Here is a 144,179-nt window from a genome sequence, read left to right as displayed (position 1 = left end):
GTGATTTATCGCACGGTTTAGATAAGGGTAAACAAATAGTCATCACAGTTATAACTGCAAACACCGCTTTTCCGCCGGGCTTATCGCAGGTCACAGCATACAAAGTTAGCCGACGGTGTGGAGGCAGGAGGGGGGAGTGGAGTGGGGAAGGGGGGATTGAAAAATAGCATTTTTCTCTGAGTCTGAGCATAAACATAGCAAAAGTCTTTCTGCCCACATACACATACACACACACACACACACACACATAACCCTGAGCCCTGACCTGTAGGAATGTGTGCTCTCTGTGGAGGACGATTAGCCGGCCAGCCTCTTAGCTCCTCCAACACAGAAACCTCATTGTGATAAAGCCCAGTCAATGTTTGCTGACACACGTTATCTCCCGTCCCCCTCTCTCCCCGGACCTCCGGTCGGATCGAGCTGCCACAGCTCTTTACAACGATTTAGGGAGCCATTTGTTTTTCAAGGAGCTGTTTACACAATGGCCACCTACCACACGGGGGACGGAGGCACGGGGACAGGAGAGGGAGTCGTTTGAAATATAAATCACAGCGGCGGCAGCTTTTATCGGCAGCAGCTCTGCCTTTTTTGTTTTCGACTTTCCGATCTTTTTGCATCCTTTATCGTAGAATTGGGTGATAACAACAAACAAGATGGGGTTTTGTCAGCGGCTGCCAATGTATGTAACTACGAGAAAAGAGGGAAAAGAAACACTTACTATCTTGTGCGCATGCATGCGTGTGCATGCAAAGGAGGGGAGGTGATAAAAGAGAATATTCCTCAAGGAGGATCGATAGTTGTTATTCAGACCTGCATGGGTCCCTCCATAGGAGGCACTGACACTGTCCTAAGAGTCTGCCGGCTGTATTGATTTTAATTTATTTTTAACTTAGTGATGGATATGGGACATGTCATGAGAGAGAGGCATTGGTCAAATAATTACCAACATCTATTCATTAATTGGGAGGCAAAAAAGATAGACCACTCAATATTCATTAAGGCCTGCAAAGACTTTGCAAATGTGCTGTCTGACACAAGGATGTCAGAGAAATATGTCGATCACCTAATCATGCCATGCAAATTTGCTCCTGTGAAGCAAAGTGGACACAGCGCACTGCTCTGCCTTCCCCTCTCAGTGAGGAAATACAGACAAACTTTAAAAAGAATACCTATTTCATTATGCTTTAGATCCTTTTCCATTCCCACTACGCGCTCTACCGTTTCTACTGAAGACATTTTAAAATGCCCTGAATATTGATAGAAAACATCCTTTGAATAGGACGTGCTATGAAATATCACTGAAATGATTCATCATCCCCCCCCCCAGGAAAAATCACTGTTAAACTGTATTTTTCCACACAGCAGCCATTTCAAAACCTCTCGTCTACCACACAAACAAATGTTTTCTTTCCTTCTGGAGGAACATGGTCAAATATTGACACACATCCCGCGTGTGTAGCGCAGCTCTTTGGTCAGCAGGCACCGACAGTGGCTGGAGGCAGACACGGGATGCTTAAATGCACACGAGAGGCGATGTTTTCTGAAAAGCTTACAAATTGCATCTTTAGTTAATCCTTGCACAATCCAGTTTATGAAATTCAATCCCAAATAATGAGCTTCAATTAAGCTCAAACGCTGTATGAGAGCAGTAAATCTAATTAACTGAGCATCTGAAAAGTGATCAGATGACAATGTCTTTGTATTACAACCTTGGAAGTTTCAGGCCTCCGCAGAATATGAATCAGACTATTCAGCAGATGGAAGGTGCGGCTGTTGTTGCTGTTACAGAATCAGCAGTCTTGTCATACATATGCTGCATAAATATATCATCAAAACCCTTGTAACCTGCAATAATTCGCTTGATTGGCTCAGTGAGTGCAAGTTCCTTTGGTGCGCATCAAGTCAAACTGACCAAAGTGGCCTATGGGTTCCTGCAGACAGGCACCCGTGGTTATTGAGTACAATCACAACACTAATTATCCTGCATGCAAGCTACTGCAGGGCTTTGCCCTTTGAGAGAGGCAATCAAACAGCTGACGAAAGGCTGAATAATCACACTGCACTGAATGTGCTGGGCATAGCACATGTGTGTGTTTGTGTGGGAGCGACTGCGCACTGTACAGCAAGTGTATCAGCTTCGTGAAGCTGACATTATTTGTCAGATGCCGTTTAAGTGGGAGTGCAGCAACGCTGGAACGTTACAGAGAGTAACTCTTCCTGTCATGAATACATTAAGTTGGGTGATAAACGCTGATCTCTGGGCTCTGATGTAATCAGGCAAGTTCAAGTTTCCTTTCAGCTCATGTTTGTTTGGGGATGTGGCTGAAAGAAAAGCAAAGCGGTTGTGCATCCGTGTGAAAAACTAAATCTATGACCTCCATGAGCTCTTATCTCGTGTGGTGTTGCATCATCAGCAACGCTGCAGCGTCCTCTTCCCACCCAAGCTGGGCCAAGGTCGTGGTTAAGTTATGATTACAGTATGATGCACTCAGCGAAGACACGCAATAAAGAGGTCTCTGCTGAACCATAAAACTGTCAAGATGCATCACAAAAGTGTCAGATGCGCCATGCGCAACATCACAAAAACAACAACAACAAAAAATAAGACTCGCTCTTTCTCCCACTCTCCTCTCCAAGCAATCATCACATCCTCGACTCGACACAGGCTGAAACGTTGCATTAAGTGAATACGTGTTGGAGGACAGAAACGCTGCATTGATTTTAAAATCCCCTGGTCCTGTCGTAGTGCCATGCACAGTAATGATCAATTATTTGGCCTCCGACTGGCGTTTCTTAGAGGCCTCTTTCCCCTAACAGCAATACAGTATGAAGCCGACGCTCACTATACTGAGCCACCAAAGAGAATCCATTGATTTAATCCTCAGCTGTTCAACTGCGGCTCTTCTTTATCTACGCATTAATGCTCCAATCATCTGCCAAACTGGGCGAAAGTCGGCTTCTTTCTGGAGACTGAGGATAACAACTTATTCTCACTGTAGCGCACATACTGCACAGTGTTATTAAGCTGTGAAAATAAGCCCACACGTTTGAAGGGCGAAGCTTTGTAAATGTATATCTGAATGCCTGTGAGGCCTTGTCACAAACAGCGAGAACAGGGCAGACAGAAAGTGAAAAGAAAATGTGATGTAATACGATCTCAGTGGGGGGGAGTTTTGCTGCTATTTATTAAATGTTACCGCAAGAGGTGCCTTTTTCCCCACTTTGAATTCTAACGTAACTCACAGCAAATGTGCCTTTGCAGATCACTGGCACCTGCCATGGTCTCATTTCAAGGTGATTAAGATACTTATCAAATTTATTTTGCTGGAAAAACATCGGCGATGGGTGAGTTTTTTTCTTCCAGAGGTCCCTACAGAGACCAAATTTTGACACATTTCCACACTCAGTTTGAAAGCACGACGATAAATCACGCCACACCACAGGGGCCATGAAGCAAACTGCACTTCAGTCCAATTTTTGAGCCTGGCTAGAACCCCCAACCCCCCCTCCGCCCGTCTTGCTCCTCAATCCACTAGCCCAATAGAGGGAGGCAGCCTAAATGCACCATCAGCATTGAGGTTTGGCTGAGCTGCTACAAGGGTATTATGTTCCAAATTCTCTCCAGCTGGAGTGAGGAGAGGCTCGCCCATCTCCTTTTTTAACCCATTCCCAAATCACAAAAAAAAATCACCCGGCCCTCTTTTTACGCCCTCCATCCATCGCGTTCTGGCCTTCCCTTTATCCAGCTCACCAATTCAATGTTTAAACAATCAGGCGCCCGAGAAGTAGCGTCTGAAATTTGGGGGGCATCAGGGAAGGCCTTCTCACAGTGTTCGGGGGAGTGATGGAAAGAGGGAAAAAAACACAGAAAGAGAGGGAAAGAGCGAGGGGGGTGGGAGGAGGAGAACTCAAGAGAGGGAGAGAGAGAGAGAGGAAAGAGGAGAGAGCTGCTGGGGCAGGTGAAAGCCGTCCGCATACAAGGTGGCGATTAGGGGAAAGTGGCCCTGTGTGAGGCAAGAGGAACATCTGTGCCTATTACCGCAGCACACAAAAGACTGGGAGGGGGGGTTGGGGGAGGGGGGGGTGCAGGGAAAAGACCACGGCCTCCAACATGAGCAGGGCCTCACCAAACACCACAGGCTGAATTGCATGGCCCAATTTGAGGCTTTCAGCACTGCTCGTCATTAGCATTTGAAAAAGCGAGGCAGGAGCCAGCTCAGTGAGTAACTCATGGGTCGGAGCAGGAGAGTGACTTAAGAGCTTGGAGGAGGTGGAGGCCCCAGCCAGCCCCATGCCTTAAGCACCTCTCAGGCAGAGGTCCGTTGAATGGGCCATGTTGTGGAGTCATATCTACATTATCGCTGCTTAAGATCATGGATGATTATGCAAAAGCCAGGGGAATAAAAGAATGGAGGAATTGAACTCACTGTTGATATAACTGGTAATCAGAAATGACAACTTCAGAGAAACGGGTGTATCCGGCGAGGCTTTTCAGGCTTACACGATGCTACCATATGCTTTTCCAAGCAGTTGTCACAACTGCATACTTTCAGCATCTAACCATGAACTCACTTGCTCTGCGGAGAGAAACGCAAAGCCCGTGATGCACTGCATCCACATGCATCATTGCATACCGCATCTCAGCACGGCGAATGGATGTTCAGTTTGACTGCAACATTTTGAATAACTGTATTTCAAAGTGTGTCAACCTGGTTCAAAAACACAGCTAATGGATGGCAAAAGCATGAAAAATAAAACACTCATTCTGGCGAGCGATGCATCAAACTTGTATACTGGATTGCACTCTTTTTCAGAATTGAGAACACTTGGGAGGGAGATGTATTACTTATTTAAAAGCCACAAGGCATATATCTGTTTGCTTAAATATTCCAATTTATTCCAAGACAGTAAGTGCCTTGCTGGAGTGAATTATGGATGGTAAATCAAGACGCTGAGTTATTAGTTATGACACCATACGCTTCTGTCTTTGTCAATATGTCTGTCTTTGAGTTTGCTGTTAATTTAAGTGGGGAGTGTTGAACTGGCAAGCTGATGAGCAATCCTGATTTGAGGAACACAACTTTACACCTAATCTACGGGCAACATGATGCACAGCGCAATATTACAAAACAGGAATCGCAAATGTGGCATCAGCATAGTGAAAACCCAGAGGAGCCGATGCCTGCTGTCAGCTTTTTAAATTGATTTAACAGACCGGTTTTCAGAGCAAAGCGGAGGAGAGGAATGTGTTATGATGCAGGATTTACAGTTAACTAAAACCACCGCTGTTTCGTTTGCCATCAGGAGGGTCATATCAGAGGCGGCGTGATGTGTAAGGCTGCAGCAGAGACATGCAGGTGGACTTCAGGCTTCCTCACACCTTCAAAGCTCTTTTTGAAAAATTACCTTCCTTTTTTGCCACAAGGCCGGCGCCCAAAAACTCTCTCTGTGGGACTCATCTGTAAGAACCAACATGGTTGCTCTTACAGCCCAGAGCTAGGCAGTCTGTTTCAAACAAGTGTGTGTGTGTGTGTGTGTGTGTGGGGGGGGGTGTTCAATATTTTGAACTATTAAATAAAATTGTGTTAAATTAAATTAGCCTAAAGGTTTTAATTTAAGCACCCAAAAATTAATTTGTGCTCTAGGTCATTGTGCACATACTGCTGGCTTTAATTGACTATTTATAACATGTAATTTCGAATCAAACCCGAGATCGTGCACTTGAAGTCCAGCAGTGTCACCTGATTAACGCAAATCTTGACAAAAACCTGTCCGTAACATTTATAGAGTTGTTCTGGACGATAACACAAACATTTGAGTTTGTCTCTTCACTTGCAGTTGCAGCGGTGATGCATGTGAATCACAACACGCTACCAGCACAAGGTAGCTGTAACACGTTAGGATTCAAAATACTGCATGATTACCTCCAGTTGTTCAATTTCAAACCCTTCAATTGCTCTGCTATCACAAGCGTCACTACATTATAGATGGCAGCACAATAGGTTACAGGCAGTGGGAAATGAAGGACCCTCTTTCTTTTACATAAGTACATTTTCTTGATCTTGATCTAGATGTGTAAGGACGTAACAATACATTATGCATGCTAGAGAAGTAATTTGGTCCAATCTGATGAAATTCTGCATTAGCGAACATTAAAGCAGGTAGGTTCAAAGGCAGGTCTTCACGCAACTATGACCACGCAGGCTGAAACGCAAAAGGTCAATAAGGAAGCTCCCTGTTACTTTAGACGGCACTACGCTGTGCGGTTTTAATTATTGGACTGTTTGTGTTACTAGGCCTTCTGGTGACAATGGCGAAACATAGGTTTTTGAACTGAATATGAAAATCCACCCATCTCATCATTTGAGTAACATGCTTTCAAAGGATTTCAGGATTTCAGGGCGCATAAATGTTTGATACGCTCCCGGAGCAATGCATGTGGGCTACACTGTGCTTGAGAGGCACGCAGTCTGAAGGTCATCAGATCTAATTGTCAGATGGGCTGAGTCTTGATTGCTGCAACAAATCCCCACAAGGTTCACAGGAAGCCCGGTATAAGGAAATTGCAGAGTGTGTTGTCAGCACATTTTCATCTTTACTGAAAATAAAGCAAAAAAGAGGGCATCCAGGTCAAGTAGTCTAAAGAAAAGCCAATAGAATGGCAACATGTATATTGACAGAACAGTCGGTTTCTCTCTTAAACAATTGTGAAGATGTGCATGCTGTAACCCACAGTGTATATGCACTTGAGTGTCCACACTTGTACAAGGATAATAGTTGTTTGCATCCTTGCAAATAGTGATCAATGCATACTAGCCGTCCTCTAACCTCTCCATCAGTGCAGCAAAGCAGGCACCGGCTCAATTCTCTACCAACATATGATGTAAATGCTCTGTGGTGCACATTTAATGTGATGTCATTGTACTATTGACATCCAGGGATGGACCAGCGGCCGAGGCTGATTTGTTTAATATCTAGCTGAGAGAATTCTATTGACTTTCCTTTTTTCCTCATCTGCTCGCAAGATGAAAACATATCTTCCTACCCAGAAGCTCTGACCTAATATGCCTTTCTAATGTTTTTCAGAAGGACATGCTATATTGCATATGTGTGTGTGTGTGTTTGTGTGTACTGTATGTGTATGTACGTGTATGTTTAGCTCCATTCAGGACTTATATCGATATAACCGAGGCTTAATCCTTTCACTCTGATGGCTTCAATGACAGCGGCACACCATCAGATAAGAGGTCATTGAACTGCAGCAGCCACCTCTTCATTCAGAATAAATGGGGTGCACCAAGAGTGCACCTTACTATGTGCCACATTGCTCTGGTCATAATGAAAATGTAATGCATTTTGGGTTCCAGCTGCCATCACTACCGCACTACACAGAACTGATTCGGTTGATATTACTCGTATAACTTGGCCAATTTGTTCCTTGAAGTGATGCACATACAAAAGAGAAATTTCAACATTTGGTATGTATGAACTTCCTCTCCAGGTTTCTTAAAAAAAAAGAAAAATCAATTCAACCTATTTGCGAGCTTCTTGGCTCAATCGTAGCTGCATGATGAGTGCACATTTCTATTGCATTGGTTTGTTTGTTTTTTATGAGTGCATCATGGCTGCTCTGATTTTTCAGCCTGAAATTGAAAACTACTGCATGGTGTACTTTTCTAAATTCCAAATGTCATCAACCTTGAGGCCAATATGTGGTATGCATCTATCAAAGTCCATGTCAGACTAATGCTCTTTCCTGTATCTTGGCACAGCATGACCATATGGAAGTGTAGATGTTTCCTTTTGCTTGGCTAACCAGTCAGGTTGAAAGGAGCGCGCAGTACGGGAAGGGAATTCTTTCTAAAAACCATCTAATATCCACATGGATGTTGCTTTTTTGCTCTGTCTGTCTCCAATCCTACTGAGGGACATGAAAACCAGAGACCACAGAAAACCTTGATTGAGGCACAGCTGAAACATGCTAATGCCCTGATTTTGTTTTCATTGGGAGGGCTCCCTGGCTGTGGCATATCATTTGATTTTTGCATGCATCGAGTCACTCTGTGTGAACTGTCACAACATGTGTTTCTGTCTGCTGACGCCTCAACAAGCACCTCTCTTTGAGCAATCATCTGGGGACAACGCTGGATGTCTATTTTGGCAGAAATCCCATCATGCATTCATGCCCATTTCCTTTGGTCCGAGTGGCGGCCCTGCACGTCATCATAAACTAAACTGAAAATAGAATATGCACACACGGGGGCCGAGGCCATGCACAAACAGGAAGATTTGAAGATCCCCACAGTTTTAAAGTGCAACAGGAACTGAGCAATTTGCAGTAAACTAATTATAATCCAATTTTCTAATCTCTCTGTCGTTCTGGTTGCTATTTTCCACCTCTCTCTCCTGTTCTCTGCAGTCTTGATAGTTTAAGACCTGGCCCATTAAAACAACCAGCGCTTTTAATGGCAGCATGTTAACGCAGCACAAAAAGAACGCTCTCCTTTACCTTCTCTTCATTTAAATTCAATTATCACCGAGAACAGTTAGACAGCAAGGGAATAATAATTGTAATGAGGGGTGTGCACAGGATGAAGGTGTGCAACGGACACATGGTGACATCTTTTGTTCGTTTTTTTTTTTCTTTTTCGGATTGGCAAGATAATGGCGCCGGCTGCTGCGAGGGGGGCCGGGAAAAGTGGAGCTCACCACGCAGGTTATCTTTCATACTGTACGGGATAATCACAGAGTGGTGAAAGCTGGGGAGCAGCAGAGACATATCTTCTTGGAGATCAAGGTCAAAACAACTCAAAGGAAGGTGGAAATTCAGTTTCAAAAACACTCACAGCTGCCTGAAATATATTGATCTAGCTCCTCTTCCCTCTACCTCCAAAGTCATTTCTCTGATAGACTCTGGTAGAAATACATTATTTTCTTGTCATAGGCACCACAATGGATCACTGTTAAGAATATACTGCACTTATAGAGAAAGGCATTGGATGGGGGGGCAACGTTAAGAGCATGGTGTGCTGTATTTGAAATAACAATCCACAGAGTGACCTCTGCTGCCTATCAGTCCCGTTACACTTTTCCATTCCACAAGCTGAAATTTCCATCAATCACAAACACATGACTGCAAATTAAGAGCATCAAGGACTGGACGTCTGAGAGCACCGATAAGCTAGGTGTACTCAGAAAACGACGATTTGTCAAGTGTGGAATTGCTATAATTAGGGTTTAGGGTATAGATAAATGTTACGTGTCCAGTCTAGGCTCCAGCACACCTTTAAAAATGCATAGCTGCAATATACACAGAATCGCTCTGCAGAAACTTTGCACAGGCGGATCAATAACAACGCCTAGCGCTGAGTCCTCTAAGGCACTGCAGTAAGCTCCGCCACTGATGTATCTGAGCCAAGTGGCCTTTGCAACAAAGGAACAGCAACTCCCTCTTATTCCTTTGATTTATGCCCTTGGAAGTTGCCACAAATTCCCACCAAAGAGTGTCTAACTGTCTGATTGAAGTGCTTGATGTTAAGCAAAATTGTTATCCTTAATTCACAAAGAGCCACAGATCAAAGTATATGAGACGGGCTTTAGTGAATAGATTATTTTGCATTTGATTTTAATTCCGTCAAACTGATGAAACTCATTTTCAGTGCTTAGTGGGGCGGTGACGGACGGTGGCCATGTTTGCGAGGCTCCGCATTGTGCCGCCAGATGCACTGTCAATAGCAAGCAATTTAACTCTGTTGTCTTCTTAAAATCATGTATTGTCATGTATTGTATTTCCGTCATCTCCGGCTGACTGACTGCTGGATGCTGCTCAGGCGTTGTCGCTCCCAAGTCCTCCACCTCTCCTCCTTTGTTCTGAGCACAAATCCTCCTTTTATTATCCAGGCAGCAGCGCAAGGTCCTGACCCCACTTCCCTATTGCAGTTTCCTCCACGTTTGATGCCCGCCTCCCCCTCTCTTGGATTATTGTAATACTCTATGCACTTGCTTTGATGTAATAACTATGTGCAACTTGTAGTCGGTGTGGAATTTGATGGAGCAATGACCTGACAGATAAGAAAGCGCAACAGACAGCTTTTGTCAAATGTATCCGTGTTTTGGATCTATCATACAAGCATCCATCCTTCATCGGGATTTGCGGAAATGTGAGGCTTTTTGTCTTCCTCTTTTTCATTCCTATCAAATTTAGGGATTACAAAAATATTCACTACTACCTGCAGCGCGTCACACAGTAATCACATTGAGTTGAGTGCCGCAAATATCACGAATGATCCACTGCTGCTATTAATAACCTTGAATATATTGAGTGAGAAGCACCTTAGAAATAAACAACCCAAACAAACATAGCAGCCTTGCAGATCTGTTTAAAGGTATGGATTTAACTATTCAGTCAATTTGTCAAAGTCAAATTCAGGAGTCGGTGGTGGCACTACTGTATATACAGTACCTCTTATTATCTTCTGCCAGTTTAATTTATTGACTGAGGACTTAATTGATTTGCTGACACTATTCTCAAAGTCACCTCATCTGAAATGTTCCAGAAGAACAACACCAGCGTGCCGCGGATGAGCAGCTTATCCAGCTAATTAACTGTTGTTAATCAGATGAAGATGAATCTAATCATCTATTTATGAAATAATCCTCTGACAAAAATGTAATGGCTGATATCAAGCAAAGCGCAACAAAACATGAATCCTGATGACTCGTGTAAGTCCGTCTATGGTAATGCTGGCGCGTGGCGGCTCCAACCAGCCCTCCCATTCACATCCCACTGGATCTGAGCATGGACGTGGATACAGTGAGCCCACATATCATTCTCCTCAAGGCTGGGGCTTTTTTCAATAGTGTGGAAAAAATAAATTGCTTATGGCCAAAACCCTGACTTCAGACAGCACAGCTGACAACAAAGTCAATAAATGGGTCACATCAGGCAATGCCGGGAGCAGACAAGGCCAGGCTATTCTGAGATCAGAATCCCTAACCGAACGCGAGGCATTCTAGGTGACTGAGTTCGTGTTGATGAAACTCACCCGTGCTGGGATCCGACAGGGCGGTTCTACGGAGATTTGGACACCTCAGTCATTAATAAGAAGAACGCAACTTCGTTGGCTTCACGGCGACCTGTAGGAGACGGTGACACAAGCATGCACTTTTTGAGTCTTTCTCCCTGGCTTCACAAACACACACGTATAGACGCCTCACCTACACACACACACACACACACACACACACACACACACACACACACACACACACACACACACCGACATGCAGCTTTCCTCGCTAGAATAATTGCGTGCCACCCCTGGCTGTCAAGCCATGTCAGTGTCTCGTTAGCGCTGGTATTGGCTGGGTTGTAGCTGGTAGCATCAGGAAAGGTCAGAGTGGCAGCGTCTGCACTGTCACACTGAGCGCAGGCTGGACAGACACAGCAGGCTCTGCCCCGACAGGCCTGATCCATTTGAAACAAACGCCTCGGAGAGGACCGGATCTGTTCGGTTCCACCTTGTCAAATGGAAACATAATACAACAGACAGGGCAAATGTATGGGCTCAAATAAGGTTTTGAGCTCGTGAAATGGTGATCAAAAATCATTTCAAAGCCTGTGGTTGAAAATCATGTTTTCTTAACGCTGCATGAGACATTCAAGCTTACAAATTTGAGAATGTTTAATTAAAATCTTAGCACAATTCATGTCTATAGTGAGGATACACTGAGTAAGAACAACTTTTGAGAACATCTGAGTTTCGATTCAAAGCCGAAACTATGTTAAACTACCAACAACTCCTCCAAATTAAACAAGAAAATCCATCATTCATCCATCCGTTCTAGAACGACATGTTCTCAGCTGTGATTAGTAACAGTTTAGGAAGACGCAGAGAAATGATGTGGTCCTGCTGATAAAGGAGTCAAATCAGAAAATGCTTATATACTGTATGTTGTTCAGTTTCAGGATGTCACAAAGCGATGGTTGGATTAGGTTTTGGCACAAAAATGACTCGGGCTGGGTAAAAGGAAAGCTCATGGTTTGACTTAAAATGAGCACTTCGTTCAGGTTATGACAGATACGTCTTCATGGTTACAATAATAAATAGTTAAGGTAAGGGAACGATCATGATCCTGCTTAAAAATATATATATATATTATTCACAATAAGTAGGAAACACGAAACAAATGTGATTTCTGCACACAAATTTGTCTCAATAATAACATCGCTTAACTTCCTCTTTTGCTCCAGTCATAATAACTACGGCCAGCAGAGGGACATAACAGCCCGTCCTCACGGGAAAAACAACCGTAAGCAGGTTTTTACACCCTATATTTACGGTTTTAGTTTGGTGGCGACCTCTAGTGGCCGCAATAGTCATGACAGGAGTAAAGGAGGAAGCTAGGTGATGTACTATAAAGAGCAAGAAAGTCTGCATGTGGTGGACGCTGTTCACGTCCCGAGTGAACCCAAAAGTCAAACACTGACTTATTTCAAGCTACATAACATACTTACGTTACATCATGTATGTAGGTGGTGTCTCTCGGTAGGTGTTCTCCGGTGGTGATATATGTCAACAGATGCTGTCTAGGGGCGCTGGCTGAAATGACTCCTGACTCCATGTGGACACTGTCATGCAAAAACATCTTCATTTAGTTAAAAGTACGAATTACAAACTGCTATTTGTAATAAAATGCGTGCGAAAAATGTGCGACCTCAGTCTCACAAATCAGAGCATTTTTGTGCCTCAGCATCTTTGTGTTCACGACTACTCATCTACTCTACGTATTTCTAAATTCTAAAGCTAATTTTTTCACACGCTTACAGGTATTATAAAGCGGTTTGAAATTATATTTTAGCATCACTTCACAAGCTCTGACGTGTATTTGAGCGAGCCCAAGTAATTTTTGTTGTCCTGTAGTGGCAGCCAGAATCAGGGGCGTAACATGTGACATGCATGTTAATCAAGCCACACTTTGAAAGAGTGCAGACAGTGTTGCCGTACTGTCAACAGCAGCTCATACTATGTCGTCTTCTTTTTTCCCCTCCTTCGCAGATCTGAGTTTGACTCGCATAAGCAGCCCCGCATGTGTTTTTGAAACAGCGATGATAACAGTATTCCGATCGGGGAGTGGATGAAGGCTGACAGGTGGAGAGACAAAAACAGGAAACCTTGCTGATGCCCTGTCTGCCAAAGCCCTCTGATACATGTCCAAACTCTGACGGGACTGAGACAAAAAAGCTAGACCCAATTTATTTCACTCTGCTGCCAGCCTTTCATTTTTGTGACTGGCGCCAGCGCGCTTATCAACTGCAGAACTATTAGCCGCATCAAATCAATGTGTTCATTGCTCGTTCTCTCTCGCCTCCATCGCTCTCCTCCCGTCCCTCCCTCCCTCTCTCTCCCTTCCTCTCACTCTCTCTCTTTCTGCCAGACAGGTCAGATATTAGAAACCTGTATTATCAGGTCTTCCCAGGATGCTGGTGGAAAAGTTGATTTGCAACGCCCGATTGAATCTACTTATCCTTCATCCCTTTCCAACCCCCAGCCAGCTGCCCCAGCAGACAGGAGCCCAATGGCCTATCTATACTGAGGTGCCAAGGAATAAAAATATCTATCTACAGCAAGAGGGGGAGGGAAAGGGCGAGAGAGGAGACAGAGAGAGGGGAAACGAAGAGAGGGACTGAGTGTCGGCCCACATGTCACAGCTTTGGACAGCTTGGTGGTGGCGGGAGGGGGGAGGTATGAATGTTCTCCGTGCCTCTTCCCATCCCAACCCCATCCCCTTTGCAAACCTTTATCTACTAGCATTATACATCCATTTATCAGTCAGCAAACAAAACACGTCACGCCCCCCCATCCTGAGTCCCACCAGCTCATGCCACACACAAATCCAAGAGCAAACCTTTCAGGCGAAGTTAAATTAGTCAAACCCGTGAAAGGAGGCGAGCGGAGCAAAGGTCACCGCGGGAATTCATTAAATGACTGTAACTTGCGCTAATTGAAGTCGGCTCGCGATAAAGGAGGACGGAGAAAAGAAATATTTATCTGTTGACTGGGCCGCCACGGCTGAGTGGCCGTCAGTAGCACAAAGGGAGCCATTACGGCTTTATCTTCGCAAATAGAGGGGAAAGTGAGTCTTGGCCGCAGACGGCGGGATGAAGAGGATGACGGAGGAGTCGGAGAGGAGAAGGGGAGGAAGCGGGTGAAGTGACTGATGAGGAGAGTGTGGAACTGTGGCTGGTGGAGAAAAAGGGGAAGAATACGCGGAGTGGCAGCAGAGGGGGAACAGCTCCAGAAATGCCACCTTCATCAGGAGGCGATGGCAGGGTGTGGGTGGGTGGGCGAGTGGAGGGGGTGCTCAATTTGTGAATGCAATTACTGTAGACCTCCCAAGTCTGACTACTGAATCGAATCAACACTGTGGTGGCGACTCGAGTGCCTAATTTCATTCTGTATGCCCTTCATTCACAAGACAAAACGGACAATTAGAGTAATGACTATGGCAGGTGTCCCCACGTTAAGAGGCGTCACCAAAAAACTTCCCCGTAAGTGCGACGGCGGCGACGAGTAAAGCGCTGAGCTGCAGAGAAGCGGCGGGCAAGCTGCGTCGAGCTCTGCCGCAGCGACGCGGCCGCAGATCTAAGAGGACAGCTGTCAGCGGTGACGCAGATGTCACCGGGCCAGGAATCTGCGGCTTGGACAGGGCTTAGTGAAGTTTAGTCCTTTGACTTTAATCTCAGACACAGTTGCTCCCTTTAACAAATTCTCCCTGTGGAGAACGCTCTGAGATATTGGCACAAGTGCACCTGCAATTAAAGCCCCCAAAACAAACTCCATTAGCAGCAGCGTGTCTTTCGGTTTTCCCGCAGACTCTTTCTGACGTCTGAGCCAAATGATGTTTGACTTTTGGGCTCTGGAAACTTTTAATGGAGTTCATTCTGCAATCAACCTGGCCGGGGGAGCCGAGTGAACTCTGACTTTGTCGTATTGATCTCCCCCAGTGTGTTTACTGGCTGAGGTCACCAGAATCCCTTCTCCAGCACTGCAAAGGGGTCAATAATGTCAATACAGTGAATTAGGCTATTCTGCTGTAAAACATCCCCGGATGGTCAATTTCCATTTTACTAAACTTTATATGTGTGACACACAATTACATCCACACGTCAACATGTCAAGTTGTCACATACTTTCACCGGACTGAGAGCGATTGGATCTGGACCAGGCGGCAGGATGTATAACTAAAGGGGCGGATCTATGAGTAAACAAATCACTGTTTGTCAAGTCCAATGATAAATCAGTCCTCGGGAGAAGATGGAGGATTAATGGCACGTAATCCTTTACTACCTTACCTCTAAAGCGATAAGGGTCAGTCAGACACTATATTTGGTGTTGCTAGGCAGAAACGCTTTCTGATATGTGGTCAAATGAAACTTGTCCCAGCAAAGCAGAAGTTAGAGGTTTATAATCAATATTTCTTTTCTTTTTCTGGTGTTAAATCATTTCAAACAATCTAATTTAACCAAAATTTTTTTAACCCCTGTGTTTCAACATTTGCTTCACTGCATTTCTTCACTGTTTTGGGCTTCAGAGATATTTTATGTTTGATATGTTATCAAGACTACACATGAAAAATACTATATGTATTGTTTCTGTTTGCCAAAATGAAAGAAAGTATGCTATGTTACATATTGATGTTATGTTTGGGGTCAATTAAGACCAGTGGTATGCAAGTTATTGAATAAGTTCACATCCACTGGTTAGGTTAGGGCAACATAAGAATTCAGATTGAGGTTAGTGAAAGATTGCGACTTGTTTTGACTTTTTCTGTAGACCAACAATCTTTCTCTAACATTAACCAGGTGCTGTCAGTTCCTAAACATAAGCATAACCATAAAAAAGCTAAATAACTCTGTAGTCACTATGAGTGGGTAGTGTCAAAAAACCTAGTATCAAATTTTTGCGACTTATCCACATTATGTTAATATAAAACGTAATTCAGTCTGCATTACATTTCCTTCAAAACATATCTGCTGTTGCTGCTTCGTTCTACATAAACAGATTTTCAAGGAGGCAGGGCTCCCAGTTTCTAATGCATCTTTTTGCTTAATATAATGATAATATAAAATAAGTCTCAAGGCCAAACTGACATTACCCTGATGGCATGAATGCTCCCTCCAGAGCCACAGAAGACATTAAACAACTGTTTTCACAGCAGTAACCCTCAGCTGACAAGTAAATTGAAGCCTAATCATACAAATTAAGTCAAACAGAAAGTATGTTTGGTCCTGTGTAGCTTACAGTGTGAAATATACTGTATTTTCCATGCTGTACAATACCTACCACATACACTATGAACAGTCAGCCATCAAAACTGCCTGTTGCAATCATCAGTTCTTTCTTTTCAAGCACTCCAACAGCCTCCATTTTGGCATCCAGAGAAAGGAGGATGATTGAACCACCAATCCTGTGCTCTGGGGTCATTTTCAAGACATAATTTGTGCTTAACAGCAATTTATAGAGTCAGGAATGAAGGGAAGCATCAATGGCAAATACACACTCCAGGGAACACATAATGTAGGCACCAGAGGAATAACAAAGAGGTATAGTGAGTGTAATAAATATGAAAGCGCATGAAAGAGAAATATTACTTGAAGTGCTGCAGCTGAATTTACATAAAACTTGCAGCATGTAATAATGGTAATACAGAGCCAGACATAACTTCTGCTCAGTTTTTGAAATATAAGACTACTTATCAGGAGGTAAGACTTTTTGTAGTTGAATGAATCATAGCACCTGTGATAGAGAGAGACGAGATGGATCTGTATTACATCTGTGCCATTTCTCTCTGCAAGATAGCTCTACAATTCAATGGAAAAAAAGAGGGGCACAATTTTGTGAAAGCACTGCCTGTTTAGTTCTGCTCAGGGTGGACACAAAAGGTCGAGCCAGCGGTGAATATTGAAAAACCTAACGGTAGGGCTTGTATAATCATCGGGAATGGTCGGGGGGCGGACAGAGGCATCAAGCTCCTGTAAAGCACTCCAGACAGACACACATCACACCAGGCCTTCTGAGATGGGAGTCCTGGGTAGGGCCTATTGCTTGATACCACAGGGGAAATAAACTGCCTAAAATAGGCACGAGGGCAGGAAATGGATTTTATTGGAGAACTAATCAAGGGGGCCGTTTTAGTGGGGCACAATTTAGGTTTTGATTGGATTCCTACTGACATCGGGGTTATCAATGTGTCTCATACTGGGAGGTGTAATTTGATCTTTGATGTCCACACGGTGGTCTTGATGTATGTCCTGCTGCATGGGCAATGACTGCTGTGCATGTGTTTGTCACAGCAGCATGTGTGTGTCAGTGTGAGTGGGTAAATGTCAGGCAGGGAGGTGCAGATTATAGCGGCTGTTGTGGCTTAAGTCACTGCCCTGTTTGACTGGAGTTCCCCTCGAGTCCATAAAGCAATAAATAGTAAGAATATTTGCATTAATTGCTATTAAAAATATTGGAGGAAAGCCCAGAGAGCATCAGGGTCCAAAAAAAAGAGAGCTACACAGGGTGAGAGTGTCTGACTATGAGAAAGCCCCAGGCGATGACATCTTCCTCTTTGTGTCAGCATTTATTTCCTTCAGTGACCTCAAAAAAAAAAAAAAAAAGCCTTTCTCTGGCTGAGCTGAGGAAAAACTCCACAATTATTTCCTCTATACTGCACTAACTACCCATAACTTTAGAAAATCAAAACCTGTGCACGTCTTCCAGAACCACTTTATTATGGAGTGAATGAGGTTTGGTTAAGTTTAGGCACAAAACGGCTTGTTAGGCACCCCTTCCGGTTCCTTCCTCCCGCCTGTGGGCCATATGAGGAGGCACAATAAATGCCAGCAGCAGACAAACATTTTCAAAAGGGGCAACTCACCGATTACGTCTCTCAGTGATCCACAGAGCAATAATTCGCAGTCAAAAACGGGCTGGTAACATCGGCAAAGTAAAAATATTCAGTCCAAACATGATATAATCCACAGAAAGATGTTTCTCCTTTCGAATTAGCAGGCGACGCGCTCAACTTCCGCTTGTTTTCTGTGTTTTCCGTTATAACTTCCGGAAATGTCTGCAGACCCCTGGGTAGAGCCTAGCAACCAGACTAGCCAATAACAGTTTACGTTGAACAGAAAGACCGCCTTCTTTTCGTCTGTGTGAGGATCCAGCCAATCACAGCCAGTGTTGCAGATGACTGATGTTTCGAATAGCCAACAAAATTCTGAATACACTGACTGACTTCAGTGGCTCGTTTACAGTTCAGGTGTGTCAAAATGTGTTCCCCTGTCTGTTTCCCCTCACCTGAGTCTGCACCCAACACTTTCCCTAACCAGTCTGTAGGTGGCACTGTAGGCAACACAATTCTAACAGGAGGGGAACATTATTCGACAGGGAACAGACCTCAGCACAGCACCGGCACCTTAAATCAATGATTTCAGTGATAGTACCGATTTTACACACAATTTGAAGTGATAAATATAATAAAACTAATCAACTGTGGTCCCATTGTGATTTTCAGCTAGTAAGTCCCAGATCAGGTCATCCACAAGCAGCAAACAGCTACTTGCAAAAAAAAACCCCTTCTACTTCAGTGTGCTTAAACTTTTATTGCTCAATGCCAGTGGCACTTACAGTGATTCTGACTGCTGGGGATAAAAGTTCAGTGTTACCTTTCCAAAGGGACCAAAACCATGCAGCTATCAGTTTACTTTTGGTATGTCTTGAATAGGGTTATTTTTAGGGTAATTTTTACTGGACTGGTAGCAAAAAGCTCATGGTTTGGGTAAAAATAAGGACTTTGTTATGGTTAGGGAAATATTATGGTTTCCATTAAAATGATCACTTCATTGGGGTTGGGGGAGTTTCATCATCATGGCTACAGCGATAAACATGTGGTGAAAATTATGGGCCAATCGTGGTTAATGCTTTGAGCAAAAATAAATTGACTGCTGGTTGAAAACTGCAAACAAACAGCAGTCACCTGTGTTACAAGCTCAATGTTTTGTTGACCCAACTATCCACCCGGACGTCCTCCCTGGACTGACCTTCCCACGTGTCATTGTGGGACACTTCCTCAATCCAGTTCAGATGATCTGATTAGTACAAATCAACTGTCTAGAAAAAGAATTCATGGTTCTAGAGAAGCCTGAAATGGACAAAAAGTATTGCATTTACAACACCTGGATTTCTAATGATATTTATAGATTGAAATTTCAGGCTTAGCAGATACCCACAGTTCCCCAATATTCAAGCTAAAACAACTTCAGACAGCATTCTCCACATAAACGTGCACAGCAGAGGAGTAATCAAGTGATATATATATTATCAGCTTTACATTCCCCCTCTATTTCCACTACTAGATTCCAGTGGGAAGATGATTTGGCCTCTGAAATAACAGATCACAATTCTTCAAAGAAGACATTCTTCCTCAATTTGTGCTGGACACTCCGACAACTCAAGGTCTCCCACCGAAGGTCTTCATCTATCCGAGGCAGAGCTGGCTAAGATTTATCCAGGGGCGGATCCCTGCAGCAGACGAAAGACAGTAACAGGATCCCTCATTCATATTTTCATATCTGATACAGTTTTAGAGGTTTTTGGAGTCAAATACAGTCCTTCACCTCCGATTGCAATTTTCGGGTTAGTACCAGGAAACCTAGGATCCCTTCAAGACATTTCTCAGATGCTTTTTCTTACTTACTTACCAGATGCCTTATACTTATGGAGTGGAAGCAGGAGGCCTCTCGCACACACGTCCAGTGGGCTGGAGAACTTATGAGGTTCTATAGCTACATTTTATATGACATGGCACCCCTATATATGAAGGCACTAAAACTTTATATACTCCTCCATAACTGATTCTGATTCAAACTAAGTCACACTGTAGATTGGTTAGACAACTGTGATACATTTTCTTTGTGATTGATGTACATGTATTTATGTTGACATTTTGTTTTTTTTTGCCATATATGTACATGTTAATGCATTCAGAGTGACGTGTTTACAGATCTGTAGAATCACTTTGCTTTCCATGATAATTACATCAGAGAGATCCGAAATGTTTGGAGCGCATCCATTTATCCACGCTGGCTTTCAAACAGAACAACTAAAAAACAGCAGGAAGCGAGTTGATCTTCCTTATCAATAATGAAGCACATTAATTGTTGCATACATAAACTATGGGTTGCATGTTTAATTGGGATGAAATGGTTTCTCTCCTGATTGTCCTATTTGCACTCCTACTCCATCACTGCAGCTCTGTTGACAGACTCAATGATGATTGTAAATAAAAAGCATGAACATGAGCCTTTTATGTTAAAAAAACAAAACAACACAAAATGTTTTCCTGATAAATTATACAACAGACATTGGAGTTATTTTCTTGAAGCCTTTTATTGATGCCATGACAGGAGTAAGTTCAACCGTTAAGCATAACAGGAAAATAGAGATAATAAAGAAACAATACAATTACTAATGATAATGGTGTTGTCATAGAGCATATGGTAGCTGTAGATGCAGATATTTTACCTCAGGAGGACCAGATAGAGCTTAAAGGAAAGTGAATTTTGGACTTTGGATTTGTTTGGGGACTACAAATGCTTCTCCAATAGGATGTCCACGTTGTTGCTGATGAGCCAGTTGCACATCGTGCTGCGCTTCTGAGAGTTTGATTTCTTTTTGTAGCCTCTGGTGGTCAAAAATCACCTGAAAAACAGCCGATAAAATAGCTCATGTTGCATCAGTATTGCTGTTCCAGCTTTATCCTGGATCAATATGTAACAAGCCGATGAGCCGATGTTACATCGAGCTGTGTTCACGTCCGTGTTTTGGGGTCTTGCTCCCCCTCTAGTGGTCAAAAATAACCAAATGCAGCTTTGAATTCTTAATTCTTTGTCATTAAGGTAGCTAGAGTGGTTCATGCTGCCTCAGTTGAGCTGTTCCACGGATTAAGATGACAGCCAAAAACTAGCCCAGCTTGGCAGTTACAAACAATAATTAAAGACAGAATAAGCAATGAACTGGCACTTAACAAACAATGTGAATGCACATCTGTGAACAGCGTGCACTGAATTCACTTTCATTTGAATGCTGGCTTCTGCCCTTCACTTGTCTGTTCTGCCCACACCATCAGGTGTCGGGAGAAGTGTTCATATTGAATTTGACATCTGGTGAGCTGACGAGCAATATCTAAACCCAATTTACTTTGTAATAATGTTGGCAGCCGTTAGCATTCGGCTAAGGTGCTACCCAAAGCGGTGCACTTGACTGGCCAGTTACTGGACTGCTGTGTTAAAGGGGGTGTGCTGGATCTGGTCTGATGCACACAGTATGTCTACAGTACTGATGGGCTACAATAACTGAGTTTGAAGGAGCTGAGATTATTTCTGTTGCTCAGTTTCCTTTAATTTCCCCTATAAGTTTTGACATTGAATAGTACTTATAATATCCTGTTATACTGAGATGAAGAGCAGCGGCATTTTTTAACGTGCAACACTCTAATCCCATTTAAGTTGCAGCCAACACAGACCAGTGCCAAAATATCATCAAAACCAGGCGGCTTTGATGCCTGGGCCAAGACTTTAAAGACAGAGGAATGTGGTAGTGGGGGCTAGTGGCAGTGCCAGGTGTATACAGTGTAATTAGGCCTGAATCGAATTATAAAGAAGCATATAAAATATAATGTCACTTATTAGCAACATATTTTAAGTGTGTTACTGTTGGTAAGATTGCAGATACTCCAGGAATTATACAGAAAAACCACATCAGCTAGCAATAAAGTACAAAGGGTCAAACAACTCCTCTGCACATAAAAAGCGTGGCACTTGAGGGATCCATATGAGCAAGAAACACGTGTTCCTGAGAAGGTGTCAACAATTCAGAGCAACCTCAACTGGATAATGACTTGGAGATTTCAAAAAGGAGGAGACTGGCGAGGCAGGCATCAAGCCTTCAAAAGCACACGCTGACCCGGACCGCTTTTCACGGCTCTGACAGCTCATTCAGCGTCTGCACAATTCCATGCGACTATTTTCATGTGCGGGCTGTTTGTGAGATTAAAAGCACTTCAACGCAACATGCGATGTTTGCATGTGAATGGGAGCCATACAGGGAATGTCACATCACTTATCTTTTGTATAAAACTGTGCTTCTCCTCTTGTCAGCTGCAAATAAGCCCATTGTATCCTGCTGATAAAAGGCAATCAAACAAAGTATATAATTGCGAAGTCAAGCATTAATAGCCTGTATAACTACCGCCTAATGCTGAAATAATTAAGAATGTCTCTTACTGGGGACTGGCAATGCAATTATCACCTTGATGACTGTGCCATACAAAGACATTCAGAGGAGGGAGACAGAAAACAAGAGAGAAGCAAATAACTAAAATGACTAGGATAATACAATTAGAACATGGCTGAGAGGGGAAGGAAACAAAGGGGAGACAGCCTCAAGGCTTTTTCCAACAGGGTTGCCATGTCTACACACTTCATTTGCATCCTTATAATGTCACACAATTACACTAGATAAGCATCCGGAGCTGCACAGAGAGCTTGTGCAGTCCTTACATAACTATTATAGTATCTTTACTTCCTACAGTACCTTCAGTATCCTCTTCCTGTCTCCAGCCACCTGGCCAATTCAAAGTTAACGTTCAAAGTGAGCGGGTGTCAGGCAATGCCTCACTTTAGACATTCACTTAAACCTGCATCATTCTGATTCAGTACATTTCAATGACAGCCAAAATGCCCGAAGCTGTGGAGTAATATCCACTGCAGATGGTGCCATTCTTAGCTACACCTGTATTAAAGATACCAGAGCTTGTAATGCAATATGTGATATATACAATAGTGGACAAAGTCATCATCTATAGGAAAAGGGGGCGAATGTTCTATTCCTCATTTTGCATTATTAAAGGTGGAGATCAAATGAAATATTCAACAGATGATATGCTGCTTTAATATTCATAGAAATGAACTTTATATTAGAGAACACATTTTTATGGGAAGTAGACTGGAGGCCACTGATTAAATTTCATTGTTTGATCACTATGCAGGGACATTATGGGGTATTACGAGGGCCAGCCAGTGGCCCCCTTTAGCAAACATTTAGGGGCAGTCTCTGAGGCCACGCCACTTTGGCATCACAAGTTTACGATCCTTAGATGTGTTTCAAAAGTGGAAAAGGCTGTTTTTTTAATGCAGCGCCTCAAACGCTTTCTTTTTTTTTTGTTTGTTTGCATGAATAAAAACAGGAGTTGTGAGGGAAATGTGTAAGTCATAGCATGTCTCAAAGAGCAGCGGCCATACATATTCATATATTTACTGGCAAAGATATCACCTAAGGCATCATCCTCCTGTAAATATGAATAAATCAGATAGGTCCCAGTAGTGCAGTTTCTGCACTTTTATATGCGAGAGTGGCTCTTGTGTTGTTTTGTCTTATTTTGTTTGGTTGTGTTTACATTAGAGTATTAAAGAGTTAATTAACTTTAAACTAAAAACAAACAGAAGCTCCGTTACACAACTATCAGGAGAGACCCTGAGAGACCCTGATTCATTTTAGACTTGGATGAGACGCTGGCTCGCTGCTCCACGAGTCAGGACCGTTTATCCGTCTCGCTGTCTCCTTCTTGGGCACGCACGCGGAAACGCACGGCCTCTGGTCAGAGAGCTCAGCGGCGTTCTCCGAGGTCGCAGAGGTCGCCAGAGTTCGTGTCTACCTTTCAGGGACGTGAAACTCTACTCAGGATTTTCTAACAGTTATCTAATTGGATTAGGCCTCAAAGGGAGGCCCCTTTTTCATCCCTGGCTTTTGTCCATTCGCCTTAGCGCCGAATGGAGCTTAGAGGGCTCCAGACACTGAGGACAGGCGATGGATTAGGTGAGGTATCCTGACCAATTAAGACGAGGCCAGGTGTCGTGCTGATTGCGGGAAAATTGAGACCTCGGGCCAACATGTCTGTAATTCCCCACTCTCTGCCCAGCAACCACTCATTTGCCTGTCCACCACACACAACGCTTCCCTCTTATACCGCCCCTCTTCCTTCCCTCCTCCGCAAAGGTAACCAGAGCCGCCCTCCCTCGACCCTCGTCTTCCGTGGAGAGCTAATCAGATCCACCTGGAGCTCCCCGGGGCTCTGTTAGCTGCTGGCTCAGCTAGCAACAGCTGATCCAAGAAGGAATCCCTGGGGCAGGCACCGCGGGCTCGGCGCCCCACGCACACTGACTCAGGATCAGCAGTGGAGATTTTCCAACTGATGCATCATTGAACCTCGAGCAGACTCACCACCTTGTGATAATAAGGAAGCGTGAAGTGTGCATGTGTGTGCACACGCACCTGGAATGAGTGGCACTTCTGCCGCGAACATGCACATCCAGCTTTGCCCCGTCTTCTTCTCCTTCTGTTGGGTTTTATGGCAGTCGGCATCCATAAGTGTTGCATTACCGCCATCTTGTCTCATCTATTCTAGCATTACCATGGCATGTGTGAAAAAGCGGAAGGCGGAATGTAGCAAATAGTAAAAATCACCAGCGTTGCCTGAAAGGTTGTCGCAGTCATTTACTGGGAGGCTTTGGGCTCACATTCACCAAGAGGCCAGAGATACGACTCTAAATAAATGCTAATGTTGTCCCCATACAAATAGCAACTGCTTGCTAACAAGTTTACCTTATTAACTCAAATGTCAGTGTTGAGCTGACAGCTTGCTCCCAGTGGCCCCGAGTGACCCTAGACATCACTTATTGCAGTTTTAAATCTTTCATACTGTACGTGTGCAAAGGTTTCATATAGAATAATAAATGCCAGGGATTCGGTGCCGCATGTGCCTGAATGCCCCGAGTATACCATTACCAAAAAACAGAACCCTATGGTCTCCATAGGACAAACAATAAAAATCCCTCCTTTCATTTTAAATATGCAGCACTGCACAAAGGAAGGTATAAATCAAAGAGAATGATTCATATAGTTTATATATGTGCTTTTGTTTTACACCACATGTGTCTCTCTGCACTCTCTACAAAGGCACAGGCTCACTAACATCATAGTCAAATGACTGTCACATGCAAACAACCTCTTATTCTATAATACATGTAACACTGATTCCCTTAACTATTTATCAAAAAAAGCAATAATAACAACAGCTCTTTTTTTCACATTATTTGGAGCATTAAATTATTCTAATATAGCCAAAGGCCAATGGAAATGGAAACGGGAACATGCAGATCCAGTCCATTATGCATTGTTAAACATTGATCTATGGTTTAATATTTGCTTCCCAACAGCAATGACAATGTGTTATTACCTTGACAGAGGGCCATAATGTGCGCTGACGTGCCGGTGATTATTTAAATAAGCTGCGACAATAAATACGGCTCCGCATGATCTGGAATATGAGCCTCCCAGAGAAAACGTGCGAGACAGAGGAGTAAATTCAAAGTTTGAGCTGAGGTTGTCTGATGCTGAGAGTGAAAACTACCAATAAGGTGTAGCCGAAAAAGCAGCTCATTGTTATACTGAGATCAGACTCCAGAACAAAGCTCAAGTATAATATAACAGGAAGTGATATGAATGATTTAAGACTTTAACGTGTTACAGCAAGCCAACATTTGATTATCCTTGTTGTCAACATGGAAATAACTAGCCCTATATGCCTAAGGCCTAAGGAGTCGGTGAAATCGGTAGGGCTGCTCACACATTGTTTAATCCCCACAGCTGCGCTGCAGTGCCTCCGTCTCTTTCTCTATGTGCAGAAGTTTCTTGTAAATAGCTACAGAAAAAAAGCTAAATCAACATCAGATTGTTGCTGGAAGTTTCAAAAGTGGCTGTTTCACTGCGGCACGTCTCGGAGCAGTTGGCATCCACGTCCACGAGGGACGCGCACGCAGCTCAGTTCAACTAAGGCTGCAGAAGCATTCCCTTTGACAGAGACACAATAAGTAGCAAATCATCAGCTAAAACAAACATAAAAGCCTCTTGCCAAACACCAACTGTTACGAAAGGCAGCGCGGAGAGCGAGCATACTGGCATCCGCAGCAATTAGAGGAGAAGGGTTAGCGAGGACTCCGCCTGTCCCAGACTCGCACGCCCGCTCCCACACCTGTTTCTGCTCCTGGTCCAAACCAAAGAGAGGGAGAGAGAGAAAGGGAGAGAGGGTGGTTACTTTGTCGCGGTGCCACATTACCCCAGCATCGTCTAATGAGATTAGATGGCTCGCTAATGAGCTCTACAGTGAGGAGAGTCGACTGTGAAGTGAAGGTCAGAAATTTCATCACCCAAATGTGCTGTTGGATTTCAGGAGTCATTAACTAATAACAAACAAATGATTTAAAGGAACCAGCTATGGTATTTCTGTTGGCCCCTTGAGACTTTCTCTCTCCATTTTAATGAGCATCTGAAGTATGAAAGTCAAAGCAAAACACCGAGCCGCTGCACTTCGTGGACGGAGTTGACTCCGGACGTGTCCAGTCTAATTTCACATGTCAAATGTAGGAAGCCGCACGCGTTTTGAAAAAATCAGCTGACGTCATGAGCGTGAAGGTGAAAAATAAACGCCACCGGGAAATTAGCAATGCATAAGTCGTTTATATATTTTCTGCAGATTCGGATCCAATCCCAAATGTAAGCATTCATTTTCCTACAACTTTATTTCTAGGTGTGATTTTTTTCTCGATAGCCCTGTGGTGAGGTAAGCATGGGGGCAGCAAAGGAGGCACCTTTAATAATGTGCTGACATAAAGTCATACATGTTTAACCAGGTAATAGAAGGCTGTAAAATAATGATCCATATTGGCTTCTAAGACAAGGTATTAATCTCCGGCATCCTTTTGTCCCTTTTCTCTGCCACTCCATTCAGCGAGGGTTAAAACAGATTGACCTCCCTTCAAACAAAATTAATTGTTTTGGGTATTCATTTTATATTTGCCACAGAGAAAAGCTGCAATGCTGGTGAAATGTTTACCCATATGTCAGCATTCCCCATTATTGGCACACAACTAAGTGTTTGCATTTTTTTTTTTTATTTTAGCCCTGAAGGATTTCTTATTAGGTGTAATACCCTGTTAACCAATGATAAAATGAATCTCATTTTAGCAATATCAGGGAGATGTAATCAACATGCAATTTGCTTAAGTGCACAAAACTATCATTTTTGTTAGCACTGCATATTTGCTGAAGAAATATTGCACGCCAGAGTGTATTAACGCAAGGAGGATGCCATGCATCTTTGCATCAGACCTGAGAGATCCTTGTCACCGCTATCTCCTGTAATCTGTTTAATACTGTTTATGTCTGTCCAAATTGAACATGTGGTATGGAATGACTAATGTCAGTCTCATAATTTAGTCATAACACTCTGTACCCTATAGGGGCCATCTATGGATGCTCAGTCCATGAGTGCACAGCATGAATAGTGATCCATTCACCCCTCACCTTTAAAAGCCCCGATGGCAAGCCCCATTCAGCTGCTACCGCTCTATCAAGCCCAAACCATCCCTCAGATAAAACAATAAAGACCCAATGTGGACACGTATGCGTGTGTGTGTGTGTGTTCGGAGGTAGCGCCTGTGCGAGGATGAGCTCACTGACCCACGTGCTGAAGGAGGAAGAAAAAGAGAGCGCTCGAGGTGATGACTTCTCCACTCACTTAGGGAACTTTGACTTATGAGGTGCACTGCATTTAGCCAAGCTAATGCAAGTGAGGGCTGTGCCATTAACCTCGGGAAGAGAGGCAGGCCTCGGCAGTATGATGCATTCAGATTGGCAGAGGACAATATTTCACCATGACAGGCATTACCAATGAATAATTAAGTGTTTAATATAATGATCTTGAGAGAGAGAGAGAGAGAGAGAGAGAGAGAGAGGGAGAGAGAGAGAGAGGGAGGGAGGGAGAGAGAAAAGAAAGAAAGGGAGAGACAGAGACAGAGAGAGGAGAAAATGGTAATTCCACAATTCATTGCCCTTAAAACCTATCTGGCATTATTACCCAGCAGCATTGCATGGGGGAGAGGGCTTTTGTTGAAACAAATAGGTTTTTGATGGCTCCGCCAGAGTAGTAACGGTTATTAGGTTTGAGAACTCTTTCATGATGGAAGTGGTATCCTGCAGAGCGGAGATCATGAAATTTTAAGTGGGGAATTTACAGCAGAAAGACTGCGGGACAGTGAGGCCGTCTGGGCCATGCCTGGGGACACATGTGTTTTGGTGGAGCATAATGCTGGCCTAATGTTACTGCAAATAAATAGTTAACAAGCTGGAGATAGTTGTGTTTGTTGGAGCTGCAACAAAAATATCCTCTTTCTTTCTTTAATATTATTATTTTTATTTTTTTACTTGAAGAATTTGGGTTCAGAGAGTGACAAGTCATCTGGGAGAGATGAAACACATCTACAATAGGGCCAAATCTTACTCTAACAAAACCATGTCAAGTAGCAGAGCCCGCGAGAGAAGTTGTTCAATCAAATGCCAATAAAAGAAAGGCAAAAAAGATGCTGAGATGAACTAAACTGCTCAGGCTCCTTCAGCGTGACTGGCATCATGTCAATACAGCGCAGATATTGTGCTCAGCGCACGTTGGCTTGAAAGAGAAAAGCTGTAACAGTTTTGTAGTTTTATATTTAAATCTTAGAGGAGTGACTGAGATCAGAGATGCACCATCTACCTTCAGTCATCCTTTTCATAAAGCATTACATAACTGCAGTGGAGCCTGACCAAATACAGGATTTTGTGATTCTCTAAGGTGAAATAAAAATCAGATGACAACATACAGACCAGCATTTGCTTCTTAACTTATCTTGAACACACACTAGCAGACATTTCTGATGACGATCCCTCAAATTTGGCTCTTAAAGAATTTCGATGAGCAGCACATCTTGGCAGGCTGAAGCGCGGCTGCATCTCAATATCCTTTTCCAGCACGTTGCTCATCCGGAGCGTGTGCCAAAAAAATCTTTTCAGGCTTCCTCGTGATTCTACATTTTTGGGCCCACAGAGCATGTGCGTTAGAGTACGTCTCCGGCTCAGAGGGCAAACGTCCTGCTGAATCTCCACCGCAAACAATACGGCTCCTTTACTTTCATCAGTCGTAATGGCTCAAAATGTAATAATACAAAGTCATTTCTGGGTGTTTGCGACACTTTGAGAACCACATTTATCCTTTTACAGTTGTTCTTGTTACAATAATTGTCTGAAGGAAAAAGTCTTTGAGCCATTTGGCGTCACATGACATGCTTTTCTGTCCGTGGCCACTGTGCCAAAGCTGTTCCAGGGGGGCTTGTTTTGCAGTTTAAAAACACATTTTTCAGCGCTCTCCCGTCGACTATCTTTTCAATTACCACAAACAAACTGGTTGAATCAGTCAGTGTCTACAGTCCTCTGCAGGACATTAGACAAGGGCAGGAGATACAGTAAATATGCCAGAAAGTAAATTTCCTTTAAAAAATTACCAACTGTTGGAAAGTCCTATCACTACAGAGCATGATTGCATGTTTTGGAGTATAAACAAAATAACAAGTAGTACAAGATAAAACACTGAATTAGAGGTGGAGCATTTTTTAAGACAGAGCCTATTTATAAAAAAATTACCTGTGACCTTAGGTTGTTGGTGTTGTTCACCCTAAAGTTAAACAGTCTGTCTGTAACTTTTCATACAATACAGACTTTTCCAATTGAAGCACCTGTTTAAATTCAGCATAAAGATTCTACATACAGCATCACCTTGGCATTAAAAATGAAAAAAAGAACCAACACCACCACCAACAGTGGTGCAAGGAGACAGAGATTACATTCAAATTGGTGGGCCACTCTCTAATGTGGCCTTGGTGTATTTGCGACCGATTGAGTTCAACATTCTGCCTCTACCTCTGATAAAAACAGAAAACACTAAGTGGCCAAACTTCTCAATCAATGTTGTCCTCTAAAAGTGAGCCAAGGACTACATTCACACATTTGCATGATTCGCAGTCCGCCCACGCCCTCCAAACACAGTCTTACATGTCTCCAAATGCCCAGCAGAGAGCTAATTTCACTCCTCACACTGGTGACCTTTGGCATCATATATATGTAGTGCTTGTTGCCTGTGTGACAGATTCCCATGCATATTCATACCTACATATGGCCCGCCAGAATGAAGCCTGTCTACTTTCTGCAGACTCTGTAGAGCGCATGAGGCGGTTCATTACTGAGTGTTCTTAATCGGGTCCAGCCGAACCCCGAGGATTTGCCTGTGTGTGTCTGTGAGGGGCCGATGGTGGTGGGATAATTTTTGGTTGTATATGCCTGTGTGTGTGTGTGTTTGCGTGGGAGGGGGATGTGTCCATGTGTGTTTTGTTGTGGGTTGCAGGGGAGAGTGGGATTGTGTCGAAGAAGAGGGGGATAAGTATGCGCGAGTTCGTGTGTCTGTGTGTGGTGGAAGTGATGGCGGCGGTGGCGAAGACTGCGTGTAAATGGTGGGGGTGGTACACGTCTGTGTTTGTGCATGCATGCGCTCGTGTCTTTGAGCCATGTGTGGGAGTGTGTTTGTGTGTTGTGGCACACGCTCACAGGCTTCTCTTGTTTGTGAGGTGAGAAGAGAGAAAAGTGGAGTCCCTCAGCATGCCTCCACCTCCTCTTGCTCCATCTGCCCATTTCGCTCAGTTCTCCATAAATTAAAAACACTCTACATCTGCTTTGGGGTACATTGTTAGTTGTGTGCATTCGGTGGTTCCTCTGTTTATGAAAAATTAAACACTTTTCTGCATTCGATTATTCCCCAACTCCCGAAAGCCCCTCTGCAGCAAACATGACAGAGGCCCATGCTTCACCCTAACACGCTGAGAGGAAGACCAGGGCCTCCATGTACGGGAGTGAGGAACATCTCAAGTAAAGTGGGAAAAAAAAAGAATAATTAACATCTGTTCATGGTAATAGGAAGCACATGTGTGAAGCCTGGAAATGCCATTCAGCACTGGCATGATGGTTTGCTTTCACAGCAATAATCTGCCACAGCAAAGAACAGTTTGATAAACACTGACAACAAAATCAAGTGTGCTACATGTGTTGGTGTATTTGTCTGGGCTGCGGTTCCACATACATACATGAAAGCAAGATGGCAAAAGAGCAAAAGAATGTTCATATTAATTCAATATAGAATCAGCAGAGGGGTCTGCAAAACAGCAACAATTGCGAAAATGAAAGAACTTCCGCCATTATTTCACTTGAAACGTCCATTATACAGTCCCCATGTGCTGCGAAATTCCCAAATGTGTGCTCGTTTCCTCCCCTAAATGGATCTACTGACGAAAGGACTGGCCTGATGAAATATGTTTTCCAGTAAGTCAGAGCATCTGTATGCAAGAAGATGTGTAGCTGCAGACGAAGAGACATTTTAAGGGACAGTGCAGCTAATTGGGACAAAAGGGACCACAGGATGGCCCCTTACAGCAGCCAGGCTCGAGTGGAATAATGAGTGTAATCAGAGGTTGTGGTCACAATGTTGCCCTATACAGAACACCCAGGCCAACGGGGAGGACCTGTGTTTGTCTTTGACATCAACATGCGGGGCTCCAGGGCAGTCATATTTGGCCATGGTTTGGTAACTGTGAGCCTTGCAGCAGAACAGGTGTAGCAGGCCGACGAGGCCATCAATCTCTCACTGGCCTGTCTCTGTAGGATTCAGGGTTAATTATCGTCAAATAAGCCATTAAGGAGAAAGATGGAAGCACAGAGGATGAGGGGATGCTAACCTTGGCAAGAGGGGGACAGCTGGGTGGGCGAGTTGGGTTAAGTTGGCTTTGATTGCGTTGCTAAGGTGCTGATTCTAACTTTGTCACGGTTGTGTAAAATGTAATTCCTGGAAATTTGTGAGGAAAAATAATTTTAAAAAAATACTGTACCACTTATACGAGACAGAAGAATAACATTCAAAACGAACATGTGTACAGTATTTTACATTATATTATTAGACAAGCTGGTAACTAAAAAAGTGAACCAATGGTGACCAAAACGGAGTCATTTATTTGTCATTAGTGTGTTTTGGAATTGAAAATAGAAGTGAAACTAATTATTTGCCATGAAGTTGTACAGGAAGTTGTACGTTACATTGTCGAATCTGTTTGATAAGAGTGCCGGACTGAAGGCATCTGTATGCCAATTAGGAGTCACAGTCATTGTGTCACCTGGCAATAAGATAAGATAAGATAAAACTTTATTGATCCCACGCTGGGGAAGTTCACCTGTTACTGCAGCAATAGGAGGTGAGCCTTGTGTGACAATCATCATTTGATTAACATAAAATTTCCATGGTGTGGTTTACACTTGATATACTTATAACATACTACTTAGCAGATCATTTAAAATTAGTGGGTGTTCTCTAGTGGCACATAGTGGGCACAGGAAGTGTCCAGAAGCGTCCAAAAGCATGAAAATTCAGAGTCCTGTCAACCGATTGGTGTCCAGTAACGAGGCCGTGGCTGCCGCAGACACCCCAAATGCATGAAAGTGCATTTGGGGCCCGTTCAACACCAATTGTGAAATGGGGTTTAAAATATTTCCAGTCTACACCATTATTAAACAGCATTTTGACCGAGTCTAAACAGGACAGATATTAGCATGCTATCATTTGTCAGTTACTTCAATTAGCTCCACAATGGTTGCACTGTGGAGTTATTGGTATTTAACAACTACTCTCTCTGTAAGAAGTAGTTTGTGTGGTGCAACTGGTTTTAATTTAGTGATCAGTTAATCACTAACTCACCACTTGGTTGACCTTAACAAGGCTAAGTCTGAACTTACAAAGAGCTGGGTCCCGGGTAGCCTGCAGTACAGATGCTTTGATCCCTTTTGTCCAAGACTATAATGATAAACTGTAAAATAATTTGACCACTGTGCTCGGGTTATCAAGAGGCTACACATGTTCAGGTAAAAAGTAATGACTGGAAGCATCAAAGGTTTGAGTCTACGTTAGAATTATATAGATTCATACCTATATAAAACACCCTCATAAAGTGTTCCTTTTTATTGCGGTGCACCTTTAGTCTTAAAGGTATCCATCTCATTGTAGATTGCTTCATAATGCATAAATGGAAAATGCCATTAAGGTTTCTTTTCATGCTCTTAACATATTAATTGGCATTGCAGCGAATGTCAGATCATACAGTAAATTGTATCCGGTGAAGTCAGTGACACCTGACCTATTGAAAATTTTACAGTGTGCTTATACCTTCATTTATCTACTCAATGTGCCCATGAATATTTAAGGTTGACAATTAAACCCCAGCTGACCTGCAGGATGGAGCTGGACCAGCGCTGTCAAAGTGAGGCAGCATAAATGCGCCCACGCAATCACACTCATCAAAAACCCGAAAACGCTACCCCCCTTCCTCGGTCTCCGCCTCAACCGTGTACACAAAATTGCACATAGGTGCACAAGCTCTGTCACAATGTCACACGGTCACAGTGACATGGCCTGTGCCTGACAGCCACATCACATATGTGTCATGTTTATGGGGGCATCAACAGACGTGGTTTGTGTTTTGTGTATGTAAATGTTTGGGCAGGGTCAGAGTTAATGCATGTCAGTATCCTGCTTCACCTTGGTTTGGTGATGCAGAGCAGAATGCGTTTGGGGGTAGCGACACTGAAAGTGAATACTGAACATGAACAGCATGTCGTATAAAAGCAGCACCATACTGTGTGTTACAGTAGTGGTTTGCAGTACACACACATTTGCAAGAAATGACATACATACATGTATGTTGCCGTAAAAAATAAGCATGTGGGTATAAATGCAGCAAGCAGCTATAATTTAAGATTTTTTCCACTAACTATGGATCACATGACAACTCATACACTCACATGTTAAAAAAGCCTCTTACAGTGACAAACCCACGCCTCATTACTTTACAGTTCCTCTCAAATCTACAGAGCACTTCAGCATGTTTCGGTGAATTGCCACTTTCATCGTTGTCAATTTTAGCCACAGCAGGCAGCTGTTCCTTCAGCAAAAAAACTCTAAAACCCTGAAACACATAGTTATTGATTATTTGGTGAACATTGTGGAGCTGTTAGAAGGTAAAGAGCCACATACGTCCCTCACGTGGTGGTGGTGGAGGCCAAAAACAGAGCTAAAAGTAGAGTGAATATTCAGCAGGTGTACAGAAACACGACTCCAAATATAATATCTAGCTAATATCGCTCCACATCTGCTTGATTTGTAAATAGGCATGTATAATCAGTTAATGCAGGTTTAAAAATGAAAAATCAAGTTGCAGAATCTTAGGTGACATGCTTATTATACTTGCAGATACTGACTCGCTCATAATTGAACCAAAAAAGTGTTTGCAAAACATCTAACTATTAAGCACAAGGGCAACGAAGTGAAAACTGAACCTGACACATCCCGACACTAATAATGTATGGAGCTCAACCAATGTCGTTCTGATGTCAAACTCTCAGGCTATATCTGATGTGATCTCACACTAACAGCATGCCATATTCCCTGACAGATATCCATATGTACAGCCTCAATGTAATAACCATCACATTATGCTAGACTGATCAGACTGATTTAGGATATCTCTCTGCAAAGTGCCCGTGCTGTCACCTTATTTTCATCTCCAGCCTTGTATTAATGCATTTGTCCACTGAATATGGGTTATACAGTAGTCTTGGTTTTCAAAGATGTAAATAATGTAGTAAATCCATTGAAATTAAGCAGTCTTATACAGATGTCAGCTTCCTTACTGCCATATCCAGCATGAGCCACAGTGTCTATAGGTCAGATTACTTTTTCAAATGGTATGAAATATAAATGAACTAAAGCTTTTTCTACTCCCCTAATCACTTTCTTATATTTTTATCACAGTGGCCGTGAGGATGGAGGGCGAATGACTTCCCATTCTAATCATTTCGTCATACCCTCAGGTTAGACCTTCCATTTGGCATACCAGAAGAAAATGGCATTGAAGGAGAGCCTTGATACCGTTAGTGTTAAATATATGTAAAAACTGTTCCATTTATTCATGCTTCAGTGCTGCATTATCTCCAATGTAAACCCATCAATCAAAAAGATCATTTAAGATAAGTCATATGAGAAACTTGATCAAACTTCTTCCAGTCTGCGAACAAGTCTTTTCCAAACTTTCATGGATGGACTGATTCAACCCAAACGTGAACTCTATCACCTTTAAACGTCCCGAGCATCCATGATGCAGCAAGTTAGCGCAAAAGCATTTTCTCTAAATTTGTTTTGCACTTCGACAATGGGTATGTGTGATTCTTTTCAAATGCAAGTTTCCATTTATGAAAAATGTCTGGTTAGGGATCTATCATTACGCCAATCACTCCCTCACTGTTGTACCATTTCCTCTCAAACATACATTTCATCTGAAGGCCTGCAGACTTTCCGTGGGCCAGTATTTCCAGATACACTATTATTTTGCACAAACGGTGAGCTCCACAGGCAGTCTGCATTTAGCTGTGGCTTGTGTTTGCCATGGGAATAGAAATAAGACACCTGTTGGTGCGGTGGGAGGGTTTTTTTTTTTTTTCCTACAATGGCTATCAAGCAGCCAGGCATATCAAAGCAGCAGAGTGAGTCTCCTCGTGGAGTAAGAGAAAGTTAGGTTGTAAAATAGGAAAGGTATTATGGTTGTCAGGCATTGGGGACTAATATAACGCTCCTCCTTGTTGCCTCGATCATCACTGACATCTGGGACAGCAATCATACCTTAAATGGAATCACCATGATGATGACAGCTTTGTGGATTTATCATTTTCTCTAAATACGTCTGCAGCATATTATTCAGTTTTTCAGTACAATTTTCTATCACATACAAATCACATGTGGAATAGTGAAAAAGGAAATAAAAAATCAAAACAGTCTTTCTGTTGACCTCAAAGCCTTGAACATACATGCAAATTATTGTATTTTACTTAAAATGTATTGTTCTTACTTACTTTTCACACATTTTTTGTGCAAATAAAACAAAAAAAGACCACAGAATTAGGGAACTGATGGGGTCTATACATCTATCTACCTATTTCCCTCTCTCTTTCTCTTTTCCCCGTTTTAAAGTCTATTAAAAGCAGTGGTGTGACAGTGAGGTGTGAGTTACAAGCAGTTTGGATCAGTCTGTTGTCTAAATGTGTCCCCAGAGGATTGCTTCAAATGTGTGATTCCAAGTCCTGGGGGAAATAACAGCAGTTGTGAAATGCCATATTGACAATGTTCTTTGCTCCTAAGATCGGGATGAACTGTAAAGCATGTGGAAAAAAATGATGTTGCGAGGTCACAGGCTTGAATCCGTGGAAACTGAAAATAAGGATCATGTGAAGACTATGTGAAGAAAAACAGTTTTATGGCTTCATCAGCATGAATAGCTCCGAACCGAGTTAAAATATATCAAATTTGCAAGTTCCAGTCCTGCCTCCCTGTGTTAATTATTAATTTTTACACCATGGTCTGAGTGAATACTCAATTCTGCAGGGTGTCCATTAATTCTTGATAATGGACACCTACTAAATAGTTGCAGTGAAACAATCTGCTCATCATTCTAAATTATTGCCCTGGGTACATAGTGTCAGCGTGTACCTAAAATGAGTAACCATAGCAACGGGGATGCAGTCAAAGCCTCAGTTTACAATTAACAAGCTTGTTAACAAGCTAAAATCCAATTACAACAATGAGTGACTTCAATGTTTGCTTTGGTCTATTTGGAGTTCTGACAACTTTAATGACTGGGATGCAGCTGAAGAAAGAGAAGCTGAAAAGAAAAGAGAGAAATGACACAAGGAGCGAAGACCGGGAGAATTAAATCAAACAGAAGATGACACCTGGACATTAGAAATAAATTCAATGAAAAAAATCTGAACATCTTATTTCCAACACAGAGTGTAGACCTTCAGGGTCTCATCCTCTGAACACCACAGGATAGTGATTGTAACACAAGCTGCAGGAAGTACACTGCCCCTCTGAACTTTGTATCACATCTCACGATCATCTCACGCACAAGTGGTCCATCGTTTGTTCTATACTAATTCAGGGACAATGACATGGCTGAAGGCTACTCTTGTTGTTTAACATACTGTCAAATTATATTTACTGTCAACCGTACATAACGCCACTGACGTTGAATCTTGCGAGCACAACGTTAGCTTTCTGGCCCACAGCTGAGCCAAAGGGTTCAATGAGCTGATGGGACTAGAAATTTCTCCCATTGCCGAGCTGTATCTAAGGTTCGTCCTATTTACTGGAGTAGTGAACGTTTCCGTTTCATACGCGTTAATTGTGTTTTGTTTTTCTTTGGGAAGTGACCATGGTATAAGCAGGATGATGCTCGACAAGGTGTCCATAACCAGGAATTAATTAATCAGGCCAGAACAGTCTGATGCTAAATATTTTTCATGATTCATCATGAACTCAGAGGTGGTTACATACTGTACTAAATGTATCCTATCAAATGTAATTTAGACAGACTAGCCACCAAGGGCTGCAGTGAGGTGCTGGAAGCAGACTTGAGTTGGGAAAAAGTGTTGCACACTGTATGCAGTTCTCCTCTATTTATAATGACTAAATAACACCGCCCGTCACATAAAACCACACTTGACTGTTAGCTTGTTAGTAGTTGAAAGGCCAATATTATTACAGTAGATGTTGCACTTTACATTTGCAAAGAATGCCTTTAAGATCTACTGTATTCATTTAAGCCTTATCCTCTTCCTCCTCTAACAACAGCGGTGACAGTCCTACAGCGGCATATCTCTCCAAAGCTCTGTATCGTGCATTTGCTAAATCATGCCCACTTTTTTTGTAATCCAATCAAATTTCAAAGATTTGATTAAACTCCCTCTAAATCAAACATAAGTAAAAAGAAGTGAACATATGTTTTTGTTCATTAAGAGCATTCTGTTACGCAGGTCGCAGCGAGTGGTGCACCTCACTGTAACAGTCGCCAGGTAAGCCCTCCATCTATTCTGCAGCATTCACACTGCCTATATCACATATATAATTCTATTAATTCTTGTTGAGCACCTTATGCAAATTCAAGCCACTCTTATCTCTGCGACTTCATTAATCTGCAGTCTCATCCATCCAAGCCTACTTCTTGATCACGCTGTGGCTCAACACTCTTCATTAACTGAACCTTCTTCCAGGAAATATTCCATCTTAACGTGAGCCGGGTCAAGCAGGACCACACAGCCGGGGATTGTGATTCTAATCATGTAGAAGAGGACAACATACACCCATGCTTGTTTAATTGGCTCATATACCCATGTTGAGCAGGTGCTGATAACATTCCACGTGCACCGTTTTTCATAAGTGCATGGCTCCTCCACCATCGCCCTCCCAGCGCTCCGGAGAAACGAAGAGAGCAAGTAAATGGATCGTCTACTTGAGATATCCTCTGAGTAATTTCACCCTGTACGTTTGAGACTTTTTAGGGGCTTCATTTGGAGAACCTTCCCCCCATTCCCGCTCCACACATCCACTATTATATAAAAAACATTATTAATATTCACCAGAAATTACTAAGGAGAGCGGGAGAGGGTTGCCATATCCAGATGGATGCCCCTTAAATCTGTCTTCAATTAGTCTCCACTAACTTACAGCTTCCAGTTGAATTCTGATTAGCTGATCTGGCTGGAGAGCACTTGGTCCCCCTCCTGAGTGCAACCTAGCTGCTTTTGAGTATTGTGAACCTTTGATCAGTGCCCCCTTATTACCTATAAAAGCCAATGCCATTACATTTGCATTTCCTCATCTCCTTGTCCACAGCACTTTTCCCTCTCATATATCAAAGATCACAGGCGCATATGAGAACAATAACAACAACAACAAAAAAAAAAAAAAAATCAGGGGATCTATATAAGTAAAGCAGATGATAATACCTTTTAGTTAACATATCTCACATCTCTCCAGTGTGACTGTGAACTTGTGGCCTGCTTTCTGTCTCTGTAGCTAGCTACTTCCCTCTTGTGGCCAACCAGGACATAGAGAAGCCTGAGACACTTACTGAGGTCAGCGTGTTCACTTTCCTCCTTCCTGCATTTTTAAAGCAAGGAGAGGGAGATTAGAAATGTGTATAACACAACAACACTCCACTGACATTCATCTTCAGTGCCGACTCCATCCTCCCTCCCCCACCGCTCCTCCTCCTGTCCTCCTCTCTGTAGAAAGTGGATCACCAGGGGAGCTAAACCCTACCCATTAACATATAGACTCTTTATTTAAATCCCATTCACTTTTCCATCCATTTAGAAGAGTAATGCCGGCAGGTTACAGCGATGGCGTTGCGTGAGGCCCTGACTGAGCTTCAATTTGATCATTTTATCTGATTGCGAGGTAAACAGTATCATGATTGATAAGATCTCATTACAATAGGAAAGTGAGAGTTTAATTTCCTGTACATGTTCCATCTTTATTAATGTCAGAGGCAGCAGGTCGTCAATTGCATTACAGGCCTTGGTGCTCTGGCGAGGCATCCTGCGTGACACAAACGAGGCCAGCGAGCCAGCTTAAAGGGATTACATTTGGCACAATCCTCCGGCCAGTTTTCGATTCGGTTTTGGCATCGAAACTGCATCTCACAGTGTAAAATACTTTACAACTTCGGGTGTAAAAATAGACCGCAAAACATTAAGCCGTTTCATTAATCTGCGTTGTTGTTGTCTCAGTGAGGCTCCTCCTGGTGTCTTGAAATGGCTGCCAGAGTGGCAAGAGACCAGCTGGTGTAGAAACAGCACACTTGTTGTCTGTCAAGACGGAAACTACAGAAGAAGACAGTGACTATCACACCCTGACACTACCCGTCCAGTGAAAGAAAGAATGGGTGGGGGGAAAAAAAACTTCAATAATAAAGCTGTCAACACTCCAATCTGAATACCCAGGAGCTACAACTGTTTCAACTCTCCTCCCCTGGTGATAGTCATCATCACGGACACTCTCCTAAGAGACAGCATCTCATCTATCAATCAGTCACACACACACACACACACAGCCCCCTCATCACATCATCTCTATTTGTCCCATTATATCCTAAACACGGTCTAAAATACCTCTGCTCCAGGAAGGGGACTGTGGAGGTTTGTGGGCTGTTCAGGTGTGTGTGTGTGTGTCTTTGCATGAGCGTGTGCTGTCAGTGGCTTCATTACTGGCGCCCTGCTATTTCCTATGCCTGCCGCTAAGACTCTGAGACAGCCTTGTTTGTTTGTTTCCCCGCTGTAATCCTCATTCGAGGTTTGACGTGCGGCGCGGAGCCTTAGCTGTGTTACCCACAGGCCTCTGGGAGCTGGAGCGCCGCGGCATGTACCAGGAAAAGAGAGAGAGGCAGGCACGGGAGACTTGCACCCCCTGCACCTGATCATTACCATGCTAAATTTATATTGATTGCTGTAGCTTAAGAGCTAAATGTGAGTTATTCCCCCGACGCAGTCTCTGTGTAGGAACTGTGGTGGTGGGCCGCTGGTAATCCAGAGAAACCACAACATGTGTGCACTGTGTTTGGCCATAGATATGACAGGACGCATTATACAGTGCCAGAGAGCATTTATGCAAACCTGACCACCCCTTCCAGCAGCCTTGCACAGCTCTTGGATATCACATCCAACCCTGCGTGCAGAGACTTACATGGGGAAAGGGCGGTCCTGAGGGAGCGGGCAGCGGGTGGGTTGCTGGTTCTTCCAAGACGTTCCCAGCTTTTCCTGCCCTTGCTGCTGGATAAAGTTGTGTGTGTTTGTGGTGTCTCTCCTCCTGCAGGCAGCTTTCATCACACATATGCATATGTGCTTGCCCTTGACATTATCATCAGCAGATTTGTGCAAGGGGCCCCGAGGTAAGGTTGAAATACTGCTGAGGCTTCTGAGAGAGTGGCCTGCTTTGGAGAGAGTGTCCAAGGGCTAAATACGCACCCAGAGACGGAGGCAGGGGAAGGGAAAAATCTCAGTAACTGAACCTAACAGAGCGCCCCTCAGGGGACAGCAGTAATTAAACAGTGATTAAATTAAGGGGCAATGCGGGCAAAACGCAGACTGATTGACACTCTGCTGGCTCCTCTCTCTCTCTAGCTCTCTCTCTCTCTCTCTGTGGGTTCAGCTCTGTCGTGGAGCATTGCTTTCCATTGACCTCCAATTACTCACCCGCTCTGAATTCTTCAAGGTCCAATTTTCGAAAACTATTTTCTTAACTGTGTTAGGAGCATGGATCGCTGCACATTTGTGTCTGAGAAGGCTGAGCTGCAGGACTGGAACATAAAACTCGAATAAAGGGGGGGAAAGAAAACCCAAACACTTAAATGCATGGTGTCTTTGTGCTTCCAATACTATCAATGTTTGCTTCAGATAAACTCACAAACTACAATCTCTCTCGCGTTGCGCCCTGAGTACTATCAGTCTTCGCTACAGATAGCCTCACAGAAGTACAATCACGAGAACCTGGCAGTGATTTAGAAACCGGACTCATGCCGAATCCAAAGCAAGTTTCTCCCTTTTTTTCGAGGCTGTAGCCGGGCAGCTTTAGAAGTGCCTTATCAAATACCCTCTTGGGGGGGAAATACTATAAATGACAAGCCCGGAGGCACAAGGTTTGAGGACTCAAGATGCAGACCACAGACAGCTCAGCAGAGTTTCAAAATAAAAGGTTTATTTAACTCAAAGCGCTCAGGATAAACAATGAATGGCAAACTGAAGGGGATACAAAGTACAACAGAAAACGCTAAGGATAACTGGAAAACTAGAAAATGAATAATCAAGCTCGAAGGCTGAGGCGATAACAAAGTAACAAACAAATATACCAAACTAGACTAGATGCAAAGTATCAAACAAAAGACCTTACAGGCAATACTGATAACTAGACTTACACAGACACGGATCAAGGACGCTAGAGAGCAAGGCGAGTACGAGACAAGGCACATGACAATCTGGCACAGGACAAAGGGAGACGCGGACTATATATACACGAGGTAACAATGAACAGGTGGAGACAATTAGGGCGGGGTAGACAATCAGACAGGCGGGAAACACACCGGGAAGTCAAGGGCCTGAAACGAGAGGAGAGTTAGGTTTCACAATAAAACAGGAAGTGTATGACAAGACATGACGCTAGTGAACAAAAACACTTAACAGATTTGACGAGACATGACAGTACCCCCCCCTCTAGGGCCGGCACCTGACGGCCCAGGAACATCAGGGTGTTGTCTGTTAAAGTCCTCTATGAGCGTTTTATCTATAATAAAGCTTGTGGGGACCCAGGATCTCTCCTCAGGACCATACCCCTCCCAGTCCACAAGGTACTGGAATCCTCGTCCCCGACGGCGCACAGCGAGCAGCTTTTTCACCGTGTAGACGGGACTTCCGTCTACCAGGCGAGGAGGTGGGGGTGGGTCGGTGGGTGGTACCAGGTTGCTTTCACGGACAGGTTTGAGTTTTGACACATGGAAAGTGGGGTGGACTTTCATGGACCTGGGGAGTTTCAATCGGACAGACACGGGATTAATGACTTTGGACACTGCAAAGGGACCCACAAACCTGGGCGCCAGCTTTCGGGAATGCACATGGAGGGGGAGATCCTTAGTGGATAGCCAAACCTTCTGGCCCTGAACATACTGTGGTGCCGTTTTACGGTGTCGATCAGCCGCTGCCTTTACCCGTGCCTGGTTACGGGACAGCATGCTCCGTGCTGCTGCCCAAATGCGTCGGCATCTTCTTACCAGTGCGTGGGCTGAAGGGACGGTCACCTCACGGTCGTTTATCTCAAACAGAGGGGGTTGATATCCATACACTACATGAAAAGGGGACATTCCTGTGGCTGCTGTGGGGAGAGTGTTATGCGCATATTCCACCCAAGTCAGGTGGTCGCTCCAGGAAGTTTGATTCTGGGAGACAAGGCATCGGAGGCAAGTTTCTAGGTCCTGATTCATTCTTTCGCTCTGGCCATTGGATTGTGGGTGGTACCCGGATGTCAGGCTGACGGTAGCACCCAGCATCTGACAGAACTCTTTCCAGAAATTGGAGATGAATTGTGGGCCTCGGTCTGAAACAATGTCTTTAGGTAGTCCGTGTATGCGAATTATTTCCCTGATCAAAACAGTAGCTGTGTCTTTGGCTGACGGTAGTTTGGGCAATGCGATAAAGTGGGCCATTTTAGAAAATCTATCCACCACCGTGAGTATGGTTGTGTTACCTCTAGACATGGGCAGTCCTGTGACAAAGTCCAGAGCGAGGTGTGTCCATGGTCTCTGGGGAATGGGCAGGGGTTGAAGGAGTCCGGTCGGGTTTTGTCGGAGAGTCTTGTTCCTGGAACAGATTTCACAAGCCTGCACATATTCCAGTATGTCTTTATTCATGGTGGGCCACCAGAACCTTTGCTTGACCACATACTCAGTCCTTTTTACCCCCGGATGGCATGTAAGCAAGGATGTGTGTGCCCAATGGATCACCTGTGACCTCAGACGAACCGGTACAAACAACCGGTCGCTGGGACAGCCTGCAGGGATTTCATCACCCTCAATAGCTTGTTGCACATCCTTTTCTATCTGCCAGGAGACCCCTCCGACCACACAGTTCAGTGGTAGGATGGTTTCGGGCTCCTTGGCGACCGGTTCCGGCTCGTACAGCCGTGACAAGGCGTCCGGTTTGGTGTTCTGAGACCCGGGCCTGTACGACAAGGTGAACCGGAACCGGCTGAAAAACAGTGCCCAACGGGCCTGTCTGGCGTTCAGTCTTTTAGCAGTCTTAATGTATTCCAAATTTTTGTGGTCAGTCCACACTAGGAATGGCTGTTCTGCTCCCTCCAGCCAGTGCCGCCACTCTTCAAGCGCGGTCTTAACTGCTAATAGCTCCCTGTTGCCCACATCATATTTCCTCTCTGCCTGGTTTAGCTTGCGTGACAAGTAAGCGCATGGGTGAATCTTATTATCTTTAGCAGATCGTTGAGATAAAACTGCTCCTACCCCTTCGTTGGATGCGTCTACCTCAACCACGAACTGCCGTTGCGGGTCAGGTACCGTGAGGACAGGAGCGGAGACGAAGGCTGTCTTCAGACGCTGGAAGGCGGCCTCAGCACCGGAAGACCACTGAAACACTGATTTGGCAGATGTGAGAGCATGGAGAGGAGCAGCAACAGAGCTAAAGTTTCTGATGAATTTTCTGTAGAAATTAGCAAAGCCCAAAAACTGTTGTAATTTTTTGCGGTTCGTCGGAACCGGCCAGTTAGCCACCGCGCTCACTTTTTCGGGATCCATCTCGATCTGGTTCTTGGTTATAACATAACCTAAGAATGAAACCTGGTTAGTGTGAAACTCACATTTTTCAGCTTTTACGTACAAATGGTGTGCAAGTAGGCGAGAGAGGATTTGGCGTACATGACGCTGATGAGATTCCAAGTCAGGCGAGAAAATCAGAATATCATCCAAATACACGAAAACAAAGTCATTCAGGTATTCTCTCAGAACATCATTCACGTACCCTTGAAACACAGCTGGGGCATTAGTCAGTCCAAACGGCATCACCAAATATTCATAGTGTCCGCTGGGGGTATTGAACCCGGTTTTCCATTCGTCCCCTTCCCTGATGCGGATCAGGTGATAGGCGTTGCGAAGGTCCAGCTTTGTGAACCACTGGGCCTGTTGTAGGAGCTCAAAAGCAGAGGACATTAATGGCAATGGGTAGCGGTTCTTGACAGTGATATCATTAAGCGGACTGTAGTCTATGCATGGCCTGAGGGACCCATCTTTTTTACCCACGAAAAAGAATCCTGCCCCCGCGGGGGAGGATGAGGGTCGGATTATCCCGGACCTAAGTGAGGCTTGGATGTAATCATCCATCGCTCTACGCTCAGGCACCGAGAGTGAATAGAGTCTCCCCTTGGGGATGGGAGCTCCGGAGAGCAGCTCGATGGCACAGTCTGAGGATCTGTGGGGAGGTAGCGATGTAGCTTTGTCCTTATTGAAGACCTCCTTGAGGTCCCAATAACACCGCGGCACCCGGGCCAAGTCCGGATACTGCTCACTCTCTTCCTTTGAGATGTCGATGGCTGCAGTGCTCTGGGTTTCTATGCTGTGGACAGATAAGCATGGAGAGTTTGTCATGTATTCCCTTCCCCACCCCAGGATTTTCCCAGTTTCCCAGTCTAAGTGGGGGTTATTTTTGCGGAGCCACGGAAAACCTAGAATGAGCGAGTGTTGAGCTGAATCGAATAAATGAAAACTGACAGTTTCTCGGTGTGCATTGTCTATGGTCAGCTCACATGGCTCGGTGCAGTGTGTGATCTGAAACAGGAAACGCCCGTTCAAGGCACTGGCGTTTATGGGCTGTGATAACTTCTTTACGGCTACCTGGAAATCCCGGGCTAATTGCCAGTCCAAGAAGTTTTCGTCAGCACCGGAGTCAATCAGTGCCTCTAAGTCACACAGTTGCTGATTCATTCTCAACGTTACCTTAGTCAAAGCGCGAGGAGGATTCAGTCCAGGCAGACGGCTCACCAGCGACCTCCCTTCAGTTGGTGAGCCTGCTCTTTTACCTGGCAGGTTGCCAAGAGGTGGCCTTGTTCACCGCAGTAGAAGCAGGCGTTTTCCCTACGGCGGCGGCTCCTCTCTTCCGCCGTCAACCTGGTATGCCCAATTTGCATGGGCTCCTCCGTTCCAGGAGGCGGCGGTGTGGGCGTGAACAGCGGAGGCGCGGACTGCAGCTCGAAGCGGCGGTCCTCCTTCCTCGGAGGTTGTCTCCAGCCGTCTCCTCGGCGCGCGTTGTCCCACCGGCGATTCCTCTCCCGATCGCGTAGTCGAGAGTCGATCCGGATGGCCGTCGATATGATGGCTTCCAGATCCGAGGGCAGGTCCAGCGGAGCCAGCTGGTCCTTCAGCGCGTCGGACAGGCCGTGGACGAAGGCATCGTTTAATGCCGGGCTGTTCCACCCACTGTCGGCGGCGAGCCTGCGAAAGTCTATGGCATAGTCAACCACTATGCGCTGACCCTGCCTCAGGCGCAGCAGCGCCCGGGAGGCGTCATGGGCTGGTGACTCATGATCAAAGATTTTGGACAGCATTTTGGAAAATGTCTTAACATCTTGACACATCATAGATTCTCTGGACCATTCGGCCGTGGCCCAGGCGGAAGCTCGCCCCGACAGGTGGGAGATCATGAATGCCACTTTGGATTGTTCATTTGGATACGCACCGGGATACTGCTTGAAATGCAAATCGCATTGCACCAGGAAGGATCTGCATCCACCGGAGTCTCCTGAGAATCTTTCCGGAGCAGCGAGGCGCGGAGCGGCCAAAGCTTGGTCGCGGACCGGCGGAATGGCGGTCGGCTCAGCGTGGGATTCTCCGACAGGTGAAGCAGCGTTGGCAAGGTGGATGTTCATCCGGTGGAATTGTTCTGTGAGTAGACTTATTTGTGCCATGGCTGATCTCTGTAACTCGCTCTGTCTGTCTGAGAGATCCTTTACTCCCTGCTGAATACTACGCAGCTGGTCCTCGTGCTGGTGGAGGAGGCTGCCCTGAGCTGTAAGAGCTGTTCTTAACTGGCTAGGGTCTGCTGAGTCCATGTTTGGCCAGATTGTACTGACAAGCCCGGAGGCACAAGGTTTGAGGACTCAAGATGCAGACCACAGACAGCTCAGCAGAGTTTCAAAATAAAAGGTTTATTTAACTCAAAGCGCTCAGGATAAACAATGAATGGCAAACTGAAGGGGATACAAAGTACAACAGAAAACGCTAAGGATAACTGGAAAACTAGAAAATGAATAATCAAGCTCGAAGGCTGAGGCGATAACAAAGTAACAAACAAATATACCAAACTAGACTAGATGCAAAGTATCAAACAAAAGACCTTACAGGCAATACTGATAACTAGACTTACACAGACACGGATCAAGGACGCTAGAGAGCAAGGCGAGTACGAGACAAGGCACATGACAATCTGGCACAGGACAAAGGGAGACGCGGACTATATATACACGAGGTAACAATGAACAGGTGGAGACAATTAGGGCGGGGTAGACAATCAGACAGGCGGGAAACACACCGGGAAGTCAAGGGCCTGAAACGAGAGGAGAGTTAGGTTTCACAATAAAACAGGAAGTGTATGACAAGACATGACGCTAGTGAACAAAAACACTTAACAGATTTGACGAGACATGACAATAAATTACCTTTGGCGACTCCTTAAACCCAAAGCAAATAGACAGACAGAAGAGCTGAGCAACAGCAATAAAACCAGCTTTAACAAAACAATCAGAAAAACCAAGACACTGAAATTGCCTTCCTCCAAATCTAAGATTCTCCACACGTTCCTGGCTTACCCTGCTTGCCACAGTGCCCCAGGTCCTCAGGCCCTTGTATAGATTTTTACAAACCAGGTCTTGTGCTTATGAAAAATAAGTACCGAGGGTCCTTAAACAATCTGTTAAGTCTTCTGATAGTGAAGAAGGTCCTCTTAGTGTGTAATACAAATTCAAATAGCTGTATGGAGATGGATTACGGGGCAGACAAAGAACAGGGGCCCACTTTAGAGGATGAGTTCAAGATGACAGGTATTGATTAAGTGCTCAATGAGAGCACGCCTATGAAAGGCCAGCCACCACACGGCTCATGAAAGAATCATATAGCTCATACACAAGGCGTTCAGCAAACACATAGGCGTGAGCACACTCAAGCTTCTTGGCTTTCTGTGGCTAAAAGTCATTAAAAAATTACATCAAACTTTTCTTACGCATTTTGAAAGCCTATTAGTACCTGTATATCTGCTTAACTATTGAAGGAAGCAGACATCGACAACAGATAAGTGTGCTTCTGTGGATGTGGCTTTACCCAGAAAGACTGAAATGAACCCATATGCCAGAATCCATTATTCTTTGGTTTGAAGAGCGCAGTTTGACACCGCACATTCCTTTACTCCTGACACTGGTATTGCAAGGAAAAGAGGAAAGATGTTCTCGAAGATAACATGTGAATTTAATTTCTTGGTGAAACAGCGGAACTGGAAGACTTAGCCCTCCCGAGCATAAATTGTGCAGCCGATGCGCGGTTGTCAGAGTTTGTGATGATGCCGTGCGAAGACAGCCGTAATCGCAACAGCACTGCCGGCCTGACCCACCTCATCATCCTTGACATTTAGCGCGCCGCTGTTTCTCTCTCTCTCTGCCTTCTTCACAGTAAACAAATGTTTTAACCCTGATTTGTATCGGTGGAACTGGAGGACATGTGGTGACACAAAGTGTGGAAAACTTCTGACAGAGGGTGGGAGAACGAGGAGGAGGAGGAAGGGAAGAGAAATACAACGGGGGGGAGAAAGGAGTGAGAAGTAGAAAAGAGATAAAGACAGGGGAAAGAAAAACAGAGAGAGAGGGAGAGAGGGAGGGAGAGAGGGAGGGAGAGAGCAAGGCCAGCAGGGAGAGTGATCTGGCTAGACTGCCACCTAACAGGGGGTATCTGAGTCTAATCTCTAAGGAAAGCTGTCAGGTCCCTGCAGACAGCACTCTGATGGAAACTAGGCAATAAATGCTTCTTTAAGCCATCATAAATATGCAGTCTCCTGCCTCACACAGTCACTGCACAGACCTGGGTCCGAGCTCATTATCCCGCGTCTGTACTGGCAGGTTTGCACGCCAAGTTACAGGCAGGATCACTAAAAGCCCCTTAATGTCAGCCGCAGGGGGATGTGTGGCTCGCTTCTGGGACTCAGAAGCAGGCTCATCAAATCAGTGGCCTGTTTTTTTTTTCTTTTCAAAAACATAAGCTGTGTTGAAAAAAAAGATATATATCTCTATATATGTGTGTGTGTGTGTTACACACTTGACTTATGAGGTTCAGTTTAACTTCAAATGCACTCAAAACAAACTATAACTGCTAAATGAGCACTTAAGACTTTCAGAGTGAAACCCCAAACATTAAGTATGTATGGTTTCTATTTTTCCAGTATGTACAGAGCTATGTGGTTTAAAGGTGGATCATATGAATAATCAAACAGTATGGAAGCATCTCCAGTTAAATCAAATATGTCAGAAAGGAGCACATTACGGACCCATCACCCAAACGTTTTCAATATACAATCTGAGAACCAGGAATAGCATTGACAAAAGACACATTTGACTTGATTACCTCTTGACATTTCCCTCCATGAATGAAGGCAGCAGCAGATAAGACAATCACTGCGTTGACATAGTGTAAATATATAAATATGCTCATTTATCCTGGTCTCCAGATAAAGACATAAGGGCACATAAACGCATGAATGGACAACGTCTCTCAGCAGCCAGCAGGTCCCTGCCTGCCTGCCTGTCTGCAGAGGCTGACAGTACAGCAGCGTGCCCTTCATTATCACCGGGTAATGCTCATCACAACGGCCGTGGCTTTTCTCCATAAAAACCCCAAGTCTCACTCACAATGAGAAATAGGGGAGATAAGGTGCAGGAGACCATTTCTCTTGACATTCACGACGGCAAACTCATCAGTCATGCTGTCAAAGGCACTGGTCTTGGCTAGTTTGGGATTTATGAGAAATAATGATGGGTCGAAAATAGCCGGCGAGGGCTTTGCTTTTACCTTTGGTTTGGGAGTGTTGTGTATTGAGGCACGCTCTGCATAAAACCCAATTTCTTTTGTCAGTGACCCTTGCACTGATTTCACATCCAATCTCACCATGTTTGGGAGGTTTGGCTGAGCCTGTGTGAGTTGCCGCTGACATTTCCGCCTCACGTGATGAAAGAGAGTGTCTGCAATAAGTGTATTTAAAGGGAGGTGCATCACTGTGAGCATTAAGAATGGGCGCCGCTCCCTTTGATTCACAGAGTATTATTTGGACGAAGGTCAAGGCCTCTGCGCTGTTAATCGCACTTTAATTCATCTTAAGAAAAAACAGCCCTGACTAAAGAGCATAAGCATGGACCTGTCCTCTCTTGGATCATATCGGAAAATGGGACAACAACAAACAGTAATAGCATGTGTCAAACACTCACATTTTCTCTTCAAACTAGTGACAGGCAGTGACAGATGCTCCCAGTGCAATTCTCTTTGTAAACATTCTGGGACACTCTCACGCTAGGAGCAGTTATTGTGATGCACCTGGAGGTCTATAAACTTAACGTAAATTATTCATTCCAAAGTCATTTGAAAGTGGATTTCAATACTGTTGCAAGGGCAACATGGTTGAATCATATAGCACAACTGCGCAATGATAGATTATAGTCAGCAGGACTTTTAATGGGATCCCTATGGGACCATACTGCGGGGATGTCCTCAAGCACCAAATTATTAGTCAATTTCAGATAATCAAGTTTATTAATTACTATTCTTAATATATCTTATGAGAGTGCCAGGAAATATAGCCTAACTACCTAAAAGCCGCAAATGAAATGCTCGACATTAAATATATTAATGAAAATCCAGGCTGGCCGAGTGTGCAGCTCGCCTTTTACATGAAAGTTCACGAACCAACATGAAGCCGCACCTGCTAAAATTGTGCAAAGTGCAACATTGGTTGTAACCAAAGTGTTGCGAAATTACTGGACGAGAGAGTTTGGGGGCAATTTTGATTCAAGTGTGTGAATGAGACCTCTTGAAGCTCAAGGGTACTTGGATCTGTGTGGAAATTAAGCCATGAGATTGTGGCTGAGGGGATGGCGGATTGACAGCGACATTAGCCCCTCAGCACCTGTGCTGTATCGCACTATGGCTCAGTAAAACAGACGGACAGGAATAGCAAATTAAATCTTCTTAATAGTAGCAAAGGATGTAGAGTCAGGTTGGTTTGAACTGCAGGACTGTACAAGAGCAGGACATGAAGGGTGGTGTTTTTAGTGGCATAAAATGAAGTGGCTACGAAGTGTTTTGGTTAATAAGCGCACTCCAACCAACTCCATACAGAAGGCACTGTCATATTTACACCAATTTGAAACGTGCTCCTTCACAATGCCTTCCGCCCTATTCATGAAACAAGCTCACAGGTCACGATCCGGTCTCTGCTTTTAATTTTGACAGATTCATTAAATTCATTATTTTACTGACACGAGCGGACAGAAAAGAGTTACTCAGCGACAACAGAGTGCGAAAACACTCGTAGCACTCCGAGCAGCCGGCTTCTGTTGCGGCTTTGTTGACGTTTTTCTCAACCGTTTTGTTTTGTTGTTTTTTTTTTTTTTCCTCTCCAGGTTCAGTGACACCACACTGCTGCGCCACCAAGACTAACCTTAATGTAGACAAAGCCAAGTCGGCAAATCTTTGCACAAGCAACATGCATGGACGCACACACTTTTAACAGTAGGAGGTACACAGAGGGAGCAAGGCGTTTTTCAATGCATTTAGATGAGACCTTTAACAAAGGTCCCTAATGCAGATATCAATGAACCAAGGGACTGGGCTATCGGAGCGAAATTGGCTGACGGAGGGATGTCACCTCTGTGCATGAAAAATGATGGATCCCATTTGTAAACTTCTCCTCTAGCCTCCTACTCCCCCCCACCCATCACCTTCTCCACCACTGGTTATTAAACAAGGAAGCAAACCTATGACTTTGCTGGCAAATAACAAGTGGTCTGGTAAAATTGGCACTTTGCTGTCCATTTCATCTGACTGTCAGAGAGCCCGCAGAGGACCTGTGAGATTTCAGTGATGACAGGATAGATTAACATCATGGACTTTGTTTTTCATCTTCCTTTCATTTTCCATACTGTTCTCCACGGACATCAAGAAAATGAAACCAATACGAGCCCACAAACACACAAGTGGAGCTTTCAAAATATTAGGTCTTGGTTGTTGGATTGGGCAATCTACTGTTTCTTTCCACTTACTCCATGGTGGCTTGATTTGAGGGGCAAAGGCATACACCTAAATACGAACAGACTGCTGCGTTGCAACATTCACTTTTCGTACCCTGAAATTAAATAGATTTGTATTTCATATATAAAACGTCTCGCGTTGTGAAAGTGTGAAGGCTAAGGTCTGAATGCAAACATCAAGTCAAATGACACAACACAGGCCATGCATAATACAACAATCTACAGAGCTTGCAGAAATCATGCTAAGCATATAAAGTGTGATAAGCAACGTAATATGCATACTGAGCATTTCTGAGGAAACAATGATATATTGTTAATCATCCCAGAATAAATGGCTGCATTTCTAAAAGCGGTAGGTTGAGTCAAATGTGTAGAGGTTAATATTGCAAACAGGCATCTCTGCTGGAAAATGAAAACTTCCCAGTGGATTGTGATGGCCGGCCTAAATGCTGACATTGTGGTTTCAGTGATGGAGTGACTTTGGGAAGGTTTGTGGTCCGCCAGCATTCAAAGCTGTGCCCTGAGGGTAAGGGGTAAATTTGCTAAGTTAATCACATAATGAGGCCAATTAAGCATGGGAGAACCCAGGTGAAATGGGAGCTGCCACAGAGCCTCCAACAAATGAGGCTCTGCTGACTCCCTCTCTGGATGGAGGCTGGACAACCCAGTTTGAGCTCCAATAATCCTCCACTAAGTATTCACTTCAACACTTATAGAGTGTATCTTATTAATGTATGTACAGTGAACTGGATTATGAGTCTGTATTGGGTGAATTAACTTAGCGGAAATGTGTACATTAACATCCGGGATGGCCAGCATTAGGTCTAACGATTATTTTCATTATCCTTTAATGTGTAGATTATTTTTGCAAGTAATTAAGCGTACATTCAGCCCATAAACATGCCATAAAAATAGTGGAAAATGCCCACTGCCACGTCTTCAGACTGTATGTTCTGTCCAAACAGCAGTCGAAAACAAATATATTGAATTTTCAATAATATGAAACTGAGAAAAGCAGTAAATCCTCACATTTATGAGGTGACAAAGGTGCAGCTTTGCTTGATAAATGACTTAAAGTTCCTGAAAATCCACTGATCAAGTACAAAGATGAGTTTTTGAGTTTAACGATTATAAAAAAACACCAAAAACCTTTACTTTGGTTGTTGCCTCTTTAATCTTGAATATTTCATGCTATCAAGAAAAGATTTGAAAGTTTTCAAGGCCCTTTAATCAATAACTAAAGTAGTTCGTTGTTGATCTTGAACAACACCGGACCCATTCAACCTGAACTTCTGCTGAAATGGCTAGCCTGCAACCGGTCCCCTTGATTATAACTGCGGGGATGCGTTGATGACGAGAGTATCTGGTTGTTCAAGTGCTCTTCGGGGGTCTACAGGAGGATAAATCACTCCAGCAGCAATTAGACTTCCCTGAGTGCTTCCTACATACCTGTAACTCCACCAGCACAGCAGGCCTGGGGTCAAGGATCGTGAGGGTTATAAGCTGAACAAGATGAATGACAGTGAAACAGTATATTCATGTGCCACCCTCTTACACATAAGAGTGCTAAGAGCTCAATAATCTTGGAGTGTCACCCCCATTCTAGAGCATTTCTAGTACACATGCAGTGCAGGGTTGGAGCATTATGACTCCTTGCTTTATGATACGGAAATTTCTGCTTTCCCTGTTCGCCGACTGAGAGCTAAGGCCCGTGGGTGTGTACGTTAATTTTAAAACGCAGAACAGAACCAGCCAAGGATAGAATATCTGGCTTGTAAGCTGTAGGGCTACCATCAACGAACAGCTGTATCACTGTCACGGACGCAACACAGAGCAATAAGGGGCTGCGGAGAGAGCAGCGCATTAAAACGCGAATACATGCAGAGATATATGGACGCTAATGAAAGAATATTTCATCACCATCGAGGGTTTATAAAAGGCCCACCACTCTGCCCACCGCGGTCCACTAATCTGGATGTAGAGGATTTGCGCAGAGTAAGATGGACAAGGGAAATTAAGGCAGGCACATTTTAGAAGATCATATTGCCATGATTTGTTAATAAAATGCAAAGCGACAGGCTAGATGTGAGACAGCGACTAAAGCGCGGCCGACTTAATCCGTCATTATCCCGCCTTTGAAGTGACCTCGCTGTGTATGTTCCCACTGTGACCCAGAAGCACACTCGCAGCGTCTTCATTAGGCAGGATGAAACAGAGCCACAGCACACTTTGATGTCCCCTCCTGTCCACGCAGACATACAGATACACATACAAACACGCACGCACATGCAGGACTCCTACATACTCACACATCGCAGACATCCTTATCGCTGACTACGCTGAGGCACGGAAAAACATTATGGTTTTTAATCAATTATGGCTCTCACCTTTGGGGCAGCACATTCATTACATATGATAGGAGCAGCTAAGAGACAATATTCCAATTGCGTGCTGAGATTGAAATGAAAGAAATTGTATGGTTAGAGGGGAGACAAAGACCGCAATTTACCACAGCGGAACATCTCTGGCTGCATTTACATACGTGCACACAGAAGACTTATACTGCACGTGATTTCGCTGATATAATTTATGTGCGCCCAGTGATTTATCATCCTTAGATCACCGAGTAGAAATCAAGCACAGATCTCCTAAAGAGTTCCACACATGCTGCCAGTAAATGATAGGTGTTGTAAAAGTTTATCATGACAATGAAACGGAACAAATCAATCAACTGCTGTCATGCAAAACGGTGCCCAATAATAGTTGTCTGGCAGGAGGTGAACATATGTAGAACACTGGTCTTTGTTAGAAAACAGAATCCAATACTCTCATACTGCGAACAAAAAAGCGAGTGTAAGTATACTGAAACTGGAAGTTTCAGACAGTTAATCCGACTGTTCAAATGTGTTGATAATTAACTATACAGGCACAGCTGTCCAGCAAGCTAAACAGCAGAGATACGCTGGTGTTTAAGTGCTTTACTGAATCCACAAATGGCAAAACAGCAGTCGGGAATTTAAACTATCAACAGGCAGCATTAGCATTGGATATTCAAAGGCAGCATGAAACTTGAATTAATCACTGTTTAGCAAAGAAAGGCAAGCGTTTGGAAGCTTATGGTGAGTACAATGCAGGTAAACACACGACGCAGGCGACTGGCAAGTAATGCACCAGGTTATTAGAGCGTTTATATCTTTTTATGGCTGCAACAAAAAGATATATTTACCACTGAGTGACGAGCACGGGAAAGTGAATACCTGGTAATTACGACCTCCACATGTTTTATTTCCTGACTTTAGGAGCTTATGGAGATGGTCCTGAATTAAACAGCTGGGAGAGACATAACTGATTTGGGGTTACTGAGATATAGTCTTGTGTCCTCAAACAATGAAAGCTACATGTCTTGGCCACAACTGACAGAAACTGAAATGGGACAAACCTTGTGGGTTTATTATAATTAATGTGGTCTTAAACTCTGGACTTCAGAGGATCAAGACCATTAGCTTGAACCCAGCAACTGTCAGAAACTGTTGTCTGGACTCAGCTGCTGATCTTTGAGGACGTCTTTTCCATCTATGTTCCTGAGCCCATGTAGTCACATCTTTCATACAATCATGTGTTCACAAAGTGGTGAACCTCTCTCCATCCTCGCTTGTAAACGACTGAGCCTTTGCAGGATGCCCCTTTCATACCCAATCATGATACTATCACCTGTTACCAATCAACCTGTTTACCTGTGGAATGTTCCAAACGGGTGTTTTTGGATCATTCCACAACTTTCCCAGTTCTTTTGTTGCTCCTGTCCCAAATTGTTTGAAACATGTTGCTGCATCAAACTCAGAATAAGCAGATATTTACAAAAATCAATGACGTTGTTGAGGTAACACATTAAATACACTGCCTTTGTACTGTTTTCTATATGTCAAAAATGATTAGCAAATTATTACATTCGGTTTTATTTATGTTTTACGCAGCATCTCAACTTTTTTGGTATCAGGGTAGTACTAAGTACAGCAGTACGCAAGTATGTAAGTAAGTATGGATGTTACTTTGGAAATATATTGAAGCTATCTCAATGTATCCATAAGTAAATGTCAACAACATAAATTACTCACTATGTAAATTCATGTATTTTGAAGCTTTCCTATAAAAAAAAAAATCTGTGATCCTTTAAGAAAGAAGCCATCTGTGTCTTTGGCACACAGTCTGCTGGAGTCGACTCCCTTACAAAAAAGGTGTGAGCACCCATGCGGTTAGCTGCACAACACACGTTTGCTGCACGGTGTGGAAGTACAGTCCTTTCCCCAGGCAATGGCCCGTCAGGCCAGACAAGGAGGCCGGGTGTTAAAGTGTGAGCCGGGTACACAGAGTAACAACAGGGCCATCTGCCCTGGGAATGCACACATCCATCTTACTATGGACAGCCAGTCTGGGAACAGATAAAGGAAAAACAAGGGGGGGGGGGGGGGGAGAGAGGGAGAGAGGAAGTAAGAAAAGGAAGCAGTAGGGAAGAAATGGAAAAACAAATTTGTACGTGTGTGTGTGTGTGTGCACGATGTTGGTGGTGGAGGGAAGCTGTGAGGGAGCGAAGGCAAGGTGAGAGAAGAGAGAGGGGAGCAGTTGGTATAACAGTAATCTAGACTGGTGGCACCATCTGCAAATTGTGAAGGCTGAACAAATTACACAAACACAATATGCATTTTTTTTTTTCTCTCATACAGCTGTGATCATTTAAAAGTCTGCAGAGGACAATAAACAAATAATAGTAGGTAGTCAATGAAAAACTGAAAAGGTACTAAATAAATGAGCCGCCTTTAATTTTAAAGCTTCATGTTGATGATTTTACCACAGATAGAAGCACAGTTGTGAGGACGCTGTTTTCAATTCAGCATTCACACATTTGTTCAGAATTCATTACGTATTTGAAAAACAGATTGCTTTTATTCTATCAAGCATGACATCAGGAAGGTCAGTTGAGAGGACAGCAGTAAGTCTCAGCTCCCACCGTCATCCCTGCCTCATAACCATCTGGATACGACTCCAAACACTGCAGTCAGCAATCTGGGTGCAGTGATATCATCTCGCATTCTCCATTTGTTTTTATTTTTAGACCATTTCCTCATCACTGTATAATCAGTATATATGGCCCCACTGATACAGCACTCTTTCCCCACTCTCTCTCACTCTGTGACTCCACATTACCTTATCACACTGAGAGCTTTTAGCTGTGCTTCCAGCCATTAGCTTCAGACAGTGGGTAGCCTATCAGGCTGGAACAGACAGAGAGAGAGAGAGAGAGAGAGAGAGAGAGAGGGAGAGAGAGAGAGATGGCCTCCTGGTGGCTGTGGATGATGTCAGTGGTGTAAAAGGTGTTTTTATAACACCACCTGTCCATCTTGTCAGCGAGGAGGCTCAATACAGGTCTCAAGGCATGTGGAGCCTCTGCAGAAAATGACCTTCGACAATTTTCATTCCACTTGGCAGCACACGTTCAAGGGGCTCTTTTGTCCTATTCAGACAGGACTGTCCTCTAGAACTTCTGCAACAGCCACAACGTGCCCTTGAGCAAGGCGCCGAACCCCGAGGGCACCGCACCTGCCCAACAGTTTGCAATGCTCATGATACATCTGAAGGTGTTTGCTGCAAAGAGGTGTTAGTAATTAATCTATTTGGGTAAAGGTTAAAAAGGAAATTTGCACAACATTTTGCACTACATGCCTCAACTTAACCCATCATTGAGAATCACTGCACTTCTATCACAGGGAGAGAACAGAATTAATATTATGCCCATTATGTCCAGACAACTTTGTGAATCAGACCCTGCAATGCTTCATCTTCAAGCCTCCTTTCAGAGCAGAACAGCTGATTTAACATCACGTGGAGAACAATTGGTCAGACTGCCCGCCATGTGAGACGACTGACGTGTTATTGACAGATGGCCGGGCTCCTGCCTTCCTCCACGGGAGACTTCAAAACCAAACAACCACTGGATACACCAAGGTGATCCTCACATCAATATCAATCAATTATTCACATATTTGCTCGCGGAAAGCAGCTTGACTGCATTTCGTAAGTGCTAGACCAATATGCATTTTGCAGGAGGGGAATGGAGGGAACCCAGCTATTACCCCGTGTTTGATCCTACAGTTGTGGTGAACTAACTTTGCGCACTGTGACAGCGTGACATAGAACTGCGATTAAGTGGGTCAGTGGTTCTTATTGTCTGCATTGCAGCCATTAGCTTTTATGGAAGAATACATCTTGTGCGCCAGTTCTATATTTGAAGCAACATGCAGAGAAGCCTGTTTTATTCATTTGCAAATTTCTTTCCGACACAAAACCGAGGTCAAGCCTTAAACTTTTCTGCATACTAAGTGCACTTGAACTGAATACATAACTATGGAAGAATATTTTTGTGTGGGCGCCTCAGTTATAGTACATGCTGGAGAGGAAGAGAAGCGATAGTACTGCAGTTATACAAGCAGCTGTGTCTAGTGGCTTTGGCAGTACTTGAGGGAGATCTGGTTTATTATTCCTTGTTTAGTTGGCCTCTCTGGACTTTTTCCTTGAAGTGCTTCATATGAAGTATAAAGTAAATCACCACTACGCTGTGTTTAATATGAGGTGCTTTGGTTTGCTTGAGTACATACCATCACAAGCTCCTCTTTCTCCGTTTCCCTCCGTCATGTCACACGGAAATATTAAAGCTGTGCCCCGAGGTCAACGGCAACAGCCCTCATTCTACTCATCACTGTGCCCTTGTGTTCTTCATAGCCACCACAATGAGAGGCAGTGATTCATTCTTTTGATCCACTCCAATATCATTAAGTTATTAGTTGATTTCAGTGGATTTAATCAGCATAGTAATTCCTCTCCATGGGAAGATAAGTCTCTCTCAAGAGCAGTTACGCCGTCCACTACGCCTGCTGATTAGACACAAGCCCCCAAAATAATTCATCAGAAAACTGCAAAAAATAATTTATCAAAAGTGCTTCTCACAAAGCCCGCTCAGGACCTTTGCTTCTTAATAATTAAACTCCGCAATTAGGCATCTTACCATGCACTCAGTGTGGGGCTCCATGTAATATTCATAACCATACATAATTATGCAATATATTCACTGAAATAAGAGGCCATATATTCACGGTGGGGCTGTCAAGAGGCAAGACATTTTTATTTGGTTTCTAACACTGTTTCATCTTATACATGAGCAGCTGGCTTCTGGAGACAGAAGAGAACGAGGACGTCTGGTCCTCAGCAGTCTGACACTGTATTCTATGGTTCTGGCTCTTAGAGGAAAGGGAGAAGGAGAAAGAGAGAGGGAGGGAGGGAAGTGGGAGAGAGAGATAAGCACTGAGTGGTGATGCTCTCACCATGGGAACTGCTAATATCAAAGCATATCTGCTGGACACAACAAAGGCGTACCTCCGTGGTGTCACAAGTTGACCACAGTCAACACAAGATGCAGAAAGAAAGAAGAGGCATTAAATTAAAATGGAGACGGGGTGCTGTCTTGGGATGTATTGTATGATAAATTATACATAATGCTCAATCCAGCATGGTACAGAGCTATAGAAAAAAAATAGTCCCGAAGCCCTTGATGGTGCCTGAAGCAAATAAGCAACAGCAGCGGTCTACAGTGGACACACTGTGGACAAGGTTGGCTTTCATCTTGAGACGCAGTTCAAAGCTACGGGCTACGCACAGAACAAACTGGCAATCAAAGCTAATGTGTAACTGGGCAGTGGCGCACTTCACAGAGCCTGTCGTCTCAAGTGCAGGGGAGATCACACGCAGGCGCCTCTCTCACATCACAACGGCTGATTTTCCACACGCGGTCTTTGGAACTTATTATTTTTCACCCTGTAAATGTAAAAAAAAAGAAAAAAAGAAAAAAGGGGCAACTTATTGGTGTTGGGAGCGGCTGCCTTTTGAAGGCCTTTCATGACATGTATATGATGAATGAGAAGAAAAGCATACATTCTCCTCCAACTTTACTGTAGTTAACAAAGGCTCTCATTCTCCCCTCAGCTGAAGCCATCCCCAAGGATATCATTTGCACTTTGCTTGAATAAAAAATCAAATACACATTCTGTATCATAAGATGTATTGTAGTGGACTAACAGCCATGGAACATGATTACATTACTGTCGTAAATATCATGATGCTCTTTGTGGAGGGATTTCATGAGCATTTATTATCCACAAGCGTCTGTAATGCTCACAAGTTGTTATAATTTGTTACAATAACATGGAACATGCTGTATCCCCAAATGGTTGACGAAGCATGCTGTGCGCTATAAGAAGCTGTACCACACTCTACATTATGTTTAATGTATTTCAGATTATAAGTTTAATCAACGAGACATTTAATGGTGTTATTTGTATTGTACACACCTTGTGAATGGATGTCTTGCAGGTCAAAGCAGTGATTGTTAATTAACTGATTCTGTAAAAAAAAAAAAAACAACACATGATAAAAACAACCGTTAATATATAAACATTCAAGAGTCAACCCTCATCTCAAGATTTCTTACATCTTGCAGTAAACAGAGCCAGTGTGTTTTTCTGTCCCCGTCACATGCAGTACTGCCAAACAATGACCTTTTAGGATACGACACAATTTTACTGTCCGTATAATACAGATGTGATTAACATAAATAAGACTTAAAGTCAAATAGGCGTAAAGGTCGTCACTCAGGAGTAGTCTCAGGTCCGTGGGGTGATTTACAACAACTTAATTTGACTGTGCGGAGTAATTTATCTGTGACAGAGCAAGCCATGCAACTCTCCGCATGTCGTGCGCACATACAGGCGACAATATGCCATGACTGCACACATCTCATATCTACCCAATCAGTCAAGATGCTTTACAACTTCTGTCAGAGGCCCTAACAGTTCTCATAAATTACAAGCCCATTGTACATGGTGCCAATAACTTTTGAAGGAGAATCTCGGCTAAACTGAACCCAGTAGTATCTCTTGCTTTCATATGTGGAAGTCAAGATGGAATACCGCTGGTAAAGTATATGAAGGAGGCATGGCAGGTACTTTGATGGTAGATTTGCTTTTAGAAAAAGGCCTCCTATTTTCCCACTGCTGATCCTTCCAAGGATAAAAACTGGCCCAGTTATTGACATTTTGATGCAAAGCAGGTGGCAGGCGGGTTTGATTCTGTTAGAGATCACTTGCATTTCCTTTCACATCCCACTTCCCTCCACTATGGCTCCGAGTCTCCTGTTAAGTTTTGCATCTGTGTCATCTGCAGATCCACTGTGACAGCTAGGGAATGTGAGGCATGAATGATGTAGAACCATTCATAAACAGCAACAACAATATAATGTGATAGGGACAGAAAAATGAGTATGTGGGTCTGGAGTCTGCAAGCAATAATGTGCTGTGATTTATTTCAAACGCCCCCTGCAGTGTCCATTGATATTCTGCAGGGAAATCATAGCCAGTGCTGGAGTGTACAAGGCTGCATCTCGACCTCTAGTACCATCAATATGAGGATAATTGAAAGAGAATACATGTATATACGTACAAATCAACAAATCATGCACATGAGCATGAGAAAAACATTTGCTGTGAACTGCTGTCTGTTAAGATTCTCTCTGTGCATCAGTACATATACATTTCTGTGTAATTGTGGACTTTCATGTTAGCATGGATGACATGAGAGGGAGCCTGCTGTTAGCGCAGGATGCCGTGATTTTCCTGATGTCACACTGACAGAGCGCACCTCAGATTGAAGGGCAGACGGTGATAACCACGTGCAGAGATTCACACCCCGTTCCCATTTAACCACCTTTGGAATTTTCACAAGGAACAATTGAAGATGCTGGGAAACCACGGAATGGGCCGCACTGCCAAAGACTATGTTTTGTTGGCAATTAGAATGAAATTGCTTGAGCCAGCTGAAAGGCACATTTCCCCAACAAGGAGGAATGTCAAGTTCCCATCACTGCTTTGGGTTGTGTTTTAACACTATGTCACCCCAACCCCCCCCAATAATCAAATGTATATAGCATTTATTTTGTGTTTTTTCAGATGTGTTCTCCTCTAGATCAATCAAATCAAAGTCAGACCATGGAATTCTACTTAGAATAAAAAGTCATGGAGAAAAAAAAAGGATTTTTGTAGGAACAAGGTACACATCCCTCTCATTCTGTCTGAGTGGTTCCAAATTAGAAACGACATGGGAAATATAAAGAGCGGTGAATAATCCCAGGCTCTCAGCATGGCACACCTTGATGTGCAGGTGCCTTTAAAGCTAGAATAAGTCATCTGAGATTGGGGAGGTAAAAAAACCCACTCAACCAGATGGTCTCCATAAAGCATGGCGTAAAGCTCTCCCAGATGTTGAGAGGTGGTTGCGGATCCGGTGACATGCAATGTGAGGGAGGAACTGGTAATGCAGAGTGTATTAGTGGTCTCTTTATGGGTGCATTAGGTGCTGTGGAGGGGAACGCGGGGGCCGCCGCCGCTGCTGCGAGTGAGCTACTACCGGGCTTTATGCTTTGATGAACCTACCCTTGAAAAACCGGGACATCCGTGACCGCATTCTGCGAAGCCTGGAAGACACCTCCCTCTCTTTAGCCTCCTGGAAAACATAAATCAGTTTCTCATATCATCATCTAGTCATATTCAATGCATATGCAGCTCTAATCGGTAAATCTGTCAGCTTTCTCCCCTTTTAGTGATATATCAGATTCGGAATACTCTCCCACATATGCAGTAAATCTCTGACAAAGCCTATGTTTCTTAAAATTCAAAGACGGGGTCTCGCCGAAGCACAGTTCACTTGACAACAGATACAGGGAGTGGAGTAGCAGTTCAGTTTAGGATGTCTCTGTACTGAAAGCTTCAGTGCATTCCAAAGTGTCATCTCTCTACATACCACTAAACAGCAGCCCAGACAGGAAGCCAGAATAAATTTCCCCAGTTCATTGTCCCCGCTGAGGACTAGCAGAACATCTCCGTCTGATTAATGGCTGTACACTGTCTAATGAACAGTAATTGAATGGTATAATGCAGTGGGTCCTTAAAAGCCCAGAGGAGTCGTCTTCCTCTGCCTCGCTCTGGAAATGCAAGGCGGTGACATTGTCTAGAGTTGATTATAGTTGACCTTGCATGGGGAGAATAAGGCCTTTGAAATGGCTAACCCAAGCTTCGGGGAATAGGAGCAAGGAAAAACAACTGGAAAGACAAATGAAATGGACTTGCATTGGAAAAGGAAAGAGATGGATCAATGCGGCGGTCAATAATGGTTCGATTTTTTATCACAAAATTCTTACGAAGAGGAAGACAATTGATCAAACATCCCTAGTCGTATTGGCATTTCTAACAATATTAATTAAGAAAAAATGCTTAGCTGACTGGTTGATAAATCAGCCAATATTGTTAAATCAAAACAAATGATAGTTGTAAACACAATACCACACCAGTGAGTACAAACCTACCCTTGTCCACGTTTCCTCAAAGTGTATGACATCTACAACACAGACAGCGCCCCCCCCCCCCAAATAAAATCAATCAACTCCTTAACAGAGTGCACTCTAAAGGAAAACCCAACCTTCAGAAAGCCCAACAAAAGTCAGTCAAGTGATTATAAGAAAAGCTTTGATAAATGTGCATCAGGCCCGAGCCCGCCATCCTCTGCTCTCTGCCACTGAGATAGCCTGCCTTCACTCCCAGCGGACATCTCCACTTGGCAGAGATGCTGAATCTCGTTATTCTTTATTTGGCCTGGACCACACAGGTCAATATCCCACGCACACAACTCCCTCACCGGTGCACTGTCTCTAAATGTATTCACTATTTAAATTCAATGCAATAAATCATTTAAAGCTTCGGCTGAAAATGTAATCATGTAATTGAATTTGGTCATCAATATCTACTATATACGTGCACATATACAGAGTACTCGGGGCATTTCATGAGCACATGTGAGCACAGGAGTGGGAGGAAATCTGTCCCAACTCAGCTCAAAGTATGAGTCATAGCAGTGCAGTTATCCCTCATTATTATTCACAGCCCTCTAAATGATGAGGTTGCCGACATCAAGACAGCGACAGCCTGTTCGGCCTCAAAGGGAAAAGAGGAGAGTATGCATGAATGATGACTTTAAGTTAGGAGTCTCACCTGCATTATTATCTCTGGTCTGATGACAACTTTTAGAAATGGAACCGGAATGCTCGATAAAACATGAATAAACATAACACAAAATTGCTGTGAAGCAAAATGTTGGCAAATTCTGGCACAAACTGAATTCAGCAACCTCAGTCCTGCTTCGTCTCCTCGTGTCAGTCTTCATTAGCTGACAAATCAAAAACTGCTCGGCGAGATGGTTATTGCAAAAAGTAGCTGAGTCTGTACCAGGGATTATTATTATTATTTTCCATTATCTAATGGTCTTTCACTGCAATCCATAGCCAATCTGAATCAGCAACATTCACGTATGACTCAAAGCGATAAGTAATGAATTAAGCTATTGATGAGGTCTTTAGCCAGGGTCATAACTGGTCCCCAGAAGTCAATAATTACCCCGATAAGAATATCTTTATTGCAAAAGTGCATACGCCAGCAAAATCATCACCACACCAAAACATTCCCCTATGGTGTAATTGCCACTGCTTGAAATTATAGTTTTCATTAAAACAAAATGTTCAAGGTTATTGATTGCTTAAATAAGGCTCAATATCTTCTCATTTCAAAGCCAAATGAAATTGCTTGGAATAGTAATATCACCCAACTATTGTGTGCATTCATCACAGTTACACTGCTTCATATTGCCGTCCCTCGAGGATTATTAGAGCAAAATAAGTGTATTTAAATGAGTGTAATTTCGAACCACAGATCCATGCAGAAACATCTGTACACACATCTCAGCCCCATTTCATCACTGTGAACATATACAATAACCGGAGCAAAGGACAGACATCAAAAACACCCACATACAGCAATGGGGCCCAACTCTAATCACAAATACACACTTGGGTGTATTGTCTAAGCTTGGTGTTGTGATACATACAGTATCTGTGGCTACAGCTAAGCTCTATAAACTACACAGAGTTGTAAATGGGGCTCAGGTGTTTGTAATCCCGTGTCTCCAGTACAAGCACTGTGCCCTGAACCTTTCACTGACTCTCCTTGCCCTGAAGAAAGGCTGCGCCGGTAAATACACAGTACACAATACAGAGAGAACCATGGAGACAGAAAAACAAGGTTACACACACATTAGATAAAAAATACAGTTGCGAGCAGGTCTACGTGATGTTCGTGCAATTATAGAAATGGTGATTACCATAATTGCTGGTTAGACCATTTTTATGTGACCTAATCCAAAAGCAAATGAAAAAACTGGACATAATAATAAAGTAAAAATGAACTAAACGTGAAATAGTAACTACACGAAACTCATAATAAGGGTACTTACATCCTTCCTGGAACCTGCAGACAAAGACCTCTGCAGACACAAGCCGTCTGAATCATGGAGGGAGGCCTTGCAGGGACTCGCACAACAACTCCCATCCTCATACTCCTCGTCAACTATCTTGGCCTCAACCTGCAGGGAGGGAGAAAACAAGATCCCCCTTGGCTTACACTGCACTGTACTGCTGTATTGATTTTGCTGAATATTTATATATTTATGTAACTTGTTCTACTGAGCATTCATGAGCCTTATTCTGAGCAGAAAGATGTTATGCTGTACTAGAGGTATATTCTCTATTCTTTCTGAAGTTGAAGCACACAGAAAGGTAAAGCTTAATGGGTTGGGGGGGGGGCAGCTCTTCAAGCTGTAGACACATTTCCCATCTAAACCAGACAGTTTGTATCTGTGGTTTTTCTGATCTTCATAAGCTTTTGTATTTGTTTGTCTTCACTGACAACAAGTTCTAAAATTATAAAAACTATGAGAGGAGTGGCATATATTTAAGTTAATGGGATCACCTGCCCAGGTGGCATGTTTATCTTTGGTGATGTTCATAATAGTGTTTTTAGACTGGAATCAATTCTTACTTCCCGTCAGATAAACAGGACGAAGCTCAAGTTCAAAGACTGCATGCTAAAGATCTCATCAGGTGCAGTGCTGTATGAGGGTCATGCTTTTACCTGATCAATTGGCAGGTCCACCTTCAGCTGGCGGTCCTCCTGCACCTCCGCTGCTCCTGCCATCTCACTTCTTTTGTTTTGTGCATTGAACACGCTGCCCTCTGAGAAAAGTGATTAATCACAATTACCTCATCTGCTGGCAGTCACCATCTCATTCTTCTGCACACTCATTCTCCCTCTCGCTCTAGACCCCTCCATCCCTCGCTGCCCTCCTGTCCGCTCCCTTTGCTTTTCCTGTTCAACCTCACAAGAGATCAATGTTGCTGTCAAGTCATTTATTTATTTAGAGTGGTCCCAGAGACGAAGGGGCCAGAGAAAGCCACAGCTGCCCTGCCACAAATATGGCCAGCCAGCGTGAACTTTCAGTCCAGGGTTGGTTCCTGACAGTGACAGGTTGCTCTTGATGCATGCGGGGAATAGCTTATACAGCAATGTCACATTCTTTTTCCTTGTAAACAAACTCCTTGTTGTCTGTGGCTGCTGATCCGATATGGGGTGGAATGTGAATAATTGAACACAATATTGAGCTATAATCTACTTCAATAGCCTTAAGTAATTTCATTTACATAATAAATATCAAGGCATGGTAGATTAATTAGTAATAACACAAACAATGTATGAACAATGTATCGAAAAATGTATGTGTTTAATAGGTTTAGCTCAAAGAGGCAATTATGCAGGTACAAAACAGGTACACCTTCATTATGTTTTTCAGTCAAGCTTTTGCTTTTGGATGTCTTTCTAGTCACACTCCAGTAAAATGATGGAAGGAATCTGGTGCCAAAAGCTCTGATCATGTACCAGATGATGCTTGTGAACACTACTCAGAGCTATTTCCTGTATGAAGGGTTCTAAGAGGCGATTTAGTTGCAAATAGGACTCATGAATTTCATCTTTTCAACTCTGGGGCCTTTAGTAATGTGTTCTGTGGGAGGAAACCGTACTATAGGTATGATCAAGTGTCCAAAATGTGGCCGGGTAACTGCAATCTGGCCTAGCTACAACTAACAGCACCATCATTAAGCCCAACAGGATGAAGTCACTTCTGTCTAATCATGTCAGCTATCTCGGTTGCAACACATGAAAGGATGGCAGGTTTCAAACTGTGACAATTAGCCCATCTATGCTACCATATCAAGTGAGCATAAGTCTTTCAAGTTGAGTATTAATGTGCACAGATGGTAAAACAAACAACCGAGAAACGACAACTACTGAATAACTGAATCGGGGAAGCAAGCACACAATAACTGTGTATAAATGACAGACAGAGTATCACTTTTGAACAGCACAACTGCTGCTACGCTCAAACCCATCAATCGAAAGGACTAATTTGTCACTTTTATGATCTTCTGTCAGCACTATTTGTGATTAATAACTTATTACCATTTTTATACCCACATAAGGAGAAAATTGGAGCATTTTGTTTTCCCCCCACATAGTTAACAAGGCTTTCTGGATACATATTCAACAAAATGGCCTGATTGAATTCATCTATGATTTAAGCCCCCTTGACGGTGTTTGAAGTCTTGTTCTGTTTAATATTCACAGAAAAGACTGGTGCTGCTTTCAAAGATCAGGGAGCCGTGTTCTGTTTGGACTCAAAAGAACAGGTTGAGAATCCAAAGAAGGCTTCTTCACCTGCAAATCAAATGTTAGGATTTCTCTAAACACACTAAAACCAAGTCTCTTTCACACACACACACACAGAGAGGGACTGTACAATGCACGCGCATACAGTTGCGTGTCCAATGTAGCCCCACACATATACTGTAACTGAACACATGCATAAACATATAAATATGTCTTCAAACGCCAGCAGGTTTCTTCATATTGTCATGGTGAGAACGGAGGTGTTGGAAGGAAAAAAACACTTTGAGGACAGGGAGGGCTGGAAAGAGAGACGGGGAGAGAGATATTTCTATAGAATTGCTCTGCTTACCCCCCGTCGAGAAGAGAACTGGGTTTCTGGACACCTGCCTCTGTTGTTTGGTTCTCTCCAGCTCGGCTGCGTGTTTTTTCATCTGGCCCCTGGCTGTGTGCTCAAGGTCCTCTCCAAAGCTGGTACGAGCAAACTACACGAAGAGACAAAAAGGAGAAGGGAGAACAGGGGCACAGATTAAGGCATATTTCCTCAGATTTCTCTGTGATTCATCATCGACTTTTTTCTGTTGTTTTGTAAAGCGGAAGGAGAAAAAAAGACAAAACACATCAGGGCAAAACTTCTCTCTTTTAAACGTTTTTTTCTCTCTTTTTACATTTTCCATTGACCTCAATTTTTCATGAGCTGATATGCTTTGTAGCTCCCCCGTGACTCCTACTGTATTGAATTCATCTGGTTCCAATACATCCCGTGCACAACCTATCAATCACTGGGGAGCGTGGCAAACTAATCATTTATTGATGAAATGGGGCAGCCATGAATTTCTAACTGCATTTGTCTTATTTATCAAGCCAGATCAAACAATGAAAACCCAAACAAGCTTAAAGGGAAAGGGAGGGAGTCGCAGGGAATAACTTATTCTTCAGCAGTAGACAGCAGAAGGTTATTGATGGAGGGGGGGGGGGGGGGGGCGGACTTGGGACGTAGTTGCATGGTGGGAGAGTGAAGGAGCGCGAGAGGAAGAGAGAAAAAGAGAGAGAGCAGTGGGGAGAGTTCAGAGTGATGTTCAGACAGCAGGGTACACATCTGAATTAATGCTTCCACAAAAGGCAATTTTCTCCTTGCAGGCTCCTCATCCCCTCTGTAGGTAGCAAGGTGAGGTATGTCTCCCTTACAGAGAATGAGAGACACAGACACGCAGAGAGGGAGAGAGCAGACTTAATGTTTCTTTTCAGCTACAGTGCTCTTTACTGCAGCTGCCTGGCTGGATCCCTGGGCTGGCTCGGGGGATAGTGTAGTGATCTCAGGCTTCCACCAGAATACACTTCTGGCAATGGTGTTTGCAAGCTCACTAACATGGGCTCCGGGGAATAGCGGCGTTGTTTCTTTACTTGTTTGCTTTCTTTAATGCAGAGGCAAAGTCTGTTGGTATTCTTTTGAATTTCTACAGCCGTTGGTGGGCTGAGGGAGAAAAATAAAACAACAAAAGAGGAGTGAAGTTTTGCCTGGCATGTTCAGCGAGGGGGAGTTGAAACAGAGTTCACACTCTAGCGCTGTAGTGTCCACATAACCACATGAGATCAAAGACAGAGGAGCACTGGCACTGTCGCAGCGGTAAGCTGTTAATTCAGTTTTGTAACCTCGATTCGTCTGTGAGTGATGTGTGACAACTTTGCGATAAAGTTCAGAGTCAAAATACATCTGGGCAATCAAAAATTGAACAGCTTGTTTTCCGTGTTTACAGCCTGGTGGTGAGATGCAAATACATTTTATTTAAATCAACAAAGTTAAATCAAGTCTCCACTTGGGGAGGGGAAAGCAGAGGACGAGGGGCGCCTCAGAGCCGGGAGAGTACAGTACAAGCAGCGGCACAACTGGAAACACAGGCAGTGGAAAAGCTGAGGTCATCTCGCCTCTCGTTCTGCATTACATATCTACAGTACTGTGTCCTGTGGGAGCAGACAACTGTGTGTATCAGGAGGCCCCAGAGAGAAAGACCAAGAGAGAGAGAGAATGTGCTGGAGTTAGTGTGAAGGGGGCTCAGGGGGGCCGAGCGGCAACTAATCTGTGGCCCTCTCAAGTGGCAGAGAACAGGAGTCAGCAAGAGGACACTGCGATATGATAGCCAAAGGGAAAACGGGGCTCCCAACCAATTGGACCAACCAGCCTCCAGCCATACTGGCTGTGGTATCAGCAGGAGCCACTCCCAGGGCCGGGTCCTCGGTGAGCAGACATGCTGGCAGCAGTGAGGGGGTATAGTTTTCCACAGGGCATTGCTACTTCCTCTCACCAATGAGATCATCCAGAAACAGCAGAGAAACGGGGAGCAGCAGCGAGTCATCGCTGATGTCAGGGAGAGCAGCTATTAAAAGGTTTAGTCAGCCTTTCTGGGCTGTTTGTGTGAAGTACATGTGAAGCACAATTGCACTGCTCATTATTACTACTATGATATGAAAGTACTGTAAATTGATGCACATCATTATTCTTTTTTTTCTCTTTGTCTCTTTACGTTCCTCTCCCCCCTATTAATCTTCTCTTTATGCCATGTCTACCTCAAAAGTTTCTCCCTCATCGTGTCTCAAACACCTAACTCAGCATATACGCTTGCGTCCAATGGGAGCACAGTGTGCTGAAAAGCTTCAACATTACACTCTGCAGAGCTGTCAAGTTTAGACTTGAGTGGTTGCTCCAGACCAGATGTCCCATTCAGCGGCGCAGAAACGCTCCGCCGCCGGTGCACGTAGGACAGGACTGACACCGTTTCACATACAGCGAGGTTGCGAGAGCAAGGTTACATTTTACACAGCCTGAGTGGGCATGTTTAAAGGATCTTTTTACGGGCATTTCAAACCAGACTGCTGTTGTTTTGTGAGGTCAAACCGAAATTAATGACGGACATGACCCTATAAATGTATGTGTAATCACTAAGCTAAACAGCTGACAGATCATGACAGAGTGGGCAATTTTCTGTCACATGTATATTTCCCCTCTGAAAGGTCCTTATTAACCGGTCAAATCATGTTTACAAATTCATGAGGATCAGACGTGGAGGCAAAGGGAGTAAAATGCGGCAGCATCATGTCCATTAAATGACTAATACTACAATGAGCTGGTGGATGCAAAACACAGCCATAGCTCTGTCTCTGTCTCCACCTCATGGTACTGTGTGAAATGGCAAAGGCTGTGGTCTTAGCAGTGTTCATTCGGATTTTCCCACCTCGAGACTGAGCCTCAAGCAAAGTTTGATAACAGTGTGTGGTTTACATACTGTATATTCTTTTACGCTTGGGTAGTTTTTCACAAAATGAAGAAATCTCACAAATACGCCACAGCATACAAACTGATTCTATTATATTACTAATAGATACTCATTATATTTTTGAATATAATGGTAGTCATCCAAAGATATAGATAACATAAGGCATGGGGCATTTTTCTCCATTTGAAAAAAAAAATGGCATCTGCCACAGTATTGTCATCTTTCATGGTTAGAAAAATCAGATGTCAAACACATCTCTCACAGGGGGCCCCCCCCCCATCTCCACCTCAACCTGCTGACTGGGCATGTTCTCATCTTCGCCGTGTGATTTGGTGTTCATCTCGGGCCCTCAGCAGCGCAATCCTCACATGGATTCAAAGCACTTCACTGTCTACTTAATCACAATACAAATTGTCCCGGTTCTGGTTTGAATAAGAGATTTTTTTTTATGTTTTCAGTCAGTGAATTCCCCCTGGTGCATATGATCTGTCTATGAGGCTCACTGCACTTGATCAAGTGGGCCAGCCCGTCTCTGTGGGGATTACCCATCAAAGTGGAAAGCAAAGGTAACTCGATGCCTCCCGCAGACAGTGATTGATGATAGCTCTGTTTCATAACGAATTGCACCCCCACAACAAGTCTCGCACATGGGAAATGTTAATTGAAATGCTGTGTGTGCAAAGATGTGCTTTTCAACTGTGATGCTACCAAGGTGTTAAAGCAATAAACTAGAGGGAATTTAGCATGTTGTGAGAAAGTAAGTGGCCAGATGGCAAACTGCACCCAACTCCGAAGCAACAGTACTCACCACATCGTTTGCGCGCCTTGTCTTTCTAATAGCAGGCAGGGTGTCATGGCTGCAGGGACCAAAAAGGGAAAACAAAACTGACATTCATATTTTCTCTTCTCTTTCCACATCATATTTGGGATCCAGTGTTTGTTTAAATTATGTAGATAAAAAAAAACCCATGGGTCATACCCTTCCAAAATGTTGTTTTCCCTGACTAAGTCCCTGCAGGGGACGCACCGCTCATACGGGAGAGCTTTAAACCTTTCTGCACCAACTGCGACATAGTGTTGGTTGTTCTCCAGTTCAGCGACACCGCAGACAGGACGTCCATCTAATGTGAAAAGCCTGGGAGCACAAAGAAGTACCACAAATTGGAACCATGTTTTGTGACTGAACTATGCCTTGAAATATCAGTGTTTCGGATATTGAAGAGACATAATCGACGTCCCAAATACTGTTAGAGTGATTAAATTCAATATTTGGCACATTTCTAAGAATCCTTAAAAAACAGTGTTTGCCTGAAGTTTTGAATTAATTCATGCGCACATAGTCTTCAAGTATTTGTACATCATGTTGTGCTAGCTTGTAAATTTATTGTGATTTAGTGTTTACATTTTGTTCTCATTTGATGCAGTTGTCTTGTTTTAATTGCTAATAGTTTTTAACAAAGTTAGGATAGCAAAGTTCACGTCAAGCCTGATGTTGCTTTACATCCACCCAGCTTATTAATTAAACACTGGTATTGGATCAGCACTTTGTACCAGCAGACATACTGGAACTGAAAAAAAGTGGATCGGCGCATCCCTCTTCTGACTGTTTTGATTTAATTGCGAAAAATTCTGAAGGGCATTGTTTGTGTCATGATTCACAGTATAACTGAAAGAAAAAGTACAAAGACATAAAAAACAGTGGTCCATGGTTATGTAAAACTTTTAAGGGTTCATGATGTACTCATGTCAGACATTACCTGTACACTGCACCAGTACGAAGACGCACTTTCTCTGTCACCATGGTTAAAACATTTTCCCAGCTTGTAAGAGTATACTTTGGGATCCGTATTATAGCTGGAGGAACCAGGACCTCTCCATTGGTAAAGACACTATGAAACACAACAAGACCAAAAAGAAAGAGACAAAAAGAGATTATCTTTAGGTTGTTGAAAAGGCAATAGGAAGAAAACATTTCTTTACTAAATAATACAGCAAAGAGCATTCTCCTTTTTACATTCAGCATAACTTTGGATCCAGCTTAAAATAAGCACTCACTTTATTGTGCAAGACCCATCAGAAATTCTCCTCCAGCGAGCAGAAGCTACAATTCTGCTGTGAACAACAGGTCGGATCTGAAAGTTTTCAAAACCAGCGGTCAGACAGTGAACATGGAGCAGTGGTAATTAAGGAATGAGGGATTTTTAGGTGTCTGACACAAACAAATTATCACTGTTTGGCTCTGATTATTGTCATTCAGACAACTGTGCAGGCAACTTTGTTCCACTACCAGGACTTAGGCTTCAGCCACCTGCAACCTCCCACTAGGGAATGCTCTCTATGTGACACAGTACGGTCATACATGCAGCAGAACAGCACCTGAAAATAAAGGCTAGACTTAGATTAATCACTCTCAGTATAACTAATCAAACATTGGTCTTACCGGTTCTTTTTTCTTGCTCTGTGGCTTCTTGGTTGTTATCTCACAATAGCTGGAAGGCATTAAAAAAAAATCATATAAATAACTTAAACCCAGGGTCCAGGTGCCACATGGCAAACCTATACAGTTACTAGTTGTCTATAAAGACAGATGAAAGACATCTCTTGACCTGGTTCTATATATAAAAACTAGTTTTACAGCTTAAGGTTTAGATAAAAAGTGCTTAACTAACTAACTATAAGTATACTGTGCTGAACGGAAGCACATTAAACAGGACCAGCAGACGATAAACCCACATTTAGAGTTTATTTAAGATACTGTATGTTTAAATAGAGGGAATTTAAACCCTGAGGTACTTAAAGGTTAATGGAATTGAGACATAGTTTAAGGACTACGGAGTACCAACCCAGGCAAACACACACCCAACAACAGCAGACCTTACAGAGAAACACAAATACGGAGCTAGCTTAACGTTGGCATGCTAGCCGAAGTTATGGTCAGGTCCGAGGGTGGAGAGCATCCTCTTTAATGTGACCTGACCAGCCACCCTCTCTTTCTCTCTCTCTCTCTCTCTCACACACACACACACACACACACACACACACACACCTTGCAGCATGGTACCTACTCCAGCCTTTTGAACTTCTCATTTCCGGCTGCAACATATACACCTCCATGCTTCAAGTCGTCCAAACGCTGCACTCTGTGGCCCTCTCTGTGAGTGTACAGCCTCCTCACGGCGCCAAACGGAGCCTCAATCCCTCTAGTCAAAGAGGCCAAAAAGTTATCAAAAGTTGCCACTTGCCGCGGATTCACAACTACTTTCCTTCCGGGAAAGAAAGCGTCTCCGTTCCTGTGGACAACTATCGTTTTCGTCGGGGGCGGATCGCCTCTCCCCGCTGCGCCCGGCATGCTGGGTTGCCTAACGGAAGCAGTTGAAACAACAACGGCGCTTGGTGTCAAAAGTAAATGTGTCACTGGTAGCTGAGTTGAGTCTCTGGAGACGTAACTGGAGCTAGCATCTGATACGGAAACCAATTATCTCACAAGAGAGGTGTAGCATCAAGAAACCTATGCACCGTGTGTGCTGCCGTTAACTAGCTTAGTTTGTTCCATTTATGTGTAGCTAACTAAGTGTTTCCAAGGCAACCAGCATTGATCAGTAGTCATATGAGATCTAGACGCAGACATTTTTCACCTGTATTGGAACTATTTCTGTGCATTCAGTGTTGTAGGTTGTGTGGTTTTTACGTATTTATTTATTTATTAAACAGGTGTTTGGGGAGGTTTTGCTTGGTTAGCGGCCCTGACTCCATGTTTCTGTGACCTGTGGACTACCAGACTTCCACTAAATGACCCAGATTCAGCCTTGATGGTCTACATTTTGCATCATGTACAGGAACACGAGGTGAGTTTTGAAAACCTTGTGGCAAGAGATGAAGAAGTGCATTCATTTATTTGTTCATTTGTACAGATTTATTGTATATGCATAGCTTTCACTCCTGTACCACTCCACTTTTCTTTGCACATTCACCAAACGCTAGCAGGCGACTTGTTGACACCATTCCTGCATCACTTCCACAGCAGGAAAGTGATATTTCCATGGTGGAAAAGTAACATCAGACACATTTCTCATTTCCATGCTCTGCAGCCATATCTCTCATTTGCAGGCCATTTTTTCACCACTGAACATCTGCCTGTCTACTGGTAGACAGAGCTGTCCAAATTGTTTACCACAAAGGTAACCAGAGATTGCACCAACAATGGCACCTAATTGGTTTATGCCAGACAAGTCCTGGTCAATTAAATGCATAATTCATCTCAACATTAATTATTCATTTCTTAAGGGACTGGTGCTGTGCTTTATTAGGAGAACTGCATCATGCATATTCAAATTCCTCTTCTTAGAGGGACTCGATAGGATATCATCTCAGCTGGGATGCCCATCCTAAAGAACAATAGCAGCCAGGGCTGTAAGACAACTTCTATTAATCACACAACTAAACCGCAGAGGATTTACAAAGATGAAAATGTCGTATTCACCTAATGTACGTAATGTCTTGTTTTTGTCATTCAGCTAACCTTTTGCTGTCATATTGTTACCAAGTGTAATTATTTTAAACTCCCTTGTGTTTAGACTATACATTATTTTTTAAATAATAATCATGCCACAGCCAACTGTCAGTGTTAATTTAGCTGAACACTATATGCCAGTGTGTTAAGTCCATATCATCAGGTTTAATTCACTGCTTAAGAGAGATTTAAATGTTTTCCCCACAGCAATAATAATTATATAGATAATCCCCAACAATTAATTCCATATAAATAACCCCTAACAAACCTCAGATAGATCTGCTGTGCACCTCTAAAATCTGTGTTGTTGTTTTTTTTTTGTTTGTTTTTTTTTTTCCTTTGGGATGTTTTTCCAGTGTAACTGTAACACATTATGTCACATTATGTAATCACTGTGCTCTGCTGGTTAAGCGTTCCCTGCTGAGTTTTATTGTAAATAAAGTTACGTTTACATTCACTGTTACTCGCACTGTGTGCATCATTGAGGTCTAACAGGTGTGATGAATGTAGTTCCGTTGTCATAAAGCACTTGAAAAGCTGATTTTTTTTTCTTTCTTCTTGCAGAAATGACAGTACATCCAGTACCACATAGTAACAGCTTTGAAAACTGAATAACCAACAGAGGTCTGAGTTCAGTGTTCACCTTTATACCATGGATTTTGTTTTCATTAGCTACAGACTGTGTGGACACCTTTTAATCAGGAGCACGGGCTGTTTTCATTGAATATATTTTACAGTGGGAAAAGCAAAGCTGTAAATAACAAAATTAGTGATGCCTGAATTGTTTGCTGCTTTGATTTCAGGGTCCTGGTGTTTGTTTGTATTGGCTCACTGTCATGGCGTGAATACACTTGAAGAGAGCCAAGCCATTGTTAATGTTATTAACTGTTCTTTTCCCTCAATGGCAAGTCAGAATGTCTCCAGTAGAAAAAAAGGCCAATGGAGCAAACTTCACATCCCAGTTTAAAGAATTATCTTAGCGCAGTACATCTTTCATCCACTGGGTGGAGGCTGTCTTACACTGCTGGATTTGGTTCAGCAGCTGCACTACATCACCTCAGGAGCAGAAAATAACGAAGCAATGAAAACAATGCACAGACTGTCTCTCTTTTTTTAAATTATCAGTGAAAATTTATTTTACAACCGCTGCATAACTTAAAAATGAATGTGAATACTGTATTCCATTCCTCTGATTAAAAGCACCCAACTGGAACCAAAAATGTGCTTTAATTCTGTATTTTATGCACAAACTACAGCCCTCTGCATGTGCTTATTTGTCTAGTTTGTTGATGGCACCGTTGCAAATACTGCTCAGTGGATAGATTTCATAACATAAAAACTCAATACATTGCCGGGCATGCTGTTTGAAACGCTAATGAATCACAGAGTATGAGATTAAGGATGCGCTTAAAATAAGTAGGAATCTCACAAAAGAGAGGAAACTCTGGATGTTTTGTGAGTTAAGAAAATAAATATCGTGTGAGCTTTTGGAAAAGAAAGTAGAAAGTATACTAGTTTTCTCAACTTGCTTATTTACAGATGGAAGATATAGCACAAGCAACACATCTAACTTTTCTTCCATTATATTCCTACATTCTTTAAGCAGTCTCTGTAGTATAGACTGAACTCAGACACCGTCTTTGTCAAATTCACAAACAAAGTACATGGTAGGGTGGCACGCCACATCCGTCCACTCCCCGGAGGCCACCATCTCAGCACAGTCCTCATCATCGTAGGCGTTGTTGGGCTCTCCTTTTCTCCACTTGCTGAAAGTGGTCATGGGAGAGAGATCCACGTAGGTGAAAACGCCCTCGCGGTGCAGGTCGTTCACGCCGATGTAGACTCTGCTCAGGCCTGCTTCGGTTATGTACCCCGCGATGGCCGTGTTGGCTCCCTCATCCTTGGGCATGGCCAGGTGCCCTCCCCTCGTCTGACAGTACACCTCCGCGTCGGAGTAGCGCTTCTCCTCCTTCACCAACAGATAGACCTTACTGTCTGTCTCTTTTATGCCAGCAACAGCTGCGGGGGAGGGCAGTGCTGAAAAATGAGCACTTGTATTTCTATAAATTTCACATTGACGTGCCCAGCATTTGCAGTTCTATGAGGATAACAAGTGGAGGCAGTAGCATGGGATGCAAGAGCTGATAATGATGCAAATTAAATGTCAGTGTTTTCAAAAACAGGCAGGTGGAGTGAATGAAAAACGCTAAGATCATACCATTTTTAATGAATTTCAGCTCAGAGGAGAGCTGGGCCACAAGAATGTCCATTTCTCCAATCATCTTTCTCATTGGTGTGCACTCACATGGAACACCTGATAAGGCAAGAATGTGGGGGATTACCACATAGCTGTCTTAATTAGTTCTCAGATTTCTCCAAATGTGTCTGTCTAATCCTGCAGTAATCTGTTTGACAAACTGAATAACACGGTTTAATATCTCACCTGGATCTCCATTAGGACCCCTTGGACCTGGGTCCCCCATGTCTCCCTTCACCCCTGAGATGCGAAATGCAATTATTCATAAGACATTAAATCTGAATTAATTCCTAAACAGCTACATGTGAAGTACATTTCTGCGTTTTTTTGATCACCTTTCATTCCGCTTGGGCCCACTTTTCCATAACGTCCCGCTATGCCTTTCTGACCTTTAAGCCCAGGTTTACCTGAAAAGGAAAAGATTTTGTCACTATGCAATCTATTTAAAAAGCTATTGTCTCTCTCGTTAGATTAAAATATCTGCACTTTAAAAGACCGCAAATTAAAGTTAATGAAATTTAAATGGTCCAACTGTTTCCATTAAGGTACATTAATTAACATGCTGAGTCTGTTTAATCTCCTTTAAAAAGTACGTGAACACCCTCCACTCCTCATTAAGGTCTTCAGTAAACACTTGTCCACAGCCGTTGATTCTGCAAATCATTTTTCCTCCAACCTCTCATCCAAATGTAAACACGAGGCCATCTCTGGATGGCCTGGCAGTGACGTAACAGCACATTATCAGTCCAAGCAATGTGATCTTTACCCCAGCTCTTCTTTCTTTTTTTTTTTTCGTCTTAGTGGTAGTGTAGAAAAAAATGAGTAAAATGCATAAGCTTTCCCCGTCAGCAAGATATAAAAATATTCTGCAATCATCTCAGTTTGTCACAAGTGCAAAAAAGATACCAATCTCTCCAGGAGGGCCAACTCTTCCAGGTCTCCCCGGCGCTCCTTTTTGTCCTTTCTCTCCTGGTTCTCCTTTTGCAGAAAAAGACAGAGACAGAGAAATAAGACAAAAATGCAAAGACAGTCTGTTTTTTGCTTTCTTTTTATGGAGTGCAGAAGAAAGAATGCATGCCTTTGAGTCCAGGGACCAGGATCTGAACAGTGCAGGACTCCTCTGCCAAGTGCTCTCCATACGATGTCTGCAGTGTCAGTAAACTCAGCACTGACATTAGTATCATGGACATGAACAACTTCTCTCCTTTCATCCTTTACATGGGCTGGGTGGTGGGCTACACTGGAGAAATGAGAGACAATAAAGAAAAATAAAGAGTGAAAATAGAGGAAACAGAAGTAAAGGTTTGTTTCAGCAGCAAAACAGTATAATTCCACAATTGTTATTGTTCATTACACCCAGTTTGTAGGCTTCTGTATTCTTGAGAGAGCACGCCCTGCTGCGATAAATGAACATCCCATTTTGATAAGAATACATGCGGTGTTTGTTTCTCATGTATATACTCAAAAAGAGCTCCGTAATAGGCATGATGTATTTCTGTTCATACATTTTTGGTTGTTGCAAAATCCCACACATACAAAAAACTCAAAGCTGTTTTTTTGAATATTTGATGCCTCACACATGTTTTAAGCCGTAGACACAAGTTTAAGAAAAATGGTTTTAAAGTAATCTGTAAATATCTTTTAGGTGCATTAATGCTTGATAAATGGAAAGATGGAAGCAACAGAATCAGAATCACATTTTCTTAAAACAACGACGCATTCATCTTTTTTTGTTATAAACTTTGCAACATCCATATTAGGATTAAATGTGACCCCTGAGTAAAGACATACTACTGGTTTAACTGTGTAGTGCATTCAAAATCTGGATGGCCTACCTGTGGAGGTATTTCCAGACCGAAGTAGAGAAGTATTGCCAGCTTGCAAAGACTTGCAGGAGCTTTGAACACTGGTGGTCCTACACAAGCATTTCATGTTCCTCCGCAGGCACCACAGAATGTGTGTGATAGGCCTTTCATAAACAGTTCACAGATAAAGTCCAAAGCAGCTGGGGCCCGACAGATAATTGGCTGGGAAAGCAGTGGAGTGATTGACAGCGGAGAGGGCCGATGAATGCACCGACTCAACTGCAAACTCTCTCTGATATATGGAAAAGCAAGTTCATCTGCAAAAACCTTTGAAATAATCTCATGGAAACATTTATAATAACTATCAGCGTTCATATTCACGATATATGATTCATGTTAAGTAAAATATGTATAAAGTCTGAATGGATGCATGCAAATAGTGCACAAGATGAATGATACCATAAACCTAAATATATGAAGGAGAGCACAGATTTTTACTTCACAGAGCTTAACAGTGGAATGTGAGAAGTTGTTCTCTGAGGCTTTATGCAGGGAGGCCATTTTAACATGAGAATAATAATAATAATGATAATGAGTTGCAGTCTGATGTGTGCGTTTCTGGGGACCATGGAGGTACTACCCTGAAGCTGAAATGTACATCTCAAACAGTTTCTGTATTTTTTTAGAATATGCTACAGGAGTTAAGTCTTATCATTTTCATTTTTATTTCTACATAAGTCTGTGTCAAAGAGTCCATCCAAGTTTAAGATTTTACACGCTTTCTGTTGCTATCAGTTCCCAGGGTGTACTGGTTTCTTGTGATCATCAATTCTCAAGTGCATCACCTCTCTTGTCTTTGACTCTTCTCTGCCATAAGCTAGTTAATTGGTTTGGGACTTGGCCTCAGATATACACGTTTATGTCCCCTTTGTTGCCACTAGAGGGGGCCATTGTCCATGCAAGTGTACTGCAGAGGCCCTCCACATAAAACTGCTGGTCTGGATCTTAAAAATACAATTGCTCATCCTTTTTTTTTTTTGCAGTACATCTGTCAGAATTGCTGTGACCAACATAATACATGCCTTTAAATAGACTTAATTCCTGATCATGCTTGTCTTTATTCAAAAAAAAAAAAGGGAATAAAGACACAAAATGCTGGATGGTGAATCATTTTCATTCATACTTGCTGTTTGGAGACCAGGCAGCACTGTGGGATCCTGAAATAAAATATGCCACCATGCGATGTGGTCAAGTGTTGCTTATCTTTGTTGTACATTATTTAGGATTTAGGATGACTTTCAACTTGTGAACAAAAAATGTCATGTTAATGTTTACATGCTGTCATCTAGAGTCAGTAATGAGATATGGTCCAACCAGGAGTATCAGATATCCTAATTAGATTTACAAACCTAATGGTGGCTTTCAATGGTGGATTGGGTGTCTCCTTCAAAAATCCCCCCCCCCCCCAAAAAAAAAGTTTTAGGTTACCTGCCTCTCAAATATTCATGACTCTCAAGGCAACATTTGCTGTCGTTTCAGTGAGTTAGTTAGTTAGTTAACTCCAGCTTTATGATGAAACAAAAATACTGCATATTCAATGACTGAGGAGTGAAATTATTAGTTCAGTTATATATCAACTGTATTTTATAACAAAGTCATACTTATAAAAACTTTGCTGAGCTCACTGTTGCTGTGAGGCAGAAAAAAGTCAAATTTGTAAACATTTCTGTGATAGCAAACACATTTTTTAAAAGACCTTTCCCTGTCCTTATGTTTTCCTCAGCTACACGACGGAGTTGTCTTTCATTTTTAGACTAGGCCAGTTTAAAAAAAAAACTACCTGACACAGAGCCTTACGAGCAGCACCTCAACGCACCTCCACTCGTGTACAGTCGGTGACGTCAGCTGTGATCACCGGAGCGCGAGCGCAGCCTGTCATCCAGAGAGGCTGCTGCTCCGTCCGCCTTCTCCTGCCCCAGGACGAGAGGCCGACCGGCTGCACTGCTGCTCCGACTGCACATCCGCATGAGGGACCCCAGACTCCCCCTGAACGTTCATTTGACTGTGTGAAGGATACGAGTCGTAAGTGTCCGCTCTTTTGACTAACTTTAACACTTTTTAGCGCGTAGCCCGGGTCAGAAACAGCTCGAGCTACTTTGTACTTAACGTTGCTGTCGTCCTCTGTGTGTGCTAACTACTTACAGTTTTATATAATTTGTACCAAGCCTTGCCCGCGTTAGTATAGTGCTGGTGTGCTTCTATTATAGAGATAATAGTTTATTCATAAGGGGCTTAGTGCTGTTAGTCTCTTGCACACAAAGTCATTTAACTATGAGGTTGTCTTGAACTGACTCAAAAAAAATGACAGATATATTCCACCTCTGCTCACCTGCATGACATCACAGCAAGTAACTATTTTGCTACATTCATAGACTCCCTGGTATTTGATAACTGATCATCGTGGTTACATAAGGCTTATTTATTTTTTATGTGACTGTCTAATCTCCTCTGTGTGCTTAATTCTAACATTTCCAACATGTTGCCACCCCTCAGCCACCTCAGCCTCTGAAGCCCCAAATCCAGCTTGTTTTTAGAGATGTGTGACTTGTCTGTACCCTCTTCCTCTCGCCGGCCTGTTGTCGACATCCAGTGTGTTTTCCATGTCCCCTTTTGCCTGGTAGAGAACAGGAAACAAGAGGCAGGAAACGAGGTGTGTGTGTCCTGCTTTAACTCGGAGCCAGCGTCCCTTCATGTGTGTGTATGTTAATGTTTCCTTCTCTCTGTGCTGTATGTGTCTCTGTGCTTCGTGGGACATGTGATTTGCACTGTCTCCCGACTGATCGCTGACTTTTATGTGTTGAACTTGAATCTCACTTGAAGCGTCTCACCTCTCTGCTTGGATTAGGGTCAAACACTAAGAGGATTGAGGGCTGCAGAGTCAAAGTTGCTTCTGAGGGACTGGGTTTGTTTTTTGTTGAGAGGATCCAGTGAGGCCTTTGCTTTGTGGTGTAGATGTTCAGGCTGAAGGCCGTCTCCTTAAGTGATATACCAGATTGTTTGGAGGTTTGCTTTGAAAGTAGCACGAGAGTCCCAAAGCTCTTGGAACATTGTGCAGTGATGTATATTATGAAAACAGATAACTACAATTTTTCTATTATAGCAAGATGTGTGCAGCCTTTTAGGCGTTTGGTGGTCATGTTGAGCACATTTCCTGTGTGGACGTACTGTAATTAAACTTGGACTGAAGTAAGGAACTGTGGGAAAGCTTTGTGGTTATCAGTTATCTCACAAAGACAGTCTTGAGGATCCCCCCCAGCCTTGATCTCGCTCTTTAAGGCTGAAGATAACACACTATGAAAGTAATCTCATCCTCTCTCCCTATGGTGCATTTCTTAAACTCCCGATTGTGTTTGAACGAGATTTGAATGGTGGAGTATGTTGTGTCAGTTTCATAATCACCTCTGCACATTTGCATAATGGCCTCCATGCCTTGTTACGGCCGCAGTGAATAGCTGCAGAATGTGTAGAATGTGCTTTGCATCCTATCAGTCTGAAGAAAACCAAGGTTCAAGAAGCTTCTGCTTCAGTATCTTATTGAATTAAGTGAATTGTGGGCTCTTTGTGCTAGTTTAGGCCTTGAGGTTGTGTCCTTTGATGTGTGAAATCATCCTCTTGGGGGGTCAAAGTCACCTGTTCTACGCAAGCGTTATTGTTGAAATAATAGCTGGGCCATATAGCAGTAAACTGAGATAACAGCGTGTCAGCTTGTCTAATCATCATTCACTTCACGCCTGATCTACATTTTACTTAAATGCAAGCCTGGTTTTCATTTGTTAATGTGTTTATGTTTATGTTTGAATAAATGTTTAATACGTTTTTCTAATATTTCATGAGCACAGGTACATGGGTGCTCCCCCAAATAATCCTGTTTTTGTTCAAATTTGTTAAAACATACCTGTATTCTCCTGTCCTGAAATAAATAATCTGATCTTAATCTTAGAAAGTACACTCTCATTGTTTTGCTGGAACAAAAGCTTTCAAACAGCTGTACTTTTATCTCCATTTTAGCACATCTGCAACACAAGGTTCATCTGTGCCTTGTGTTACAAAGTCCTGACCGTGAGGGAGTGGCTGGAAATGGCTGTAGTGGCTTTAGACGAGCCAGATGTTGCGTAACAAAGCAGTAAAATCTGCCCTCTACCCACTAACACACATACATACATAAGGCTGTTTTTATGTTACACAAAGGCATCAAATATTCAAAAAACAGCTTTGAGTTTTTTGTAAACTGAGCTGTAGAAGTAATATCACAAACAATATCACAAATAACATCAACAGAAAAGGTCAAATAATGCAAGATCAAGTTGTCTCGCCTCATCTGGGTCCAAAAGAAAGACAGAGAAGCAATGGAGATGGCCACTACAGGCTGCGATCTCTGCTGTCTCCCTCTGGGTCCCCCATTATGCTGAGTTGATGTACCTGTTGAACTCGGAGTCCTTGTTGAACGCTGCATCAGCAGTTTCCAGCACCTGTCCTCTCTGACATATAACCTCAATCCCTGAAGCTAATAGGATCCTCAAGCATACCGTCAGCACTTTCCTTCGAAGAACTGAGTGCGGTTGCAGGATTAACTGTCAAGTACCGTTCATGACGCGCACGTGAAAACACAGCATTCACATTTGACTGAAGATGCTCTGAGACCGTCAACAGAAGATTCAGGCAGAAATGATCCAACTGCTGCCGTCAATTAGAGCATAAAATCTTCCAATTTTGATGTACAGCTGAATGTATAAACATGTGAAACAGCAGCGCTTAAACGAGCCAGCTGTTCACACACCGACAGATCTGAGATTGTCCAAACTGGATTGTTTGGCTGGGCAGTGTGTGTCAGGTCACTTGGGGATAGTGTTGTCCTCACCAGAGAGGCCAGGAATCCCTCAGGAGACAACTCCAGTAGCGTTCCAGTGGAAAATCCTCTCTTTCAAGATCAGAAAGGGGAATAACAGACTGATGGAAAGCGAAGCAGACATCAGCAGGGGGTCAGGTGTGAATCACAGCATGCACATGACAGAGGAATGCCAGATCAGTTTGAAGCTAAAAATATAACGGTTTAAGGTTTTTTGGCGGACTGCAAGTCGTTTTCATGACTTGTTGGGTTCAGTTAAGACTGACTATATGTAGGGATGCAGGAAAAGCTGCCATGCATGTGAGGATAAGGTCTGAGACAGTGAGAAATTACCCTCACAGGGGATTAATGTTTTTTCAGTTGTTAGGTTGCCAGTGCTGATATCAAGTTGTGTTTGTCAGCAGAGAGAAGAAGGGTAAAGCACCTGTTGTGTGGCTACACAAGCTTTGGGGAGGAGGCAGTGGGACCAGTGAAAATGCAAAACTGCGTGCTGTACTTTGCCTGTTTATGTAAAGCCACATATGTGCGTTCCTTTCTTCACTCTCCTCCCTTTTCTGTCTCTTCCCCCTCTCCCAGTTGTGTGGAATTGCTGACTGGAGGTGAGCCATGGAGGATGGGAAGCCAGTGTGGGCGCCCCACCCCACCGATGGGTTCCAGCTGGGCATGATCGTTGACATAGGAGCCGACACCCTCACCATAGAACCGCTGAACCAGAGGGGAAAGGTGGGTCATCACCCACCAGCACACACAGGCACAAGCACACACCCCATTTACAATTTCCATTTAAGGAAAATTCAAGTAAGGTCTACTGGGAAATGAGTGAGGGTCTGGCGCTTGTTTTCCTTTTATGTGGCTCTGCAAGCTGGTGTGAGAATTGCACATTCATTGAGTGGGTCACATAAATTGAGCGTTGTTTGGCTTAATCCCAGAAGCGTGCTCACAACATACAACAGCAGGCATTCACAAGTTCATGCACAAGAAGAAATGTGAAAAACTTTCTTTACATTTGTAGCAATCTGTCTAAAGTGCATTTTCAGGCAGAAAGGCGTTAACACAACAATGTGTAAAATGTGAGAAACACGAGAGACCACATGTACAGGGGCATTAATAAATAAAGAGAGCAGCAGCAGCAGGTGCGCCGATAGTGTTGCCTAGAGGGAGAGCTGCTCATTAGGAGGTAAAGGCCACCTGTTACACCTGAGCCGTCACGTGTCCCCAGCAAGCAGGCCTCTGATGTTTACAACGGACGTGCTCTCCTGCATGCGTTTCATTTGAGGTGTTCTCACCACAGCTAATGCACAGACCTTTCTCCCCGCAGACATTTCGGCCTGCTATAGCATCCCTTCAGTCTTGTTAAAAGAAGATCCTGCACACTGCTCTTGCTCAGCATCACAATTTATTGATCAGACTTTTTGTCTGTTCTCAAGACTCACCTGATTCTTTCCAAAGCACCTGCGTCTTAGACAGTTGTTATAGTAACAAATACCAGAGAAGAACATTCTGTGCATGTGCGGTGAGATTATTGAGTGAGTGACTTAAAAACACAAACAGTAGTTGTCAATTTTTTATTTATTTGTAGTTATTTAACATCTTTCTTACGCACGCCCGAGCAGAGCTAACCAGTCCACCATTAGTCCGCCATTGTTGCTGCTGCGGACACATGGTCATTACACAAAGCAGCAAAGGGCGCGCACGACTTGAGGTGAGGTTTTCTCAAGGCTTAGTTTTATACAGAAACCAGAGTTTTAAAAATCTGCACATAAACAGACGTTTTAAAAAAAATCTCAGTTTTAATGACCTAAAACACTGATTACATGTGAACGAGAGGCCCAGACTCCTTTTGCAAAATATCTGAATACGTGTGGTAAAGGCCTAAGTCATGGCGGTGTCGCAGTAAGCCAGAATGCACACTAACAGGACCCTGAAGCTGAAGCAGCTAAATGGAATTCAGCCATTATTCATTTTATTATACACACCAGTTAAAACGGCCACTATAAGAACAGTCTATCACTGAGTGTGATAGCGTTAGCTTTCTCTTGATGTTTTATTCAGAAGAACTTTATGTGTCTCTGGTAAAAATGGGTCATGCTCAGAATGTTGTCTGGAAACCATACGTTTGCACTGCAATACAGTCTCGCCTTTTTTGAGAATTATTTTGCATCTTGTCTGCAGGAACGATGTTTATGTACTATTAAATACGTTTTTAAAATCTGTACTGTGCTAAAGCCAGTTTTGTAACCCAGCTGACAGATAACTGTATATTATCAAGACTCTGCACCGCACTAAATGACTCGTGAAGATAAATATAGGTCCTTCTACACTGAGCTGGAGAAAATCTGAATGAGATTGAAGTGAATCTCATTTGGAATAGCTCTGAACTTTGGATGCTCATGATTGCTTTTTGCAAGGCATAAACTCTGTCCCATTCAACGAGGGAATGAAAGGCCCATTGAGTTTTTTTTACTGCTGCGTCGAGCTCATTAGCGTCTGAGCTCAGTATACGACCCTCAGCCTGGCTGCCTCTTCTCCTTTGTCTTTTTTATTGGTTATTATTGTGGATGGACATGTCCAGATTGGGCCAAGGTACTGTAGCAGTGGCACAAAGCAGATTCTGTTTATGCTTGCAGCCTGTTTGTGGTAATAAATCATGCATCAGAGCACAGACTGGGTCACACTCACACACACACAAGCAGTGGAATGGACATATGAAGTGTAGTGGACATATGCAGAGAGCAAAACAGTGTATTTCATGCTCATATATACAATAAGGAAGAACCAGAACCACATACAGTCATTGTATTGATTGGTTCCCTCAAGATCAGCACAGAGCACCACCATTGTCTCTTCTCCACCACACACATGCACCACATACACTCACTTACTCACTCAGGTGCTCAGATCCAGTTTCTCTCCCACCAAATTATTCATCGCCCTGCCATGTCTCCCCCTTGTTTCTCTCACAGCCGGCTTGTTCCATTGAGTTTATTTCCATTAACTCAGACTCTTAAACAATAGAGTGAGAATATCAGTAACTAATTTAGCCTGGGAACATGTCGCACCAAACATCATTACTGCAATCTTTAAGCATGATGAATGATTCATGTTTATGCATGCTCGCTTAGCTTTTTATGATGTCTAATCTGTCTGCTTTTAATAAACATTAGTTTTCTGTCATAAGCTTTTCAACAAACAAGGAGTAAACAATGAATAATTTGGTACATAAAGTTGGCAAGGAGAAGTAGAGACGGTGTCGCTTGTAGCGTGTCTATCCATCTAGGAAATTACATCATATGAACGTTACAGTAAGGAGAACTGTTTGTGTTGCAGACCTTTCTTGCTCCGATGAGCCAAGTCTTCCCCGCAGAAGATGACGTCAACAAGCATGTAGATGACAACTGTAAGTCGACACACAGCTGGCTGTTAATCAAGTTTTTATAATCTTTTTTTTATTTTTATTTTCTTCTTGAAAACAAAATGATCTGCAATAAATGATCTCATGTTATTTGTCTTGTTTTTCCTCCTGTTGTTTTCAGGTTCTCTGATGTACTTGAATGAAGCCACCCTTCTCAACAATGTCCGCGTGCGGTACAATAAAGACCACATCTACGTATGTTTTCCCTCTATACTAATCAATATACAAGAACAAATCCTTTAAATATGTGCTTTTACAGTTAAACTCATTACTATCCAGCTCTATCCAAGGAGATATAGTAACAGGTTAGAGGACAGAAGGAGAGGGGATCCTTATCCCTGCTTCCCTGGGGGAAAAGTACCAGGTGGTAAAGAGGGAAGCTAGGAAAGGGTCATAAAGTCAGACTGGCAAACCCAATCCTGATCCCAGTCACTCACTTAGGAAATGAGGGACAGCTGGTAGATGGGAAAAACAAGACAGGGAGACAAGTTAAGGTGTGTCTCAGTAGCCCTCACTGGGCTCGATTTCACCTCTCATTATTCAATAATGTCTATGTATTATTATAAGCTTTCTCCAAATGCAGTGACTCTAATCACACCTGTATTTCTGTCTGTTGCAGACATACGTGGCCAATATCTTGATAGCTGTGAATCCTTACTTTGACATCCCAAAACTGTACGGCTCTGACTCCATCAAGTCGTACCGCGGGAAGTCACTGGGAACTCTGCCACCTCACGTCTACGCTATAGGTGAGAGCTTACACCTTCTAATTACTGTTAGAAGAGGGGCTAACGTACAATACTAAAGTACAGAGTTGTATTTAAAAACACATTTAAACTGTTGAGATGCTATAATGGTTGCTTTCTAACGAGGCTTTGGTGTTAACCCTCGTTAATCTTTATTAGAGTCGAATGGGAATTTTTTTTTGTTTGTTTGTTTATTAAGTGAAATGTGACTTTACATTGTGTATTATATCAGGCATCCCAATTCAAATTTAACTTTATTATCCAAAAGAGGAAGTTCATTTGGTTAGAGGTGGAGGTTGTTGTTTTGTGAGCCTTAAAGTAATTATGAAGTAGCACAAATAAGACAATGTTGTCCCTGTCTTTACACTTTGAGCTGCATTTCCTGTATGAGAGTTGCTACAAATAAAGTTTATTATTAATATTATTATTATCATTATCATAATGAAATGTGATTTTCAGTGCCATCTTTTTGAAGCAGCCTTCTCAACATTGTCACGTTGTAATTCTTTAAGACAGCTTAGCAGCTACACTGCATTATGAATAATCTGATCCTTGATCTTTGTACTGGAAAGTGAAGTGATTGTTTTATTTTAGCTGACAAAGCCTACAGGGACATGAAGGTTCTCAAGATGAGCCAGTCCATCATAGTTTCTGGTGAATCTGGTGCCGGAAAGACTGAAAACACCAAGTTTGTCCTCAGGTATGAGCCCACGTGAATCATCCTACAGCCCACCTTCATCCTCCCCTCACACTCACCTTCTGTCTCCTCTTTTCCGACCATGTGCTCACAGGACACAAAGTTTTGCAAATCAAATTCCCCCTCTCTTTCCAAACCCAGATACTTCACCACAGTGCTTTGACTGCACTGCAGCGAGAGCTACTGATAATGTCTTGCAAAGATCTCATGAAAAATAGATTAACAGCAAAGGTGGTAATACAACATTTAACTGGATGCAACTGCAAATTACACCAGCAAAAACATGGCTGTCTACACCCTTGCTGTCAGCTCAGAGTTACTTTTTCAACTGCCTGTTATATCGCTCTGTTTTTAGAGGGTCAGTTCAAACAGTACAGAAATGAGGGGAACAGTCGAAGGCGAGGTCTGGTCAAAAAGGCAACAAGTACTTTGTTACTGTTCCCTCAGCTGTAGGTCGAGCAGCTGTAGCTGCTTAGCAAGGGAAAGTTACTGTAGTAATCTTTAAACTGTGGATTTTATTGTGTGTCTTAATCGTCTGCTGATTTACCTTATGTGTTCATCATTGTTGAATTTCATCCCCATCTTGTAGATATCTCACCACAACGTATGGAAGCGGTCAAGATATTGATGAGAGAATTGTCGAAGGTAAAACCATAACAAGGTAATTATCAGTACTGTGTGTCCTGTAAGGGGGCAGTGTGATCCTGATTCTGTTTTCCCCATTTTAAATTTCAGCAAATCCCCTTCTTGAGGCCTTTGGAAACGCAAAGACAGTCCGGAATAATAACAGTAGTCGCTTTGGGAAGTTTGTTGAAATCCACTTCAATGAGAAGGTAAACAAGATGATCACTGTTTTCTAGGTTGGTCTATAATTTGTGTGTGTGGACTGTGACATTAAACAATTGGATTTTAAGACCAGATTTTTGTCTCATGTCACCAGAATGCAGTTGTGGGTGGATTCGTCTCCCATTACTTGCTAGAGAAGTCGAGGATTTGCATGCAAAGTAACGACGAGAGGAACTACCACATCTTCTACAGGCTGTGTGCCGGAGCCTCCGAGGACATAAAGAAGAAACTGCACCTGGACTCTCCGGACAGCTTCAGGGTCAGTGGGCTTAGGCCGACACCAGAGACTCAGAAAAAGAAAAACGTGAAATGAAATGAGTGAAATGAAACCGTGGGAGAGCCTGAAATCAGCATTTTGAGCCAACAGTAGTTGGCATTTCTATGGAAGCCCACTGTGTCACATGAGCTTATTTTAGTGATGTCAAGGCGTCCTCCCAAGTGAAATCAGAATCCCCTCAGTAACAAAATATGTCACAATTTAATTCTTTTCCTTTTAGATGCAATTATCAACTCAGCAGGGACAAAGTCAGAGAGCATAAAGGTGTTTACCCCAGCCTTTATTTTCCTCTACAGGCTCTACAAAACAACACTTAACAGAACAACAAGCAGCTCAAGCTGTTCCTTTAGATGTTTATCATGGTGTTATTATATCAGGTCCCTGAGGTGACACCCACATCAACAGAGGCAATTACTTCATGCAATTCTCCACTAGTCAGCTGTGGAGCAATATTGGAAGAGAGCAAAGTAAATCTTTTAGATGATGAAAATCAATACAAATATCCCCAGTATGTCTGCCACCACGAGTCAAATATATTTCTACTGTGTCGGAATTGAATTTATCAAAGTACTAATTATGTTTAGCTGTTTTTAAGCTGATTTTTCTCCCTTGCAGTACCTGAACAGAGGATGCACCAGATACTTTGCCAGTAAGGACTCTGACAAACAAATCATGCAGAACCGCAAGAGCCCTGAGGTAATGTCACACTCTCTTCTGGCTCAATCACGCTAATGCATGATTGTTTTTGACACCTGCCCAACATATGCCTGCTGTATGGCAACAAAGGCAAAGAATGCAACACAGTGCAACACTTTTTTTGTGCAGTAAATCATTGACGTAGATGTGTATTATTATTTTGCCAGCAATGATTACTTAGCACTGGACTGAAAGCAAATCCCAGGCCACGTTCAAGGAAATCAGCTACAAATGTGAAGTGATAACTGGTCAATAACAATATTTCATGCTAAGAAATTAGTTCAGGTCTGTGTATTACATTAAGTATGACATGAAAATGAACCAGTGCCTTGTTGAATTGTGCTGCAAAGCCTGCAGGAGACGTGTAATTAATATCATGAAACAATTAGAAGTGTAAGTGTGACATGTTGCTCTCTCAGGGACTAATTATACATGTTCATTCCACTTCTTGTTTTCTAAGATAGAGAACATCTTTTATGCTAATCAAAGTTTCAGTAATAACAGGTGAGATAGTGGCAAACACAGGAGCTGCTTTTAGTTCTCATAATGGATTTAGATCATAATGGATTTATTTAGCCTAGTTTGTTAAGAGAAGGGTAATGATTGAAACTTTTTTTTATCATAGAGGTGAATTGTGACCTCTGTCCTTTGATTTTTAGATGTAATTCACTCTTTCTTGTGCTTTTGCACTGAAATATTGTAATCATACTGATCAAATCATATTGATTTTTTTTCTCTCTAGAAGTTCAAAAGCAGCTGGAGTTACATTAGCAGTGCGTTGGTTTCATTGTCACCCATCAGTCAAGTGTTTTAACTGCTCTGTGTCTTTCAGAACAACATGTAGCTTGTATTTTCCTTTTGAAATAACGTGCTCACTGTGTGCTGACAAAATCAGTAACTTAATGATGGAAGCACTGTAAGCTGTGTGGTTGTAAGTACACTGTGTGTTATTAATATGTTGCTAATTCAGTCATTGTACATCTGTCTGTCCTTCCACGTGTCTGCATTATATAGGACAATCAGGTGATCTTTTTCTTCCTCATCAGGGCTTTGTGCTCCCTGCTCTTTATCCTAAAGTAAACACTGAGACGCTCAGGATTTACATGCTGCTGTTTGTAGTGCAAACAGGAAATAAGAGTGCATGCTTCCTCTTCCTCTGCATGTGTCTGCCGGGTTTGGTTGGGGCTGGGTGTTGCTTGGATAGAAACACACAAAGGGTGTTTGCTTATTCAGCTTTTTCACACAATGCAGGGCTGCACAATTATTGTATATTTTTCGTAGTTTACAATCTGTATTTGTTGAAGTCTGGTATTTTATTCTGAAGGCTCACTGAAAATAAAAAGATGCAATGGGCACTTAGAGTACATTCAGATGTATACGTTTATTAATTGTGCAGCCCTCTTTAATTATCACTGTATGATTAATCTATGATCTTGACTCCTAATGAATCTTGCTTGCTTGTTGCAGTCACATTTCACTCTGCATGTTTGTTTTTCCTGCTTTCATCATCCCAGAGATATTGACAGAGGTTACACTGGTTTTGTTTTTTCTCGAACTGTATAACTACAGTTCTTGTCAAGACATTTGGAGACAAGGCTACAGTAGCAGAGCCTTAGTTCATAGGATGGTGTGTTTGCTGTGTGCTGTTAGTGGAGGCTCTTTTAACACGTTAATGTAAAATACTTTGGTTTGTTAAAAGTACAAAGCCCATGTTACAGTAAACATGTGGCTTTTTGAGTTAAGTGTGGGCTCTCGGGTCTCATCCAGTTCAATTTAGAATCAGATTTACTCAATATTCAAGGACAATATAATGAAATTGATAAAATATAGAACACAGATTCCTGGTCGTGGATCGCTTCCTGTTTGAGTAAATCATGATTTGAATTGAATTCTCACACATTGTCTGTTTCTATGGTGAGCTCGACTCTTTCTGACTCACTCGTGTGTATTGCAGCATCTAAAGGTCGGTGCTCTGAAGGACCCCCTTCTTGACGACCAGGGTGACTTCAACAGGATGTGTGTGGCTATGAAGAGGATCGGTCTGGACGACACTGAGAAGCTGGACCTGTTCAGGGTGGTCGCTGGTGTCCTGCATCTGGGCAACATTGACTTTGAAGAAACCGGGAGCTCCTCAGGTAAGAGAAATGCTGTAATTACAAAGATTTAGGACTTCATGATCACTTTGACTGGGTCATCTTATTGTGATGTCTCTTCTCTGTATTTTCTGACTCCTTTGTTGCTGTTGTGCATGCCTTGTCAGAGGATTTTTGTTTTTAAGGCTTGTGTGTCTCTTTCAGGTGGTTGTGTCCTGAAGAATCAGTCAGGCCAGTCTCTGGAGTACTGCGCTAATCTGCTGGGTCTGGACAAGGATGATTTGCGTGTCAGCCTCACAACCAGGGTCATGCTCACTACAGCAGGGGGCGCCAAAGGAACAGTTATTAAGTAAGAACAACAGCACTCAGCTTTGATCTGTCACTCTTTGCAGCTTCTTTTGAAATTGTTTTGTTGAGAAAAAAATATCCTCTTAGTACCTTTAGAAGTCATTGTTTAATGACAACTGAACTCTGTGAGTGAAGGCAGGGAGTTCGTGATTGGTCTGAAAATAGCTAATAATCCTTGACAGAGATTAAGCAACTAGAATTTAATTGACACAGTGGCAGTGGCAGTTGTTGCTGTACTTATCTGTACTACTCTGCAAAGTATTAAGATGTCTTTATTGTGCAACATGATGCGATTAAATCCTGACACTGAATGAAGCCTTTTATTTTATAGTTCTTTTATAAAGAGCAGATGATGTATATCTTATTTTTCCTTACAGGCAAGTGCTCTGTGACTTTGTCTCAAACACCACTGCTAAATCACGAATACCAAACTCCAGTAAAAAGGGGGCACAGTAGCACAAATGTCGAGGGGTTTGGGGGTTATTTTCCTTAGGAAAACCCTATTTCTTACATGATTCCATGTGGTGCAGTATTGACACTGCTCCTGTGTGCTGGCGATGTGGTGTTTGAGTGATGGGGCCAGGTTTGATAGATTAATATTTCAGGAAGGCCAGATGCTGGCCTGGCCTGGAAGTGTTTTCTCCACATAAATAATGCAGCCTGTATCTGAAGAGGCAGGCGGGCATGGCTGCAGTACAGTAAAGGCTCGGTGTCTGGGGAGCAGGTGGAGCGAAGGGGGCCTGGCTTTGTCATTAAGCCCCAGACAGATCCAGCCTACCCCTGGGAGGTTGAGGGTTACAGAGGGGGTGGTGGATGTGATGGTATCGGGGATGACTGAGTCTCTAACTAGTGTGCATATGAAACATTGCAATGGATGAAAATGCCTGTCACTGAGATGAATTGTAAGAATCCCATGTGTTCCTAAGACTTACTGCTGTGCTCTGGCTGAATAAGCTACCTTAGCCTCAGCATAGGTGGACTTTTCCTGTTTGAAATGGATGAGGGCTTTTCTTTTTTCCAATGCAGACTTGGCAGATGGAATATCAAATGAAAAAAGTGGGTATCTATCATAGCAAAAGACAGACCTGTTAATTTTGAATTCACTTTCCTCCCAGCTGGGACGCCTGAGCTGAACTCTGGGTCACTGTGGAGCTGCACTTTGTCCATACAGCCAACCCCTCTAAATAATTTAAAAATAAGTAGTGTTAAATCGCCATTAGGGAGTCCTCTAGAGTTCAAGGTTCATATTTTGGTTTTAATACCTCGTCCTACCTTTGGCTGGGATTCCCTAATTTTAAAACAATCGTAGAGCTTGACTGGAGGGATCAGGAGGGGAACGGCACTATGCGGCAAAAAGTCACATCGACACAGCTAAACTTTTGCTGCCAGATGAAAATTGGGTTGATTGGAAAAAAAAATAAAAAAAGAGAGGTTTAATAAGAGACTAGCATGTCCTAGTTTCGGACTGTCTCTCATTGCCCCACTTTGTGTCTCCCTCCAGGGTACCTCTAAAGGTGGAACAAGCAAACAATGCCCGCGATGCCCTGGCCAAGGCGGTGTACAGCCGCCTCTTCGATCACGTGGTCAAACGAGTAAACCAGTGTTTCCCCTTCGAGACTTCCTCCAACTTCATCGGGGTGTTGGACATCGCTGGCTTTGGTAATGAAATGCAGATAGTGTTCAATAAAATGTGCAAGTTTCAGGCAAACTTAGTACAGCGTGGAGGTTTTTGCGCAGCATCGCTCGTAGCATAAGGGACAAACTGAAAGTATGAGTTACTGCAACTTCCCAGATTGATTTCTGTTGTTAAACTGTGCAAGTTTTCTTCATCAGTTTGTTTAGAATACAGTCTCCTAAAGAGATACTTGTCTGTGCAGCTTGTTTCTTAATATAAGGACCCCGATGCATACACACACTTCATTACCAGGGCTCATGCTTGAGAATTAATTTCCCTTGACTGCCATAATTAACCCAGGCTTTGCAGAAATTTTCATTTCGGAAAATTAATTGAAATACATGTTTTGTTTTGTTTTGTTTTTCTTTTGCTTCTCCTGTTTTTTTCCTCCTCTCAGAGTATTTTGAACATAACAGCTTTGAGCAGTTCTGCATCAACTACTGCAATGAGAAGCTGCAGCAGTTCTTCAACGAGCGGATTCTGAAAGAGGTGGGTGAGCGGCGGACGGATTAAGGTGATCTGGTGTGGTTTTACGTCTTTATCCTGGGAGACCTGCCGTGTCATGCCACTCACAGGCCAAACTCACTGACTCTTTCACCAGCCAGGAGGAAGTGATGGGCACATTAAGCTCCTCAGTCCTTCTCCTCTGTTTTTCTCAGTTATATTTTTCCCCCATCTCTCCCGCACGCTCTCATTAGAATGATAATTTCTCAAGGGACATGATGAGGCTTGTGTCTCTCCTGTGATCTCTTAACGTTATTCTCTTCCAAGGTCTCCAGTTAAGGGGCCACATTTCTGGTTTAGGCCTCTTTCTCATTATCTGAATTGTGTGTTGATGTTTTTTGTGTTTGCTTGTTTGTTTTTTGACGTGGAAGAAGCCTCACAGAAATATGTCAACTACTTTTATATCAAGACATTTTCAGAATGCTACTTGAGCCTTGATTTTTGATGTTTGGCCATGTCTGTGCAGGAGCAAGAGCTGTACCAAAAGGAAGGGCTGGGAGTGAATGAGGTGCATTATGTTGACAACCAGGACTGTATAGGTAAGTGTCTTTGTGTAGCTTCCCTCCTATACACTGTTTATCTTCTAACTCTGCAGTGTTTTAAAGTTTCACAACCTCCGCCTCCTCCTTCAGCATTGCCCTGCAAAATGTCGCTGTTGAAAACAAAAAACTGTCTTAGCATTGCATGTTGGGACATAAATAATAATAATAAAAACAGAATGCAAATCACTTGCAAACAGTTTTACTAAGTGCACCCGAGCCCATGTAGTAACAGCCTTCATATCGTCATGTGTTCACAAAGTGGTGAACCTCGCTCCATCCTCGCTTGTGAACGACTGAGCCTTTCCAGGATGCTCCTTTTATACCCAATCATGATACTATCACCTGTTACCAATCAACCTGTTTACCTGTGGAATGATCCAAACAGGTGTTTTTGGAGCGTTACACAACTTTCCCAGTCTTTGGTTGCTCCTGTCCCAACTTGTTTAAAACGTGTTGCTGCATTAAATTCATAAGCTCATATTTACAAAAATCTGGTAAAAAATTTAACCTATCGTCTTTGTACTGTTTTCAATTGAGTATATGTCAAAAAGGATGAGCATGAGGACGCTGTTTTACACAGCATCCCCACGTTTTTGTGATTGGGGTTGTAAAAGTATAAAAACATGATGCAGGACTTTAATCAGATCTCTTTCTGAAGATAAGATATCCAACTTTAGCTCGTTTCAATGCCAGGAATCAAAGGTATACGTGTGTGGGAGTATGTGTATTGATATCTACATGCATCTGTACCTCGGTGATCGTCAGAAGTGAAAACAGGACCATCGAGTGACACTCAGGGACATCATTAAGCTGAAGTGTTGCCTTTGAGGGCTTGTGCTGCAAACCATAAAATGACTGACAGAGATGTGGCTGTCTGTTCGACCCGCACACCGCAAATGTACTGAGGTTGGTTCAAGTGTAACATCAGCTTACCCACATGGCATTCACTCGGTCCGTTCCCTCCTTGTGCTCTGGGCTGCACGTCAGAGCAGCAAAAATACACCTGTCAGGGGGACAAAAATACCGACTTCTCATTATCCAAGAATCTGGCGTATCCATGTGTCTGACGGGAGCAAGCGTAATGAGTATTTGTGGGTTTTATGCCCTCCTTTGGTGCACTGAGAAGCCAGAGAAATAATACCCCCTTGTTTTTGTTGTATCTGTCCTCGAACGAATCGTCGAATTAATGGGATGAAGTAGTCAGTGTATCAAGGTGAAGCAGTTTGATTTGTATTTCAAAGGCTTATTCAGGTGCGAGGTTAACTGACAGCCGTGAATAACATTTATGACTTGCAAATGACTGTTTGGGTCGGCCATTAATTCACTCATCAATCTCCAGGATTTATGCACAGGTGCTTGTTCATGCAAATGTTTTTTTTTTCTGAGGTCCTTGGCTATTAGATTATATTCTGAACACAGCATGGCGTATGAATAATTCAGATATATGGCTAAATGAGCATCCTGATGAACACGTTTTGTGCTTTGAATATTCACATCCAGAAATGGTAAACAGTGGAAATTTCCCAATAAATGTAAAATTCAGAAGCTGAACGGTTAGTGATTTTATAACTTCTGCATCATAATGGCCACTAGGATTCCCACATCACTTCTCCTAAATACCTATTTGGCATTCAGGTTTAGTTGTTGCCCCTGAATGTGCGGGTAAGCATTTGATGAAACTTGCAGTTTGGATCTGAGAAATATTTCAGGTTTTGTCAACTAACACGTGGCCTCTGAGGCATTAGGATGTTGCTTTTCTTACTGGTGCTTCACTGTACATTGTACATATTGTTGCTGATACACTTGTAATCGTTGTTTGCAGACTTAGTGGAAGCAAAGCTGGTGGGAGTCCTGGACATTTTGGATGAAGAGAACCGTCTTCCTCAGCCCAGCGACCAGCACTTTACACTGGCTGTTCACAGCAAGCATAAAGACCACTTCAGGCTGACGGTCAGACCTCTTTAGCTGTGCTCCTCTTTCACTCTGCTTGTTACTCTCTCTCTCTCTCCTTCTGCCTTGGCTTTCCCTCCAGTATTCTGCTATTATTCTCTCTCTTTGTGTAAGTTCTTTTGTGATGTATCTGCACGCTGGTTTTGTCATTGTGATCGTCTTTACTCTGCCTGTTTGGAACAGCAGTTTTGTGAATGACGCACAGTCCCGGTCCCTCCCTCTGTCCCTTGTCATTGTCGCTATTGTTCGTCACTCTGCCTGTATCTTTACAAGCATGAAATCCTTTTAGAGCTGTAGCCTTGACACCAATTCAAGTTTAAGATTAGAGGTGGCTGGCTGCAGCCACGCTCTATTGCAGGGAGAGTTATTACTCAAGTAAAGACTAGTCTATATTTTTTAATAGGCTGAAGGACATTAATCTTAATCTAAAGTGCTTGAATGTGCTGTGAACATTTCTGCTATACAGTTTTCACACTTTAAGGATAATCTATTATTCACTGAGGAAGCTAATGAGGCTTAAAATGCTACACTTTATTCTATATCCTGAAGAATAATGCGGGTAATGGACTTTTGGGGTCCTCTGTAATACTTGAGCCAGATAAGATGAATGTGGCATTTAAAAAAACAGATCTTTGATTGATTATGTGCAGGGATTATTTCCTCATATGCCCATGCAAGTGCCCATGTTGAATAAATCCAAATTACCCTGGTTTGTGAAAATGCACCTACAGTTATTCCATGATTTCTGACTTATTTGCATGATTTCACTGCACTTCACTGATCTCCAAACCAGCGCTCCCCATGCAGTAGTGGTGTGCATAACGTGACTCTCCTGTGGAGATGGTGATGGATAGTCAATATGTATGTGTTTTAGTGCCGTCTTTAAATTTAATTTGCTTTTTTTTCCTCTCTCTCTTAGGTTCCCAGGAAGTCGAAGTTGACCATTCACAGGAATCTGCGGGATGACGAGGGCTTTATCATCAGGCACTTTGCTGGAGCAGTCTGCTATGAAACTGTAATTCTTGACATGGATCTTATTATGTGGGGCTGCTGGTGCTGGGCCAGTATTAGAACATTTTTCACCACACATTTTATTTATAATGTGTCCTCTGTTATATAAGACAGTGAAGTTATTAGCATTTAAAGCTACCTAAGTGGAGCAAATCACATGTTAAACACATTTTATAGCTAATGATTATTTTCATTGTTGGTGAACTGAAAGAAAAGAAGAACATCTTGAATGATTAGTCCATTGTCAAAATTGTATCCTATTGATAAGCCAATCGATTAATTTACTAATCATTCCAGCTGTGACGTATTTGTTCCCCCGGTGTGAATGTCACGGTACATCACTTACACTCCGGTTGCTTCGGTGATGTGTGTGGCTGCAGGGATTGTTCGTTTGTTTGTTTGTTTTTTTGCATTTTGTACATCTGTATAACGTCTGCCGCTACATGAATTAATGCACTTGCGTGTATGTGTGTGTGTCCACAGACTCGCTTTGTGGAGAAGAATAATGATGCCCTCCACATGTCTTTGGAGAGCTTAGTGTGTGAATCGAAAGACAAATTTGTTCGCGAGCTGTTTGAGAACTCAAACACCACCAAGGACTCCAAACAGAAGGCAGGCAAACTGGGCTTCATCAGCGTCGGCAACAAGTTCAAGGTCAGAGCTGCTGTTAACGTTTGTCATTTTTTAGTAGAAGCCTCTGAACATAAATACAACTGAATGAAAATTCCTCATTTTTTGTTAGGGACAGTACTTTTTAACTTCACCAGCACAAATAATAAAAAGGAAATAAAATCATATTTTTTCATGCTAACATAGATGCTACAAGACCATGTTATTATAGATTCTAATGTTAAGTATGTTGATAATTAAATGTGCTGTTTACCAATTTAAAATAGAATAGTTAGCCGTGCTCCATTATGTTTTTAGCTTCTAGATCTCTTCTGTAACTTTTCACCTTTTCACTCGTCTTCCCATCCCTCTTTCTCCTCCTTATTCAGGGTTTCCCTCTCTTAGATTCCCTCCAGTCTCCTCCACCTCTTTCCTCTGAGAAACCCTTCCTTGGTGGATAAAGCTGAACAAAGTCAGCTTGAGGTGTAATTCAGAGGAGTTAGAAAACAGGGGGAGTGGAAATGAAAACAAGAGAAAGAACGATTGAAACACTGAATCTTTCTCCTAAAGTTGTGTTGAGCGAACCAGAAGATCCAAAAAATCCAAGTACAGTTTTTACTTTAACGCGAAGTTACTGCGGTGCTCTCTCTGACCATCCCTGTCTTTTCTTTGACATGACCATTGCACCGCACACAAATGTTCAATCAGAGTTCATCACAAAACAGTATACCACTGAAAACATCAATGAATTATTCATTCAGGCCTCCTCTCCCACATCTGCCCCCTGCTCGTAGATAATTTCAGTTCCAAAATTACAAATGTTATTGATGCTGTTGCCCCCTCCAAGGCAAAGCTAGTGCATGTGTCTTATTTGATACTGCGGACAGGCTCACAAACCCTTCTGTGTCAGTAGCCCTCAACTTTCATCCACTAAGTCATGTAGTGAATTTCCCTCATTCTTCATCAACGAAATTCAGAAAATTAGATGGGCTGTGAGTTCCTTCATATCAGGTTGTAGCGTCTGTATTGTCTTTGCATCCACTTAAAACTAGTTCAATGAGTATAACACATTTAATCCTGTCAATCATATAGCCTAGGAGGATATTCCGCAGCATTTGAAATCCTCGTCCCGCTGCCTTAATATTCCAACTGCAAATTACATGGCATCAGATCTGCAGAGAGTCAACACTTCTCTTTTCTCAGGCTATTTCTGACAGACCCCTGAAAACTTCAGTTACTCAACCACTCTTAAATAAAGAAAATATAGACTCATGAAGACTAATGAGCAGCTATAGGCCCATGTCAGACGTCTTTTATGCCTTTTATGTCTCAGGTGCTGTACAAATACCTTTACCCCACCTTTTGTCCTTGCTTGACTGTTAGCTCGGGTCATTCCCTTCCCTTTACCTGTGATGAGGATGTGTGCCACTAGTGCCTCATGTCTGTCAGGGCTACCTTCATCACAAACAGCAAACACAAATCATCAAACGTTTTCTTTTTTCTCCTTGCACACATAGACCCAGCTGAACCTGCTCCTGGAAAAGCTCCGCAGTACTGTGAGTAATTCAGTCAGTTATATGACAGTTTCGTCATCTATTTTCCGCTCGACTTTTGTTGCTTTCCTGTTCAGAATCGATATGAAATAAATCACCTTTTACAATATACCGTATGTACTGGAATGTGTTCAGTTATCGCAGCACTGCTTTTCCATGCAGTTATTCAGATGGCAGTTATAAAGATGACAGGCACAGACTGAAGCATTGTGCCTAGAGAGGTCGGTTTTTCCTGATTAATCTTTGTCTGCGCAGGGCTCAAGTTTCATCCGCTGTGTAAAACCCAACCTGAGGATGGTCAGCCACCAGTTTGAAGGAGCTCTGATTCTGTCACAGCTGCAGTGCTCGGGTACGAACAAAAACAACATGCACGATATGTATGATAGTATTTTTCAGTTTTTATATTCAGGATTTCTAATATTTAGGATGAGTTAATACACTCAGGATACCTTCACCCAGTGTAGCTCTGCTGTTATTAAATACAGGAGATGGACAAGAATACTGGAGCATCTTAAGATATATTTTTATATGATGTACCCAAGAAAGTATATTATTTATGTAATAGAATTTGGTGTGTTTTTATGAAAGTCAAGCGTTTAAAGCATGCAGGATACGTTGATATTTCCTTCCACTGCTTCTCACAGAGGTTAAATTATATTTGAAGGCATTTGACTTTATTTATTACACTATATTTCAGTGCAGTTTGTCCTGTCTGGCACTGTCATTATTGTTTAGACAGTTTTCTTGTTAATTCCTTTTGATGTTTTCGTACATGTTGCACCTGCACTCGGGGAATTGACTACGATGGAAGGGAAACTCTGTCATTTGCTTGATGTTGCTTAAAAAGACATAAAATGGTGCTAAATGATGTACTTTGAAATCAGTTCATACTGCTCATTGATGCAGGAGTCAGTGTGATCCTGCAGCTGCCTTGGTGATTGATCAAAGTAACATTGTTCCCATAAATGAAAAAGAACTGTGTATGACGACAGATTTCAGCTTGCTTGCATTAAAGCTCATAACCTTTGAAAAAATGCAAATTAAATTCCTCATGCAATCCTGTTTCTCTTTAATAATTTTGCTCTTTGTGTGTTGTTCTTGATTAGGTATGGTGTCTGTGTTGGACCTGATGCAGGGAGGTTTCCCCTCCAGAGCCCCCTTCCATGAGCTCTACAACATGTATAAACAGTATATGCCGGACAAGCTCACCCGCCTGAATCCACGACTCTTCTGCAAGGTGGGGGTTACATAAACTGAACAGTTTTCTCGTTCGCTGGAGAAATACAAAGCGTCCTGTTGGGTTTAAATAATTAGCTAATCTGTTTAAAATAAAGCCTAATTACTTGTGTAACAAGCCTATAGCCACACTGATCCATTTGGGAAATGATAAGCAGTTAAGTGCCCTACATTCTTACCACTTATAGTGTTGCTGTGTCACTGAATGTGAGTTTGATCCTCTGCAGGCTTTGTTCAAAGCTCTGGGACTAAATGACAATGACTTCAAGTTTGGACTGACCAGAGTGTTCTTCCGCCCGGGAAAGGTACAGAGAAGTCAGCAGATTGCCCGTTAATGTTGCAGGTCATGATGCAGAACTGTAGAAAAACTACAAAGATCATAGCTTGATTTGCATTTTTGTGTCTATGTGCGTGCATCAGTTTGCTGAGTTCGACCAGATCATGAAGTCCGATCCAGACCACCTCGCAGAGCTGCTGCAGAAAGTCAACGCGTGGTTGGTGTGCAGCCGCTGGAAGAAGGTCCAGTGGTGCAGCCTGTCTGTCATCAAACGTAGGTTGACTCCACTGAACAGCAGAAGCTGTGATGTGTAACTGAAGCAGCCTGGAGTATCTGTACTGTGGATTAGCAATGATTTAGTTGGAATTCTTATTATTATTGAGATCATTTACCAGAAGATCGTGATTAAGCTTCCATTTTTAGACCTGTACAATATACAGCCCAATGCACTATTTGTATGTGTGTCATCATGGTGCCGTATGCCACTTGGCCTGAGTCTCACTTTTCTAATAGAGTCACGATACCGGAGTCTCCAATATGACGCCATATTGTAAGATATGCCACATCACATGAGATTCCTTCAGGAAAACTGGAAATGAATCAAAAAATGAGCAATAGCAGAATGGCCAGTAGCACAACTTATTTTAGTTAGTTAAGCTTTTCACTGTACGATACTTTGTCATTCCCTCACAGTTTATTAAACAGCCCTGATAGCTGCACTAAATCATATTTCACATGTTTTCATTCATTCTGAATATTGGAAGCAGCCGCCTCTGGCAGTATGGAATAGTGCTCTGAGAGCAGTTCCTCGAACCATTACACTCTGTGCTAAGTTATTGATTTCCACCATATAACAAAGTGTAGGCTGGCTTCTGCTTATTTGTGCAACAGCGTCAAATGAAATTACATTAGAGTCATAACAGAGCGCTGCCTCTGCTTGACCACACAGCTCCTGCATAAATGACCTGAGGAAATTAATGTCTCCGCTGCAGGTCATTTGTTTCCTTCAACATGTCACCTTGTTATTGCAGTTTCATGTATGTGTGTGGGAGCGTGAGAGCATGTTAGTGGATGCATGATATTCTGCACTACTTTTTTCTCTGTGTGCAGTTGCATATGTGTGTCTGTTTTAAGTATTTTTTCAGAGACATAGTAGAGAGACAGCAGGAAATGAGAGTAGAGGGAGATGGGGAATGACAGTGGTCAGCACTGTAACCCCTCGACCACCGGAGGTGTTTTTATTATTACACGTCTTAGTTTGAATCCCCTTCTCACCATCTTTCAACAGTTCGTAACAAGATGCGTTACAGAGCCTCGGCCTGCATTACGATTCAGAAGACTGTGCGCATGTGGTTGTGTAAGAGGAAGCATAAGCCACGGTGAGTGTCCTGGTTCTCTGAACTAACACACACACACACACACACAAACACATGCATAATTTTGACCATCTTCCTGTCTGTCTGAGCCCTTTGCTCTCTTGTTTTTTTCTTCTTTCACTGCACTGTGTGCTTTTTATTTAAAATGATTCACACTTGGTTGGTTTTGATGGCTTTCTCAAATTGTACATTTAGGAGTTCAGACCAATCTGGAAAGTCATCTGTGGAGACATGATGTCTCACTGTACTGCTCTGGGAAATACCACATGTCCTGCTGTATTGGGTTGCATTTGGAAAAATGGCTCTGGCGAGAGCAGCCATCCAGATGATGGGTTTTCAGAGGGTTTTTCAGAATCAGATTTTGGGTGACAGTATGTGTGTGGATGCACGAGGAAATGTTTCATACCAGCATACACACAGCATATGCATTGGTCTTTTTTCCGAAAAAGGTATCTGAAGTGTCAAAATGAAATTCAAGGCCAAAGCTTTTTTTAACATCCCAGAGAAACACCAGTGTAATGCAGAATATGGTACCAGGGATTCACTCAATAGTGGGCAGGGTGAGTACAGAGTGATACAGAGCTGGAAAGGCCTGTTGGCCTCCACCCACACCTCCCTCAACTACATTATCGTCAGGAGGTGGAGGATGAGGGAAACACTAATAAATTACAACACAGCCACACTCTCTTGGAAATATAAACAACAAAGTGAGATCCAAACACAATGATGTTCCTCTGCTAGCTACTGACCCACAAGCTAACTGTCAAAGTGTGATTTTATACGATGGGCGGGGTTAGTGTGTCGTCCCAAATCACATACTGCCAAAACTCAGCTCTCCAAAGCATCAACTCTAAAAAAGAAAATCTGATTTCAACAAAGCAGTTTTATACTTTATTATTGCAGAAATTCTTGCAGAATTATATATTATTATATATTTCTGCATATATTATTGCAGAAATTCTGGTTTATTGCATTAATTTACTCAGAACCAGTAATAAAATCTTAAGTCAGAAGTTATGATTTCTCATTCAAATAATTAAGGGCGAATTTTTTTCAGACAAAAAACAAGCATTTATTGCCTCGACTGAAGATAATTACTCATGTTAATGCCCCTGAGTTCAGGATAAGTTCTCAAAAACGTCTCACAGGAAGAGAAGAGAGAGAGATTTTGACCAGGGCAAACAGTAAATTGGGTGTATAATATAAGAAATAACGGAATAATTAACACAAGGACGCAGGATTAGAATTTAAAGAATTTTACTTTTATATAATTCTGTCTTAAACTACTGCCTCGGCTGCACCACATATGCTCTATTGTTTATGATGTTGATGTCTATGTTTGTATTTTTCACTTCTCTCATAGCATTGATGCTATAGTGAAGGTCCGAAACCTGAAGAAACACATAGAGCGGTTCAATAAGGTGGTGAGCGGGCTGAAGGAAGGCAAGCAGGAAATGGCCAAACAGGTTCAGGAGCTGGCCACCTCCATCGACGCTCTATTAGCAAAGATAAAGGTGAGTCATCTGTCGGTCTGTGAGCAGGCCTGACAGACTTCAACTCTTCCATATTACCCAGAGATTACTGCTCTGGTAAGATGCTCGTGGGACAGTTTTCAGCTGCTTTGAGCATGATACAGAGTTGGCAATAGGAATATTTGGCTGTTCTTCTTAAATGTGTTCATCCTGAGTAGATCAGGGCTCACAGCTTCAAGCATGACTGCTTCAGATTTACAGTATTTGGCTCTCTACACTCACACCTGTAGCTTCCCGGCAGAACCAGTCTCCCGTTGTTCACTTTGCCCTTTGCTGAACTTTCTGTGCCGTTTCTCACCCCCTCTCTCAGAATCAATATTTTCAATCTCCTCAGGATAGAAAGAAGAGCTACGTAAAAAGGAAATCCTCTCCTCTCCAATAATAGAATTTAGTGAGGCTGTTTTGCTAAATTATCAAACTTAGTTAGAGAAATCCCAGCTCTCCCTGCGCAATAAGCTCCCGTCTTATTTGACCCTGTAGGGACGGCAAATCATCACAAACACATCCGCATGCAGACACTGAAGTCCCCAGTTGTGTTAATTTTCTGGAAATATTGTACTCATTGCCTGTATGCAAAGCGCAGGTAGGATTCGAGTGCTCATAGCTTCCTGGAGGTATCTGGATTGACATTGAAGCACCTGTGACTCCTGGCCCTTTGTCTCCCCACTACCCCAATCAGCCTCTCCGCCTCCCCCGCATTCCTCTTTTAGCCTATTAGCAGCCCCAGTGTCAACACTCGTGGCGTGCTGAGTGCTTAGAAATTGCTCCTGGCGTGGCATCTCTGAGTGAATAATGCATGAGATGCCAATGGCTGTCATTCAGACGTCTATACGTCGGGGACAAGACCTTGTCATCTTCCCTCCGTGTGTCACCGTTAGAGACTCCCTCTAATGAGTCTTCACAATATGCTGACCTCTTCTCCTCCCGCTGATTGTCTGACAAGTATATTGGGGAATTGAGCATTGTGGCAGCGTCAGTCTTCCCCTGCTGCCACATGGGAAGGTTGTGCCATCGTAACAGTGCAGAGTCATGGTGTAAGTGCACTCAGTGTCACTCTAAAATACTCTCTCACCTGATAGAAAGTTGGTAAAGGGCAAAATTTAATTAAAATGTTCATCTTGAAGGAACCACATCAGTTTTTATTACGCCGCCACATTGGCGACAGCCCTGGCGGGAGGCATTATGTTTTTAGGTTGTACACACGTCCCTCCCTTTGATGTCAATGTGATATCTCAGGAACGCCTTCAGGAAGTTTGTTAATCTTGCACAAACATCCACTTGCACTCAGAGATGACCTGATTAGATTTTGGTGGTCAAAGGTCACTGTGGCCGCACACATTTTTGGACATAAGTCAAAAATTCATGCGCAAATTATGACAAATTAAACACAAATGTCTCGTAGGATAAAATGATAACGTGAGGACATTTTAATATCCAAAAGGTCAAAGGTCAACTTCACTGTGACATCACGATGGCTATTTTTCACATTTCTCACAGGATGTGACCATATTTGGTCAGATACTGAATTCGTCGTCCACCTTGAAACTGTGGTGACTAGATCTTCTGTGCTGCCACGTTGAAGATGCGTGTGTCACTCAAAAACTAATCGAATAATGCACAAACACACTGACAGCTCATTCTTATTATTGTAGCTACAATAAGGAGGCGTCCCGTAGCAAAAACTGAAGTCAGGAAAAGTCATGTCTCATGTTCCTTAACACACTAACATACAACCTCAGGACATATCGGCCCCCCATTCTGTGTTTATCCTTCACAGAACATCTGTTCTTCATCTGGCCTCACTCAGTGGGAGGCTCTTTTACAGGTCGCTGTCACGCAGAAAATAGAGAATATATATAAAACTAAGTAAAATGATATCTTTTACTTCCACAGAAGCGTCCAGGTTTTACAATTCGTAGCTTCTTTGCAGCAACATCCACATTTGAAGCATTGTAGTTCACCACAAGCTCATTGGTTCTGCTGATGTTGAGCTTCAGGTGATTGTCGTTGCACCATGTGATCAAGCTCTGTATCTGTCCTCTGTGCTCCCCCTTAAATAGTCTCTAAGTGAAGACAGCATGTTGAAGTTGTTCAGTCAGTATAGTGATAATTCCCATTCACCAAAAAGTACACTTAATATGTTTTATTATATTCCTTCAAAGTCTTCGCTACATGTATTATGTGAGTCTGGACAGACATGGATGTGAATGGCAGCCTAACTGGGTGGTGGTAATTCTAGTTATTAATAAACATCTTGTGTTAATGGTGTTCAAAGCGACACATGGCTTTGAACTCAGCTGAGTCTTACGGCTGAGAATTGATTGAACAGTTTAATAAAGAAATATAAGTATTCCTTCATTTTGTGACAATGATGTGCCTCTCTCATTCACTCTCTCCCCAGGCCACAGTGATGAGCTGGAAAGCGATCGACACGGAGTACCAGGGGCTGGTGAAACGCTCAGAGCAGCTGCTCTCCTCCATGCAAAAGAAGAAGCAGGAGGAGGAAGAGAGTGAAAGGCTGAAACACATTAAGGAGGAGATGGAGAAAGAGAAGAAGAGGAGGGAGAAGGAAGAGCAACGACGCAAACAGGAGGAAGAGGACAGACGACTGTAAGTGACGGATGATCAGGAAAAATGATTGTGAAGTCATTGTGAGAGGTTGGTCTAAGTAAATATTTCCATTCTCCAAACATTTTAGGAAAGCAGAGATGGAGCTGAAGAGGAAGCAGGAGGAGGAGGATAGAAAAAAGAGGGAGGAGGAAGAGAAAGTGATACAGGTTCGGACCCTCAAGTCATATTTTTCCATCTATTGTTCAACTATCCTGCTAAAAAGTTGTGAGATTTAAGAAGATGAAATCCATGTCAGTACCACGTTAGTTTGAATATCACATTGTGTTTAGTGTGTAACTTCTTTTTAGTGTGGCATGGCTCCATGCAGACTCTTCTAAGCTTTATGTTTAACTGACTCCAGAGCCTAAGTGCTCATACTCTGCTGTTATTAATCATATTTAAGCAAGATGGTTTCCGACTTTATCCTCATCCTAAACTGAGTCGGACCTGCATTTGTTCTCTCCCCCTGTTTCCAGATCAAAAATTAATCAAAGTCAAGATAAACTTTATTATCTCAGATAGGGAAAGTCAAGGTGCAAAAGTACACAAAGCAGTAATAAAACAAATCTAGATACAAGTATACAATGTGCAGTCCCACACTCGCACAGAGGGAGCATTTCCAAGCACCCTCGCACACACACACTAATACAGAGACAGCTAAATACTGTACTTCAACATGCAGTGGGTTACACGATCGAGCTGTGCATCAGCATTATAATCAACTAATACACATATTGCACCACACAGGTATTGCATAAGGAGTACCATTGCATAAGCAAAATACCATCAAATCCTGAAATCCAATATTTGCATGATGTTTCAAGCAAAAATGCTAAAAATTCACTGGTTCCAAATTCTGGAACATTTTCTCTGAATCTTTAGTTTTTGGACAGTGCTGCACGTCCAAGTCACTGTGTAATCATCAAACATTTTATGTGCTATTTCACTGCCTACTGAACTTTTATACATCACAAGATTAATTGATTAAGTGAAGGATTTTGCATATTTATTGATATTTAATTGATAATCAGAGTATTTGGAGTGAGCCATTGAAGTCAGTTCCAATGTCTGAAACTTCAGCATCATTTTTTGAAAAACAATGCATTTAGGGTCAAACAATGAGCAAACATGAACTGTAAGCTTTCCATCAGCATGTGAACACAACATGTTTAAAACAGTCCCTGCTTGCAGCAGCATACCAATAACTTAACTTAAAGCACATTTCATGTCTCTAGAGGTTGATTTACAAGACCATAATGACCATACAAATGCATCCAGTGGCTTCCACTGATGTTGTATGAAGTGTGTTTTGAGTTTATTGGCCAGGAAAAGCAATGATAGAAAACCACCAACATGTTTCTCATGTGTCGTCTAAGTGGCAGACCCCGCCTGCCCCCTCCTCTGAGTGAAGCATTCTTTAGCTCTTTGGCCTCTGGGTCATGACATTGGTCACATTCCCAGAGGGTTGCCCACAGGCTCTTGATTGATGATTCCCACTTGCTGCTGAGTTTCTCCTAACTGAACTACTCTATCTAGCTCTGCTGTCTTTGATCATCATCCACACTTTGTCACCTGTATCCATCTCTGCCTGTTTCACTCACTCACTTCTAATTTGACGCCTTTTTTGTTTCACTGCGGTTTCTTTTCCTCAATGTTTCTCCTCCGGCCTTATCACGACACCCACCTGCCATCCACCCCTTCCTAACCATCCATTCATCCATCTGTTACAGGAGCATCCCACCTCCTGCACATCTAAAGCCCTTTTTTATTCACCCAAGGCCAGTTGGACATTTGCATGCTGTCATTTTTTTTTCTTTCTAGTAGCGAGACAGTTGACACCAGGCTGTCGTCAGCCACATGTCTCAGGAGACTCTGTGCAAAGTTTGTTTATCTGCAGCTCTAAAGCTGAAAGCTGCAGCAGTAAACTTTCTAAGGGTGTCTGCTGTGACGTCCATCTACTGTGTTCTTTGCTATTTTCTGCTGTGTCAAAGGTTAGTATAGCACTGTATCTTCCTCCTTTCAGACTACGTATCATGGTCTTTCAGCCTAATCTTATTTACTGCACACCACCCAGGCTTCAACTCTGCAGTGTTTATGTCCTTAAAGGGAACCCCCCCGCCCCCCTCTAGTGAAGACTTCCACTTGTCATTCACGGTAGTGTTATGAATATCCTGTGGACAAAAACAATTTATGGAGCTGTTTTCATTACTTTTTTCCAGGATCCTCTTGTGAAATATGAGTGCGTCTCATCCTCAACCTTATCCTGCAAGTAGTAAATCGATTTGATTTGACTTTTTAGAAAAGATGATGAGATTCACTGGGAAAGTGCCAAGGGAGGCGTTCGGTTTAACATGAAATGCCTCCAGTAAATCTGTGTTGTTGAGCTATTTTGCGCATAATACATTTGTGTCTGTACTAGATACAAAGCAGCTCAACATTTACACTGAAACCATCACAATTTTGAGTTTCGGCTCTCACGCTTCACCCTGGCCACATATCACAGCTGCTGATTGGACGATCCTACAGTATGAATAATATATCCTGAACTGGAGAGGCATTCATATTTAAAGCTCCTCAGAGAAAAGTATCCATTGTGGACTTCATTAGTTGCTTTCTATAAGAAGATGGGAGATGAATCCGTACAGACATAACGTATATTTAGTTTATATGCATGTCTGCACGTACAGTGTCTGTTGGCTAGTTATACTGAAGTTTGCACTATTACCAAAAATCTCTGTACTATGAAGTGCAAAATAAAAAAGCTGGAGTTTGAATCTGGGTCAAACTCAAAAAAATGCTCCTACGGATTGTTGTGGAATGTTTTTCTGCTGTATGCCCTGTTGTGTCTAGACAGATGACCAGTAATGCTTCGTTAGCAGCCCTACAACCTGGATAAATAGGTCTAATCTAGGCTTGGACACGCAGCAGAGCTCTAATTGTTGTGAAGGATCTGGCACACAGGGCGGCATTAGTGTGTAGACAGGATCTAATTTATGTAGATTTTCTAAAGTCACATTAAAAGCGGAGATGTTGTGTGTGTGTGTGTGTCTCCAGGCGGAGTTGGAGATTCAGCTGGCTCTGGAGCGTGAGGAGCAGGTCCAGCGCAGCACCATGCTGGAGCAGGAGAGAAGGGACAGGGAGTTAGCCATGAGGATCGCACAGAGTGAGGCAGAGCTCATCACCGAGGAGGGGCAGATGGATGCAGGCCTGCGCAGGTAGCGTATATGTGAACACAGTGCACACCTTTCATATATGCTGCAGTGCACAATGAACGAGCAGTGTGAGATACAACCTCCAGGTTCACAGAATGTCATTTTGACCTCGGCATGCGTGTGTAACTGCATTTTTCCTGTCGCTGTGTTTTCTCCCAGTGGTGACTCGTTTTCAGATCTTCCTCTCTCCTCATCCTCAGCCAGTGCCATGTAAGATATCAGCACAGGTTTCTGTTACCGCCCGTGTCCACGTGTACCTAACACCAGCAATAATCACTCACTCACTCCCTCGCTGTCTGTCTGAATCTCTGTTGTAGTCCTAAATGTCTCAACTCCTTCAGATAGATGCAGGATCATACCAGCAATGCAAAGCCAACATAAATCAAAGCACCAGTCAAATTTAGATGTATGCAGTATTTTCTGTGGCATGAATCACGAGATAAGCCATTCAGAGGATAATTATGTGTGGTTACTCCGAAATGAAGCTGGCACACCGAATCACAAGTGAGAGATGGATCAGAATGTGCAGCATGTGATCTTTATGTCTCTTAATTGGCTCTGCATGTGTCTGTTAAAGCTTGTCTGTATCCTTTGCAGTGCTGGTGCACAGCACGAACTCATGAGCTTGATTATCTGTGTGCTTCCCCTGGCTCATACATACACAGTTGTTATGAATGTCATGTTCCTCTGGATACATGAGTAGTTAAGAACTGCTTTATACTTGTCTGATAATTACATAAGAAATGTTGTTTAAGGCCTTTACTCACTCACTCCACAGTACATGTAGCTAAAAGCTCCTTAATAATATCAGTGGCTTTTAATGAGCAGCTGTTTAGAGTCTTTGCTATTAATGAACATAGCTGTTAGCTATATATTTATTCCCTGACAAATGTTCTTACCGCTGTGACAAAATATTTATAATGGTCCAAAATAGAAGACAAGGTGTCCTGATGGAGTCAGAAATAGCTGGGGGCAGGTATCAGGACACCTCAGAGTGTATTATCAATTCATAGTATGAGCACTTAGCACAGGGAAGAGAAGAGCTGTGCTTTGTTTTGTTTTTTTATTTGTATTTAGTTTAACTCAGTGGCTCCCAATCATTTTGGCTTAAGATGACCCCTCGTCAGAGGTCACAGGCTCAGTGTGGAAATGAGCTGTGAGCAGTTCAGCCAAAGCGTTTTATTTAAAGGACTTTTACACCTGAATTCCAAATAAGTTGGGACGCTGTAAAACAGAAATAAAACTGAATGTGATCATTTGCTAATCCTGTTTGACATCAACTCAATTGCAAACAGTACAAAGACAACACATTTAATGTTTGACCTCATCAGCTTCATTGAATTTTGTAAATATCTGCTTATTCTGAATCTGATGCAACAACATGTTTCAAACAAGTTGGGACAGGAGCAACCAAAGACTGGGAAAGTTGTGGAATGCACCAAAAACACCTGTTTGGATCATTCCACAGGTAAACAGGTTGATTGGTAACAGGTGATAGTATCATGATTGGGTATGAAAGGAGCATCCTGGAAAGGCTCAGTCGTTCACAAGCGAGGATGGAGGGAGGTTCAACACTTTGTGAACACATGATTGTATGAAGGATGTTACTTTAAATGATCACATTCTGTTTTACACAACATTTTGGGAGTCGGGGTTGTAGAGCCCTGAAGAGCTGAAGGTATTTTACATTATTACAGTATCACCAAGGACTTTGAACAGGGTACACACATGAACACAATGGAGACTACTGTCCCCATGTATCTTGCACACTAGTGTTCAAAATCACCCATTCACTGCTCCCTGTATAATAGACAGTTCTTAGTGTACTCTATAGTGAGCTGTAAATGGAGACCCACTATGCACTGAATAGGGAGTGATTTTGAACACAGTGTAAACTGTTGACTGGATCTGCCATATTCTAACCCAAACACAGTACCACCTGAATCACACTCCAAACCTTTGTCCTACTTTGAACCTCTCTGTGTGAATGGGACTGAATTTCAGTGACCCCACTCTGTGGTAAAAGCCGGGAGAAGTTCTCTCAAAGCCTGCATGGGCCTTATCTGCAGGTCCAGCGTGCACAAAATTACATTTGATCCCACGGCCTGTAATCTTGTCTGCGTTGGCTCGGGCATCCCGGGGCCACGTGGCATGTCTCCTACCATGCCTGTGAGTCAGCTGGCCCCTGGAAACCAATAGCAGATCTGTAGCCAAGAAAGGCCACGTGTGTTACATGTGCACACCACAGAGCTTAAGCACATGAAAGCACGCGAGCAGGAGAAGTATACACACTGGCTCGCATTTCTGGCGTAGTAGCGAGAGGACCACCTCCCTCTTTCTACAAGCATCCATTTCCTGTTCAGCAAAGCCCGGGCCATTGCCTCATTTCCACTTGCCCTGATTCATCACCATCACACACTGGCACACGTCTGAGCCAGAAGGACGATGATCCCGAATCAGTTTCGTCTTTCCAGTCAGTATGAATTATAAATGGTAATGGTAATCTGGCTAATGATTCGTAGATCAGTAATCCTCTGCTCTGAGACATTAGCAGCTATGCCGACTGTAAATAGAGGAGTTAAATCCTTCGTATTATTGAATTAGCAGCCTCAACTCAGCAGGGGAGCTGGAGACACGGCTGACAGGAGCTCAGACTTCCTGCAGCAGTCATTTAAGTAGCTGAAACTCTGCGCCGTCGATTTGAGTCATATATTAAAGCGCCGCATCATTTCACCTTGTCTCATCTCTCATTGCTGTTAAAATAATCAGCCTGGAATGATAAAACACTGAAAAGGCCAGCAGATGTAAGCTGGCATTTGGCAAGTTGTAACATTAGAGGAGCTTTGCATCATTTTAAGTGGAGTTGAAACAGCAGGATGCAAGGATGTGGACCAACTCTGCTCTTCAGCTCCCCTGCTGACCGGCATCTAATGTGAATTTAATCAGCTGAGACAATGAGGAGGGCTTGAAAGAAGTGAGGCATCTGTTTTCATTTCTCACTGAGGGCGCTATACTTAATAAATCCTGTTTTCCTTTTAATATTCATGCATTTTGTCTGCCGTTGAAATTCTGCTTCATGTTATGCTTGAAAATGATTAGATCCAGTATAATTACACATCAAATGTTGCTTTACTGTCACATATTTACTGTGTAAAGTCTGGATTTGGTGCTATGAGGAGCTGCTAGTCTTTTAGAAACAGACACCTCCGTGATTGTGGATTCATATTCAGTGTTGAGAGACACGAAAGCTCGAGCCCCTTAATCTTTGTGAGTCCCACCGTGTCACACTCTCACCTGTCTGCACACTCACCTTCTTTTTCTTTCGCCCACGTTCATCTGTTCCACACTACAGAGGTCCTCAGGTGCTGGCAACCAAAGCTGCCGCTGGTGTGAAAAAGTATGACCTCAGCAAGTGGAAGTACGCCGAGCTGCGAGATGTGATCAACACTTCCTGTGGTGAGAAATCCCAAACATGGCCAAGTTCAGCACCGTGCCGCCTTAACAGCAGAGTGTGTGCGCACTGATCCAACCTTTACAAACAGACCAAGGTAGTGGAGCTGTTAGCAAGACACATGATAAAGCTCTTTTCCCTCCTCCATTCAAAAGGTATTTCCAGTTTTCAGAACCCATAATAAATTATTTGGCGGCTCATGTTTTGGCACTCTGTGTACCCAAAAGCGTGCAGCGGCATCTCCATACAAGCTTTTCATCTGCACTCATTTCTCTCTGTGTCATTTTTGGAGTAGCCAAAGTGACTGTTAAATAGCTGAGACTGCAGCTGTACAGAGTGTGGACACGAGATGTCTTGCCTGAAAAGTCAAAAGAGCGATCTGAGGATGTTCCCACAGCTGCTACGGCTCATCAGCATGCGTTTTAGTGGTGGAGAGAGGAAATTATCTCCATTATAGAAGATGGCAGACTTCTGCCCTTCCTAGTCATTCCCAGCCAACCCCCTCCTCAGGCAGCATGAGAAGCAGATGCCTTTCTGCTGCCACACTTGTCGATGCCTTTATAAGTGCCTCTGTATACAGTGCTCTGATCTGTGTTAGGGACTCTGATATCCCCTGTGGGATTCCAAGGACATCTGGCTAATTTGTGGAACCCATTTGCTTTGCTGGTGCTGGTGGTGATACCAAAAAAATGTGTTTGAAGTCTGATTACTGTAAAAAGCACTGAATGTTGTGAGTGTTTTCTTTGTATGTCATCAAAGGAAAGAAAACAGTGGGAGCCCCAGTGTGACTCCTCATTATAATGTGTTACATCGTAAGCTCGGGTACAAGTTAATCAAAATTAAACACATTGCACGTCTTCTCTCCAGTATATTTAGCTTTATTCTGTAAGTGTTTCCCCTACCTTGCCTTCATCAGGGTGATATTTGATCTAGACCAAAACAGTGTTACAATCACCCTTTAAAAGCAGGTTTTACAGAGAGCTAGATGAGACCACTGTCATATCTGCACAATCAACATGAAGCTATAGCCAGCAGCCAGTTAGCTTAGCTTAGCACAAAGACTGGAAAGTAAGGGAAACAGCTAGCCTCGCTCTGTTCAAAGGAAACAAAATCCACCGTACCAGCACCTCTAAAGCTCATTAATGAATCAAAAATATGCATTAAAATGTCTAAAAATGACGAGACCTATGTTATATATTTTGTTGAGATGTGCGTAAACAAAGCATTATGGGACATGTAGGATTCAGGGTTTTTGAAGCTGGACCCAGAGACTAAATATTTGGACATTTTCAGCCTCTAATGCTTCAGTTTGGATCTTTCTTTTTTTTTGTTTGTCACTTGTGAGCCCCCAAACCCAGACTTGTGTGGAAAGGTGAATGGAAGTATGTTCCACGTCTGTCCATGTTGCCATCAGTCTTTGCTTGTCTCATCTGAGTTCTCACTGGTCGTGTTGTGTGGACAGACATTGAGCTGCTGGCGGCCTGCAGAGAGGAGTTCCACCGTCGTCTGAAGGTCTATCATGCATGGAAGTCCAAGAACAAGAAGCGGAACGATGACGGCAGTGATCAGAGGGCTCCGAAATCTGTCACCGACTATGGTTAGGAAAGATCTTCCCTGTATTGTCCCTTTAAATTACTTTCATTTAATGCTTCACCTGCACAAATCTTTAAAAATACAGCATGTAAACATACTGTACTTTTCACATGCTCACACATCACCCCAGGCACGTGAGGTTGCAGGCTTGTTTTCTCCACCATCGCCTCTCGCCGTCATCGGCAGGAAGGAATTACCTGCCAGCAAATAACCTGCCCGCGTTTCTTAGCATTCAATTAGCCGACGGAACGCCAGGGCCTGAAAATGCAGCGGCCTTCTGTCTGGCTCTGTCAGAAATATTTGTTCTAATTAGCAAATAACTGCCAGCCATGCCTTGTCAGGTTCAGTAGCTGCTAGTATGACAGCTCGCTGCTTTGCTCAGTTCATTCTCAACTCAGCCAAGCATGGTCGGTGCCACAAACACACACACATACACACACACACACACGTCATGTAGCTGCTTGGAAGCTCACCGGTGCTCTGCACTTCCCTTCATTTCCCCTCTTTTTCTTCTTATACACAAATATTAAATTTGATGGGGAAGGAGAACATTAGATTCACTGTTGCTTCTACTTTCACTATATTTACCCCCCTTTCTCTTTTGATATGATAGCTCCTGAAAGCCGTGCTGCCTGTGCTTTGTCTGCCTTATATTCGGCTCCTGTTCTTGGCCTGTGCTGATGCAGCAGGGGTCTTATCAAGGCCATTTCATAAGAGGCTAAAAGCTGCTTTACCTGTTTTTTCCATGTGATATTTACTTTCATTTCCTGGGTCCTCTTTGATCTTGTATGTTTTGAAAGCTTTATACTTTGTTTCTTGCCCCACTCAGTGTGTCCCCTGTTGTTAGCAAAGCATCCAAAAACATGAGTATTATAAGGTTCCATTTATTTAAGACCAAAACCGATGCTTTGTTGTGAATACTCCTGTTAACAGCGACTACGTTTTCATGCACAAAATATCACAGGTTTTGCCCTTATTCCGAAAAAGACAATATTCCCACTAAGCTGTTTATGTGGCTAATAAAAATGAATATGCCACTAATATTCTGTTTCCATGCAGCCGTGCACACGGCTCAACAAACACATCCTTGTTTTTTTATTCATTCAGCCACCTTCCTGAAATGGTCGGCGTTGCAGTATTTGCGCTGATCCAATAACCTGCTGTTGTCCAAGTCTTGCATAGTGTTTAAAAGAAGCTGTGTTTTGGGCTTTTCTTTTTTTCGCATGCATCTCTATCCCAGCCGTGCAAACTGTTGGCTGGACAGCGACAGAGCTGACCTTAAACAGGCAAGAGGCCGTGTGTAAGAACCCAGATGGAGATGCATATTCTGAATATGCTAAAAACATGTCCAAAGACTAGTATTCGTATAATCCACATGAATATGTTGTCTACATGACCCAACAACAATCTACTCCTTTCCTGCAGCTGAACAGAACCCTGCTCCTCCGATGACGGCCCAGCATCAGGAAGTGGCCATGAACCGCCAGCAGCGATATTTCCGCATTCCTTTCATCCGGCCCGCCGACCAGTACAAAGACCCCCAGAATAAAAAGAAGGGCTGGTGGTACGCTCACTTCGATGGGCCCTGGATAGCCAGACAGATGGAGCTTCACCCAGACAAACGGCCTGTCGTGTTGGTTGCAGGTGAGTCAGCAGCTTTTGCTTTTTCTCATGTTACCACAAAGAGAAAATCCTGTTCATGCAGTGATTTATATTGCAGCTGCAATCATCACTATTTTTATTAGTGATTAAAATATCAATTATTCAATTAATCATTTAGTCCTGTGGTTCCCCAGTCCTCTAGTCTTTTGACCACTTAAAATGAGGCAATACCTACTTTTAACCTCATCTCAGGTCATGGACAAGAGTAGCGTAGTGTTTTCTTTATGTCCACGTGTGAAGGGATGAATGAACTGGATGACTCCAGGTGATGATGATGTTCACTGTCGTATTGATTATTGTGTTGTGCGAACAACAATTGTGAGCAGTTTTTTCCCTCCTAAGGTTTTTCGACCTACGCTGACAGAGCTATTTTTCCATTTATCTCTTTAATTATCTTGTTAGGGCTCACAATCCTCAGGCACTGCTGGCTTAGTCTAGAAAAAGAAAAAGAGTGAAAAAGAAACGCTTCCAAACGCTTGTTTTGTCTGACCAACAGTGAAAACCCAAAGACATCAGTTAATTTGTAAAGATATATAAATCAAAGGAAAGCAGCATAATTCTTACAGCACTACTTTGTATGATTTATTTAAAGGTGTTTGGTGAGCGATTGTGCAGTAAATGGCACACGTCCTTTCAGTTAACCCTTTGTCCTTGCCCGTTTTGCCACTCAGGGAAAGACGATATGGAGATGTGTGAGCTGAGCCTGGAGGAGACGGGTCTGACCAGGAAGAGGGGGGCGGAGATCCTCCCCAGGCAGTTTGAGGAGATCTGGGAGCGCTGTGATGGAATTCAGTACCTCAAGAAAGCCATCGAGAACAAGCAGGCTCGCCCCACACACGCCACCGCCATGCTTCAGAGTCTCCTCAAGTGAAACCAGAGCGCACGAGTCCGGTCCTGAAGCGTGACACTGACGCACAGACTCACAAACGTTCACGCTGGAGGGCGCCGCGGTGTTCCTGTGGTCTGTGGGATGAAAAGAAGTGATCGCAATCTCGCTGCAGGCTCTAAGTGTTTCATTCACAGAATCGTCTCCTTTTTAAATTCCTGAATGTTGGTTATTTTCACTTTTTATATCTTAATTTTGCCGTGTAGCACCTTGTCGGTGTAGCGTTTGTGTTCAGCTTTCTTCTCAGTCTGTGCTCGAATGGAAAACACCACTGCGAGGCCTTAAATTGCTCACTATCGCTGCTCTACGCCAAGAAAGTCTTAATAGGTGCGTAGCCTCTTTAGCTATTAACCTGAAACCTTAATGATCTGCAATAAATTAGACTTTTAGAGAATATGTAGTGATGCTTTTAGAAGTGTGTCACAATCTTGTCTATCAAGTCATGCTTTGTGGACTTCTGGATATTTAGGCTCTAATTACTGTTCCAACACCTACACCTCAAACTACTGAAAGATTACTTTAATCAGGAAAAGAATATTCTATTTTTAAAATCCAATATTAAAGAAAATTTATAGACATTTCTATAATCATATTACACTTTATTTGATGAGTTCAGTATAAGAGTTATTATATTTCAGTCCTTCACAAATGAAAGCTAAAACTTTTTGATGACTGCACACAGAACAAGATATATTTTTGCTCCAAGATGCACTTTCTAACGAAGATTAATTCATCTGAAGAAGCGCTGGGTTTATTACCTGTTTGGATCATCTTTTTATCCGTCCGTTATTTTCATGCTGCGTATATACAACTCTGACACTGTTGAAATCCTTAAAAAAATGAATCTTTTTTGTATTGTTTATTTGTTATGCAAGAGGGAAATGTAGTTTGTTTTCATGTTTGCAGTTTTGTGGGTGTGGGCTTGTTTTACAGATAATGTAATTTTTGTGTGTGTGTGTGTGTGTGTGTGTGTGTGGTGTTTGTTCATGGAATATTTTATGAAGCTGATTACTTGAGTCCTCGTTTGGGAAGGCCAGGAACATTTCAGTAATCTCATTGGACAATCATGCAATATCTTTATTTAGGCTCACACTTACTTACTGAGGAATACACACAGTGACGAATGATTCACTCTCAAATGTTCCATCATAGATCTGTTGTTTGTTGGCCTTTGCACTGGAATAAAAGATAAATTGCTGTAGATAATTGACATGTGAGGACAATCGAGTTAATTCACAAACTTAGTAAGATAGCCGTCAGTGCTCTGTAAATGGATCTGCCATGCTAACGGTAACAGCAGCTAACAAGATTAAAGTGTACATTAATTAAACAACAAAGGCTAATGTACTGCTGATGTCATCGCTGAGCTGAGGCTCACTCCCATTAAGTGATCAACTGGATTAAAACAGACTTCAGCGTCTCCTGTGTGGATATTTTAGGTTTTTCTGCTTCTAATTAAATTAACACCAGAAAACTGCAATAGATAATTGATTTAGGTTTGATTGAAAACATGTTTGTTGTCTTTTTAATGGCTATTTCAGCGCATTTCAAGGAACAATCAGTGACCACTCATAAACAGTAAGTCGGGATGATTGTGCTTTTCATCCACGAAGATGATTACCTTTAGCCCATCAATAAATACTTTTTAATTTGTCACACAACCAAACAAACTTTGAGCAGTCGAAAACAAAACAAACCACATTTTTTAATGCAAAAAAACATTTTATTATTTGCTTTTAAATGCAAAATGTGTAAAAAAAAAAAATAAAATGTCCAAATCTCAAAAGACAAACGATTAGTGGGAAGAGATGTTTTGAATAGGACAGACAGTATTTCCATAAACAATATGTCATGACCCAAGTCAGCAGCTGATAAACTCATTCTCTTTTTGGGACACAACAACAATGAAGTAAATAAACAACATTTTACAGTCTAGACTTAAGATACCACTATGTGTATCAGTTTGTAAATAATAAATACCTCATTGTGAGGAAAGAACAACCTTTGCCAAGGGTATACAGGAAATGTTCCTACCATTCAATATATAGAATAAATATTAGGTTCCACTTTAAGACAACCTAAGTCCACCTTAATATCCATAGTCCTCTGTCTAATGAGACACAACCACTATGAACAACAACACAACACTTTAACACCATTTCCACTGGTCTACTGTACCATGCATCCCATAATCGGTCGAACAGCGACCTCGGTCGAACAGGGTGTCATCAAAGAACGGTTACTTCGAAACATTCGTTATCTGATGCTCTTAACACGCAGCATGTTCTGTATTCATTTGGCCGTCGCCACGTCTGCAAAGAGACAAGAGGGAGAATGAAACGTAGCTCATTTCAGGTGGAACCACACAATAAATGACAGGACGCCCTCGTAGCTTCATCTGCAAGCTATCTGCTCTGTATGAATCAATCAAAATAATGTTAACACTTTAAAACGAGGTACACATACTCAGCATTAACTAGCTGCACATTATCATGCATATTAATAGCAGTCTGCCTCTTTTTTTACTCATTATTAAATACTTGTTAATGCTTTATTCTGGGCATTAGAGGGTTAGGCTTAATATAAAGTGTCACCAAAACACTCTATAATATATTTTTCAACACAACACTGAGACTTCACGACATGGAAATCATTTCAAGGTTAATATTTGATCATTTTCCCAAAGTGTGTTTTTAGATCAGGGTAAAGTTCTTGTTTAAATGCTCAAGAATCAACAGTGATTTGGTTTGCAAGTGAAAAATCATCAAGGGCTACGGTACATGCACCGTGTTTTACCTTTGCATGCGTCATAGAGCTGTAAAATGTGTTTTGGGTAAAGGTTATTGTTGTTGAATATCAGCAACACTTAGACCACACAGTAGGATAAAATGCATATTCAAGTTTTAGGTCTATGAAGATATTTCAAGTTCATATTGTTGTACATTTTCTAATTACATTTCATCGTAACACTCAAAAACGCCACAGATAGTCTTCCTTTAAGTTTTTCCTGGTAGGATGTTTTGGGATTTGGGGGGGAGCATGACTCTTGCATCCTCACCTCGTTGTGTGGTATACAGTGATGGAAGTCCACCATTTCTGAGACTAACTTTTCGGATCTGGTTGTGTAGAGTTGTCTGGGGATCTGTGGAGACAGAGAGTAGACAGGCTCAGTGTTTACGATGTGCTTCAATCGGATAAGCAGGTGCGAGGTGAGTAAAAGCAACACGAGGATCTACCAGACAGAAGAATCTACTGCAGGAGATTACACCTACAGCTGTTAGTGCAGAGCTCGGCGTTAAAACTACACAGCTTTTGTTGGATTTGGTGCAAAGCCTCTTCAAAGTTGTGGATCGTGTGTTCTTTAAAAGGTCTAAACTGTGTTTGAGTCAGTGGATGAAGGCGTCTGAGCAAATACTGACCTTGAGCTACACGTAATTACAAGTAAAGTTCCACACATCAGTTTCAAACGCCGTCAAAGGAAGATTAAAAGATACATCAGACAGTTTGTCGACTTTGATGGTGAATATGAAGTTCTCCACGCAAAACAAAGATGAAATGGATGGAGGATGAGAGCAGGAAAACAAGACAAGTATTTGCTGAGAGCCTGTTAGAGCAGATTAGTTGCTGTTCCTGTAGTTTGAGGTTAGTGAGTTTAGTCTTTTGTGCTGTGCAGCACCGTGTACCTCGATACTCAGATGTATGTTTTCAATTGAGGCAAAGTGTTCCTGTTCAGACTGTTGGGATTGGGAAGAGGCAGAACTCGAAGCATATGGCAACGTGGACACCTGAGTTAAGACACCGTCATCGTTCTCAAATACGGGGTTCACCCTCAAAGTATTCTCAAAGGCATAGGGAGCAAGGGTGTGCCTGCGATGCAGAGGAGATGAGGTGGAGATGTCACAAATCACCCTGCAACAATGGCTCGAAAATATAAACGACAAAAGGCTCTCGGACTTACACCAAAGTGACCGCCTTTCTCGTGTTTACACATTTCTTGTTGATGAAAATCAAAACGCCAATGACGGCACAGACGAGGCAGAGGCTCCCCACGAGGCAGGTTACGATCAGCGGAGGGTCCACCGGCATCGACACCAGCTCGCTGCAGCGCTCTCCGTGGTAGTGCCAGTATTTACCCACAGGGCATCTGAAGACATGAGAAGAAATATGTGCTGTAAAGTTAGAGAGAGGAAAGATTTTCACTTTGATTTCCAGACAAAGAAGAAACACCAAGAAATGTACAAAATTACTACCTGTGCTTTCTGGAAAATAGAGTAACTTAAACACTTCATGATGTCATCATAAACTCTCACACTAACTGAACTGAAGTCTTACAGCAACATCCTGTTTGAACATGAGAACATCAAAATAGGAAAGCAAAATGATCTCTATGAACAGACATCAGCATATGACTGCAAAATCTGTAAGCAAGGGACAAGATTTTGGTGTCGGAAGCATTCTGCTTTCCATTAATAGTCCTTTCATAGTGGGAGTAGCATTGACCAATCGCGTGAGAGCGTGCTTTAGATGCATACAGGTAAACCATCACTATGGAGAGCAAATGAGCTTTTTATTAGCTTTTTAAAATTCATCTGTTTTAATTCATGCATTAAAATGAATTGTGATAAATTAATGATTGTTTTTAGAGATAAGCGATGTCCCCGAAGGCCCAGAGCCAATGGATTCTGAGACAGGACTAGTATTCCGGTACGAGGGATTTGATTGGTTTCCGAACAGTGTGCACACCACCTGTCGCCTGCCGAGTTCAAGTGTAAACCAGAAATGAAAAACATGTAACACTGAAGTGGTGTTCAAGAAGCCGTCTTGATTAGTCGATTCAGATTTGTGATACTCTCAGACTATATTTTCAAATCAATGCATTTGGCTAGACTAGTCAGCTGATCCCACTGTTTAATTCTTATTGGTGCGTTCAAGCAGAGGCAGACCTCTGAACTGATTTCCAAACTCAAGTAAGTCTTTGCAAGTTACAGTAGTGAAATGGGTGCAAAAAAATGGCTGCCTGATGCAAAGAAATGTGGAAAAGCTTTTGAATCTATATCAAATTCACCATCTCCATGAACATATTTCATATATAAACTTATGCTTTAAACATGCTGAGGTCATGTCTTTTTTTTTTTTTTCATTTGTCAGCTTTTGTGTACCTGCAGGTGGCTCCGTGCCCCGGGATTATTTCACACAGGCCTCCGTTCAGGCAGTAGTTTGGCTGCATCACGCAGGTGCTCTGACACGGCAGGCCGTCCACCGTGCTGTAGCCCGGATCACACAGACACTCGGCCTCCTCGGTCCAGCTGTTCACCACGCAGCGCGAAAACTCATTGCAGGCCAGGAACTTACAGGGGTCCGCTTGGTCAGCTGAAACCAACAGAGGCGGAGAGGAGAAGCAGACAGGGAGGAGAGGCGATGGCTCGTTAACATTAATGCAGCGTCCACCTGTCTACAGATTGAGGGCAGACATTAAAGGGCATTTTGATTGATGTGAATGAAGGTGATTATATTTTACATGCAAGGACTTTTCACCTGGTTCTACTTCTAAGGAGCGGCTGTCAATCTCGATGTCGAGCCGTTTAGATGCCGCGCTGCAGAAGTCTTCAAGCACGCAGTGAACAGCCTCTGTGACGTTATAAGGAACCGGCTTGTCCAGCTTCATCCTGCTGTTTACCACAACGCTGCCGTTCCTGAAGTTGAGAATTTCCAGCTGCTTAAATCCGGTCAAATTGGACTGCAGATATGGCAGAAGCTGTGGGGAAGGAAGAGGAAAGCCAAATTAATTAAATTCAATTGTTTTTTTTTTCAGCTGTTCACTTTTAATTTTTCAGAGGATGTACTGAAGAGCATTTAAAAAGATTAGTTTTCTGTTCAGTCAGTGATCAGTGAGAAGACTTCTTGTTTGCAGCAGGAACATTGAGCACAGTGTTCCTGGAAAGCAACACGCAAGCAAGATTTCATCTCAGGGGGTGAATCATTCTTGATGTTAGGAGGACAAAGATTTCCACTCGGATGTTCGGGTTAATGAAATGACGTCAGTGTAAAGTGTCAGCACAGACCTGTGTCCTCCTGAGAGGAAGACCAGGGCAGCATGGACCACGTTCTACCTGTGGTTTTACTTCCACAATGACAGGACTGAGGTCGTCGTAGCACGGCTGATTCTGAATTATTCAGGTCACATTTTACAGCGTGAATGCTATGAATAGTTTGTAATTAAATTTTGATGCAAGCATGAAATCCTGCCATTACCGTGCTGTGTAATTAGATCCAGAACAGAATTAGGGTTTAGGTTTATGAGCATGAGTACATGAGAACACAGAAAGTGCTTATTCTAGTCAATGAAGAGCCTGAGAACACAAGACTGAAAGATCAGACACTTAAAAAACAGACGTGCATGACATCAAAGCTATCTCAAGTCCAAAAGAAATCTATAATATTGGCTGGTCAAGACTTTTATGCTAAGTGCCCAACAGTTAGCATGCACGCTATAGCCATTATCCATTATCCCACCGACTCCATAGACCTACAAAGCCAAAACACAGTAATTATTAGTTGGGAAAATGGACTTTACACCGGAGTCTGTTACCTTCAATAAATTATCCTATCAGTTATTATGCCATAAAAATTTAGACGCTTGAAGGAAAAAGAAGTGAGGTAAAAGCCAAACAGCAATAACCCTCCTGACACAGGCTAGCTATTGAGCTAGCCTTAGCCAAAACTAATTTAGCCACTTTTTCTTACCCGTTTCCTTTATATAAAAAGCTATTTTGATGCTCCAGCTTTTTAGCTATGGAGTTAGTTATACCACATAAATATGGCAGAAGCAAAATCTAAATATTATGGAGTTTAAAAAAAAGTAAAACCAGGTAAACTAGTCTTGCTAAACGTGAACTAGCCTAGTTTAGCAGATTAGCAGTAAGTATCTCAGCAGCCTCTGACTCTCGTGGAATTAACATGAATTGATGTAGCTAATTAAACACTACTTTCAAAGCACCTATTAAATGCATTTTATTATAAATTAATTCATTAAACTCATTATTAAGCTGCAGTATCTACATTTGGGTCTATGTAAAGACTGAGACAATGCTAGTCAGCCTAAAAAGGCCTAAATTTAAGGTTTTACAGTTTAGCTAAAAGCCTTCACTGTCTCTGTAGTTGCTCTCACAGTTCCCGACACACCATCACCAACACCTGGTTTAAAAACCATCTGTCCAGTAAAAATACATCATGCAGCCACATTAACTCTTAGAAAAAGTTTCCACAGGCTCAAACTCGCATCTCAGGTACTTCAGAAACCAATCTAAGACTATGGGCTGATGACGGCTGTGATATTAAGGCAGGGAGGAAGTAAACCAGCTCAAGTAATGGACCTGAACCAATGCTCATCGATCCGAACCGCTCTCCTTCCAGCCACTTCACGTTCACTACAGACGAGGCGAACATCAAACAGCCTCAGTGTGAGAGGGAGAGATTACGATGCTTTAGCTGGCCGGGCTGTCGAGCGGGAGATAAGGGGCCTTAAGGAGCTCTGCTCTGATTGGGTCACTTCACTTATCACTGGCAGACAGTTTACCCAGGGCTACTTCCCGATAGCTAATAGTCTCTGAGAAAAGAGGTGAGAACGAGAGGGTCTAACAGCCGGAACAAATGGGCGACAGCCTGCAGTAGTGGACACACAGCTTGCTGTTCGGTCATCCATTTGTCTCAATGCACAAAGTCAAGTATAACATGTACACTGTAGATTAGATACCAATCTGTAGCTCTGTTGCTCTCCACAGAAGGTCAAAGCTGAGTTCTCTCCTAACAATCCTCAGCGCAGTCTTATTGTGGACTAAGGAAGAATAGAGATATCGTAGATTTCTTTCTTGCCGATACACACTACATCTTTGTGAAGACATGTAGACAGCATGGCACAAACACAACCAGAATAGTTAATAATGGTTTCAGTCTTTGGCACGATCACATAGTACGCTTCTCTGAGGTTACACATGTATCTACTGGTTCTTGTTTTGGAAAACCTAATGAAACATTCCCACTCTGATGTCGAAAACAGAAATGTCGCAAGAAATATTCGCAGCCATGAAAATGTTACGCAAAATGAAGTCATTCCAAACCTCCATGTCCAGTTTTATTGGTTGCTTCACAAACCAGTAGGTACAGGAGTAATGGAGGTGTGAGGCAAAGGCAAACAGGGGGAAATGCAAGGCACTGGGGGCTAATGGGTCTTATATGTATATACACTATACATATGACAGGCCGTGACTGTACAGTACCACAAATGGGGTCCAATATCCAACAGAACATTACATTATGTCCATTTAAATGGGCCTATAAAGGAATGTATACTTTTTGACATTCATCATTTCTATTTTTTCAGTGATTTATTCCCCAGCCTGGACCATTTTGAAATATTTGCTCCCTTGCTGCCTAAATAGCCCATTTAAAGGAGGATATGTTGACTATTCCTAATGGAATAATGACAACAGAGAGTAGACGGTAAATACTTACCAGTTCAAACGTCTGACCACATTAGTTTTGCCAGGAAGCTAAATACATCGATTAATGAGGAGAACTGCAGAAACCACGGTTTGGGCAACCATTAAATATTGGAGATGGAGTGTTATTTTCATTATTGCCTTGGATTTTGTCTGTAATATGTGTCCCTGCAACTTCATGTTGTATTTACTGATCTGGTGTAGACATGGATTATTTCTCTATCTGCCATGAAAAAAGTCTAAAACTTGACTGGAAAAATACAGAATAAAAAGTCAAAAAAATGTCTATACTACTACAAATGTCTATACTACTATCATAAATAAGTAAAAATTATTGATAATAATTAAAATATACTGTCAACTATCTTAACCCAGAAGGCACTCTATCAGAAATCTAAGCCCACATGACCCAGTAGCTCACATTCCCGCTGCTTCTTGGCATTGCAGCAAACACGCAATCCAATTTGTATAGATGCACCTCCTCAGTTAGCGGCTGAGGCCTTTACATAACAGGGAGTGCAGGGCACCTCTGAGCGAGCCTAAAAATATGTCCCCTCTGTCAACCTCGGGGTAAGCCTTGAAACTAACTAGGGATGTCAAGTGATGCTTCCAGCTTTGATGTTCGCTAATAGGTGCAGGTTTAAAGAGACACAGCCCTCACCTGCTTGCCGGCATCTAATGCAAGTTTAAAACTCTTATTTGGAGAAAAACAGCGATGTGGCCTATTTGCCAGAACAAGTATGTGCATTGGGTTTACACACAAATGCTCCACAAACTTCGACCAATCTGTGATCTATTTTATTTCAGTGTCTTGTTGCTTGCAGTAGGAAGCACAAATACTCTTTGCTCTTACTCTTTAGAACAGCAGATACAGTAATGCTACATGCGTACAGATGTCCACACAAGCCTGACTGATGTCGCACTAAGCAGATTGGAACCATTAATAGCACAATGTGTGGTGCTGGAACTGACCAGAATTACTTAAAGCTTCTTACCACAAGTCACAAACCTCTGAGTCCTACAATGACTAAGGCAGGCCCAGGTCTCATGATTCAGACTACCCTGGGCTAGTTTCCACTCCACCATAGCAACACAAAATACAGGTGCATGACTTTCCTATTTGGTTTACTAAGCCTATTATCACATTGTTCTGCTCCACATCAGTTCATTTATCCGTTGATTCACTCTGCAGGTTTATCTACAAGGCTTCAAACATGCACAAACACACTGGTCAGTGCTGTAACACAAGAGCAGCAAATGCACAAAATGCTGGATTTTGTTGGTGAGAAACGAACTAGCCTCACAAGGCTGACACTGTTCGCATCAGCATGAACGTACAGTCTCACAGCAGATGGATAATTAGCATTGCATGCTACATTATGATACAAAGCAACTTTGACAAGCAGCATCTCTATGGCTGATCACACCAGAGACCTTGTCTGCACGAAGAAATGTTAACAGATGTTTTTGTCACAGTGTTGTTCTTCACAGGAACAGTTTGACATTTAGGGAAATGCACTCATTTGCTTTGACAACAGCTAGATGAGATGATTGTCTGTCCACGTAATATAATGCTACCTTATGCTAAGCTACCCCAGTTAGCGTAGCTTAGCATAAAGACTAGATACATGGGGAAACAGTTCAACTGGCTCTGTCCAACGGTAACAAGATCTGCCTACCAGCACCTCTAAAGCTCACTACAACAACTAATACTCCTTTGCTTAATGCAGACAAAAGTGTGAAAACGACAATTTGTGATATTACAGGGCCTTTTCTTGGACAGGCACTTCCTGGAGTCCTAGCAACACTAACCACAAAGAGCTTTAGAGGTGCTGGTAGGGTGGTTTTGACAGACAGAGCTACAATGGCTGTTTCCCCTTGTTTCTGGTCTTTATGCTAAGCTAAGCCACCTGCTGACTCCAGCTACATATTGTATGAGAGTGGTGATCTAAATGCGTGTCCACACAGACCACAGAATGCTAGGCAAATTTCAAATGCGCGAATGCATACAAAACTGACGGAAAGTTGCAGGTTGGTGCAAATAGACACAAATTTGCCCAAGGTGGCACAAACTGAGGTGGAGACGCTTCCATACGAATTGGAAACTTGAGAGACAAATTTGCACTCATCCCAGGATGAATCTAGTGCTACATCGCTCATATTTGCACAAATATGCGAGACGAACATGTGTTTTGCTTTGTGTCTGGACACATTAACTCTATGCAATGTGTATTTCCCTAAATGTTGAACTTATTTATTGAGACCCTTTTGCATGTTTGCCTCTGTTGTTTTGTAAAATCTTTACATTCCCAAAAAGTAGCAGAAGCCTGTTTTCATTTTACAGCCCAGAACGTTGCAAACACAAATTTTAACAAAATGACATGAGTCACACAGAATCTAAACAGTCCCTGAAAAAGTCAAAACCTGCACACAATTAAAAAAATTAAGGCAAAACACACAATAACATGCAATATGACAGCAAGACTCACAGATAGAACTAATAGACCTGAGCAGCTCCAGCAGAGAGGTCTAATGTCTAATGTAAGGAAAGCAAAGCTGAAAACTAAAGATGAGTGTTTCAGAAATGTAAGGTGCATTCAGATTGTTAGATACTGCATTCTGGAAAGGTTAGTTAAGTAGGCTAAGAGAAAGGTCATGCTCTCTCTGAGGCATTGGAGATGTAGTTCCAATATGGAAAAAAAAAGAATACCGGTATGGAGGCTAAAGTTGTCTGTCTCCTAAGCCCAGATTTACTGGAAGCTCCAGGGTTTGGCGAGTTTCTGGACCCAGAGTGCTGTGTCTGAGTGAAACAGAGTAATTCTTTATACTGCTGACACAATGGCTCCTCTGAAATTAAAGCATTAGCATACGGCAGATTTGATCAAGAATTTGGCGATTGCTTAAAGCCTTATCACACTTTGTAACATTTTGATAAAAAAATCTAGATAAATTTATCATGATTTACTGTTAATTTGAGGATTTTTAAAAAGCAGCAGTGAGGATAAGGCTTACTGCAAAGTGCATCCTCACTTGTGCAGGACAAGATTTAAATTGAGCACCAACTAAAGAACCAATTTATGAAAATATCATCTGAAACCTAAGTTTAACAGTATATATTGCACAGATGTACTGTATATCTACGACACATTTCAGCTTGGGCTACAAGTAAAGCAAATATGACAATGTAGCATGCAGAAATATGACATCCAGCACAAAAGCTTGTGTACCTACCAGCTCAAGAAAGGTATTCTCCAGTGATTTATACTCTGGGGAGCTCCTGTTGAACAGGTCATCTGAAAACATCATGTTAGTGACCCTCAAGCTAAAAAAAACCACTAACTCTTTGTTCTTATCCACTACGGTCAACAGAGGGGTGCTGGCTTGTCTCATGGCCGGTGCAGCCGTGGATTCGTATGGACGTTCGTCTGACTCTGAGGGGAATCCACTACCGCTCTCTTCCTCCAGGGGTTCGGTCACCTCTGCCTCCGTCCCGTTCTGGCTTGACCCAACATCCTCTTGAATGTTGGAGTTGTCAGGAGGCAGGTCTGTTGAGACGGAGGTCGCTCCACTGTGTCCACCACTAGCTTCATCCCTGTCCTCGGGGGCTTCGCCGCTCTCTGCAGGGGATGGCAAAGGCTCTGCATCTGTCTCTGGTTCAGTTTCTGGTTCAATGCCTTGGACGGCCTTCTCATGAGATGATGGTGTGGAGACTGGGACTGCCGCTTCTATGACAGATATCTCAGTAACTGTGGGACCTGCAGACTCTGCAGGTACATCAGTGTTTTCTTCTTCTGGCTGGAAGTCTGGAGTTGCCAAGGGAAGGTCCTCATTTTGCTGCTCTGGATGTTCCTCAGGGACCTCGTCAGCAGGTTCGGGTTCTTGTAAAATAAAATCAGAAAAGAGAATTAGGACCAGAGGGAGTTATTTTGTGCATTGAATAAATATACAGATGCAATTTAGGCCAATTTGTCATCTAATTCTCACAAAGAAAGAGAAAAAGCTTATTTCTCAAAGCAAAACTTTTTTCAATGATCTCTCTGTCCCACTGTCTGACAATACAACATATTCTATATCAGCATCATTATCATCACAAGATACTAAAGGCTGTATGATTTTTATAAAGAGTGAAACATTCAAAGGCTACATGTTTTGTTTTTTGTTTATGGCTGCATCAATCCATCAAATTAAAATACTGGAGACTGTCTTGGGCATCATTACACACACAATTCCCTCAAAATTCATCTTGACAAGCCTGACACATTCAGCATCTTTGGAAACTCCACTAGATTTTATGAAGTTATGTAGGTTTGAGCAAAATTTGGCTGCACAGCATGAGTTTGTAATGACTCGACCACCAGCCGGCCGCTGCTCGTTAATGGGTTTTGATATGATGTATTGCCTCAGCAGGGCGCATCTCCACGCGTAAAACCAAACTACCAAGTCTAATTGTACGGCCATTTCCGTTTCCTATGAGAGGTGGTTGTGCAGATGTGTGGGTAGAAGGTTTATTTGGACAGTCTGAAGTTACTCTCAGGGTCGGGGTTAAAACGAGTCATTACAAACTCATCAGTGATGTGTTCTCTGTATATACCCCAATCAGCTGTTCCTGTAATTGTGCAGCAGTGAACTCATCCTTTCCCACCGTCAGCAGAATCAAGACTTAGAAACCAGACCATGATGGCACAGTGTGGGTTAAGCTGCAGTACAATGATGAGGTTCTTCCTGCTTTCTGTCAATAGCTCTCAGTTTCTCCACACCGCATTCTAATGTTTGGTTAATCAATAAAGCTTTGAGTTCATAAACTTGTCTCTCCTGATTGAACGTCATCATCCTGCTTCAGTCTTACCGTCTGTCACCTGCTCGTCAGGCTCAGCCTCACCTCCATCCTCAGGCTCGACTGCTGGTATCTCCTCCACCTCTGGCACTGCCTCCTCTTCCTGCTCTGTGATAGCTTCCAGTATAATGTCTCTGGGCTCCTCAGCAGTGCCCTCAGTGGATTCCTCCTCTACTCCCGCCATTAAAGGAGTCTCATCGTTGTCGGCTTCTGGGAGAACGTTTGGGATGAAAGGCACAAAGGTGTGTGTTTCTGGTCTGATTGTGGAAGCATCCAGAGAGTTTTCTATCACTGCCACAGTGGGGAAGAAGCTTTGGGTGGGAGCAGAGTCCACTGTAGGCGCCTGTGTGGTGTCGCCCTCAGAAACAACGCTCTCTACAGGGTTCATGCCGAGCTCCGCCACCGGATAAACTGTTGTTACTGAAAAGAAAGAGCAGAACTTTTATACAGCATTAAAATCCTTTTCTGAGCACTAACCTCATATTTTATTCAGCTGAACATCAGTATAATATTATGCTTACCAGCCTCAAAGCTGAGCGTCTTTATGTCCAGCGGTAGTGACGGCTCCTGTTTTAAGGCCTTAACGATGATGTGCTTCAGTTTAGGAGCATTGACATCCTCATCTGTCTCCATATCAGGCTCCTCAAGACCTTCAGGTTCATCGTTGAGCTCTGTATCTCCATTAAAGACCACGGCGTAACGCACAGACACATCCTCTGAGCTGGTCAACACAACAAATCATGTCAGAAACCCTCATAACGGGCAGACCTCACTGGTAATGGATGTCTGCTAAGGCAATTTCTGAATCGTTGTATCCCCAAAGAGGTTATTTTTGGGACATGAGCAATAAATTGCTTCAATAAAAGCCACTTCAGGGGAAAAGTAAAAGAAATTCATGCTTTTTACTACGTTGTTTTGTCAAAATCAATCAGGATTACAAAGCACAATCAAAATGCCAAAACGTAAAAGAAAACCTTTCATAAAACTTGATGCAACCCACCGATATCCCAGAACACGAATCTCTTTGAATCCTGGAATTTTTTCAAACACATGAAGTATCTACACAAAGAAAAACAAGATGTCAGAGCAGAAATAGATGTGAAAGAAACACAAGCATTTGATCCCCAATCTTTCTGTTTTGCAGTTTTGCGCTTTGCTCTCCAGCAAAAACTATGTATCTCTATGTTTTGTTATTATTTATAACTGAAGGATTAATGCTCCTTTAGGAAATGCTCCTGCATCTTAGGCCTATAAAACTCTACAAAACCCAAAGAATTATCTAAGATGTGCATTTTCACAAGCCTTTCTTCAAGGCTGGTTTTCTTATTTCATGAAAAGTTGACATTTTGGAGACACTGGAGCTGCAACGATTGGCTGACTGATTGATCAGTTAATCAACAGAAAATTTTAAGCAAAAATGGGAAACAGTTCCTATTTCCAGTGTTTCAAATGGGAGAATCCTATGATTTTCTTTGTCATACACAATAGCAGAGTGAATATCTTTGGATTTTGGGCAGTTGATTGGACAAAACAAGACATTTTGCAAGACATTTCTCCTTGCACTGTGGGAAATTGTAACAGTTTTTTTCACTTTTTTAGCATTACGAGTCAAGGAAATAATGAGCAGATTCATCAATAATAAAAATAATTGTTAGTTGCGATACATGTGTGACGCTAAAGGCTCAGTGTTGTGGTTCAAAACTGCAGATGTATGGTCATAAAGGAGGGAAAAGCAGGCAACATGGCAGCAGAACATTACAATGATCAAACTGATGAGCAGCGGCCTTTATACATGCCAGGGAGCTGATTAGGGGATTGGGAACAGGTTTGCATGGGGGTGTGGAAGTCAGGTGAGGGCTCGGGGAGGGAGTAGGCTCTGAAATTAACTGACGGCAGGTGTGACAATGCAAGTAATATTAAAATTTTGTTATAGAAAGACAGCAACATGCAGATGCAGAATCTAGCAGGATTATACTGTGATCGTCCTGAAAAAATAAGAGCGTGGTGGTTTATTTCACCTAATTCTCACTCATTTCTTAAGAAAGAAATGATATACTAATGGTGTTACTGCAGTAGAAGTGATGCTTAAGCGCTCTGGTTAGAGTCTGAGTCAATGCCTTCTTAGTCGGAGATAATCTATATGATTAGATCTTACTATTTCAGGCTTGTGGTCATTTAGGAGTCTTACCTAAAGTCCCTTGGTTGCAACCTTAAAGCTGTTAAATCAATCAGGGTGAGTTTTACACCTCACAACACAAGGTCCTATTAGGTGGTTGAGCTCACCGCAAGAAATCTTTCATAATGATGCTGCGACAGAATGCTTTTGAAGGGAAGAATATAGGCCGAGACAAAGGAGGAGATTTTGTTGCCGAAGATGTCCCAAGTGACAAAACAGAAATGTATTGCCCACAATTGCTTTTTTTATGGAGAATTTCAGGGCTTCATTACCCTCAGTAAGCTTTTAAAACATAGCTTTGTTATCTATGTTTGTAGAGAGGTCACACATGATGCTCAGAGGACGGCCAACATTTACCATGGGTCCTTGAACTCACCCCTGGCTCTCACCTTGTCTGTGAGCTCTTGTGTGATGTCACTGTACTGCGGGGCCTCCGGGTCACTGAGCAGTTTGCTGTACACCGGGTCCACGATGGTGACCTTGAACTCAACAATGTAAACCTCATAGTTCTCTTTTATCATGTTGGGGTCTTCTTGGATCTGGCAAAGAGAAGCCAGATGACCTTGTTATTAGACTGGAGCCTCTCAAAACAGTCAAAGGTGGTCGTTTGTGGTTAGACTTACCACGCCTTCCTCAGTTGGTAGCAGGATCAGTGGCGGTGTCCAGGTGCCTGAGACAAAACAGCAACTCGCCAGTTAATTTATGATGTGACTGTGAAAATGTATTGATAGTGGCTTTCATTGAATGTTAAGTATCGATGCATTAAACTCACATTCCCTTCCTGGCTCTGGGGTTCCAGCAACATCTCTGGAAATAAAAGAGGACATTTGGAATTTAGTTAGACAACAATAATCATTTGCAGCTGAAAATTTGGGTGTTAGAATCCCTCGGCTCAAAATAAACATTCATGTTTCCCAAATATTCCTTTTTTCTGCTTTTTTTAGGCTTAGCTAGTTTGAACATTTTGAGCAGAGGTGTTCATGCTGTAGCTCCTCTGATGCTGTCACGTTTTCAAATGAAAACACTGATAATTATTCACCAATTATTTACCACTTGGCACGGTTTAAAACTGACTAAATGTTTCCTGACAGCATGACAGCATATCCACCCAGGAAACACGTTTATTACCGCCGAATTTAAGAAAACAGTCTGAACATACCCTTCAATTTCAGCTTGCTCAGCTACCCTCTGGAAATAAGAAACAAGACGTCAGCAATCACAGGTTCACACTGAAGACTGACGAGAAAACAGCCAGAACAGACTGTGATTAAAGCAGACATGTTGTCTGTGAAAGTGTTCTGTCCTGGACTCACTCGGGCCACCATGTCCAGATGCTCCTGAGAGCTGCTGAAGTTCTGGGCCAGGTCGTCCATGCAGAGGTTTTCATGCTGGCAGGTGTAAACCCAGGCTCTGTACTCCTCGGAGTTTGGGACCCTGTCCAAGAAGATCCGGAACGCTTCCCAAATCGCTTCCTGACAAACTGAGAGAGATATCGCAGAATAAGTGTGTCACAGTAGTCAGGAAGACGTCTGAATACATGCCTCCATCTAACGTTATAAAAGGATGAATAGGATTGTTGGTATTGATCCTGCATGTGGAAAGTTTGCTGTGATTTAGCTATTTATCTATAACATAAAACATTTCCCTGCTGCTTTAGAGATGAAAACACAGCACAACAATAACTCACAAAACATATTTAGCGTGATGTGATTGGGACAGCACACAAAGGGTGTAGTGCCAGTCTCAGGGAATGTCAAACTGTGTATTTAAGTCGTTGCATGTCCGTGACATTTTTGTGAATATTAAAATCATCAGCACAAAGACCCCCTGAACCTACGGTGTGTTTTATCAGCCTCTGTGGGGGAAACAGGGAAACATTGTCCAGTGTCTCGATGTGGGAAAATCATTCTCTGACAAATTTATTTTTGGGACGACATGACTACCTCACCTCATTCTGAAATCATATGCCACAGCTGCTGCCATGGAACAATCTGAATCACTAAGCAGTTCTACCAGCCAAGGTGTCAGTCTTAAATCATACAAAATCCATCTCTCCTGGACAAAGGACATTTGCATATGGCTTTGTTAAATCGAGTGCTTCGCTATGTGTATCCCTAAAGTTAGAAAAACAGCTTCAGCACATCATTCAGTGGCATCATGTCAACTTCACTTGGCTCTAAACAGTTAAGACAAATATCAGACATCTATAATATTAAGCAACATGCATGCATTTGTACATTCATTTATAAGCTTTAGAGAATGGTGCACATTTGAGAGGATTAAAACATCTTTTTTTCCTCTTTGCAAAAAGTTCCAACTGCAACAAACATCAAAGCAGGCAGCTATTTATCCAGCTGCTGAGACATCTCTGTTTGACTAAGTCAATGTTATAGGAAAAGCTTATTTGTTTCTCTATAGAATGCTCATTCATAATTTTGCGTAAAATTTATTCAAGCTCCCATCAAAGTCTAACAGTGGATGTTTTCCCTTTACCTCTGAGTTTGTAATACGTCCGATGGCTGCTGATGACTGCTTTCACCGTCTCCTGGGGACACACTTTGACCCCTGTGGAGAGGACCGCTGACCTCTTCGTCCGACGTCCGTCCTGCTCCTGTCGGACATTTGTGGTGTGTCTGATCGGCCTGGAGGCTTCTAGAAAGTGTCGGTACTTCACATCCCTGAGTCCAGAGAGGCCGTGGTCATGGAGGTCTGCAAGAGCAGTCAGTGAAGTTATGAGATTCAGACGAAATCTAATAATGTGCCTTGAGTTTTACAGTTTTCAGCATGTGAAATATGAAACATGTGAGCACGCCAGGATCAGTAGCTGATAGTCTGTTGACGTCCATGTAAGTGTGAGATTTGTCACTTAGCACTGTTTCTGTGGATGAGTAACTGACGAGTAACAACACAAAGCCGAAGCTCTTTGTAGTAATTCCTCTGTAGTTAATCCTGCACTTACAGGAAGTTGAATAGTTTGTATTATTTGCATTACTGGAGTTTGTTCCTTCGATAGTTGCAATATTAACAGCTTCACAATTGAATTACTTGTAATATAAATGATGCAAGCACAAAAATGCTGAATGCTGGCAAAAACCCTGCTTATCTAAGATAAGGGTATGACTGATGATTGATTTTTGATGACATAGCCATTAAAGATGTTGCCTTTGACCTTATGGATAAAAGCAAAACTGGTATTAGACACAGTTTTTGCCAGCAAGAAAATACTATTTAAGCTTCTGGCAAAGCAAAGTGTTGTTTTAAAGGGACACTCCACCAATTTTACACACAAAGATTATTTAACTCACAAATGGAGGACTACTCAGCAACAACCCTGATGATGTCACAGTGACATCACAAGGGTCATCTCAGATTGAGACTTGAGTCTTTGGATATGTTCAGAATCACATACTAACAAACGATTCATACTAAGTATGACGTCAAGTTGAGTATGTAGTGCTGCACAGTGGATTTTGGAACACCCAGATTTATTAGCAAGCTTCCTGGACAGAGTCAACTGCCCCGAAATGCAATCCGTCTCTTCAGACTGTCCAATGGAGGACTAAAATGATGAAGAACAATTCTCAGGACCTGGGTGTTAAGGTGCAGTTAACATTGGCACTAATTTGCTTGAAATAATACTTGAAAATATTACATTGAGTGAAAGAGGTAATGTTACGTAATGATAAACTATTTTTCTTCAATGGTAGCTCAGAGCGGTAATGTTGCGATCAATATAGTCATGTGATGCATAGAGGATGTAATGCTTGAGTCTGCTGGTAACAGTATACTACTTACAGTCCACACATTCATCAACGTTCAACTTTGATCATTCTTTTTATTTAAAATCTGCCTCTTTCTACTCCCCCAAATTGTGCAAGAAGTGAACTACCACTAAGGAGTGTTTATTTGACAGATCCTTAATCCAACAGGTTACGTAACGGCATCTGTCCAGCCCTATTCCTGGAAGGTAACTGCTACTTGCTCTGCTGCTGCCTATCCAGTGAATAGCATCTGGCTTTGCAGAGAAAAGTACATTATACATGGAGGGTCCCTGAGAGTCTAATTTAAGACAATATAGCAGAAACAAATCCTTTGTATGTGTGATTTTGTATTTCTTTAAGGTGCTATAAATTATTATTTGAGTCTTTAAATTCACTGTAGAGTAAAAATGTCCAGGCCCTGAAGCTTTGAGGTGCTGATTTGTGACTGGAAGGATATCGGTGTGAATGCTGGGAAAGTGCTCAGATGTGTCTCTCTGAGTTCTCTCTGAGGGCCAACTGGGTGAGATGCCGATGGGCGACTTGACCCACGTTGCATCACTGAAGCTGCTCAACAGTGTGAGGATGAGTTTGTACCGGGAGCGTCCCGGTGTGACTGTGCAGAAATGCACACATACAGCTGATAAAGCATACACGTGCACAGCAAACCTTACCAGCCTTAAACACAGGGTGTATTTCCATAATTATGTCAGTGACATGCTGCACACATTCTGAGGAGAAGTGCCCTAATTTTCTGATCACCTTAGAAAAGAAAACAAGCTCAGTCACCCTGGTGAGGCATTACAGGAAGGTAATTCAACATCATTACACAAGCCAGTGCACCACTGTCTAACACAGTCCCCCCATTGAATAAAACTATTTTCGAAGAAAGGCACTCTTTGTGATGCCAGGTGGCAAACCTCAGAGGACTTTTTAAGACAATAAGCCAGGATTTGTGAGCCCCAAAACACAGATTCAAGGTCATCAGACCCAAATAACAAACTGTGCCTCCACTGGATTAGGGAGCAGAATGAAGGTTTCAGAAGAATAAAAAGAGCAAGTGAATGTAAATAATAAAATCACTGTAACATGGACCCCAGAAACAGAGCATTCAGCTGGAGATGCTGCATTTTTAAGAAGATAATGAAGACAAGAGGGAAAACTCTCTACGTCAAGTTGTGCTGTGCCGCGTGGAGGTCCAACGCTGGACCACAAGTAGACCAACACAAGAGTCCACAGACTCTCTTACAACATGCCACTTGACCCAAGTGGCATGTTGTAAGATGCAAGTGTGTTGGCAAGTAATAATAAAGGCAGGTAATAATAAACTTAGGTGATTGTCAGAAAATGTACAAAAATGCCAAAGAATGTTTAGGATTAGGGAGATGAATTATTATTATTATTTTATTTTTCTCTGTTTAATGTGATTGTAAACGATTGTTTACAGCTTTTTGGATTTTCAACTGTTGGTCCAAAAAACAACAAATCTGTAAATATCACCTGGGCTATGAGACTGTGATGAGTTCTCTATACTACTTTTTGACATATTTATGTTAATCAAAGTTCAACAAAAAATAAAAATGATTTACCAGTGATCAAATTGATCATTAATTATGACCATGATAAAATAATATTAAAAATAACAACAAAGTGATGGATATGTTGGATCTTAAAGATTACTGTAGGAACATATCATTGTACGATGTTATAGCATTAATCAACTCAATGGTGAGCTCTATTATTAGAACATTATATTACACTCTAATGTGGACAGGCAGTTAACAATAAACATGACACAAACTGAAAACAGCTATCTGAAGCTTCGTAGTGTCCCTCACAGGGCTTTTACGGCAGTAAGAGGTAGAAATAGTAAGTTTAAAAAAAAATCAAGCCGAGTACAGCAAGCTACAATAAAATGAAAAGTTCCAGAACTTTCTCTTTTCACAAAAAAAGCTGTCCGAAAAGTGTTGCAAAACTCTTGAAAGATGGCAAAGACGGTACTTTGTTTGTATTTTAAAACATTTTAAAGGCCTGATTGTAAAGTCTGGATTTGATTTTACTGGCTGGCCTGGGACCAGGTAGTTAAACCACAGGACAGATGTGAGAATATCACTGAATTTGGAAACAGCAGAGCACAGTCAAATGCCAAACAATTTCTCATCATCTTGAAACCGCTGAGGTTAGCCTGAATTGTTTTACACAATCTTTTTAGCGTGACATTTCAAATGTAACTGAAAATCTAAGATTATCCCTCAAACTTAGAATTAAAATTCAAGCACAAAAACGGTTCCGAACACAGGCATTCATTGATGTTTTGCCTGACATGAATGTCAGAGCACGAAAAGAAAAAAACTGTGTTAATCACTGTATTACACACAAATAATCACCTCTACAATGAACAATATTGTTTTCCTCAAATCCAAATTTGGCCTGACACCAAGAATATGAAGAAAAATGTGTGGCCATTGACATTTTAGCCTGAAGCTGTATGGGCTAATATTGCCCTGTTCAGTGTCTGTCAGGCAGACCCATTCACCTGCCAAACCTTCCTCTCCCAAACATTTCAGCAGCTCAGAAGGCGTCCTGATATTTAGCCGCATCATGTGTATTTTCATTAATGTCACCCCACCAGGACTACACTTGAACGGGTTTATCGTTACTCGGTAAGCTTGCAGCCTGACCTGCACATGCAGAGACACGAGGGCCTGAGCAAGAGGAGGGAGCTGCTGAGCGGCCCTTAATGCCCGGTGCAGCCGCAAAAAGGCCTCACAGCAGAATTACAAGCCAGAAAAGATTAGCATCCTGCGACACTGGGAACAGAATGGCTTTTGTTTCCCTTTAGGATAATGAGCTCACCCGGGCACATCACATTGAACGAGACAACCAGTGCGGACACAAATGTTATCACTGGTGAAACGATGCTATCTTTCTCAGTGAACATCTATTATATGTCTCTGCCCGTTTAATTCATAGTGAATATTCATGACCTTCAAAGTGGCTCGCAAGCTGCCTGACGTTTCTAAAAATCAAAGATCTATTTGAGGGTGAGCTAGCATTGTGCAGTTTGGCTTCTTTAAATAGCAGAGTCACACAGACACACCTCTAACTGGAAAACCCTGCTGAAGTGGATCACCACCTCTTTACGTCTCCTGCAGTGCAGTAGAAGCACACTGACAGAAAACCTGCAGAAAGGTCTTTACACCAAAGGATCATTTGCCATCAACTAAACTCAAAAGGATGTGCACAGTGACCTTTCCTCTTTCATATGCCAAATTTGGGCCCCTCTTGAGCAGACCTAAAGGGTTAGGCTGTTGTAACTTTGTTCAGAAAGAGAAATGGAGTTGTCCAACACTTTTACATTCAACCACTGAAAAAAACATCTCTTCCTCCAATCATACTACAAAGGCAGGAGCTAAAAGAAAAAAATCTCAAACATGTGAACAGGAAAGCCCGGCCTCCCTGCAGGATTCTTACCTTTGATTCGACTTGCTTGGAGGGTAAACAAACACAAAGTGAGGAACAGTCCTGACTTCAAAAGCATGATGGGCTAATTTATGTGGTTTTCAAGCCCGAAGTTGTCATTTGTAAGGAGACTGTTGCAAACAACAATGAAATCCAGAATCTCTTTATCTTGAGTCCATTAGCAGAGTTTGCAAAAGTGTCCGCATTGGTGCTGACAAGGTCTTCAGCTTGTTAGGAGGGAGTCCGGTCCACTCCTGCGTGCTCCAGATCAGTTCTTCAGCTGCAAGTTAGTTCCTGGATGCTGTTGGATCCCTGTAGACAGCAGAGGTGGCTGCATGGATGGACGAGCAGAGGGAGCGAGGGAGGGAGGCGAGGTGGAGGAACGAGAGGCGGTGAACTGATGGAATTTTGGCTCCGGAGTTTCCCTCTGGGCCGTCAGTGTGACAACACTGACGAGGTTAAAAAAGCAGGCTCCGTTCTGAGTCTAATCTCTTTACCTTCTTCTTGCTGCTTGTAATCCCTGCAGGGCCACGTGGCCGCCAGGCCTCATCCTGTTAGCCACCTTCTGGACCCTCATCTGTCAGCTGAAAGATCTTGGGGATCTACCACCCAGCCTAGACCAGAAACCTACTCCCCGCAGTCGCCCCAAGTTTGATCACTGACGCCCTCTTTGTGTTTCGGCCTCTACATGTCACTGTCCAACTGCTAAACCCTTCCTCTTTTCTCCCTCAGTCTAGGTTCCTCCTTCCTGGGTTCCCACAGCAAATCCCTGCTTCTCAGGCCAACGATTCTGGGTGCCAAGTGAGGTCAGGATGGTAAATTTTTTCTGTACTGTACCTCCAGCTACTGTTCACACAATGAAGCTCATTCTCACTCGAGCTGCGACCCCAAGTTCAGGCCTCTATTCGAACAGCACAGTGCAGGGTCTGCACCTAACCCTGCTTCTTCCTTTCTGCTGTGTTTTGGCAGTTGGAGATGTTTGATCCTCCTCCTCCGTTATCTGCACATGTGAGATGGAGGACAAATGAACTCCACTTCCCGAAGTGTTTTTTCTCGCTCAATTCATCGTGAATAAAGCTCTTCTTCTCTTGTCCCATCCAGAGATATTTTGACAGATATACATTCGAAGCAGGATCAGGATCTGCTACTCTACGTGTCCTCTCTTCTCTCTGCGGCTGGCTGCGGTAAAACAAGTGAGGAGAGGCAGAGGAGGTACGTGTGGCCTCTCCTCACACAGTGTATCAGGGTGGGGAGGCTCCGTGTTGTTAGTCTCCACCCTCACCTCTTTCTGTGGAGAGGATTAGCCACACTTGTTGGTTGTTAACAATTTGCTGCAGTAAATAAGCCTCTCCAAGAGCAACATAATCCATCCAGGCAGTTTTCTGAGACAGTAATCTGATCTTTGAATCAATGACTGTGCTCAAAACAGTGTTAAAGCAGTGTTTTGGCCGTTTGGGGGCGAAACACCACAATAAATCCAAACTTCACTCTTTCCTTTTAGTTTTGCTGTAGTCACCAACTCTTGTGGAAGATATCTGGTTACCAGCTATGTTCACCAGCTCTTTACTAACTTCATCTGCCAGTCGTTTGCTGCTGAACAGTGGGGTTTTTGCAGAAATCAGCTGTCTGCTTCAGCTGGAGATGAGCTATGAGCAACACTTTTCACATTATACTAATCATTACTTAGCACTGCTATAATCTTTAATTGTGAAAATATGGTAACATAAAAGGAGAGTTCAAGAGACTCATCTAGATGCTTTTCAAGCTTTTTAGTGTATTCTCTTCCTCCTTTAAATAGAAGAATGTTTGTGTTCACAAACTAAGCAAATTATCCTTTTCATTTTTTTTAACAGAGCACCTTCTTTTTCCTGCAGACTTTCTTAACTTACCTTTTTATTACAGTTAATTTCCTCTTGTGCGCAATTTATCTTTAAATTTGATGATTATGATTGATAAGATTACAGAGAGATATATTTTGCGTCTTGGTCAGAGGTCAGTGTTGAAATAAATTCTGGCTTGTGCAGTTGGCAGAATAAATCATACCAGTGCTCTACAGCTCAACACTCAGTGTCAAAAACTCCACAAGGTATTGCTAAGTTTGCATTTACGAGGCAAAATTGCTGTGGGCAAAAAAAGTTCAGTTAGGCATTAATTTTATTTGAAGTTTAGAAGGGTGATCACAATTTAGTATTTACTGTAAATCTTTTGTCACTTTAAACCTGACCATTCCAGTATATGACCCTGACCCAAATCCTTCAGGATTAGGGTCAGGGTCACAGATCAGGTTTTGCAGCCAAGCTTAAGACAAAGTTTTCTGATTCAGGATAAAAATACATAAGTTTAAGCCTAAAAGAAGCTGACACTAATGCAACATTACTGTTGAATTTTGGCATCATTTATGTATAAAAGCATCCTAA

The 144,179-nt window shown here is 42.7% G+C and overlaps 4 protein-coding genes across 4 annotated transcripts; 1 reads left to right on the top strand and 3 right to left on the bottom strand.

Moving 5' to 3' along the window:
- Nucleotides 1-59,594: 59,594 nt before the first annotated feature.
- Nucleotides 59,595-74,111, bottom strand: LOC121618904 (doublecortin domain-containing protein 2). Its single transcript, XM_041954544.1, has 12 exons — nt 73,828-74,111; nt 73,203-73,251; nt 72,818-72,894; nt 72,520-72,651; nt 71,722-71,897; nt 71,571-71,620; nt 67,843-67,975; nt 65,904-66,004; nt 65,227-65,355; nt 62,322-62,391; nt 60,186-60,237; nt 59,595-59,652 (listed from the first exon to the last, which is right to left on the bottom strand). The coding sequence occupies exons 1-11, from the start codon at nt 74,109-74,111 to the stop codon at nt 60,224-60,226; spliced, it is 1,215 nt and encodes a 404-aa protein (XP_041810478.1). The 3' UTR covers nt 59,595-59,652; nt 60,186-60,223.
- Nucleotides 74,112-76,899: 2,788 nt separating this feature from the next.
- On the bottom strand, nt 76,900-78,740 carry colec11 (collectin sub-family member 11). The gene is made up of 6 exons (XM_041954406.1): nt 78,608-78,740; nt 78,436-78,507; nt 77,865-77,936; nt 77,716-77,769; nt 77,491-77,586; nt 76,900-77,291 (listed from the first exon to the last, which is right to left on the bottom strand). The coding sequence occupies exons 1-6, from the start codon at nt 78,738-78,740 to the stop codon at nt 76,900-76,902; spliced, it is 819 nt and encodes a 272-aa protein (XP_041810340.1).
- A 2,581-nt stretch (nt 78,741-81,321) lies between these two features.
- Nucleotides 81,322-120,185, top strand: myo6b (myosin VIb). Its single transcript, XM_041953397.1, has 33 exons — nt 81,322-81,416; nt 84,817-84,963; nt 87,568-87,637; nt 87,774-87,847; nt 88,272-88,401; nt 88,993-89,098; nt 89,685-89,740; nt 89,831-89,928; nt 90,036-90,200; nt 90,834-90,914; nt 92,869-93,049; nt 93,212-93,356; nt 94,857-95,014; nt 95,428-95,519; nt 96,001-96,073; nt 97,899-98,026; nt 98,946-99,041; nt 99,521-99,691; nt 101,164-101,202; nt 101,455-101,548; nt 102,306-102,436; nt 102,663-102,740; nt 102,856-102,985; nt 104,001-104,091; nt 105,452-105,602; nt 108,022-108,230; nt 108,319-108,397; nt 111,285-111,445; nt 111,602-111,652; nt 114,795-114,898; nt 116,356-116,490; nt 117,912-118,130; nt 118,820-120,185. Exons 2-33 carry the CDS (start codon nt 84,847-84,849, stop codon nt 119,017-119,019), a joined length of 3,813 nt encoding a protein of 1,270 aa, XP_041809331.1. The 5' UTR covers nt 81,322-81,416; nt 84,817-84,846; the 3' UTR covers nt 119,020-120,185.
- Nucleotides 120,186-121,147: 962 nt separating this feature from the next.
- impg1b (interphotoreceptor matrix proteoglycan 1b) lies at nt 121,148-141,841 on the bottom strand. Its single transcript, XM_041954585.1, has 18 exons — nt 141,775-141,841; nt 137,036-137,251; nt 135,856-136,022; nt 135,702-135,730; nt 135,315-135,349; nt 135,166-135,212; nt 134,932-135,081; nt 133,367-133,425; nt 132,888-133,087; nt 132,412-132,786; nt 130,764-131,410; nt 130,243-130,332; nt 124,570-124,789; nt 124,194-124,404; nt 122,993-123,178; nt 122,718-122,901; nt 122,093-122,176; nt 121,148-121,346 (listed from the first exon to the last, which is right to left on the bottom strand). Exons 1-18 carry the CDS (start codon nt 141,839-141,841, stop codon nt 121,263-121,265), a joined length of 3,051 nt encoding a protein of 1,016 aa, XP_041810519.1. The 3' UTR covers nt 121,148-121,262.
- Nucleotides 141,842-144,179: the final 2,338 nt, after the last annotated feature.

Source organism: Chelmon rostratus, chromosome 15 (genome assembly GCF_017976325.1).
Source record: "Chelmon rostratus isolate fCheRos1 chromosome 15, fCheRos1.pri, whole genome shotgun sequence".
NCBI classification, from domain to species: Eukaryota; Metazoa; Chordata; class Actinopteri; order Chaetodontiformes; family Chaetodontidae; genus Chelmon; species Chelmon rostratus.
Note: the sequence above shows the minus strand (reverse complement) of the source record. Positions and strands in the feature narration are given on the sequence as shown.

Excerpts from the sequence above, each read along its gene's own strand:
- LOC121618904 (XM_041954544.1), bottom strand. The coding sequence starts at position 74,111 with ATGCCGGGCGCAGCGGGGAGAGGCGATCCGCCCCCGACGAAAACGATA. Across the intron at positions 71,898-72,519 it reads CGTACTGGTGCAGTGTACAG|GCTTTTCACATTAGATGGAC; the intron begins GTAATGTCTGAC and ends TTGTGCTCCCAG. Across the intron at positions 65,356-65,903 it reads TGGACCTGCCAATTGATCAG|GTTGAGGCCAAGATAGTTGA; the intron begins GTAAAAGCATGA and ends CCCTCCCTGCAG.
- colec11 (XM_041954406.1), bottom strand. The coding sequence starts at position 78,740 with ATGAAAGGAGAGAAGTTGTTCATGTCCATGATACTAATGTCAGTGCTG. Across the intron at positions 77,937-78,435 it reads TGGCCCTCCTGGAGAGATTG|GTAAACCTGGGCTTAAAGGT; the intron begins GTATCTTTTTTG and ends TTTCCTTTTCAG. Across the intron at positions 77,770-77,864 it reads GGGCCCAAGCGGAATGAAAG|GGGTGAAGGGAGACATGGGG; the intron begins GTGATCAAAAAA and ends TTCGCATCTCAG.
- myo6b (XM_041953397.1), top strand. The coding sequence starts at position 84,847 with ATGGAGGATGGGAAGCCAGTGTGGGCGCCCCACCCCACCGATGGGTTC. Across the intron at positions 95,520-96,000 it reads ACGAGCGGATTCTGAAAGAG|GAGCAAGAGCTGTACCAAAA; the intron begins GTGGGTGAGCGG and ends ATGTCTGTGCAG. Across the intron at positions 101,549-102,305 it reads GTCACAGCTGCAGTGCTCGG|GTATGGTGTCTGTGTTGGAC; the intron begins GTACGAACAAAA and ends GTTCTTGATTAG.
- impg1b (XM_041954585.1), bottom strand. The coding sequence starts at position 141,841 with ATGCTTTTGAAGTCAGGACTGTTCCTCACTTTGTGTTTGTTTACCCTC. Across the intron at positions 124,790-130,242 it reads CAACTTTAGCCTCCATACCG|CTTCTGCCATATCTGCAGTC; the intron begins GTATTCTTTTTT and ends CCTTCCCCACAG. Across the intron at positions 121,347-122,092 it reads ACTGTATACCACACAACGAG|ACGTGGCGACGGCCAAATGA; the intron begins GTGAGGATGCAA and ends GTCTCTTTGCAG.